Source organism: Myxocyprinus asiaticus, chromosome 17, assembly GCF_019703515.2.
Source record: "Myxocyprinus asiaticus isolate MX2 ecotype Aquarium Trade chromosome 17, UBuf_Myxa_2, whole genome shotgun sequence".
Lineage (NCBI taxonomy): Eukaryota > Metazoa > Chordata > Actinopteri > Cypriniformes > Catostomidae > Myxocyprinus > Myxocyprinus asiaticus.
In genome coordinates, this window is record NC_059360.1 from 37978388 (window position 1) to 38122566 (window position 144179).

General features: G+C 37.6%; 5 protein-coding genes and 1 long non-coding RNA gene across 7 annotated transcripts in view; 3 read left to right on the forward strand and 3 right to left on the reverse strand.

Annotated features, from left to right (window-relative positions):
- Positions 1-298: 298 nt before the first annotated feature.
- Positions 299-45094, reverse strand: ism2a (isthmin 2a). Its single transcript, XM_051722283.1, has 6 exons — positions 44966-45094; positions 30943-31185; positions 26420-26705; positions 20366-20503; positions 15483-15551; positions 299-5481 (listed from the first exon to the last, which is right to left on the reverse strand). The coding sequence occupies exons 1-6, from the start codon at positions 45092-45094 to the stop codon at positions 4964-4966; spliced, it is 1383 nt and encodes a 460-aa protein (XP_051578243.1). The 3' UTR covers positions 299-4963.
- A 2428-nt stretch (positions 45095-47522) lies between these two features.
- On the reverse strand, positions 47523-77338 carry sptlc2a (serine palmitoyltransferase, long chain base subunit 2a). Of its 2 annotated transcripts, XM_051722526.1 has the most exons (12): positions 77107-77335; positions 74435-74629; positions 73760-73914; positions 72917-73065; positions 69577-69701; positions 67334-67427; positions 65907-66012; positions 65494-65713; positions 64104-64230; positions 56150-56285; positions 55430-55559; positions 47523-50334 (listed from the first exon to the last, which is right to left on the reverse strand). In XM_051722526.1, the coding sequence occupies exons 1-12, from the start codon at positions 77227-77229 to the stop codon at positions 50254-50256; spliced, it is 1641 nt and encodes a 546-aa protein (XP_051578486.1). In that variant the 5' UTR covers positions 77230-77335; the 3' UTR covers positions 47523-50253. The 2 variants fall into 2 exon arrangements, with proteins under 2 accessions (XP_051578486.1, XP_051578487.1); XM_051722527.1 differs by lacking the exon at positions 74435-74629 and having other exon boundaries at positions 77107-77338.
- A 3776-nt stretch (positions 77339-81114) lies between these two features.
- LOC127455455 (uncharacterized) lies at positions 81115-102744 on the forward strand. Its single transcript, XR_007899674.1, has 2 exons — positions 81115-81292; positions 101899-102744. It is a non-coding gene; the product is annotated as an uncharacterized LOC127455455 (long non-coding RNA).
- Positions 102745-103885: 1141 nt separating this feature from the next.
- LOC127455454 (nucleic acid dioxygenase ALKBH1-like) lies at positions 103886-111696 on the reverse strand. Its single transcript, XM_051723370.1, has 6 exons — positions 111562-111696; positions 110983-111091; positions 109361-109523; positions 108689-108779; positions 106970-107163; positions 103886-105049 (listed from the first exon to the last, which is right to left on the reverse strand). Exons 1-6 carry the CDS (start codon positions 111688-111690, stop codon positions 104605-104607), a joined length of 1131 nt encoding a protein of 376 aa, XP_051579330.1. The 5' UTR covers positions 111691-111696; the 3' UTR covers positions 103886-104604.
- A 141-nt stretch (positions 111697-111837) lies between these two features.
- Positions 111838-113147, forward strand: slirp (SRA stem-loop interacting RNA binding protein). The gene is made up of 4 exons (XM_051722758.1): positions 111838-111991; positions 112481-112539; positions 112630-112737; positions 113059-113147. Exons 1-4 carry the CDS (start codon positions 111916-111918, stop codon positions 113125-113127), a joined length of 312 nt encoding a protein of 103 aa, XP_051578718.1. The 5' UTR covers positions 111838-111915; the 3' UTR covers positions 113128-113147.
- A 3867-nt stretch (positions 113148-117014) lies between these two features.
- LOC127455141 (aarF domain-containing protein kinase 1-like) overlaps positions 117015-144179 on the forward strand; it is a 194857-nt gene continuing 167692 nt past the window's right edge. Inside the window, exons 1-3 of the mRNA XM_051722757.1 lie at positions 117015-117080; positions 117846-117985; positions 118216-118299. Of these exons, the coding sequence (XP_051578717.1) occupies positions 117854-117985; positions 118216-118299 (216 nt within the window). The 5' untranslated portion in view covers positions 117015-117080; positions 117846-117853. The remainder of the gene's footprint in view (positions 117081-117845; positions 117986-118215; positions 118300-144179) is intronic.

Below are 144179 nucleotides of genomic sequence, written 5' to 3' on the forward strand. Positions count from 1 at the left end.
TTAACTCCATCATGATCAAATTAAAATGACTGGTGCATGTGTCCGTTAGCTGTAGCAGCTGTCCACTCTCTATGTTTTTATGATAATTAAAACTTTAATTTGCAATTTTATTAGTTGTGCTACCATTTACATTACATTCTTTTGGTTATTAATAAAAAATAAAAGATTTGGTTGTAACAAGCTTCAAGTATTATTGCGGGAGGATCAAAATTAAAATGCAGTTCACATTAGCATTATGTTCTGTGTAAAACTGTATTTTTTAGACATCTTTTACTATGATAGCAATGATAGACATTCATCAGATTTATACATTTAATTTCAACAAACTCACAACTAAAATCACAAACTCACATTCAAACGTCACATATTTAGGCTACAAATATAAATCAAGCACACATGACATTTTCAAAGTTACATTTATTATATCTGGCCACAGAGTTCTTGATACAAAGAAAGATGACAGTTGGCTAAAAAAAATATATATATATTATTGAAGTAGAATGGTGTGTGGTATATGGCACTTTCCTTTTCATAGAACAAAGATCCCCAAAAGGACGTATCACTTAGATTTATATAGTGCATAAAATTATTTGACTGTCCACTTCATAGCAATGAGTTACAAAATAATCAAAAGCAATAAATACTGTACAATGATAAATCTAAGGGGTCAAAATGACATGCCAAAACTTTACATTACATAAAATATATTTTTAAAAATATATTTTTTTTATTCATCCCTTTAAAATAATAACAGAAATAAAACAATGCTGGTAAATTGTATATTACAGGTATAATTCAATATATGATTGTATATACACATACAGTAAATATATTCAGTTATCTGTATTAAATAAAGTGCCTTTCTTCTTGAATTCCTGAAAGGTTATGCATCATATAATCAAATGTACCTAGAAAATGTGTATAACTTGTGAAATTTAACAGTTGGTATTGTGAATTAGAATACAGTAAGATACTAAGATTCCCAGTTGAGGTGTACATTTGGGCCTTTCTGAATCCGACATACCTTGAATTACTGCAGAGGACTTGATCAAGATAAACATTATAAAAAATATTATAGATCATCAGGCCAAAGTCAATAGTCAGCCAACTACACATTGTGACTAAGGATTTGTGCAATTTGAAAGAACCCCTACACATACAGTACCATAAAACTCATGAAATCTAAGTTAGTACCATTGGAAACAAATATACAATAACTGCAAGCAAAGGATTTGAATGCAAGTAGATTCTAGCATTCTCACAGCTGGACCGCATAATGTTTTGATGGCTGGCACTTATTGTTACCCAACGAAAATATCTTCATGGTTTTGCTCAGATCTGACAGTGATCATAAGCTATGCTGATGTGTGCAAGGCAGGGGTGCCCAATCCTTCTCTTGAAGATCTTCTTTCCTGCAGAGTTTCATTGCAACCATAGTCTTAACACACCTGCCTGTAATTTTCAAGTGAACCCGAAGACCTTGATTAGCTGTTTCAGTTCTAGCAGTTTATTTAGAGTTAGAAATTAACCTCAACTGAACAAGAAGAATGATCTCAAGAAGCAGGACTGAACGACAATGGTGTAAGGGCCATACAAAATAAATGCTTAAAATACTGAGCCACGATCCATGAAGCACAAATCTGTAGAATCACTTTATGAGTTTCCAAGCTTTTGGGCAAATGCATTGTTAATGAAAATTTTACATAACAGAAATATTGCCTGGATCCACCAAGGAAGTGAAGAGGAAGTCCAAACCAGCACTAAAACCCAAAATTATGTAATGGCTTTTGTATTTGAGCACCTCAAGATCACAAAGCATTGGAGAATGGGCTCTTAAGAAATGTAATGCTGGGTCTTTAAAGTATATAACCTGGAATTTGAACCATGAACCTTGAAGTTACTGTAAAGGTTCAATAGCCTCACTCAATGTGTCTGCCACACTAAACCTTGCAGAATAATTTTAAATGATTAATTAATCCAATAAAAAAATTCTGAAAGCAGTTTGATGTTTTCATGGTCCTGACACCTTGTCAGGTTGGGTTTCTGTCTGACGGCACCGTGGCATCATCGTCCCGTCTGTCTCGTGTTTCATGTACGTTCTTTGTGTGAGCGCACGGGTCCGGTTGTTAGTGACTTCCGTGCGTGAGTTACCGCTGTGTGCGATCCGGTGGTGTCACGGTCCTTTCACCTTGTCAGGTTGGGTTCTTGTCTGACAAGGACCGTGGCATCATCGTTCCCTCTCTGTCTTGTGTTTCGTGTCCAGGTTCGGTTTGGTTTGTGTCGGGATCTGGACACTCATGCTCCATGTTCTGTTTGTTTTGTTCCAAGCATCTTGACGTTTTCACCCTCATGTGTTTAAGGTGCCGCTGGCATGCGGAATCAGCATTTCCATGGGAACCCTGATTTTTTCCATGGGAATGCTGTTCATTCCAACATTCAGCTACGATCGGCACCTGCCCCTTGTTTGTTAATGCCTATATTAATCCCCTCATGTGTCATGTCCTTTGCTGGATTGTCTGATTGAATGTTAAATGTAGTTCAGTGTTGACTGAATGTCTTGAAGTATTGTTGTTTGGTATGAAGTAACTAACCTCACTCTCTCTGCCTAGTTGGTCCTGTCTCGTGTATCTGTTGGTTGCCCACGTTTCGGGTGTGTGGTTGCCTTCCAGTTCACTGTGTGTCAGCTGGGTTTCCACGGAGGATACCTCAACTTTGCTCGTGTGTCGGGAGCCCTGCCCTGCTGGGCATTGTTCTGCACCTCACTAAGCTTCAACGGAGTATTCCATGAATCTATTCCTGACTTCCACAACGCACACACTCGTTCTACGAAAACACTTTTTACGGATTGCCCCTTGCCATGGCACGTGCGCTTCTCAGTCATCCCTCCCCGCTGCTGCAGCCGGGATTCTCGACATCCACAGTGACTGCTCATATCTATTGTAAATAAATCCTTTGAACTGTTCCTCTGCATTTGGGTCTGCTTGTCTCGCATCGCTCCTTACAGATGTATTGTAAGGAATGTTTATAGGAGTATTTTATGCTTAAAGTCACACAGTAAGACATCATTCAAGGTGGATGTTTCTATTGCTACATGGAATTGTCATCTGTCAGTGGTTGTTTTTGGAGTCAAATCACCAGCATTCTGTTTCAACACCTCACAAAGAGACAGATCATGATAAAGACCCATGCTGACAAGAAAGGCTTAGGTCCTTCAAGCAACATCTCAGGTAAGCCTCTAGGCTTTGACTGGGATTCAGGAATGAACCAAGATGTTGAAAGACCACTTGTATTTAGAGAGATGTTCGTTCACATCCAAAGTGTTGCCCCTACCTTTAGAGGAAGACTTCAATCCATCAGCCAAACTCCAACAACCCCTACACCGGTGTCAAGCGGGTGTCTCATATTGCATTCAGTACAAAGCTGGGTTGTGTTGAAAGAAAAAGAAAAAGAAAAACAGAATGGGATCCAATAATACTTAAGATTTTAAATAACAAGCCTCCCATTGCTAAGGGATGTCTTCTCAATGGCAAGTTAAAAAATTGGCAAATTTTGCTCTGCTGAAAGGTATGTTAAAGGTCAAATCATTATGCATAAATATCTTGTCCTATGACACAAGGTCTGTGTATATTTGGAGTAACAATATACAGGAACTATTCTCAGAAATATGTTGAATCGGTGTGCAAGTGACACTGGGGCTTGTGTTTGATTTGCTTGGACTGATCTTGCCTGGACTGGAGCGAGGCCAAGATTGAGCTTCAGGTCTAAGGCAACAAAATCGGCATTCTGTTGCACTTTGAATTTCTCACGATTTTAGCAGCTTTATTTGAATTCCTTTAATGGCAGATCTAAGTCTTTGAGGACACTGGAGAAAAACAAAACGCAAACCAATGAAAATAGAGTAAACTTTGTTCCAGAAAATGCCATTTTAGGACCTTCAATGAACATTGTTGGAGTGTGCAGCACGTAAGCAACGTCAGAGAAAAAAATAAAATAAAAACAAAGAAAACTGCATCACAGTCTTCCAGTCTGGGCTCTTGACCAACATGTTAAACCAGTGTTATTGTAGGTCAGCTGTACACAACAGTACGTGACAGTATATCAGCCTTAGTCCCAATCCAGATGTTACTTTCAATAAATCTCTAGGCGTATCTCTAGAAGTACATATTTAGTCACAGCTAATTAGTCTCTAAACCAATGACAGTAAAAAGAATGTTCAAGGTTCATTTTTAAAATAAATTCAGTCGACAGCATTTGTGGCACAATGATCATTACCACAATTATTAATTTCGGCTTGGCCCGCGCATATTTAAAAAAAAAACAACAAAACAAAACGCACAAATCTCGTTTAAAGTAAGACACTTATAATGCATGTGAATAGAGCCTATCCATAAATGTTAAAATACACACTGTTTTAATAGAAAAGCCAGAAAACGTAAATGTTGTACACGTTAACGTGATTTATGTCATAAAATCAGGAATTTACAGGCATTACTGGTTTACCAGATTACAACTAAGTTGTAAGATAAACATTTATACAGATAAGGTTAGTAAGTGAATGTACCACATTAAAATCATGTTAACACATAATGTTTACGTCTTGTAGCTATATTTTGAAACAGTATGTATTTTGACATTTATTACATGGCCCCATTCACTGCCATTGTAAGTGCCTTACAGTAACCATGATTTTTATTTTTTATAATGTACAAGGGACGAGTCAGAATTATTTGGTGTGTGTGGTCATCAACATAAGGCCACAAATGCTGTTGCTTGAGCTTAACTTAAATTAAACCTGGAACATTTATTTAAGATCTGTAAAAGAAGTGATCCAATCAGCATTAACATTTTGAAAAAACTTCCATATAGTTCAGTAATGCACCATAGATCACTCCAAAATTAATTAAATGGTTGAAAAGTTGATATTGCAAAGACAATTTGTGAGTCAGAACCCCTCAGGACTGGATCAGTACTCCCTGGCCTCTTCTAGTTCATTCATATACACGTCCTCCTGAGGGTTTTCAGTACACTGTATACCGTTGTTGGGAGGCCTAACCGAATGAAAGCGGCTCCAGTCTCCTTTACACAGGATCCAAGGGAGCACGTCCACTTTGTAATGAAGCTCTGGGGAAAACTCTGTGCTGATGAGGTTGGGGGCCCCGGCCCCTTTACCTCGTGTGATGAGCTTCATGTGATCATCATAGCAGCAGTGCTGAGCCGCCAATGTGGTGCTGTCAAAAGAGAGCATTGAGCGAACACAGAACTTTGCAGAGGGCTTGTAGATGTCCAGCCTCTCTTTGGGGCTACTGGCGTCACGCCAGCGATACGTCTTTTGCAACTTCTTATCGAAAATGTTGACAGCATTGTAGACCACCTCAGATGGGTAGACACAAGGGCAGTTGGGTAGTTCAGTCAGGACCTGGTGTAGGTATTTCTGGAGAAAGTCATTCTTACAGTTCAGCCACTTCTCACAGCTGTCGACATCTATATTTTTTAAGAAAATATATCAGTTTAGATAAATAATACATTTAGACCAAAAAGTTTGTGCCATTAAAGGGACAGTTCAGCCAAAATTAAAAAAAAAAAAAAAATTATCATCATTTACTCACTCTCATTCCAAACCGGTAATTCAACGAAAGTGAATGATGACTGAAGCTAACATTCTGCCATATCCTTTTGTGTTCCAATTTACATTTTTGGGTGAACTATCCCTTTAAAGGACTTGTTAAACTCTTTCAGTCTTTACCAATAGCTGTACATTCCCACCAAAAAATCGATAAAATTATTTGAAAAGCTTTAAACATCAACACATCTTGTATGCTTACAAAAGATAAAATATATACTGCAAGCTGTGGTCATGTTGAAACATAGTCATTAGAAACATTTACAGTATGTTCTATTGTGAATTATTAGAAGAAAAAAAAATACTAAACTAAAATACATTAAAAAAAAAAACTACTAGCACTTTATCCACTTGTGTTTCCGAACTACTTTCATCAATATTACGGTTAAATGAAAAGAGCTATTACTTTCAATGTTCTGTGCCAAAAGTGGGAGACCGACAAAAAACTCCAAAGCAAATAGTAGGGCTAATGGAAGAGGAGTCTTTACTTCGTGGTCTCAGTAACACTCTCTGTGGAGCATTTGTGAAAAATGTCAGAGATCTTTTACAGTCTAAACTGCTTTCCTAGTGTTTCGAGCAATTACCATAACAACATGAAGAAACATGTTTTGAAGTGGGCATTAAACTAAATAAAAATGAAGACAAATCAATAAACATTTCAACTAATAAAAATAGCACTCAAGAAGCTTGAAAGGCAATTAGCTGAAGACTCTATTGAGAGGATATTCTTCAAAGTGCAGCATAATACACAATGGTCAAGCTCCGACAGCACAGCTTTCAAACAGCGCTGCCGAGTATGCATGTAGCGAATCTCCGCTCTCTCCCTAACAAAACGGACAAACTACATCTCAAGTTCTGCTGCCTTGTGCTTCACAGAAACCTGGCTGAGTGAAGCCATTCCGGACAACACATTACATCTGCCAGGCTTCCAGCTGTTCTGAGCAGATCACGTTGCAGAGTTAACGGGGAAAACGAGAGGCGGTGGAACATGCTTTTACATCAATGAATGTTGGTGTACAGATGTAGCAATGTTTGTGAAGGACTCCACAAACAAAAGGGAAGGAGGACACAGGGAAGTGTGTTTTTCCAGACTCAGGTAAGGCTTTTAATCGGCCACTTCAATGCTTTACAGCTTCACAAACTCAACAGTTTCAGAGGCACGTAGGCACTCAAACTCATTAGCTTCACGAACATAACCACATTAGCTTCACGAACATAAACACATCAGCTTCCATGAGTACTGTAGGCTCCCTTGTGCCAGACTCTCTCTGCCTCTCTGCTGGTGGCGTGGCCATTTATATGCCGCTCTCCCCATGCTCACTGGAATTAGAGACAGGTGTTAGACATAATCTAGCTCAGGTGCAAATGCCCTTACCGCTTTCCCTCTCTCTGGACGGATGCTCTACCACGCCCCAGTCTTTATCAGCTGTAAGCTTTTCTACTCGCCATGGGAGTTTTCCTTGTTTATTCTGGTGAGTGTTTATATTCCTCCACAAGCGTGTGTGAGCACAGCGTTACAACAGCTGGCTGATCAGATTACAGACACGGAGCAACCATACCCGGACTCACTTATTATCATTCTCTGCGATTTTAACAAATCCAACCTCACCCGTTAACTGCCAAAATACAGACAGCACATTACATGCCCCACCAAAGACAGAAAAATACTGGATCACTGCTACATAACATTAAAAGGTGCATATCACTCCCTAGAGCAGCTTTGGGACTCTCTGATCACTGTCTGGTTCATCTTCTTCTCAACTACAGGCAGAAACTAAAATCAGCTAAACCCGTATTAAAGACTGTAAAAAGATGGACCAATGAAGCAGAACTGGAACTACAAGCCTGCTTTGACTGCACTGATTGGAGTGTTTTTGAAACTGCAGACACCAGTCTGAATGAGCTCACAGATATTATAACATCATACACTATATTGCCAAAAGTATTCGCTCATCTGCCTTTAGATGCATATGAACTTAAGTGACATCCCATTCTTAATCCATAGGGTTTAATATGACGTCGGCCCACCCTTTGCAGCTATAACAGCTTCAACTCTTCTGGGAAGGCTTTCCACAAGGTTTAGGAGTGTGTTTATGGGAATTTTTGACCATTCTTCCAGAAGCGCATTTGTGAGGTCAGACACTGATGTAAGACGAGAAGGCCTGGCTCGCAGTCTTCGCTCTAATTCATCCCAAAGGTGCTCTGTCGGGTTGAGGTCAGGACTTTGTTCAGGCCAGTCAAGTTCTTCCACACCAAACTCGCTCATCCATGTCTTTATGGACCTTGCTTTGTGCACTGGTGCGCAGTCATGTTGGAACAGGAAGGGGCCATCCCCAAACTGTTCCCACAAAGTTGGGAGCATGGAATTGTCCAAAATCTCTTGGTATGCTGAAGCATTCAGAGTTCCTTTCACTGGAACTAAGGGGCCAAGCCCAGCTTCTGAAAAACAACCCCACACCATAATCCCCCCTCCACCAAACTTCACAGTTGGCACAATGCAGTCAGACAAGTACCATTCTCCTGGCAACCGCCAAACCCAGACTCGTCCGTCAGATTGCCAGATGGAGAAGCGTGATTCGTCACTCCAGAGAACGCGTCTCCACTGCTCTAGAGTCCAGTGGCGGCGTGCTTTACACCACTTCATCCGACGCTTTGCATTGCACTTGGTGATGTATGGCTTGGTTGCAGCTGCTCAGAAATGGAAACCCATTCCATGAAGCTCTCTATGCACTGTTCTTGAGCTAATCTGAAGGCCACATGAACTTTGGAGGTCTGTAGCGATTGACTCTGCAGAAAGTTGGCGACCTCTGCGCACTATGCAACCTCAGCATCCGCTGACCCCGCTCTGTCATTTTACGTGGCCTACCACTTCGTGGCTGAGTTGCTGTCATTCCCAATCGCTTCCACTTTGTTATAATACCACTGACAGTTGACTGTGGAATATTTAGTAGCGAGGAAATTTCACGACTGGACTTGTTGCACAGGTGGCATCCTATCACAGTACCACATTGGAATTCACTGAGCTCCTGAGAGTGGCCCATTCTTTCACAAATGTTTGTAGAAGCAGTCTGCATGCCTAGGTGCTTCATTTTATACACCTGTGGCCATGGAAGTGATTGGAACACCTGAATTTAATTATTTGGATGGGTGAGCGAATACTTTTGGCAATATAGTGTATATCAGTTTCTGTGTGGATATGTACATTCCTACTAGGCCTTATTTAACATTCAACAACGACAAACCATGGTTTAGGGCAAAACTCAGACATCTTTGTCATGCCAAAGAGGATGCTTACAGAAGCGGTGATAAAATATTGTATAATTAGGCCAAAACCACACTGACTAAGGACATTAATGTGGCTAAAAGAAGCTACTCTGAGAAGCTGAAAAACACGTTTTCAGCTAATGACCCTGCATCAGTGTGGAGAGGCCTGAAAGACATTACTAACTTCAAGACACCATCCCCCAACACTGTAGGGAATCAACAGATGGCTGATGACCTGAATGTGTTTTACTGTAGATTTGAAAAGCCCAGTCTCACATCACACACCCGCTCTGACCTTCACTTCACACAAACACCAACACCTCCTGCATCATATTGCATCATATCCTGCAACATCTGGACAGGCTAGGGACATATGCAAGGATCCTTTTTGTGGACTTCATTTCGGCTTTAAACACCATCATCCCAGCTCTCCTATGGAATAAATTAACTCAGCTCTGTGTTCCCATGTCTATCTGTCAGTGGATCACCAGCTTTCTGACGGACAGGCAGCAGCTAGTGAGACTGGGGAAATTCACTTCCAGCACATGTACGATCAGCACTGGTGCCCCCCAGGGATGTGTGCTCTCCCCACTACTCTTCTCCCTGTTTACCAATGACTGCACCACCAAGAACCCCTCTGTCAAGATCTTGAAGTTTGCAGATGACACTACTGTCATCGGCCTCATCCAAGATGACGATCAGTCTGCATACAGAAGGGAGGTTGAACGGCTGGCTCACTGGTGCAGTCATAACAACCTGGAACTCTTATTGTGTATTTCTATATATACTTGTATTTTCTATTGGCTTTTTTATTGGCTTGTTGCTGTATTGTTTGTGCACTGGAAGCTTCTGTCACCAAGAAAAAGTCCTTGTTTGTGTAAGCATACATGGCAATAAAGCTCATTCTGATTCTGATTCTGATAATACAAACAATATAAAAATACCACCACTATTACAGTTTTACAGTTTACAAAAATTACCACAGTACTACTATGAGCTTTTGAAAATGGTACCATAGCAATAAAAAATTTTTTTTCAATTGTTATGTTATGGAAGTACTCTGCAGTGCCATAGAAATACCATAGTACATGCAAATAGTATGTCACATTAATATGGAGCATCTTTCAGTGCCATGGTATCAAAGTACCATGGTATTTACAATTGAAGTCAGAAGATTACACACACCTTAGCCAAATACATTTAAACTCAGTTTTTCACAATTCCTGACATTTAATCATAGAAAACATGCCCTGTCTTAGGTCAGTTAGGATCACTACTTTATTTTAAGAATGTGAAATGTCAGAATAATAGTAGAGAGAATGATTTATTTCAGATTTTATTTCTTTCATCACATTCCCAGTGGGTCAGAAGTTTACATACAATTTGATAGTATTTGGTAGCATTGCCTTTAAATTGTTTAACTTGGTTCAAACATTTAGGGTAGCCTTCCACAAGCTTCTCACAATAAATTGCTGGAATTTTGGCCCATTCCTCAAGACAGAACTGGTGTAACTGAGTCAGGCTTGTAGGCCTTCTTGCTCGCACACTCTTTTTCAGTACTGTCCACAAATTTTCTATCAGATTGAGGTCAGGGCTTTGTGATGGCCACTCCAATACATTGACTTTGTTGTCCTTAAGCCATTTTCCCACAAATTTGGAGGTATGCATAGGGTCATTGTCCATTTGGAAGACCCATATGCGACCGAGCTTTAACTTCATGGCTGATGTCTTGAGATTTTGCTTCAATACAGTGCATCCGGAAAGTATTCACAGCGCTTCACTTTTTCCACAATTTGTTATATTACAGCATTATTCCAAAATGGATTAAATTCATTATTTTCCTCAAAATTCTACAAACAATACTCCATAATGACAACGTGAAAGAAGTTTGTTTGAAATGTTTGCAAATTTATTAAAAATAAAAAATGAAAAACATCACATGTACATAAGTATTCACAGCCTTTGCCATGACACACAAAATTGAGCTCAGGTGCATCCTGTTTCCACTGATCATCCTTGAGATGTTTCTACAACTTTATTGGAGTCCACCTGTGGTAAATTCAGTTGATTGGACATGATTTGGAAAGGCACACACCTGTCTATATAAGGTCCCACAGTTAACAGTGCATGTCAGAGCACAAACCAAGCCATGAAGTCCAAGGAATTGTCTGTAGACCTCCGAGACAGGATTGTATCGAGGCACAGATCTGGGGAAGGGTACAGAAAAATGTCTGCAGCATTGAAGGTCCCAATGAGCACAGTGGCCTCCATCATCCGTAAATGGAAGAAGTTTGGAACCACCAGGACTCTTCCTAGAGTGGCCGCCCGGCCAAACTGAGTGATCGGGGGAGAAGGGCCTTAGTCAGGGAGGTGACCAAGAACCCGATGGTCACTCTGACAGAGCTCCAGCGTTTCTCTGTGGAGAGAGGAGAACCTTCCAGAAGAACAACCATCTCTGCAGCACTCCACCAATCAGGCCTGTATGGTAGAGTGGCCAGACGGAAGCCACTCCTCAGTAAAAGGCACATGACAGCCCGCCTGGAGTTTGCAAAAAAGGCACCTGAAGGACTCTCAGACCATGAGAAACAAAGATTGAATTCTTTGGCCTGAATGGCAAGCGTCATGTCTGGAGGAAACCAGGCACCGCTCATCACCTGGCCAATACCATCCCTACAGTGAAGCATGGTGGTGGCAGCATCATGCTGTGGGGATGTTTTTCAGTGGCAGGAACTGGGAGACTAGTCAGGATCGAGGAAAAGATGAATGCAGCAATGTACAGAGACATCCTTGATGAAAACGTGCTCCAGAGCGCTCTGGACCTCAGACTGGGGCAAAGGTTCATCTTCCAACAGGACAACGACCCTAAGCACACAGCCAAGATAACAAAGGAGTGGCTATGGGACAACTCCGTGAATGTCTTTGAGTGGCCCAGCCAGAGCCCGGACTTGAAGCCGATTGAACATCTCTGGAGAGATCTGAAAATGGCTGTGCACCGATGCTCCCCATCCAACCTGATGGAGCTTGAGAGGTCCTGTAAAGAAGAATGGGAGAAACTGCCCAAAAATAGGTGTGCCAAGCTTGTAGCATCATACTCAAAAAGACTTGAGGCTGTAATTGGTGCCAAAGGTGCTTCAACAAAGTATTGAGCAAAGGCTGTGAATACTTATGTACATGTGATTTTATTTCCCATTTTTTATTTTTAATAAATTTGCAAAGATTTCAGACAAACTTCTTTCACATTGTCATTATGGGGTATTGTTTGTAGAACTGAGGAAAATAATGAATTTAATCCATTTTGGAATAAGGCTGTAACATAACAAAATGTGAAAAAATGAAGCGCTGTGAATACTTTCTGGATGCACTGTATATCCACATAATTTTTATTCCTCATGATGTCATCTATTTTGTAAAGTGCACCAGCCCTTACTGCAGCAAAGCACCCCCACAACATGATGCCGCCACCCCATGCTTCACGGATGGTGTTCTTCAGCTTGCAAGCCTCACCCTTTTTACTCCAAACATAATGATGGACATTATGGCCAAAGTTCCATTTTGTTTCATCAGACCAGCGAAAATTTCTCCAAAAAGTAAGATCATTGTCCACATGTGCACTTTGTAGGGCTTTACTGGTTGTTTAGATCAGTGTTACTATCAGAAATAATTAGTAATTATTTCTTTAGTTATTAATTAATAATTAAATTAATTAATTGAATCTAACTCATTAAAACCTCATATGGGGCTCCAGTAAATGTAGTGTGCAACGTTTAGGAGCAAGTTTGGTTATTAGCAATAATTCATAATTATCAAAGATAATTATTAATTATTAAAATCAATAGAACATTGATGAGAATCAATGTTAGCTTTTTTTTAATCCTTTAAATCAACAATTATCAAAGATATTCGTTAATTGTTAACATCGATGAAACATTAATTAAAATTAACACTAGCTTATTGAGCATTCAAATTCAACAATCATCAAAGATAATTATCAATTATCAAAAATCAATAGAATATTAATAAGGATTAACATTGACGGGGCACCACCCTGGAATTAGGGACTAATAACCAGATGGTAAAACAGTCTCAATATTAGATTGTTTTCTTAGGAAAATCGACATCCGAAGAATATCGATTTTCGGGAAAAAAAAAAAAAACAATGAATGAAGGTTTGAATCCGAGCACTGACATCCAAAACACTTCTCTTTGTAATATAAACAAGGTTTATTTAAGCAGTAATATCAATTAATAATTAATACAATGCAGTCAATAAACTTCTGACTTACAACTACAAACTAAACAGTGATATGATTAGATATGGAAATAAAATAATCCTATAACACATAAGGTGTGTGTGTGACAGTTTGTGTGTGACCGTGTGTGTGTGTGTGTGTAAGGAGGGACACGCACAAAATGGCAGACGTGACTCTCGTGGAGAGTATGTCACGCGAGACTTCCGGCCATGGAATATGACCGCGAATGGGGGCGGAGATGGCATCTACCAGTTACCACCTGTATCCGCTTGTACGATAGCTTAGGGACAAAGCTGGGCTTTAGCATTTAAGCTATCTACGAGCCAAAATGTGTGCCAGAATGTTTGTGAGGGGTTGCGTGCCTGCATGTGTGTGTGTGTGTGGTTAGTACGAGAGAGAGAGAGAAGTGACAGCCCTAAAGCCGATTTCGTGATCGTGGGAGAGAAAGCAGCTGTTTAGTTCATCGCTCACAGACGCAGTGGACGGCTCGTAAACAGTCCCACATACTTTGACTATTTCATGGATGAACTCAGTTTACCTGTCTCACCCGCAATGGCGAAATTGCGCAACAGTCCAATTTGGTTGGACCACAATACAGCAAAACAAAATCATGATAATTAATACCCTGAGTATTAATAATGAGCGGACATGGCGGTCCGTAAACTGTACAAGCAAAAACCTTGAAACACAAGAATAGCACACTATAATATTCTATCTTTGCCCAGACGTAAACCTCTTACTTGAATCGCATGAGGACACAGGTAGAATGTGTTTTCCTTCGTCCTTTAGCTCTGACCCGGTTCCTTGAGGCTCGGATGATGACGGGAGGCCGTTTCCTCGCTCTGTCGGCGGGCGGTACGGTTGTTGATTCTCGGCAGGCTGGCGGAGATCTCAGAAATGTCGACTTGATTGAAGATGGAAGAGAAATCTTTAATCTCTTCACTTCTGTAGGCAAACGGATGAAGATGCGAATTGCTCGGCGGTCTCCTTCGGATCCGTTAGAGTGTTCGGTGGAACACAGAGTAATCTCAACTTGTCCAGCGCGATGGAGATTGTATGGCTACAGTTTCAAGTCAGACGTTACTTCCTTGTGCCACGAGGTTGCACCTGAGAGAAGCGATAAACTACGTCTATACTCGGTGAACAAAGTCGTTGGAAGCAAATTCTGGGAGCATTTCAGAGGTATTTCAACTCCTGATGATGTCATGTTTGAGGGACGTTCTGTTGTGTGCCTCATCCAATAGGAGTTGAGAGTTTGATCTTTTAGTGAGCAAGGCTTCATGGGATTTGTAGTCTTTTTGGACTCCCTTTGTTTGATTTTGGCGCGATTTTTATCAGTATAATTTACGACTTGGAATGTGGGGGCTTGAGTTAGGTTTTTACGACTGTGTTAGGCCTGCCTTTGTCTTCTATCTGAATACATGAGGCCCAACAACTTGCAAACTGTAGTCTGGCTTTTTTACGGCGATTTTGGAGCATTGGCTTCTTCCTTGCTGAGCAGCCTTTCAGGTTATGTCGATATAGGACTCGTTTTACTGTTGATATAGATACTTGTCTACCTGTTTCTCCAGCATCTTCACAAGGTCCTTTGCTGTTGTTCTGGGATTGATTTGCACCAAACTACGTTCATCTCTAGGAGACAGAATGCATCTTCTTCCTGAGTGGTATGATGGCTGCGTGGTCCCATTGTGTTTATACTTGTGTACTATTGTTTGTACAGATGAACGTGGTACCTTCAGGCATTTGGAAATAACTCCCAAGGATGAACCAGACTTGTGGAGGTCCACAACTGTTTTTATGAGGTCTGGGCTGATTTTATTTGATTTTCCCATGATGTCAAGCAAAGAGACAAAGAGTTTGAAGGTAGGCCTTAAAACACATCCACAGGTACACCTCCAGTTCAGTACACCTCCTATCAGAAGCTAATTGGCTAATTGTCTAAAGGCTTGACATCATTTTCCAAGATGCTTAAAGGCAAAGTTACCTTAGTATATGTAAACTTCTGACCCACTGGAATTGTGATATAGTCAATTAAAAGTGAAATAATCTGTCTGTGAACAGTTGATGGAAAAATTACTCATGTCATGCACAAAGTAGATGACCTAAGCAACTTGCCAAAACTATAGTTTGCTAATATTAAATATGTGAAGTGGTTAAAAAATTTGTTTTAATGACTTCAACTTAAGTGTATGTAAACTTCTGGCTTCAACTGTGTATCAAATAGCATCACTGTGACACTGCCGTAGTACTTTTTTTGGCTATGTATGTTTATAAATCATACTGTGCTGAATAAACATGCATACTCTGTGCTCAACACCCCAGACATACACAAACAAAACTCAACCAACCTGAGCCAAAAAGCTCTGTGCTGTTTGCCGTTTCATGAGGAGTTGGTTCTGTCACAGGAATTAAGTCATCTGTAGATGTAAGAGGGACAGATTTAAAATGAATATGTAAAGAAACATACAATATGAAAAGTGTAGACTAGCTGTATTGGTTCAACTGGAGACCATCTTAAATGACCAATCAAATCCATCTAATTGACTAGAATAAGGTATTTTGGGGGGCAATTTCATGCAGTTTTCTGGTCACCCATCATGGCTACACTAGTAGTCTACCTTAAACATTTGCCGGTTTAACCAGGTAACAAACCAGCACTGCCCATCTAAAACCATTTAATATTAATTTCAGAGGGAAAGGTCTTAATGGGTCAGTAATTTATAAGGAATTTCATCAGCAAATCTCAGTGCTTGCAGGCTAAAGTGTTAGTTCATCCAAAAATGAAAATTCTTTCATCATTTAGTCAAACTCATGTCATCTAGGATGTGTATGACTTTCTTTCTTTTGCAGAACACAAACGAAGATTTTTAGAAGATGTGGCGAGTATCCCGTGCGCTTCAGCATCGCCCTGAAATTGGAGCCCATTATCCAATAAATCCTGGAACGCAGACTCTGATCAGCCTCACCTGTGATCAATCAGCTGGAGAGGATTTAAACGCCGGAGGAAGAGGAAGACGGTGAGCGACAACTCCAGAGAATATCACTAATACCCTTCTCTGTCTCTTATAAATTCCAGGCTCCAGCGAAGCACCGATCGCAGAGCGGACTCCGGAAAAAGCTTCACTACGCACGAGACTCACAGACACAGACATTGCGGCACGCTCACCACGCCCCTGCACCAAAGACACCTCAAACTATTAAGTCTTAAACTTCTCACTATTGCCACAATCACAATAAAACACCTTGAGAATTGCCTGACTGTGCCTCATTCGTCCTGCCACAAAGAATATCTCAGCTCTGTAGGTCAATTAAATGCAAGTGAGTGGTGATCAGGCCTCTGAAGCTCCAAGAAGCAGATAAAGTCAGCATAAACATAATCCATCAGACTCCATTGGTTTAATCAATGTCTTCTGAAGCGATCCAGTTGGTACTGGGTGAGAACAGACCAACATGTTACTCCTTTTTCACTGTATATCTTGACAGCATTCTCCTTGGCGATCATGATTTCAAGCTTGGTTACACTTCCTACAGCGCCATCTAGCACTCTGTACATGCGTTAAGCACTAGCGTAATCAAGCTTGAAATCATGATCATACCTAGAGACTGCAATGGCAAGATGTACAGTGAAAATGGAGTTACATTTTGGTCTGCTCTCACCCAAAAACAACTGGATTGCTTCAGAAGACATTAATTAAATGATGACTTTATGATGACTTTCTGTGTTCTCTGGAGCTTAAAAGCATTGGTCACCATTCACTTGCATTGTATGGAATTACAGAGCTGAGATATTTTTCAAAAAAAATCTTTGTTTGTGCTCTGCAGAAGAAAGAAAGTCATACACATCTGGGATGGTATGCAGGTAAGTAAATGATGGGAGAATTTTTAATTTTGGGGTGAACAATCCCAGGGACAGTTGGGCATTGTAGTTCTATAGAGTGTGAGGCCAGAGACTATTTAGCAGAGACGAGTCACTTCTATTTAAATGAATGGGAGAAATGGGAACGCCCAACCAAGAAGCTCTAGCACCCAACAGTCAATGGATGTAGAAAGGAAGTCCCACCTTGCAGGTAAAAGAGCCATTTTATATACAAACATCACCTGTCAATCAACTCGCTAACGTACATGCGCATTAGCTATACAAGCCGGGAACATTGTGTGGTTTAGCGTAATATGAAGTCAACATTCGGTTGAGTGAAACGTGATTGATTTATGTGTTAATACACACTGCATTAAAAAAATCAGTAAATGAGTTTAGGCAGAGGGATTATAACACTTGTCTTCCACTGGCCACGACATGATACACAGGGTGAAATACTCGCTCAATTCACTGACTTGTGCAACCGAATTACTCCGTGTTACAGATCCCCGTAATTGGGAGAATGGGATGAGAAAAGCTGACTCTGGATCAGTGGCTCCAGGCAATGTACTACATCGATTGTGTACGCAGAGAAAATGTCTTAGTTTCTAAAAAGATTCTACATTTTTGTTTTATAATAAACAAGTAGTTTGATTCATGAAACAAACCGTTTTTACGACATTTTGGTAGCATTAAAAACTATTCAATTCAAGCTGTATCAACATGTGCCTTTGATGTCCTATGCAATCAGCCAGTGGCGTTTGTATGCACTGTGGATCAACTCAAAACAGGCGTGCACTGAGATGACTTAAGTGAAAAATATTCTTTTATTATCAGACATATTCCTTGAACATGTTAGGCTGGTATTCCCCACTGAATTTTATCCTGACTTTTGAAAAACATTTTAAGTTGACTCTGACATTGTCGATGTCGTACAGCACATGATGACAGATATGATGTAGGTTCAAGTGTTGGACTTTGCTGCTTTAGGTAAGACCATGGTTATGCTTCATTATTCATACTGGCTGCCATGTTGATGGAAAAACAAATCATGCACATTCATGTTATTGATTCTTTATTATAAATATGACGTGAAGACCTACTTTCTAAATATCTGTTTGTTTACTATGTTGTTTTGACATGAGTGTTGTACAGTAGCTAGCATGACCTGTAATGTCTCTTGTATGCAATGCATGGCTTATTTGTGTGGAATGCATAGCATGGCAGAAGAGAAAGTGGCTGTGAGAAAAAAGTAACGCAAAAATAACTCAAAAGAAACATAACACTTTACTTTCCATAAAAAATTACTTTTTAATTAAGTTACTTAAACTTTTAATTTAATTCATATTAACACAATATTCTAACGTGTTACTTTTAAAAGTAACGTTACCCAACACTGATGGAGAGTATGAATAAGTGTAAGTTTTATTTTGTAAGTTAACTTGTGCATTCGTGTGGGCATATGTGGTTGTTTGCCCGTGTGTGCATGGCCGCCCTGTATCAGGGGCTTTTAGACTGAAAGCCCTCATTGATCTGTCATACTGAAGCCAAGTAAACGCCTGCTGCTCTGAAAGAGCGGTTTCATAGTGTATACATTACACAGTCAGGAGGCCAAACTGCTCTTTTCCTAACATGGGTCTGGTGGCCATAGTGTTTGTTGGACTCCTGCGTTCCTGACAGAGATGAATGAGGTTTATTCGTTTTTCCTCACTTTCAGCATAATTAAGAGCCGGATGGAATTAAGATCAAGATTAGAAGTGAGTAGTTAGGCAAATTTGGGGAATGGTATCGATACACAGTGTGCTAAACTCGTTTTTTCAACTTGATTTTCAGTAATTAAATTCAAAGAACTTATTACTACAGGTTGTCACTTGAAAGAGAATTACTTAAAGGCACCTTATATTGGCCTTAGGTGCTCCAGAAATAGGAATATCAGTGAAGGATTGGGGATCTCAATAGAGCACAACAGTCTAAAAATTCCATTCATTTTCTTCAAAGTCGAAATGATTTTTAACGATAAGTTATAAGTATAAACCTTTAAAGACAGATCTACCATGAGCTTCAAAGCTGTAAATTGATGCTTCTGTTGAAGCCAGCAGTCTGCGTTATTTCAACTTTATTTTTTAAAAATTGTGTTTGATAGTGGAAATCCTGGTTAAGAACTACACTGCCCATGTTGCTGAAAAGCAAAGATTCACAAATTAAAGAATCATGTAAAACCAACTGCGGCAATTAAGCTCTGCAGCAACCGGCCATTCACATGACGCACTGTGAATGATGCAATTGAGTTGGTCTCTTTACACTCTCACTTATATACTGTATTTGTGTAGATCCGAATATTTTGCAATCAAACTAAAATATATAGTTTCTATACTTGTAATAAACCACTTTAAATCAATAGTTTTATAGTGCTTCATGGGATTGTAGTTAATGCCCTCATGAAAGATGGTAAATACACAGTCATGTACACTTGTCTCTTTTTTCGATTTTCAAACACTTTTCTGTTTCAAATCAAAGTTTGTAACATTGTGATTCACCTTGGAGCTGGATGGTTCGGTGCATGGCTTAGAACTCTTTTATGAAGGATTTTATGAAACCCCTATGGAAAAAATGAATGGGAAAAGTACTTCCGAAACCATGGCGGCTGAAAAATTGGGCGGGCACTGATGCACTCTATTATAACATTAAATTAAACTAGCATAAAAAGAAGGTCGTTTTAGATATGTCAAATGATAATCACCAAAAATGTAATATTAAGCTGTATCCCAAATTTTTTGTGCAACCCTGTTATTGCATAATTTACCTGCCATTACAAAAAAATTACATTACATTTCTTAAAACTGTTACACCAGAAAAGTAACATAATTTGGACCCTACAGCACAGCAGGAAGAAATAAATCTCATTGCATTTTTTTTATTTTTACACAAATTGAACACAAAAAGCTCATCCTTCAACCCTGTTACCAAAGTTATAGTAAGACAAAATTATCACACAAATACTTTCTTTAATTTATGGGAAATGTAAGTTTATCAGTACCTACAAACCAATACCTCGTCGCAAACTTGATAACAGTTTATATAGGCTACAGGCTTAATATAGGCTGAATATGCAACACTGTTACCTATGTTTGCCATAGTTTTATTTAATGTTTATTGCTAGAGGATCATATATAACTTTAATTAAAAAAAAAAATAAAACAGCTCATATAATATGTGTTTGATGATCAACATTTTCTAAAGCTTCTGAACATTTGTTAAAAAAGAAAAAGGAAAATTACTTTTATCAATTTGATCCACAATATTGGCATTTAAGGTTCCAGAAAACGGGATCTCATTGAAGGATTTGGATGTCTTAATTGAGGAAAGGGGTTTTACCTGGACAACGCTCAAGGTCACATGTCCGTGACTCAGTGGCAGTGCAGGCATAGCCACATGAACGTATCCTCTTCTGATTGCCATGACCACAGGTGACACTACATGGAGACCAATCGCTCCACTCTTCGTCCTCATATTCTGTTGATGAATGAAAGAATTAACAAATGAATGAGGGAAATCTATGACAACTGTCCTGGGACAAGCTTTTCTGTTGATTAAAACAAACTAATTCCTCACGCAGCATGTGGGAATGTTATGCAATGCAGCTCAGACCACAAATTAGTTGGAGTAATAGTAAATAAATTTCACCATACTCTATATAGCAAGCTTTTGAAAGGAAACTCTTCATCTAAAATATTTCAGTTCAGTTCTCGTTCTGAGGTAACACTGAAAGCAATTCACCTGTCCTTCAACTCTTTAAGTACCTGCTATTATTTGAACTCAGTGTGTAACATCCAAAATACTAGGATTGACAATGCAAATCTAAACAGCCAAGCACAGTTAAGTGCATCCCTCTGTTGTTTCCACAAGAAAGCTAATGATGCGCAACTAAATTAATATTGCATATTCCTCTGTAAAATATAATCTCTTTAATGAACAAAATGTGGGCCCTCCTGGCAGCCCAAGCTTGCTTTTTTTCTGGTAATAAATATGTCAGAGGCAAAGTCAGCCACTTACAATTGTGAGAAGCCAGCCAACACAAACACTTCAGCAGGAAGGCAAGGCCTAATAGCTTAGACTCTTTCCAACAATGCTCAATTTCCACCACCATGCTAAAGAGATTAAAGTTTGAGAGCTTTAGAGAGCACTCCATGGTGGTAGTGATGGGAAGAAAGTTAGAGAGAGAGTGGGAGAGAATTGTTTCCTCGCTAATGCATTTTGGCTGAGTTGCTGCATTTGACCAGGTGCATTGCCAATTGAGAGCCCACAGGCTGATGATAAAGATATCCACTCATACTGTCACAGCAAAGAAAACACTGATGACATGCCAGCATCTTTAGATTTGGGTGAAATGTTCAATTAACAACTTTCTCAGAGAGTTATCATCATTAAAAATGACCTATTTATTAAATTAATAAACCTCAATCTTATGAGAATTGATCATAGTTCTTGCATAGTAGCACTGTAAAAACTGATGGGCTGTATGTACTTAAAAAATATAGCCTAGTGCTTCATAATTGTTACAAGCCACTTTTTTAAGTGTATTCCATTTGGAATTTCCATTCCACTTGGAACTTTACTTAAAAAACCTTAGTTTGGTATGCCTACATTTTTGAGTTTCTCTGCAAATGTTTTTACTGCAAAAATGGCACCACACCAAAAAAAGTTTTTTTTCATCCTAAGAGTCTAGGTTTACCCCACCATGCATTTAAAGTTCATACAGATAAGTTATTTTAAGTACTTCCAACTTAAATTCTGAGATTTAGGATTTTTTTCATGTTGACCCAACACAAATGGATTAAGTAAACTTTTTAAGTAGATTTCACTCGATGCTTTCAATTTGATATAGCACTTTTTTTTTTCATGAGTGCACGTGATTTCCCATGGAATCTTAAAAAATTATGTTGGGTTTATTAAACTCCAGACTACTGTTGAATTCACTCAAAATTATTTGTTATGGTTCTTCACTATTCTGAGTACAGCATAAACTCAAAATCTTGTGAAACAAATATAACATGAAATTAGGTAAAGTTCAAAACATACGTTTTTAAGTAAAATATGTTTCATTCAGTTAGCAAATATTTACTGAAGGCAGGAATATATATATATATTTTTTCAGTGTTACCATAGTTTAACTGTGCTATTTATAGTAAGAACATAGTAACCACATGTAAAAGCATGCATGGTTCCTCAATAATATGGCTATACATTATTAAAAAAAAAATATATATATATATATATATATATATATATATATATATATATATATATATATATATATATATATCTTAAACCAAAATAAGGTGGTTTGTTGGTCTTGGATGGTCTGGTTTGCTGGTTTTACCAAGGTTTCGGGTACTTGTCAGCTGGTCAGGCTGGGAGACCAGCTGGCCAACTAGCTAAATCAGCTGAACAACAGCTTGGCCAGGCTGGGAGACCAACTGAATACCAGCTTTTGTTTTATTCAGCAGAGATGTCAATACTTATATCAAATATTAAACATTTCAATAATCTCTATAAAACAAACTATGGTATTTGTTATGAAAAATACTAGCCTGAATACTAGCTTTAACATCTGCTCAGTATACAAAAATGTTGCAAAGATATATCTGTAAAATACTGCATTATCTGGAATGCATAACATTATATTTTGAGCATTGTATTTTTTTTATTTTTTTATATATATTTCTTAAACACCTATTAAAAAATCTGTTTCACATCCTTGATCATAAACAATGTAAAATATCTGTTGAATATCATTCTAACATTTGAAAGGGAACATTTAAATCACCATAATAATTTCTCATTTGAAAATGTATTGATTTTGCTACATTAACAGCTCTTATCCACACTTGAGACTTACATTATCCTTAACTACATACTTTAGAAAACAATAAAGTTAGGAAACTAAAAACTAAGTTTTCAAACAAAGACAGAGTAATGTGGACATGGCCTTAATACCACAGGCACTACAATATGTAATACTATAGTAAAACCATGGTAAATGAACAAAAACCTATAATATTCCACCAAGCTGTTGTGCCTGTAATTCTGCGGCTCACCATAATTGCAGAAAAGTGCTTCATTACTGTACGCCTCTAGCGCAGACCACATCATTAATAATGTGGCTCATTTGTCCTCTCTGTTTCACATTCAGGCTTGTTTGTACACAACACACTCCTACACTAAGTATACTCATTAGGTCTATTTTAGAGCAGGAGATCCACTGGGGCAACAGATTGAAGCCGGTTCAGTTTCATTCCCACATCCTCCAAGGCACTACTGCTGACATGACCACAGCGAGCACACTGCAATTGCTTATTTTTTGGCTTGGCTTTGGATTTTGCCACATACCACCAATGCACTTTCACTGTAATGATGCAGATAAAACATGGTGGAACAGAATCCCAGTGAAAGATTATTCTTAACAGTCAATGCAAAAATAAGTAGTGAAATCATCAGTTACATCAATAAGACTGTAAAAATTGCTTTACAAGATTTTTGATGCAATGATAACAATAAATGTAAGTGCAACGTAGTTCTAGTGGGAAGACTAGCAGCTGTACATCATCGCACCATTAGCTAAGTAACTCCTTGCCAATCACATGTAAGCCAATGCTTTATAAGTCTGCTCACAATCTATCACATTGCTTTTTCAGTGTGCTAACATGGCAACCTCCACCACCCCACCACCACCAGTTGAGTCCCGTCCTGCACGGGGGTAGGCTACAACTTCTTCGGACCGCCAGACAGGGCTACGCCAAAGAGAGACATTACATTTCTGTTTTACATTCATCAAATAAATGTCATCTTAAATTTCACTCAAGTCTGTGAGTCTTCCTGATAGAATAACAAATCCAGTTTAATTGCCCAGATGTTTGAATGTAACTCTATCGCCCCCTTTAGTACTAAGGTTTGTTTTCCCGCCATGATAATGCAAGAATGCACGTTAAGCATGTTCAACCGCACTGTGTGTTGGCAATGTGGTGGCTAAGTGCTCGCATATGCGTTAGCGAGTATGTTTTGGCTTTTAAAGCTAAATTTAAGTGCCACCTAGAGGTAATGTGGTAGAAATATTAATGTGAGTATAAAAGACTTTATCATAGGATTTAAACAGGCATATAGTCATATATCAAATTAAAGTTTATTGTGCTGCCCTTATACCACAGTTCGAAAGATTTTCAATAGAATCACATTTTCAAAAGAATCAAAGTGAAATATGATTTCTGTAAGACATCAAATATGCGCCGATCAAATATGTGCCAATCAATGCAGCTGTAAGCCCCAAGTAGCCAAAAACTTTATATCTGCTGTTACCTTAGACAGTTATCTACAAAATTGGCCATTTTTACTTGTCTCTGAGCTTGCTTGAGTGAATAATCCAATGTTATATCTAAGATGTCCAGAACAAAATATGCAGCCCTGCAGGAAAACATGCTAAACAAATCATCAGAAAAATATGTTCTCTAATATTGGAGATAAAAAAGTTTTATATCATCATGAAGGGCAGAATATTAGATTTCTAATGACACCTAGATTGAGCTTCTAGTCCACTCAGAGGCTGAGATATTCGATGAAACAATAGTGGTGGTGCATAAACTGAAAATTAGACTGAACATCTAAGGATGAGCAAATTTTTGAGGGCTAAAATGCATTAGAGTGCCACCCATATTTCAGATCTGCATTTTGATATGGAAGGTGATAGAGGGAAACAATTCCTACTACTTGCTGCCATCTATTTGAATAAAATAAGACTTTTTAAAGGGAGATAGAGTGAACAGAACCAGAACTTTATGCTTACAACAACAACAAAAAGGACAACAACAACAAAAAAGGTTCTGTTCATCATATGATTACAAACATAAAATATTTTTTATGTGAGTTTTTATTTGGGGAGTGTTCTGAAAAAATTAGACAAATTTTTTGCAATTAGTCCATACTATGTGTAAATGGTGAGCTTTTAAATTTGAGTGTGTAAAATTGCAGGCGGCAGCCCAAAAATGAGTTTAAAGTGTTAAGTGGCCTGACAAAGCAACATTGGTTAACCAATGCCATGAGTGTAGGGTGAGACTACCTGTTTGACTATGGAGGACCATTTTTTGAAAGTTCCTAAACATAAAAGCATTGTCCTAAAATGCTTTGGCAGTTTACTCAGGCAGTAAATATAACTTGGGTGCAAAAAAAAAAAAAAAAAAGAAAAGGGAGAGGACAGACAAAACAAAGGAAAAAACACTATTGCATTCCAAGGCCTGAGAACTGCCACAAATCCGAGAGAGACCTCAAAGGGCCAGGCCTTGTGAATCGCAGCGAGGCGCCAGTCGTAGGATGAAAACACAGCAGACGCTTTCTTTGTCAACTCTGGCCTACTAGCCCTTTTTTTCGATCTACTGTCTAATTGAACACAAATATTAGTTGTTTAGCTAGCAGAGAGGCCCCATGCTGCTCTTAGCAAGTGTCGGGCCTGGGTTTCAAACAGCCACACTTTCCTAGCATCAGTGTCAACTTCAAAGACCTCATACAAAAAGCTGATGCTCAAGAGCCTGCTGTCACTAACGTGAACCAGACGTAGCCTCAAGTTTCCTCCAGTGATCCCTTACCCAATACTTTCTTTGTGATCTTTTCTGTGGAGTATACTTTGAAAAGGTTAAGAGCACTTGATGATAGGTTGTGTTCTTGTTTGTAAGGATAAAATCACGTTAAAAATGGTATTTCAGCAATATGGTTTGCCATTTATGTAAACATTTTGAGCTAATGATCTGCTTAACTGGCAAGAAACAGTCTGGCGAGATAACATGCGTACCACAACTAATGTTGTGATAATGTATAAGGACACACAGCATCGGGTCGCCTTTCACTGTTTACTGCTGATAGGCATCAAGAGAAAGTCTGTGGAAGTGGTGACAGAAATTACATGTTTATGTAGCAGTTCTTGAGTATGACCTCAAAACATAAATCATAATGTCAGGACTTAAAGAGGAGGCTGGGGCCCACATTGCTCCTTAAAACCAAGGGAGAAAATCAGCTCGGCATACGTGCCCTGGCTTGAAGCCCTAACAGGAGTGCTGATATTTCCGATAATGAGGTTGAAGAAAAACAAAAACTAAAATACTCAGGGTTTCCAGTTACACAATTGGGAAAAAATGCAAACATTTAATTTATGTCAATTATTCCTATATTTCAAATAGGGTTGGGAGCTGAGAACTGGTTCCATTTTTAGAAAAAATACCAGAACCTATGATTTTCATGAGTTCTTTTATTAATCAGAATCGTTACAAGGAATCAAAATAGTTAAATTCCTTATGATTCCCATTTCAAAATAACTCTACTTTTTGCAGCAACAGGGACAGAACATCCATTTTAAGCTCTTTCTGGCAAACAACTTCTCATGCTCACCATAATTGTCCATGGAGTCCCAGCCCTTCCATCGTTGGTTCCAGTCCGCACCCACCCCGCTCAAAAGGGAATCTTCTCCCTCATAGCTGAGGTCCTCACCGTTCTCCTCGAGACTGCCCTGCCCTGGACCTTCTTCACTGGAGTCATGATATTCCCAGAAGAGAGGCCAAAAGAGCTTTTTATGGTCCAGCCACTCCTCAGAGCTCAATGACCAGTCATTCCTGCTCTCTTTGACCAAGTCCATCTCAATCTCCATCTGAGGGTTGTCCACAACCTCAATAGTGACCTAGTAGAAAGACAGACATAAATTGAGTTTGCAAAGAATACTGGCAAATAAGAAAGCTGTGGTTCTACAAAAAAGTGTAGGGGCTTTTCAAACAGAACATGCACTTGTGTTAAAAAATCTCAGCACAGGGGGTCCTGGGTAGCTCAGCGAGTAAAGACGCTGACTACTACCCCTGGAGTCGCAAGTTCAAATCCAGGGCATGCTGAGTGACTCCAGCCAGGTCTCCTAAGCAACCAAATTGGCCCGGTTGCTAGGGAGGGTACAGTCACATGGAGTAACCTCATCGTGGTCGCTATAATGTGTGGTTCTCGCTCTCGATGAGGCGCGTGGTGAGTTGTGCATGGATACTGCGGTGAATAGCATGAAGCCTCCACACGTGCTTCGTCTCTGCGGTAACGCGCTCAACAAGCCACATGATAAGATGCGTGGATTGTCAGTCTCAGATGCGGAGGCAACTGAGATTCATCCTCCGCCACCCGGATTGAGGTGAGTCACTATGCCACCATGAGGACTTAAGAGTGCATTGGGAATTGGGGATTCCAATTTGGGGAGAAAAGGGGAGAGAGAAAAAAAGCTCAGCGCAACATATTGAAGAGTGCCTAGAGGTGTGTTTTTAAGAGTTGAAGTTCTTTTAAACTGACATGGTGTGTATAAAACGCTGTGCTTGTGGCATGAAATGCTGAAAAAGCACAGATACTATCATAGACGTCTGTTTAGCTAATGTTGACAATGAAAACTATTCCATATAACGGAATAATGCATTCTCTGTGAACAGCCCTTTAAGGTGGTAAAGCAGATTTTTAGAACATGGTATCTGGTTTGTTGCAGGTCCAAGGTGGTTCACCAGGTCTAACCAGCCTGACCAAGATGGTCTACAAAGTCCAAACCATGTCTGCCATCTGGAAGTATAGCTGATCAACCATCTAGACCAGCTTGGATCTGCTAATGACCATAAATGACCAACTTGGACCAGCTAGAAACCAGCAAAACCAAGTTCCATCAGAAGTTTGTTTTCACTGGATTTCCAGCAGTGTTAGCATGTTTTCCATTCTCAGTGTTTTTAAGAAGGATGTTGACGCGTGACAGGCTTGTTCTGTGCATGCCTGGGCTCATAGTGCCTGAGTCAGACAGACCAGGAAAACGATAGCAAGTGTTCCAGCAGGCCTAGACAAAGGATTGGTTGTTTATTTTCCATACAGCGTAACAATCTGATGGCTGCAGCAGCTGTTTATAAAGACATAGAGCAGTTTAGAGTGGGTGATTATGCTACTGTAACTGCACTGTTTACAACAGTCGGCCTCCACACTCTGATACTACAAAAGAACATAAGACATCAATTTAATGGCAAAAGATTAGTGGTTTAGATCATTGAAGGTCATTCATCAGAGAGTAAAACTATTAAGAGATTGAGGAGTGTTTCATAATTCCTTTGGGATATTTGAAAGAGCTCTACTATGTTCTTTTGGTAAGCTCTTGAATTGGATGGAGAATTTGTTCTTATTACCATTATGAAGGTTGAGTCATGGCTCAAAAAGAGAAGAAACCTTGAGAGATAGCCACAAAGCCTACATTCTCTTGATCAAAATGTCAGAAAGTGTGTGGTACTTTGGAAATCCTGAAACATTATCTGCTATATGACAGTACAATATACATTCTTATTAGCTGCTGCCATAATGGAGACACATTAAAATGAAATAGCTTTTTTTCTGAAATCTATGGACGATGGACCATTCCCACTTGGAAGACTCTGGAATTTTTCCTATTATAAAAGTAAATTTGCTTACCAGGGTTCTCCTGTGTATTTTTTCCCTGAAGTACAACTTTGTTTCCTCTCAAGTCTACTTACACACATAAACTTCATAGCAGTACTAAAAATATAAAAATCTCTTCTTTACCAGTGTTGCAAAAACATTTTAAGATTGGGATCTGCTCTTGGAGGGTGCATTAAAAGTGGCTGTTAAAATAATGCGACGGCCTTTCACCTTCTGGATTTTTTCTGGATTTTTTTTTTTTTTTTTTGGTATACTATGCAAGAGTTTGAACAGCATGGCTGAAATGAGCAACACCAGTGTAAAGGTCTCGCTTGGGGTAATATAAGAGGTCTCTCCAGTTTAGAAGCAGCTGTGACATGACCAGTAATCGTGGAGAAACCCAAAGTCCCTACTGCAATCACAGCAGCACACTTTGCAATAACAGTGAAACAATGAGTGCGTAGGTTAATTACATTCACCACAAACCATTGCCAAGTAAAATCAATACATTAAGCCAACTCATTAAAAAATGATTTAGTGCGCCCTAAGGAGGGAAATGACAAGGTCTTGGTAATAGTGAGATCTGGAATAACACACTACCCCTTTAATATTAACAGTGGTCTTTAGAAGATGAAAACTAATGCCAAGATATATAGACCCTAAAGACACAAAATTAGTGATTCTGTCCATTTTCTTGATTTTCTTGTGGTCTAGATTATGTTAACAGTGTAGTTTTGCATTAAAAAAAAAAAAAGGTATACATTGGAAGAAACTGATTATGAGGTAGTCAAATACAGGTTTGGGCAAAATTCAGAATATAAAAATTGGCTCCCTTTCAAATCATGAGTTGGAATTTGAATTGAACTGGCCACACCCCAGAGGACACTGAATTGGAATTTGATTGGAATGACAGGTAGAGGAATTTACTGAACTGCAATTCAAAGAAATTCAACACAGTTACACAAGGAATTTAATTACTTCACATACGTTTGTTCCACTAAACAAGTTAATTTTGACAATTAATTTATACACACACACACACACACACACACACACTTGTTGGTGCAGCTATCATTATGAGGACTTTCCTTAGACATAATGATTTTTATACTGTATGAACTGTACATTCTGTCCCCTAACCCTACCCCTAAACCTAACCCTCACAAAAAAACGTTCTGCATTTTTACATTTTCAAAAAAACATAATTTAGTATGTTTTTTAAGCAATTTCAATTATGGGGACACTAGAAATGTCCTCATAAACCACATTTATAGCATAATACCCTTGTAATTATCAGTTTGTAACCTAAAGAAATGTCCTCGTAAACCATTTAAACCTGCCCACACACACACACACACACACACACACACACACATATATACAGGGTTGGGAGGGTTACTTTTGAAATGTATTCCACTACAGATTACAGAATACACGCTGTAAAATGTAATTTGTAACGTATTCTGTTAGATTACTCAAGGTCAGTAACGTATTCTAAATACTTTGGATTACTTCTTCAGCACAGGTAGATTTTTTCATTTGTTTTGACTATAAAAACTCTGCCAGTACAGTAAGACAAAATACACATGTTAAAAATATATTCTCTGAAAAAAACCTAAATATATTATGCAGTGTTGTTTCTAAATCAAGATATATCAAAGTGATCTTGTTTTAAGGATTTGTAGATATTTTTACAGGAAAACAATACAAAAATTATTATCAAGAATATGATTTTTGCCCTAATATCAAAGGTCTTACTAGAAAAAAAGAAATTATGATCCAACGTGAATTTTCTTGATAAAAAAATATGATCGTGCCTGGTAACGTGCATGTAAAATGGCTAGAAATAGCATTTTAGCTTTGTGTAAAGCTGACAATTTACACAAGGTTTATTTCTATTTCTTCAAAACTTCCAAACTTACTTCAAACTTACTTCTCTGTCTGCTCGTATGAATGTAACACATCATAAGAAAGTGTTTCACCGCTGTTCAAACGCTCTTTGGATTGCAGCATTTATATGTATAAATGTTTTCCATCTGAAAGGACTAAATATTAAATGAAACAAATGACAATAAAATGCAAAGTAATTTCTTCAGTAATCAAAATACTTTTTGAATGTAACTGTATTCTAATTACCAATTATTTAAATTGTAACTGTAGTGGAATACAGTTACTAATATTCTAAATACGTAATCCCGTTACATGCATTCCGTTGCTCCCCAACCCTGCATATATACTATATATATATATATATATATATATATATATATATATATATATATATATATATATATATATATGTCTTGATGAAATGTTTATGGGTAATTCACACTGAAAGAAAAATTCTGTTTTATTAAAAACTACACTTAAAGCATGTGAATGTCCTGTTTTATTTACTTAAATTCAAATTCAAATTGAGAGCCTTGTTAACATGACAAAACTAAATTTGTCACATGACAAAAAGGTGAAATTGGGCCTATTCTTACTTGAATGTTTGGGTTCTGGGATCCCAGGTTTGCATTGGCAAGATCAGGGAAGTTCTTCAGGTCCAAAATGAAGGGTTCCTCTTCCTCCTGTGGAGCAGGTTTAGGAAGAACTCCCTCTGAGCGAATCTGCGACCATCTCCTCTTATGACGGGGCTGCGAAGATGGAACGCTCCTCAGCTGGTTCTGCCTCTGAATGTCCAAAAGCATCTGCCTGACATCTTTGGAGCCACCATGACCTCTGACCTGAGAAGGACACACAGTATGCCTTACAATCCACAGCAGAACATCTGGTGATCTAACAAACATTATTTACATGAAAGCACTAGGTTTCATTCTGTATAAAGCCCAAGTGAGGCTCAAAGATAAATACTTGTACGAAATTTCGTCATGCACATAAAGACGGTTAGAGGACCTGTCTTAGTTCAACACCATATCCAATCTATACAGCTGTGACCTCATGGCCCATATGAAAAAAAGATGTCTGGGCTTCAAATAAACCCATCTGGAATGAAATGTCTAACATATGACAGCATATCAGGTGGATTTTGGAACGGGATTAGTTAAAATCATGACTATAATTTAAGAGCCTTCTTTAGCTTTAATACTCCAGGAAAAGCCTTTTCCCCAGAATTTTGGTAGACTTCAGCAGTCTCTCTTAAAATGATACTTCACTTAAATATGAAAATTCTGTCATCATTTACTCACTCTCATGATGTTCAAACCCATATTACTTCCTTTCTTCCATGGAACACAAAAGGAGATAGTCCGAATGACAATCTTAGACACCATTCACTCTCATTATACGAAAAAAAAATATGCAATGAAAGTGATTGGTGAGGTTAACTTAAGTCATACGGGTTCGAGACAGCATGAGGGCAAGTAAATTATGACAGAATTTTCATTTTTGGGTGAACTATTCCTTTAAGCCTGCAAATAAAAAATAGAGTTTTCTTCAAGTTCTTTGATTTCCATGCTGCATATCTGTCAATCGATGCTTCATTGGGTTACCACTAGTAACATAACAAAACAGACAGAATAGAAACATCAACAAGGAAGAGGAATTGCACGCTTGGTACTGCAGTCTCATTCTTTCTCGCTCTGTCTGAGACAGTCATGGCTCGCTCTCTTGACAGCTGTTTGACATTATGGGTAATGCTGCGTTTGATGGAAGGAGAGGGACTATGAATTCCTGGAGGAAGACTCAGGAGTCGGGACAGTGCATGCAGGTAAATGATTACACATTAAGGGATATGTATCTCTTTCATCTGGTTTACTTCAATATGGAGACGTAAAGTCTGCGGCGGGATAAAAAACAAAAAATAAAAAAGACAGAAAAAGGCTGAATCCATGACAGTACTCCAAAGCACTTTGCTGCTTGGTACTAATCATGTCCAATAAAGTCTCAAGCCTCAAAAATGAGACAGATGACAGGAATTCCTTTCAGGTTTTCAGAAATGTTCTGACTTTTTAAAAGATGCAAAAGTCATCTAATTATTTTATTTTTGCAACTTTAAATTGTTGTTATTATTATTGAATTAGTTCTAATACTAATTATTATTATTACAGTCAACATGAAATCTTCTATGTTCTTATTGTGAATGATTCATCAGTGCACATTATCTCAAAGAAAAAACGTTTCTCCTTGTAATCTTTCAACAAAATGTATTAACTTGCCTCTGAAATTGCTTTGCTTTTTAGCCTACATCACTAAGCCCTCTTATTTTTCACTCCCTCCCCTCCAACCGCCTGTCATGCAGAGACCAGTTTTCACAATTCAAATAAAGTCCCACCCTTCAATTTTTTTCTAATTTACTATCCTATTTCAATCAAAAATATGTCATATTACAGAAATAAAATGGGTTGCGAACAACATTTCGTGTTGATTTTTTTTATTTAAAGACATTTAAATACAAAGGCATTTGTAACGCATCATTTACCATCCATAATGTGACATGACCAAGTGTATATTCAGCAGGAAATAATATAGTGCGGAACTTGATTTAATCCATCTGGATCTGATAGGATCATAAAAAGCAGGCTACAGTATGATATTATTGGTTAATATAAATTTTAGGGTTGTCGATTTAACATGTTAAATTAGTGATATTAATTATTTTTAAAAATAACACGTTAAAATCTAAACACAATTAATCATGTCCCCATACTGTAATAAGGAATATTCGTACCATCTGAGCAATTCAAGCTTGAAGTACCACCTGTTTTTAGCAGGGGGCAGTAAGCGACACTCCAGCTGTATAGGCAATGCGCAGCTGTACAGACAACAAAACCACACTCAGGCTTGCTTGACAGTTGCAACAGCACAAGATGATAACGTGTTCTTATGTTCAAACACAGCTGGACACAGCGCAATTCCAAATGCAGGGATCTCGAAACTTGTTTTTCTAGGTTTCAAACTACATTAAACTTGACACAGTGACATAAAAAGCTGTATTTATGATGTGACACAACCAAAGTGACACACTCCAAAAGCATCTGTCTGACGCATGTGTACACTGACACATCCTTAGAAAAGCCCATATAATAAACATATCTCGGACAGACGAATTCAATTGCAAACTGGATTGCTGTGGACTGCAGGCCAATATGTTCAATAATATGGAAATCAATAATATATTGCATTTTTAAAGACACTTTTTGTATTGTCTTATCAATGCTTTACTCGTCTGCAACAATAATGGATTTTAGTTTTTGGAATTATTATATTAATAATGTATATTATATTTATAAATATTTAAATGCAAATAGTTAGTATTATTTAATCACTATGTTAAATTATTATTGTTTTGGGGCCTTTCTCTGCAAATATTTTATATGCGATTAATTGTGATTAATTTGATTAATTACTCAGCATATCATGTAATACAAAAAATGTTAACAGATAAAATACATTAATCATTTTTCCCAGCCACTTTTTCTGGTTATGTCTGCAGAAGACGAAAGTTGTTTCAGAGGTGAAAGAAAGATACAAAATTTTGATGAAAGATTATGTAAACAATTTTTTTTTTTTAGAATAACACACTGATAAATAATGTACAATTAGACCAGGGACATTTATTAAGAACGTACATAGGGTCCATGTTCATGCTGTCTTTAACTGCAAGCACTCTCCATCATGCAATAACCACCAGATGAGACTCAGTTTGGCTTTTACATTCTGGATCATGCTGCGCTTCAAAGAGAGCTCTAGTGGAGACCCTGTCTATAAGCCACCAGAGACTTCAAAGAACAACCACATAAACACATAAATCAGAAACAAAAAAATGTACACTTCCATGTCATAGCCACATCATACTGCATGCCTTCCTATCAGTTCTATAGAGAACTTCACCATACTTTTCCCTATCTTTCTCTATAGTGTTGAGTAACCCTTCTGAAAGTTTCAGAACATCACCCTGGTGCTATCAACAATTTCAACATGTGGTTCTGCTCTTCCTCTTTCGCATATAGGCTGGTTTGATGGTCCCCATGTTCCCTGCCGACACAGCAGAGGAGAGAGGGGGAGCTGAGGGGGTTATTAACTGATCAATGCCTCTCTCTGCTGATCATGCACGGCCTGCCTTGTCTCACTTCACTGCTTGTGTCTCTCCCACATGCAAAACAGATGTCCTCCGCTCCAGACGATAAACTTCACCCCGGCGCTCTATTGAAGTTCATCATCGCAGGGGGGGGAGGGGTTAGATATGAGGAAGCTCTTTTAATGATTTAACACACTGATCTCTAAGGAGCTCCATGTGATGGAGAGGAGTTTTTGGCACTAAAATTTCAGTCTAAATGAAAATTGAGGTCAATTAATCAATATTTAAAGGGATAGTTCAACCAAAAATGAAAATTCTGTCATTATTTACTCACCCTCACTGACAACCTTATGACATTCTTTCTTCCGTGGAACACAAAACGAGATGTTAGGCAGAATGTTAGCCTCGGTCACCATCTTTTTTTCCACACAATGAAGTTGAATGGTGACTGAGACTAACATTTTGCCTAACATCTTTTGTGTTCCACAGAGAAAAAAAGTTATACCTCTTTTGAACAACATGAGGGAGAGTAAATTATTACAGAATTTTAATTTTTGGGGGAACTATCACTTTAAGAATAAACCCTTAGATCAAAAGGTTAATTAAGATAATGAGAAACATAAATTCAGTCTAACTTTTGACTGGCAATAGAGCACAACACTCTGGTTCTGGAAGTAAAAATCCCATAGACAAATTGATTTTCAACGATAACTTATAAAACTTTAAACACAGTCCTACCGTGAGCTACAAGGTTGTTCATCAATGTTATATGCTTCCGTTGAAGCCATCCATCTGCATTATCTCAACTTAATTGTTTGATAGCGGAATACATGGTAAAGAACTACACTACCCATGGTACAGCAGAGAAAGATCCACCAATCAGAGAACCTGGCCAACGAAACCCACGAAACGTGCCTCGGAGCGACCGCCCACTCCAATGACACACTGTGAATGACGTAATCGGTCGGTCTTAAACTACTTATTTATTTGTACATTTCAGGATATTTTGCAATAAACGTAAAATATATTTTTTCTATACTTATAATCAACAATCTTAAATCAATAGTTTTATATATTCCGGTATATATATTTATATATTCGGTGTGGTTGAGCGTTCGTCTGGAGAGAGAGAAAGCGGTAAGGGTAAACACCTGAGCACTATGGTGTCTAACACCTGTTTCTGATTGCAGTAAGCCCTGGGGAGGGTGATAAATGGAGAGACCACGCCAGAGACAAGGAGAGAGAGATGCACAGCAGTATGATGCGTTTGTGTTTATTTGAAACTGAAAAGCCACTCTTTGATTGTGTTAAACGTATAATAAATACCTGAGTTTGAGTTTCAACATACCCGATTCTCACTCCTCCTTCCCACAATGACAAAACTTATTACAGTTCCCATTGTTTTTTATCCAATTACATAATTCGCAATGCTTCATGGGATTGTAGTTTGTGCCCTCATGAAAGACAGTAAGTACAAAGCCTTGTACCTTTGTCTTTATGTCTGATTTTCAAATAGTTTTTTGCCTCAAAACAAAGTTCTTGATGTTGTGATTCATCTCAGAGCTGATTGGTTTGGTTCATGGCTCACAACTCTTTTATAAAGGAGTTATTAAAAGTCTATGGAAGAAATGAATGGGGAAAATATTTTCGGAACCCAGATGGCTGAAAAAGTGGGCGGGCACTGTTGTGCTCTATTAGAATAAAATATAACAAGGTTTTTAGAGTGCAACAGTGCCTTAGGGATTTCATAAAGTACTTCATAAAAGAGTTAATGAACCAAACCTACCAGCTCTGAGGTGAATCACAGAATTACAAACTTTGATTTAAAGCAAAATAAGTATTTGAATATCAGACAAAAAGTCAAAGGTTCTTTTTCCGTGGATTGTTTGCCACGACTCTCTGATTGGTGGATTTTCCCCCTCAGGATCATGGATAGTGTCTTTCTAAATTAGGGATTCCACTATTAAACAAGATTTTTTTTTTTTTTTAAATGATGTTGAAATTACACAGACTGATGGCTTTAATAGAAGCATATACCATTAATTACCAACCTCAGAGCTCATGGTTATCGTTAATAATCAATTCCCCTTTGGAAAAAGTAAGTGTGATTTTTACTTCCAGAATCAGATTGTTGTGCTGTATTGCTTATATGGGACAACCTGACTCTATGATAGATTCAATGGAATCAATTGTAAATGAAGTCTGCCATATGCATTAAGGTTAAGAGTTCACTGTTTGGCATGCAGAGTTGCTGCCTATGAAGAGTGTTCCAACGCAGACACTAATAAGGTTTCTAGGTTTCGGTTAGGATGCTGCCTTTATGGGATAGGCAATAGACAGCACTGAAGCTCACTGATGTTTGGAACAGAGCTAATGTGTCAGTTAAATTAATCTCTAGGAAATGAACAGTCGGAGTGCAATTGGGAACTACTGTCCATTTTTACAGTCGTGTGAAAACCAATGAGTTGTTACCATCCACAAAGTCTTTTCGGCCTGCCTGTGTTTCCTCACTTTGTGCGCCATCCAGAGATCTTTCATACCTTTCCCCTCAATCATTCTATAATCAAACCTCTGAGAAAAAGTCAAGCCAAGATAAGCTCCTCACTCAATATTGCTGTTTGTATAAGTTGCTTTTTTGACATCGGCGAAGCCACTTTCCCTTCCATCTAGGACTGAAAGGATGGCTTTGATTTCACACGAGTCGCACAGGTTAATATAAGAAAAGAGACTTTAAAGAATACTTTCCTGTGGTGCAAAGCAGCTCACAACAACTGACTTGAACAGAAGCCTCTGGAGCCAGAATTCCTGAATCTTTGCAAAGGGAGGACAGGACGGGAGGCCAACAGAAACAGAGGAGGTAAGACAAGAAAGGCAACTTGCAAGAAGAGTGACATTGCAGAGATGGACTCCTGCCCAGACCCTGGCAGAGACAATAACTGTCCTCATGCTTTTATGTTTTTGTTCCTCTATGTTTTTTTTTTCTTCAAGCATACCACTATGTTACAATCTGATTCTCTTGGAATGCCTCAACAGCATCAGAGTGCCATGTGCTATCTCCTCTCAAAAACAGTTATTGTGTTTTCTTAGATGTGCCATCTGGATGGGTGCAGAGACCTACAGTACGAGAATAAATGAAAAAAAATCCCCGACAAAATAAATAAAACACACACTTGGTCTGGGACCAGCATTGCTGGTCAACAGCATATGTTGTGTTTTGGATGCTGGCATGCTGGTGTCCCTCCAGTCTTCTTGATTAGCCAAAAGGAATGTTCCAGATTCAATATAAGTTAAGCTCAATTGACAGCATTTGTAGTATAATGTCGATTACCACATATATATATATATATATATATATATATATATATATATATATATATATATATATATATATATATATATATATATATATATATACTAGTTCCTTGTTTTTTTTTTAAAGCAAGTATTGTGATTACATGAAGGCACTTACAATGGAAGTGAATAAGGCCATTCAATAAATGTTAAAAAGCACACTGTTTTAAAAGTATAGCCACAAGACATAAACATTATACATGTTAACGTTAATGTATTGTGATATAATCAGGAATTTAGCAGGGTTATGGCATATAAGTGGATATAACTTTACACAGATAAGGTTAGTAAGTGATTTTATCACACTAAAATCATGTTAACATGTATAATGTTTACATCTTATGGCTGCATCTTTAAAACAGTGTGTATTTTAACATTTGTGGACCGGCCTCATTCAGTTCCATTGTAAGTGCCTTACTTTACTGCAACCACGATTTCTTCTTCTTTTTTTCATAAATGAGGGATTAGTCAAAATAATAATTTGTGGTAAACATAAACAAAATGATTCCACTTGTATTGAAACTAAAACATTCCTTTAACCAGCAAGCCTCCTTTGGTCAAGATCAGAAACTTCATCAGAAGCGCCATACTGGTTGACCAGCATATTTGCTTATTAACCACAATTCTTTGCTTGTCCACCACCTAGATCATCACCAAAACAGCATTAGCCAGCTTGGACCACCAAGTTCATGCTGGTCTTTTCAGCAGGGGATTCTCAATACATTAGAGCCAAGATGCCACCAAAACAAGGGTAGGGCATCAGGGCACCACCAAAGCTGGTGAGGCAACACATCCCAAGTCTGTTTGAGAGTCGCAAAGCACATGAAACATTTAGAGTCTGGTTTCCCCAACACCCTCATGAAGAATTACCTCTGACCGCCTAGAAAGAGAGCAAATGGGACACATTAGCAGCGGAAAACTGAGCGGCTTACTCATGATTCAGTAAAATGGATGGATTTGATTATTCCCTTCCAAAAAGAAAGAAAAGCAAGTTTTTCATTAAGCCAAGGATTTATACAGTTAAAACACCTCCGTGTGTTGCAAGTAAAACTCAAAGATAGAGCGTAAAGATGGATATAACCCATTCAGAGCCACGCTGGCTTCTATCAGATAGCGACATTGGTGTAGAAAACTGTTCATTAACTACATGTAAACCTCAGACGTCAAATCCCATTTGGAGAATTCCAGTTGATTCTCGATAACCAACTGTGACCAACTGTTCCAATGGTACTGTATGTGCAGATACCAACTCTGTTAACATTATAACCCAAGAAGCACTGGATTGGATACATATCTGCTCTTTTTACGAGCTTCAGATGTTTATAATCAGATCTCAGTAAAACACAGCATGTTTTGTAGGGTCAAGATCTAAAAAAATAGTTGTACTCAGCAACATGCAGGCAAGTTATTAAATCTATTTCTCCATTCAAGATCCTATGTGTGTGTTCTGGTGGTTTTGGGGGAAATATTATCTGGTGTTTCTTCATTAAATCCGAATATAGCTTTCACAGCATGTACCAGGGCATTTGCTATATATTTTCAAACATAGATTATGGTTTACAGTTTCAGCTTAACCTCAATTAGAGTACTGGACACTTGAGAGCTTTCCACACTGGAATCATCCAGCACAATGGCAAGACACAGCAACATGAAATTCTGAGTGGGATCAAGAATTTGGCGCCATTTGTGGAATTGGTGTCTGCTTGCATCTGAGAGGGGAAAAGGCCTGTGATTATTGGACTTATCAATTATTGCACCAAGGCCGCTGAACTCCTACCAGACTCCTACCATATGTTTTCCCCAACCATGGAGTCTCAGATTCCAGCTGACTGTTTTGATTAGTAAGTGTCAGTTTTTGTGTAAAGCAAAGACTTCCTGTTGCGCATGAGAAACAATGGCTCTACAATGTCAACGTGAACTCCAGTGGCTACTTTAATAAAAACATCTTGCCCAGTTGTCTTAGATGGTAGGGGGAAACATGATGTTTTCATACACCACACAAAGACAGTCTTGTATCACCCAAGTATCACCATGCACCGATCAACTTTCTGTCAAATCCTCGCACCCACCATTGGATGTGTTGAGTTTGAGCAGTGTGTGAAAAAAAAAAAAAAGCAAAAATCGCGGTTACAGTAAGAAACTTACAATGGAAGTGAAAGGGGCCAGTCCATAAACATTAGAATACACACAGTTTCAAAAGTATAGCCACAAGACACAAACATTATACATGTTAACATGATTTTAGTGTGATAAAATCAGGGATTTACCAGTGTTATGGCATTTACCAGATAACAGAGTTTACCAGCGTAACATCATCAAGTTGTAACATTGTATATAACTTTACACAGACATGGTTAGTAAGCGATTTTATCACACTAAAATCAAACTTATTTTTTTGTGTATGGTAATTAACATTATAACACAAATGCTGTTGAAAGAGCTTTACTTGAACTTGCAACATTTCTTAACCAACAACCAATTGCATTTTAACACCCTTGAGATAATACTTAACATACTGTTTAAATAATATAACTTAAGTTAAACATTTAGTGAGACCTTCGCTCACTGCATTCAGTGTAACGGTTGAGTCCAGACACAGCTAGTCCTAATCATCCACTATCGATAAACGTGAGCGCTATTTGCTTTAAATGCGAGTATGGACCTTATGTAAAATAATGGCTTCGCACTTTGGTTTGGCTGGTCATTGTTGGTTTTTAGTTTGTCAACACAGACTCTTTACGATGAAAAAGTCAACCGGTTTATCATTGAACTCCAGGTGTTTGATTAAAAAGTGTCATATTAGTTTTACAGGTTTTAAACTGTAATTTGCAAGCACCTCAGATCATACAACACACTGTACACGTAGTTCATTATTTAGCATGATGCACGTGAATCCACATTTTACGTACTGTTCGTCAAACTTCCGTTGTTTTGTTGAATCGCTTTCGTTTATTTAGTGTGCCTGAAACACTTGTGTTTTGTTCATGAACGAATCAGTGTTTTTAAATGAATCTTTTAAGTAAATGAATCGATCTCATTCACTTCCATTATTTTTGTCCTGAACCACTCTGTCCCTGTGTCTCAATCAGCCCCCTAGCTCCCTATGTCGTAAATCAGTATATTGTGAACATGATTTCGGGCACTGGTAAGTTTACCGATCCACTGAACACTGGGACACTTATGATTCAGTGACCTGCGACACTTTAACGAGCTTGCGCTTTGAAGCGTAGCTGTTATTTCATTTATTTTGATTTTAACCCCCTTTTCTCCCCAATTTGGAATGCCCAGTAGTGACTCGCCTCAATCCGGGTGGCGGAGGATGAATCTCAGTTGCCTCTGTGTCTGAGACTATCAATCCGCGCATCTTGTCACGTGGCTTGTTGAGCGCTTTACTGTGGAGACATAGCGTGTGTGGAGGCTTCACGCTACTCTCCATGGCATCCACGCACAACTCACTACGCACCCCACCAAGAGCGAACAACATTATAGCGACAACATGGAGGTTACCCTATGTGACTCTACCCTCCCTAGCAACCGGGCCAATTTGGTTCCTTAGGAGACCTGGCTGGAGTCACTCAGCATGCCCTGGATTCGAACTTGCGACTCAATGGTAGTCAACGTCTTTATTCACCGAGCTACCCAGGCCCCCCGAAGCGCAGCTGTTATTAATCAGCACCATCGCTATATAAATGACACTATCGTTCATTTTCCTTGAAGATATACAAATGTACAGTGTTATTATAACAGATAAATGCCATAAATAAAGAAATAAAAATATACTGGAGTATATTTTAAACCTTTTAACAACTCAAATGTTTTAAAAATGTCATGGTAATTATGAATAAAAGACATTACCAACAACATTTCTATATAAAGAGAAAAAAAAAAAGGCTTGGACTTTATAGTTTTACACTTGTGCTCATCTTCTAATGACTTGAGAGACTTCAGAAGACATGACAACGTTTCCGGTAGGGAACATAGTGAGCAATGATGTTCCCTGGTTTTTATGGTGCATTGTGGGATTTTTTAGGGAGCGAACGTTTCAGTGCACTGGAACGATTTTGCGATTGAGACAGCCCTAAAAATGGCTGACTCCCTGATCAGTGCCCTGACTACTGAACTAGGGAGCTGATTGAGATGCACCCAGTGTTTTTTAACTAATCGACTGAATCAATGACTCACTCATAGACATCACTCATGACATTTGAAACACACTAATTTGTCACCACCTACTGGCATAGATGTAAGCTGTGTCTGAAATCAGTACTGTCTGTATTGTTTTTGACAGTGGATGCACTTCTGGCCTGGTAAAACAGTACATTCTTTAGGTAAGCAGGTGAGTAGTATGAATAGATTCAGGACATACTTCATCCAAGAACATGGGCATTGTCCTGTGACACATTGATGTAATAACAACAACCACGAAAATAATCTACAAGCACCATTTAAGAACAAGGGACAAATTTCTTGGTGTGTGTGTGTGTGTGTTATATATATATATATATATATATATATACACACAGTTGTGCTCAAAAAAGTTTGCATAATCTGGCAGAAATTGTGAAATTTTGGCATTGATTTTGAAAATATGGCTGATCATGCAAAAAAAAGGATAGTGATCATATGAAGCCATTTCTCATCACATAGTTGTTTGGCTCCTTTTTAAATCATAATGGTAACAGAAAACAGCCAAATGGCCCTGATCAAAAGTTTACATACCCTTGAATGTTTGGCCTTGTTACAGACACACAAGGTGACACACACAGGTTTAAATGGCAATTAAAGATTAATTTACCACACCTGTGGCTTTTTAAATTGCAATTAGTGTCTGTGTATAAATAGTCAATGTGTTTGTTAGCTCTCACGTGGATGCACTGAGCAGGCTAGATACTGAGCCATGTGAGCAGAAAAGAACTGTCAAAAGACCTGCATAACAAGGTAATGGAACTTTATAAAGATGGAAAAGGATATAAATGGATATCCAAAGCCTTGAAAATGCCAGTCAGTACTGTTCAATCACTTATTAAGAAGTGGAAAATTCAGGGATCTCTTGATACCAAGCCAAGGTCAGGTAGACCAAGAAAGATTTCAGCCACAACTGCCAGAAGAATTGTTCAGGATACAAAGAAAAAACCCACAGGCAACCTCAGGAGAAATACAGGCTGCTCTGGAAAAAGACGGTGTGGTTGTTTCAAGGAGCACAGTACGACAATACTTGAACAAAAATGAGCTGCATGGTCGAGTTGCCAGAAAGAAGCCAATGCCACAAAAAAGCCCGGTTACAATATGCCCAACAACACCTTGACACGCCTCACAGCTTCTGGCACACAATAATTTGGAGTGACAAGACCAAAATAGAGCTTAATGGTCACAACCAAAAGCGCTATGATTGGAGAGGGGTCAACAAGCATTGTGCTCCTTGAAACAACCACACCTTCTTTTTCCAGACACAGCTTACATCTATGCCAGTAGGTGGTGACAAATTAGTGTGCATGATAAGTCATATTTTCAAAATCAATGCCAAAATTTCACAATTTCTGCCAGGGTATGCAAACTTTTGAGCACAACTGTATATATATATATATATAATCTCCAGGGGCATAGATTCCAGGGGGGATGATAATCCCCTATAATCAAAACATGCAAGTATAACCCCCCATTATTTATACCATGATCAATGGAAATATGTAAATGCTTCACGCTGCAACCCCCTAATGTTCAAGCCAAATCTACGCCCTTGTATATATCATTTACAGTTGAAAAGAGCCGTTGGACTAGTGGGTCACCATCTTTTTTAAAATCTGGTGTTCTGAATGTGACAGCTCCTCAGCTCCCGAGGCATTATAGGATATAGGAAAGGGTCCATTCAATCCCCACTTCAGAATCTTTCTGGAAATATTAGGTCACCCGGGAATTCCTTGCTTACTGTTTAATGAATACTGAGGATTCATTTGCACTACTATATTGGCATACTGTTTTTGGCATACTAAATAGTAGAAAAGTATGGATATTTTGATGCAGCAGTAATCTACAAAAATTGACTGAATAAATCTGAATGAATCATTTTTGTGAACGGATTCAAAAGATTTGAGTCAGCAGAATGCCACAGGTTGAAAACCCATGCGTTTCTATACATCATACCCCAGTATTTAGTCTGATTAATTAACTTTAATGCTGAAGTTAAAAGGAAAAATGAATGAATTAATGACCTAAAATAATCCATGAACTGTTAACTTTGGTTTATAAATGAATAAGCTGGGGAAATTAACATGTTCTCTGTTCCAACCACTAAGCACATTTTACTATAGGAAAACTGTATATTGAGAGTAGTCTAATCTCTAATCAACTAGATATCAAGAAAGAAAAAGCAGCTATGACATAATAAAATGGAATTCCTAACTGTCTGACACCTGCTGCTTCATGAAAAGATGGACTGTTCTTTACAGTTAAGAGTTCAGTATTCATGCATAGTTGTTAAAAGCTGAGCCAGGTGATGAAAGTTACTTTTCAGAACATCTGACAGAACATCAAGATAGACAATTGTATGGTCATTAATAATTAGATTAGAGGCTACATAGATGAAGTTTAAATCACATTTCAGTCATGCCACCAGCTGTTTCATGTGACACCATCTAGTTTAAGACCTAAAATAATTTCATGTTTGAACAAACTGTTAATGTCATTCATACTGAATGGATCTTAAAACCCCAAAAAGATTACATGGTTCATCTCAGCTCGTTCACACCCTAGACACTAGAAGCTGCTAATGGAATTTCTATCATAATTTGAAATCAGTCCTGATGGAATCAGATAAGAATCCTCACAATATTCATATATGATTTATTTATTTTTATTAAGATTTATTTATTTATTCAGAATTTCAGTTCATCCAGTAGAATCTAGGATTCTTATATGATTCCTGTTTAAACCAATTAGTTATTTGTTTATTTTTTTGGACAGAGTCATTTAACTGGTTGAAAGCTTTTGTCTCTTGAGTCATGCCTGATCTTACAATGATTAATTTTGAAATGGACAAACTCTGCAAGCTATTTAATAAAATCGCAAAAGTCTCATTAAGACTAGACAAACAAATAACAGGTAGATTGAGACTTTCAGTCACTGAAATCATATTGTACCTCTAGAGACGTGCTGCTCCTGTTCTTGATTTGATTTGCTCTGTGCTTCTTTGTGGGAAATCCTTTGACCAACAGAAGACAAAGTGTCAAGAAAACTGCCCACCATAAAGCTTGGCTTCGAATCAGCATGACTTCGTAAAAAAAAAAAAATAATAATAATAATAAAAAATAAATAAATAAATAAACAGCCTTTACTATGATTTTGCAACTATGCACCAGTTCAGAACTGCACTAAATCTTCTTAGTCCCAAGGTTCACTTTCCATGTCTCTTTCTTTCTCTATATGGTTGTTTCTCATATAAAACCAATCCATCCAAAAAAGTCCAAAAAGTAAAAACGAATTTAAATTCTTATTGTGCAACTGAACAACCCTCAAGTGTCATGTCCTGGTGCCCATCAGATCTTCTGAAAGGTTCTTGGTCTCCAAAAGCATTTCAGCATTACAAATTTTACTAAATTAGTTTTTCAGATGATCTTCCATGTGTTGCGGCTCACATAGTGAGAGATGCGCGCAAGTTTGCCTCTATCCTTTGGAAATCTCAATAGCCTGAAGTGTGATCCTGGTGAGCTCCTCAGTCACGCGTCAAGCGGAGCGCAGTGCGCAATAAAGAACCGAAGCTACTGGACACGCAACAGAAAAAAATCACTGGTCATAGTATCCTTACTATCCAATGAAAGCGTAAATAAATGATGTGCTCTTGACTCGCACATATAGAAGTCTGAGCCTCATGTAGGTACTGTGGTGAAGGAATCTCATGCATTAACTGAACGAGCCATTCATCTCCCTCCGCTTGTGTGACGTCCATGGAGGAGGGGTTCATATAACCACACTGTGACTGACTGACTGACTGACTGCCTGAATGAATGAATGAATGAATCTTGGACTGTGTGGGGGTATAATATCCTCATGAGACCTAGGAAAGTTTTATTTTTATTTTTTTGGGCATTTAAATTTACTTTATCATTATAGTGTTTGATGTGTAAGAAACATATTACATTATATTAAATTATTTTATAATTCAATTAATGATTAAATTAATACACTTTATTAGTTTATACATTTTTATTTAAAAAATTTTGTAATTATGTGATTTTATATTATAACAATGTCAGATAATAATGTTCATGTAGACTATCATAAAAATAAAGGCAAAACTCCTAAACATTTATCACAGAAAAGTTGTAAGAGTTATAATATACTCATGAGACCCAGCAAAGAATAAGATTTTACCTTTTTTTTTATTATTATTACAGTGTTTGATGTAAAAGAAACATATTAGAAAGTTCGAATTAATTTAATGTATATAATATAATTTTAGAGTTTTTATTTAGAAACATTTACAGTATATTATGAATTATATTATAAAAATATTTGATGATAATATTCATGTGTCATAAAATAGATACAGTATATCATATCACACCCCCTAACATTTGTTATAACAGAAAAGTCCAGGATGTTTTCTTTATTATGTAAAACGTTGGCATTTACGGTCTCATATGTCCACTAATGTGGATAAAAATGCAAAGTCTGAGTTAAGGGCTTGTACGGTAACAAGGTTCTGTGTGTTAAAGGAATAGTTCATCCAAATATGAAAATTCTCTCATTATTTGTGTCTTCTTTTATATTTTTTTCAGCAGAACACAAAGGAAGATTTTTAGAAGAATTTCTCAGCTCTTTTGGTCCATACAATGCAAGTGAACGGGTGCCAAAAATCACATAAATCAGCATAAAAGTAATCCATATGACTCCAGTGGTTAAAGCAATGTCTTCAGAAGCAATATGATAGGTGTGGGTGAGAAATAGATCAATATTTTAGTAAATTTTTACCATAAATTCTCCTCCCTGCTCAGTCAATCTCCACTTTAACTTTCTCATTCTTCTTCTTGTGTTTTTGGTGATTCACATTCTTCATACATACACCCCCTACTGGGCAGGGAGGAGAATTTCTAGCAAACATTCACTTAAATATTGATCTGTTTCTCACCCACACCTATCATATTACATCTGAAGATGTAGATTTAACCACTGGAGTCTTATGAATTACTTTTATGCTGCCTTTATGTGATTTTTCGAGTATTAAAATGTTGGCACCCATTCACTTGCATTGTATGGATTTATATATTCTTCTAAAAATCTTAATTTGTGTTCTGCAGAAGAAAGTCATACACATCTGGGATGGCATGAGGTGAGTATTTTCATTTTGGGGTGAACTATCCTTTTAAAAGGTATGTGCCTTCTCATTTTGATGGTTTCATAAGATCACATTGCTTTCTCAATGTTATATAAACTGGTTTTGGAGAGTTGGGGAGTAAAATGAAATAAGTTGTTCTGTCAATGAATTCTTTGAAGCTTAACATGTCATTTTAAGCATAGTAATTTTTCTATTACTATGGTCTTGCAATCTCTTCCATGAACACCACAAAGGTAATCAATCAAAAGTATAACATTTGTAATCAAGTATGCACTGGATTACAATATAATTACATTTTGAAGTAATTCAGGAGAGTGTGGAAATATGCAAAAAATGTGAAGTGAAAAATGCAAACAGAGGACTTGAATTAAAAAGTTATTTTACTTTACATAGAAGAGTGTAACAGTTCCTGAATTAATATGAAGCCCACAGTGTACTTTCATTCAAAAAGAGAAAAACGTATGCACTGCAGGCAGCAAAATCCAAGTTATATTAGAACACATACAGTGAGTGTACTGATAGAGCAGATGTTTATCTGAACATCAAAGTCTTGCCATCAACTGGATCAGTCATTACTTTCTTTGTTAATCTTATGTTACTTATGTGAATCTTTATATTATTAAGAAAATATCTGATTATTTCCATCCTTTGCTTTATTAAAAATCTTCTCTCTCCCTTTGACTTTGTAGGTCACTATACTTTAAGTGTTGGTTCCCTTGCATTTGATTTACAGGAAAAAAACAAAACAGAAATAACATTAAATTATACATAAACATCTCTGGATTCTGATGTTGTAAATGTTTTGATAAATTAAATATAAGGGCGAATGTACCCCCTGGCCCAATTTATGTAAAGCCACAGAAGTGACAAAACATCATAGTGTGCAAAGTTCAGCACCTTTAAAGCGTCATTACCCAGCAGATTGGGCGATTATATCACACATGCGTTCCAGGGAATAATAAAATGATATAAAATTACTCATCAGTAGTATTTGCCCTGTGAGCATGCACACCATGCATGTGCATAAGATATGTGGAGCTGCCGTTGATGATTAAAGTACACTTCTCCAAAAAAATAAAACATACAAAACATGAATAATAAATAAATATGTACATTAAAGAAACATATACAAGAATACACAAAAGTGAACATTGAGCCTGACATATAAATGAAGATGAAATGAGTTTGGTTATTTTTAAAGACCTTCGAAATTATATCATGACAAACTTCAACATATCAAAAACAATGCTGAAAGCTGAAGCTTATAAAACTACAAAGCAATACACGACTTAAGACATTTGCAAAACCCTCTAGACAGAAATCTTATTAGTTATCCATGGCATTGCACTTATGAACCGAGTCTCCATTAAAAAATATTTCCATATCGCTTTAGAAATGCGCCAACAAGCACGCAACAATGTTCTTTGTAGTTTCTACAAACAAGAATTCCTGTATAACAACCAGCGCCCTGCTGACAAATGTGCATATCATTGGACACAATGCGTACAATCAGCATCCAAGTTTCCTCTGAGGTGAAAATTTGATAAATATGCACAAGATGTTTCTCAGACATAACCAACATTGCCCTCTGCGATTTATATCTAGATGAAAAAATAAATACACTGGCAACATATGAAAAATGATAGCCAGATTGCAGTAAGACAGCGGTGCTGGCCTCAAGTCAAAATCTGTGGAAATAACAACAACTATGCAGCCAAGTTGTGGAGTTTTTTTGTGTTTGATTTAGGTAACACAGTGAATGTACTGACAATGCAATCAGAAGAACCAGTAATTCCTCTCATAGGCCAGTATCCTTGGAAATACGAGTTCGCTACCTGTCTGTTCTCACTTAATGGAAAAAAAAATGTCTCAATGCTTTTTATGCACAAAAACATTTTAAAAGGTGACATATGCATTTGCAAGTACACAAGCAGCTCAAAGCCTCTTGTAGCTAGCTGGCAGAGAGGAACTGAAGTATTTCTTTCCTAAATGAATGCCACAGTGAGTTAAAGAATAGCTCACCCCAAAATGAAAATACTGTCATCAATTACTCACCCTCATGTTGTTCCAAACCTGTATTAGATATTATGCAGAATGTCAGCCTGAGTCACTTTCATGCATCTTTTTTTCCAAGCAATGAAACTGAATGGTGACTAAAACCCATACTTCGATCAGACATGAACGCAAGGTGTCTGAGAGTGCTCGAACACTGAAAGAGCGCGGCACGATTTGTATAACCGCACATACTCTGAATGTGCAGTATGCAAATGCACCTGGAATTATTTACACTAATTAATGGGTGCACAAAGTAGAAACACATACATTTGAGCCATTGCTGTCACGAAGAAGCGCTAGATGTTATCGCCTGTACACAACAGGATACGAATGTGGAAGCAACAACAGCGGATTTGCAGGTCAAGAACCCGTGTGTGGGCAGGTCAGGAGATACCTGCAATTTGTATAGCTCGAGTCTGAAGGAATATGAAGACATCTTTAATGGTCTAAACTCCTGAAGAGAAATAGTCCAATTTCTCATAGCAGTCATAGCGTGCATGTGCCAACGGCATGTGTATGCGTGCACAGTGAAATGAAGTATACTTTGGAAGGCTAGTTCAACTGTACGCTGACGCTAAGCGTTCACGTCAAAACCGAAGTATACTTTAGGCTTGAGTCTAAAATTCTGCCTCACATCTCCTTGTGTGTTCCATGGAAGAAAGTCCTCAGGTTTTGGATCAACATGAGGGTGGGTAAAGGACAACATTTTTATTTTTGGGTGAACTGTCCCTTTAAGAACAGACCCCAAACCTCACATCCAAACAAAACTGTAGTGACAAATGAACTAAAGGAAACTGGGGAGCAAGAAAGGTAAGCGATTTCCTTCTAAAGCATGCCTGTGTTGTTGATCAGAGCTTCAGGTGTTAAAAAAACATGATATATCTTTTTTTTCTTTACTTTAAAAAATAAAAAAAAAAGGTTATTAATTAAGTGGTTCACTGCCTCCTTTTGAAGGACAGAAGATAAGCAGTGCACATTTGGTTTCAGAGAGGAAGTATGTCACTCTTCATTCTCCTCATATGTGGTCTCATCAAAGGGTCAGTCCAATGAGGGAAGAACTTTTTGCCGTGAATACTTCAGCTGCAGCAGGTCGCCTACTTCACTGATCACATCCAGCACCTGAGAACAATCAACATGCTCTATTACTTTCATGGTTACACATGTAATTCATAACACACTAATGCTGAGAGGCGGATGCCACCTACAATGTTCTTATAACTTGAAAGTGTCCCATAATATAGTCAAAGCAGTGTGTAAATGTAGTTACATAATTTCTACTTCATGTATTATTTAAATTGACATCATTTTTGGCTAGTGACAATGGTAGACAAATCTATCAATTTGATGGCAAAATAGGAAAATAGGGATGGGCATGAGCACCTAAGTCCTTGGAAGTGACAGCAATGATCAAACATGAAAACACAATAGTTAGACACAATTTTGATGCAACATTTCTCTAACTATCACAAACCATCTTATTCAAAAAAATCAGGGAACGTAAGAAACCTGCAATTATATTAGACTTGAAATCACGTCAAAGCTTAAAAAGGCATACGCACAACACTTGCCAGTAAGAACGCAAGTAAAGACGTTAACATGCAACATTAAATGGGAAAGAATCTAGGCGTCCCAATAAAGGAAAACCTTTTAAGGCGTTTACAGGACCTCACACGTTGTCGGCTTATTAAGCTTAATCATTGTAAGACTGTGCATGTAAAAACACTCATTGTTACTTTTGTGATCGGTTAGAGAGATTCGCCAAATAGCAATCGGGCGCAACAGTATGGTACAGGAAAAAAAAAATCCCATTCATTTTCTCCAGCAGTGGTCCCGAGATGTTTTTAAAAGATAAACGATTATGATACATCTCATATTACGATTATCACTATACGCCTTAAAAACAGAGCATGCAATGCAACAGCCAAAGACACTGATTAGTAAACAGTGGAGTGGTGGTGTAGTGGGCTAAAGCACAGAACTGGTGAGCAGAAGGTTGCCGGTTCAATCCCCAAAGCCACCACCTTGAGCAAGGTACTTGCTCCAGGTTGCTCTGGGGTGATTGTCCCTGTAATAAGTGCACTGTAAGTCGCTTTGGATAAAAGCGTAAATGTATAAATGTATAAATGTATAAATGTAAAATGTAAACAGACAAACAATAAAAAAATAAAAAATAGCACAGATGTGTACTCCATAGTCCATTTATCTATCTGTCGAGTACTTAAGGTCGAAACATACCCTACACAAGCTCGCTTTTATGCGTTGTTACATTCCAAAATGTATCAGAATGCAATGCATTACACAACGCAATTATGCATTCTCAACGCTGCTGCAAGTGACGGCAAAGTGGACATTAGTGTGAATTTTCTGCTTCTACGGTGAGTTTTCTCTTACAAACCAACTTACCTGAATAATAACAAATGCAGTTTAATGGCACAGACTTTTGAAGGTAACTATATCGCCCCCCTTTGAGTACTGAGGATTGTTATCGCTATAGTAAAGGAATTACGCACGTTCAACTGGCCGTACGTTGGCAATGCGTTGGCAAAGAACTCTTATCTGCATACGCATACTTTGTATGTTTCTGGCCTTGGTAGAACAAGATGTACAACCAAAATTCCCATCCCAAAGTGCTCATCTTTTTAAAAAATCATATCAGAAAATATGACTATATACACAGTTACAGTACTTTACACATCTAAAACTTTCGTTATGAACTTCGTACAATTTCGAGTCATTCAGTTATGGAAGAAATGCAGTAAAACTTGTCAAAAGGACACTGAAAAATGTGTTGACGTGATAACTGGTCACATCAAAGTGTGTAGTGTTTTCTTAAGCACGGGGAGGGGGCTGACGGCCGGTGTGCTTTTCACCACAGTTAAATCAAAGTGTCCTTGGGGAGGCAGATTAAGATGCTCTTTGATCTCTTGCCAGTGCAGACCCCTGTGGCAGGCACTGCTTATGTAAACCCATCAACGGCGGCCTCAGACGAGACTAGCATTAATTTATAGTGCAGGACAGTTTGAGGAGGAGCCTGGAATTCTTTACTCAATGATTACTTTCAAACAAAGAGGGTGTATCAAGTTTGAGATACTGAATTTCAAAAGATTGATGTAGGGGTTTGAACTTATCGTAAAAAAGAAATTTAAAGAGTAGACAGAACATTTTATGCAGACTTCTTCTATTGTGCCATGTTTTTAAAAGCAGGGACTGAAAACGTTTCAAGGAATGAAAATGAAAACCGAAAAACAAACAAAATTATTTGCTGAACGTAACCGAAAATGGGAACAAAGTCCCTTTCAATTGTTTCAACTGTGAAAATGTTATTTATAAATGTTGGTAACCAGTTAATAACCGGTTAATTTCATTCCAATAATTTTTTACATGTATCCAAAGTCTAAATGGTTTATTACAGTACATTTTCAGAATTACACCACATCTTGTTGCAAAAAAATGAGGCTTCTCGCTTAGTTGAACATGATAAGCATGTGCAGATCTGTAATAAAACAAAATACAATAAAAATTATTCGGCCTATATAAGATAAACATACAAAATATCTCTCTCCTGCATGCATGCACACACGCCCAAGCAGAAGAAAGAGATTTTGGCTATTAATTGATTTTAGATGGGCAGACGTATTTTTGGAATATATATAAAAATAAATAAAAAAATAAAAAATAAATGGTGATATATAAATTTTAAGAACACATTTATTGAAAAGATGTTATTTTATATAGGCTAGAGTATACTTTGCTTGTTATGATTTCTATGCTGATACTTTCCCCACACTGGGTAAACAAATTAATTGCTTATTATCACTTATTTTGAGCTTGTTTTTATAGACCAGGGCCTCGTGTATAAAACTTTGCGTAGATTTCATCCTTAAAGTGTGCGTACGCACAAAAGGCCGATTTTGCGTACGCACAAAAAAATTCAGATTTATAAAACCGTATGTACGCCAGAACCTGCGCATAGTTCCCTTAATAAATCCCAGCTAGCGGAAGATTGTGCGTACATGCACGTGATTCATTCTCCACCCCGTCTCCTCCCCAAAATAACCATATATGGAGCGTACAGCGCCTTTTTTTTACTATGCATATCCTCATCTGCATACAATTACCATATGCATTTCACCATCCAGACACGTGATTACTGCATTTAACGGTACGAGAAACTGTATTATAAGAGATAAGACTGTAAATGTCACATGTGTCCAAAAGTTAGATGCTGCACCATGAAGAAACATTATTTATTAAGATATGAACTTGTTTTCAAAGAATATATCTTGAATATCCCTTGGCAACATGTTTTTATCTTTGCAGACATAAATCTAACCTAAGCAATTTTGCTTCTCAGAAAACCTTTTAAATCGTTTTAAGGGTGTTTTTACTGAGAAGTTAAATATTTAGTACTGGAAACAAAACGAACATTATTAAAATTCTTTGTGCAGCATTGTCTGATTTCATCGGATTTCTAAGATTTTATATTTGACTGGTATTTTACATTCAAAAAACAGCTGAACGGCAAATGTATTTTTCATAATGTTTTTATTAGACTAGAACAGGGCTTTCATTGCGATGAGGGTCAGGATGAAGTGGAGCAGGCAGCACATTTGATGTGCATTTTATGTGCATTGCTGTACCTGTTTGCAGCTGTACAATACTGTTTCTGATGAGACATGTCTCTCCAATGATCTGTTCGACTACTGAATGTGGCCAGCAGTGCCTGTCTTATAGCTACTGTCTGTTTTATCGAGCCATTTCACGTCAGTCAGAGTCAAGTGTGCATTGCATTACATATAATCTTTATTCAAATGCTGTACTTATCTCAGTACATGATTGCAATAGAACAGAAAATATCTCAGACTAAGAAATCTTTGCTGTCATTTTTAGTTACTGTATGTTCCTTCTCTATGATGACACAGGAAAGTTCTCCAAACGCAGCGCATCCCAAACCAATATTTCCCTTTTACAGCTTATATTTGAATACCTTTTCAATTAGTTACATAAAAATAATATAGGCGACTATTGGCTTGATAACGATTACTTCTGTTTCAAGTGCTTAACTACATACTTTTTTATTCTAAATGTGAATTAGAGTTTATAATCAGTCTGTTCAGTTCATTATTTGTCCAGCTGGAGTCGCCAATTCACACACACACACACACACACACACACACACACACACACACACACACACAACACACACACACACACACACACACCAGTAAAAGAGTGCGTACTCACAGTCAAGAGTGTCCAGACGGTGCGCACATATTTACGGCAAGTTTATTTTTTATAAATCACGATATGTGCGTGGAAAATTGCGACACCAGCGGGTTACTGCGAGAAAGCGGTGTTCCGGTTTACATTCACTGTATAAGCAGCGTACTGCAGCGTTTGTTTTCTTAACTCTCTAGAGCATCCAGCTGCAGAATTGCTCTGCAATAGTAGCGGTTTCCCTTTCACGTAAAACTCTGGGATTCCCTCAATGTAAGAATGCATATATGCGAACGCGATGGACCATCGATATTTTACATTGGTTTGTATAAATGGGTATATTTTAGAGTGTATATACTTTCCCCACTGTACTCACAAAAATATTTTGTTGACATGTTGTTGGGCTGCATCCTATGAAGTTTGTTAATCGATCTGTTCCACGCACATGCGCACTCCTCAAAAACCTGTTACAACGGCGCTTATGTGTTTACATGACCACACATAAAGCCGCGTTCTCCAGAAGAAACCTGGATGTGTTAAACAGCTTTATCATAATCCCTTAAACGGCGTAAAGAAACCAGCACTCTTGTTTACATGACGTTTCAGAATGCCATTTTCGGCAAAAACCCTGGAATAAACTGTTTTCTTAAGTGCGTGTAAACGTGGTTATTGGTTCAACCAATGGTGTGAGTTTGGGGAGGGACTATCTGTTTGTACAACCAACGGAAGAAAAAAGGAATCTGTTTGAAAACAGTTATTTTTACAATTTCATTCGGCGTCACTAAAGGTCCAGAAATCACACACTTTATCTTTAAAGTCTGACTTAAACATCAGTGTGTCATCAAAGCTCATAGCTTTTTCCATTAGGTCAACATATTCCATTGTAAACACTCAAATTTATGGCATGAGAAACAAGGCCCAGTAAAGGGTACAATACTGCTTTGAAGTGATATAAATTAGTAGATATATTTGCTGTGGAGAGAAAACGAGTGGTTACCCTGTCTAGCATTTCCTTGGAGTGGGCCGCAGAGATACAGAAGCGGGCTCTGGACTCTATGATCGGTGTGGCTGGAAAGCCCACCACCACTACCCCAATGTTTCTCTTCAACATCTCCCGACCAAATGCCCTGGAAGCACACACAGCCACATTAATTTTCAACAAAACATTTAAGAAGTTCTTTCCAAACTACCCTTTCCCTAATGTTCCTGTTTTAAACACAATTTCTCTACAGTATTTATGAGTCTAATACATATACAGTGGGGTACCACTTGTGACAATTCTACAACTTTTTTCTATTTTAGAAATTATATTATCAGCATAACAATTTGAGTGGGATGTTTGTTTAATTTCAGAATCAGTGGTGTAGTCTGGGCCATATGCACATATGCTTTTTTTCCAGGGCTGTTTCCTTATAAGTATGTTTCACCATTTTTTTTGTCATAAGATGGTTATTGTATATATTCTGCTTAAGTGTGTCAAAAGGAAACATCCATCTTTTGCCATCTTTTTTATTTTTTTTTTTTTACTATTTATTTATAGGTTTAAATTAGATTTTCAATCCCAGCTTTCCAATGTGGACTTTTGAACCCCACTGTACATTTGGCAATAGTTGGATATTCATAAATTCAAAACCCTGTTAAACAAGTTATGACTTTTCAAGAACACTTTTAATAGTATGTAGGAGTATACGGAGAGAGAATGGAGGAAAAGACTAACCCGATTTTGGCAGGCATATAGAGCATCATGGGTACCACAGGTGAGTCATTGTTGCCATAGATGATGAATCCCATCTCCCGTAGTCTCCTGCGGAAATATACTGTGTTTTCAGCCAATGACTGGATACGTGAACGGCCTGCAACCAAGAAACAAACCACAATACATTAAAAAAACTGAAGCTGTCATTTGGCACTCCTCGTCTTTTTCCACAGCCTTTCATGCGATCAGACAATTAAAATTTACCAAACCACAGAACTCATTACTTTAGATACTAGGAAAGCCGAACACCTGAGCTATAAACATTATCCTTAGAATAAAAAAAAAGAACCTTGAACTTGAACCTCTGGGATCTGTAGATCTGAAACTGTTAAAGGAGAAATATTTAATACCTGCTGATTTTACACCGCATTTTAAATTTCCCCTGTGATATCATAGAGGCACATGCCCTTTGTACACAGAAAGTATCATCAGATGTTTACTTTCTATGTTTCCAAAGTGGCTTTTATCACACTTTAGTTCCATCAAAGCCCTGATGTCTAAACCAGAAAGACTTTAATCAGCTGGCTAAACAAAACCCTGGCGCTGCTGGTTACAGAAGCCCATTGAGTCATTGCGCGAATGGTTGAGGAAGGAGATAACAGTAATGACCATTATTCTGCAAACAATCTTACAGAATGGTTCTAATAATCCTGACAAAAACAGAAAAATTAGTGTCTTATTTCTCAATAGCTCCCATTTGCAGTTGGATGTATGTTCCCAGGGGGAGGACTGCTTAGCAATCCATGTCAATGGAGCTCTTGAAAAAAACTTAGACTTCCACACAGTGTGGTCCACAAAAAAAAGGTCTTACGTTTCTTAAAAGCCTTGGTTCTGCTTTGTCAAACATTCCATGCATGCTAGAAGCTTGAACAGAGGAATTTCCTGCTCTCTGACAATGTCTCACCCTGGTGCCATCCAGACGCCAAAAATTTAAGCAATCGTCATGCTTGCCGTGCCTTCAGTGTGACACAACCACAAGGTCTGTAAATCGAATATCCAAGTGAACTGTCCCAACAAGTGGCTTTGTTATTATGGCAATACATTCTGTCTGGCCTTGCAAAACATTCAACCTAAATTAAGGTTCCGCTTTTCGGTGGTTTTGTGAAACGGGCCATAAAGAAAGCAATAATCACTGAAAAAGAGCTGCAGGAGAAAAATTTGGCCTGGCCTATAATGTGACAGGGTTATTGTGGCAGACATATGAGTGGGTTGTATCTGATGAGCCCTTTTGAAAGGGGACTTGACTCGCTGTGAAACCAGACTCCTTCCACAATCCCCAAATGTAAATTGGCCACTGACAGATAAAGCAGGTTCCACAAGTCATGACCCAGTCACCCGCTTTGTGGTAAGAAAATTAAGCCTGGCTAATGTGTAACGTTTAACACACTGGAAGTCCATCTCCTTCTCTTCAGGATCCTGGTGGTTTCTTCACCTAACTAAACAACAAAGCGGGTCTCAGAGTGAAACTATTTTATAATCCAAATATGACTGGACAAAAAACAGCTTGAATAGTTGAAGCCATTTTTCTCAGTTACACTGTTGGCGTAGTTATTGTGGCAGTATGGTAGACTACAGCTACAACAGTTGCCCATTGGGGTCCAAGGGTGCTCTTCAATCTCAATTTCACCATGAACCAACTGGAAAGCATCCGTAATATATTCACACTGGTGCCAAAGAAAATCGGAATCACTCTTCGGAAGCTGATGAGAATGAATCTACCAAGATTAAAGACCTTATGTTCCAATTCGCAATCAGGATGACACGGTTAAACAGTGGCTATTAAGGTTGACAGTCCTGACAATTGAGGAACCTGTAGAGTTCCTAATTAATGGCAGTACTTACCCAAAGATCCTTGATCAGCTGCACAAAAAGCTCAGGTGAACAACTTTATAAAAATGAGCATCTGAAAGCAAAAGGTTGAAGGAAGTTCAAGCTGCCCAACGTTGGGCCACTCAGATAGGGAATGAGGGCCGTAGGGTGTTGGGGGAGGGGGAATTCAGTGAGGTAGAGCACAGTTCTCCAAAGTAATTCTTTCTGGGGTACCTTTTCAACAGCTAGTTTCATATCACACACCCCCGCTAACTTCTTCCAGACCCCAGAGCTGGAGGATCTGGAGCAAGAGAAGCAGAGAGAGGGACCAAAAGAGCTTCCAGATGTGGGGACTGCTTCCTTTTTTTGAAACAGCAGTTCCTTCACACTTCCTTTTCATCTTAAGGGAGGAGATAAGTAAAAGCACCCATGTGGAGAAAAGGCGGTGGACATGCCGAAAGCTACCTCGCTCCCTCGTGAGGACATCTTCAGAGAAGGGTAACATGAAGCACAAGAGCTCCCTTCCAGGCTCAAATTTGTGGTGCGTCCAGTCACCTCTATGATTCAGGGGCCACGATGGTGACCATGGGGTACACTAGCAGCTGTCCACGATCATGATGTTGGCGTCATCTCCAAGCCAGCAGTGTGAACGGATGAAAGCGAACTCACAGGATTATGCAGGTTGATGTATTTCACAGCAATCCATGGACGTCTGATACATATTCCACACATGTGAGATTAACGAGTTTAGACCATTCGTGGCTATGTGTCTAAAGGAAGTGCACTGAAATACAAACTACTAAAATAACCTACACGGCTGCATTTACACTGCAAGGCTTAATGCACAGATCCAATCTTTTGACACATTTCCGATTTTGTTCCGCCTGTTTACATAAATAATGCGTCAAGACACACTAGGCTTACTGTAAGAACAATTTAGTGTAGTTACTACTTTTTAGTGGTAGTCCAAAGTAGGGGTTTAAAATGGACATTGATAAAAATATCAATCAACGTCACAAGGATGCAATCAAGAGGATTTCATGATTGACATAGGAATTCCCATGTATTTATTAATCTTAATCGAATATAAGTTTTCAGTTTGGGTCAAATGTCCAGATATCAGATGTGTATAGGGTTTAGAACCACATACCTCATATGAAATTGGACCAAATTTAAACCTGATCATATATGCATTTTTGCTGTTTAAACACATGCAACAAGATGTTAACAGGGCCAGGTATCTTCAAAAATAAATGATTAAATAATAGAAATTGGTTGACAGTGTCATTTCGGCCTAAGGGGCCGTTCACACCGAGGCCATATTTGTGTCCTTCCGCAATGTTTTGCAGTTGTTTTTCCTATGTAAACATGCGCTGGATGGACGTTCTGCCGCATCTCGCCATTTTTCCAGTATCTCGCGCATAAGCTCAGGTTAAAAAATACCTTCAACTTTTAAAAATGTGTCTCGAGACTGTTATATTTGTGGAGCTGCATCTAGCTTTTTTTTGGTGCAAATGCACATTCAGTGTATAAGGCCTCTAAGTCCTCAATTGATGCTATACAGGACAGGTCTGTTGAGGTAGGTCTGAAAAGCTTACACAACAATGTATCTTGTGCAAAAGAAGTGTCAAAGAAACGGAAGCTCTTCAGAACTTCTGGGATAACAATCCATTTCCCAGCTCTACAGGGTGTTGTGGGTAAAAACATTCTGACACCTAAAACACGTGTATCTGCCCTCTCTCACAGAGCAAGTCAACACCTTGAGACAAAGATGAATGCCCAATGTTTGTCAAGTCCGCCTGTGTGTACAAAGAACCAATCAGGCTTAACAATGAGATTAGGTATGCTCTTACTAGAACAATCCACCACCACACACCACGGCAAGATAAAAATGCCAACCTAGCCAAGTGCTGTGATTTATGAGGCAAACCTTAAAGTCTTTTGAAAGCTCTCACGTTAGAGCTTATTTGGCCCAGAGAACGAAAAAAAGGCAGGAATATTTCTTATCAGCATGTTTGTGCCTGGGATGCCAAAAGTTTTTGGACTGTTTGAAAGCCAAATTCAATTGAAGGAGAACTTTTTCCCCCTTTGGGCTAAGGACACATTAGTTAAACCACTAGACTGTGAAAGTCTGTATTCTGCATCTACATTCAGTATGATAAAGCACTGTAAAATCTAGACCAGTCAGGTGCAAACGTCATTGCATGAACTAGAAGTCAAATACAAATGGATCACTAGTTAAATTAATATGTCAGCTGATTTTGGCTGGTTAAGAGATTAGCTCATGTCGAATGAGCACCAACTCTAATGACAGCATCACACAATGGCCAAACTGACTAAATATTACCCAAGTACAGAGAAGTTCCAAATCTGGCATCCAAAACAAACTTGGCACCAAAGTTACAGTTGGTACTTTGCACTCAACAGCACACTTAGCATTGTCGGAGCACATTTGCAGTAGGAGTAAAATTGTCTTCAAAGCTTTCAAGAACTATTGAAGCAGTTTAACTTAATTTAAAGCTTAAGTGTGTCATTTCTGCATCACTAGCATCACCAAATGGAATTGCAAAAATAATAATTGTTTTCAAACAGGTTTCCCAAACACTATCCCCATCTTCCGTTAGTCGGCAAATAGATAATTGTGCCCCAAACTTGCATCACTGTTTGAGCCAATGTTGCTGTGTCAAGCTGGTCAGAATTCTCAAAAAGACAGAACATGTTTTGATAGTGCCGCTGAGCCACAAAGTTTACATTTTAAAGGCGAATCAAACAAAGAATGGTTTACTTAAGCTGGAATATGATGAAGTATTTAAACATTCCAGCTTTAAAGCTAGAAAATAAGGCCTCCTGAGATCTCCAACCCTACAGACATTCCTTATGATCAAACCTGATCGAACACTTTGATTTAACACAATTGAAATGAGATGACAAGCTGTGAAAGAATATAAAATTAAACAGCCTGAATCACTGGCAGTGTATCAATGCTGGAGGCAGTTTGTTCACGCTGAAGTCACATGTCAAATCAATAAAGTGTTGCAGGCTTGAAATCAAACATGACTTACACTGACTTAAGTTGAAGAGTTGCGGTGTGGTTGTGGTGGACCACAGAAAGGAGAATGAAAGAACCAAAAGAAGAGGGCAGAAGAGGTTTCAGTTCCCACGAGGATACCCAGGATGTGTCCCTGTTGACCTTTGCTTGATTAGTTTTTTTTGTGCAATAACACCACCCCCCCCCACCATCAAACACACACAAAAACTCTGATTGTTCACGTCCTCCTTTGCGCTCACTCTTGGATGCACCAATATCAGTTAATCAACAATAAATGTCATCAGTTAATCTATAACCTGTTATTACTGCGTGCACCTAATAGTTCCTATTCCATTCAAATAACTCTTACACAGTTATTCTTTGTAGTTTTGGACAGATCCTGAATGTACTAAATAGAAGTATGAGCACTTAAAGCACGTAATAAGAATGATTGCTTTTCGGTTCCAAGCAAAATAATTGTTCAAACACACATAGATCTAAAATAACAAAGGGTAAATTAGTCTGGAAGTTTCCACTAGCACTAAGTAAATCAAACTAAGGGGCTCATATCTTCTCACCTTGGGCTCATATCAGTAGATGTAATCAAAGAAGGGCCTTTCAATGTGTTTATAAGAGGAACAATATATAATGCTGCCTTATGACACATACTTGAAGGTGTGCTGAAACACCTTATTAATACTGGAGAGCATATCCAAACACTGGAGAAAGCTGGACTATCTATCAGGTCAAGAGTCCAGAAAGGAAGAACAGTGGCTGTGCTCGAATTCCCGTACTTTCATAGTTTGTACTAGATGAATTCGATGAAGAACGAACTTCTCTACCATTAATGATTTTCGTTCTTTAGGTACGCAGGTGTGTAGTATAAATACATTCTCTACCATTTGATATCCGCCATGTTGGTATTGACCTTTGACCTGTATATTGTTCAACAAGACAGCAATTTGTACAATGTATCCCCAAGTAATGACTTTCTTGAGAAGTATAGCACTACAACTTAAAAGGGCCGACTCACAGTATGACGTTTTTTCAATCTGACGGCTTCTTAGTTTCTGTAGCATGCAATAGCGAAGTGTACAGTGGTTGTGTATGCTGCTAAAAAATAAAATAATTCTACATCAGTGATTTTGCCTTGTTTTTCAGTATAATTTTCTAAACATTCTTGAAACAAGATATCGTTTACTTAAAAAGAAACATTTCAAGATTTTTAGGAGTTGTTTTCATGGAAATATTGAAGCTTATTTTTCTTACCGCATTGGCTGATTGGTTTTTCTTACCGTTGTGTAAACCTTACAAAATTTAATGCGATTTTTGCTCAAAACAAGTAAAAAAACTACTTGCAAAAATGTATTTAATTCAACTTATATTTTCTGAAAACAAGTCTTATCTGACACATTTATGCTTCTCAAGTAAATGTATCCTGTTTTAAGGATGTTTAGATATTTGTACTATTTATATATTATTTTATAACTAATTTACTATATTCATAATACTATAATTTTACAGTTACACAACCTCAAATATACACTTTCCCTTATATAAGTATATGCATTACCTTATATAATAAACAACATCCATGAACACGTAATGCATCAACTACCCATTTGCTAAAACTTTTTAACATGAACAACCCATTATCTAAAAATACCTTGAATATGCTCTTTATCATAAGAGCAAGTAGGTCAAACTCCTGTTTTTAGAGTGTTTAGATATTTTAACTGGAACACAAGACAAATATACTGATTATGAATAGATTTCTTGCACATTTGCACCTCAGAATCTCACAGAAACTTTCATGAATATGAAGTATTCCTAAATCCAATGTATTTGTCATACTGCTTTTTGCATATTGTGTAGAAAGAAGTAGGCATATTGGATGCAGGAAATCTGTCCATCAGCAGGTGAGGGAGAAAAGCAACAGGGAGACAAAAAGAGACTTAAAACCTGTCCGAGGTTGATGAGAACAATGCATCTTTGTGGGGGCCTGCATGTGTTCTGATGAAAATAGTCTTTAGCCAAGAAAAGTTATATACTCATATTAGTCATTTTGAGCACTTCACCTGGGCCGACGAACCAGGAGAGCCTGTTTGTTGTAGCTGCCAACCTTGATTGAGTGGCAGGGGGGGAACGAGGCAGTTTGGAGGGTCTAAACCAAAGGGCCAGATCACACTCGCTACGTGGGTAATTGTTAACACATTTTCTGAGGTTTAAACTTTGAGCTAAATATTTTACCTGGACAGAGTTTGTGTACAGCTGTAGAACTAATCAGTCTCATTTCATGAACGATGGGAAATCATATGAAGAAAAATCTCACACTGACAGATCTTTTTTCCCTCGTCTCACTTCAAAGTGATCATTGAGAAACACTTATTGCAATTTCTGGGCCAAGTTTATCCAGAGCACACCAAGCAAACAAACTTGCAGATTATATTTTCGCAGTGAAATAAAACAGTCAATAAAGCAAAGACAAGAACGATGTTGCTGACAAAGTAAAGGAGCACTTCTCTACTAATGATGGCGCAGATGTACAGCCGTACAGAGAACAGGAAATTACAAAAAGAGGAGGACAAGGCTTTGAACACACAGACTGTTTACTGTACGACTGATTGCCAGACAAAAGACGGCAAACGTTGATTGAAGGCTGTGCTGATTTTGCACACAGAGTTCTGATAGATACCTGGATCTCGTGAGCAGAACAGATGGCATGCACTTTCATGGTGACACATCATTCTAGTCGGAAATGTCTGGCATGTTTGTAATTGATTTGTATCTCTTTGCCACATGCTATGCACTGTTGCAACAATGCAACATGCTACATAGAAATTCTAGTATGGCACTTTGGTAAGAAAGCATCGGAGAGGAAAATAAATGCAAATGTAAATGGCTCAAAATGGTGAAGACCCTCCATGGTGTGTTCTTGCAAGGCAGTGATCAATTTTTTGGGCCAATCCTGCCACCTTGTGGCACACTCAGCACACATGTGCAGTTGACATTTTTTATTTTTCTTATTATTGTCATATTGTGATGCCCCAGGCCCCAAGCATAAAGCAAAAATCTCACCTATTGTCGTTCCATCCTGTCCCGTAATGCACTTCATAGAAGCGATGATTTGCTCCACGACAGGAGGCGACATGGAGGTGGCATAAATTGCACTGTGAGAGTGAGTTCGCAGGTAGTCTATCAAATCCTATAGAATAAACAGCAGGACACATGATGTCTAAATCAGTTAAACTTGGTATAGGAACAATGGATGATTGAATAAGATGGTTTAAACAGTAAATGACCATAAGGAAAATCTGTATTTGGGTAGTTGGCATGAAATACTTTTGAAAAGTTGCCATGTCCTGTGGTGTGAAATTCTGTACTATACATCTAAAACAGCATTCATTCTGTTAGAATTATTACAAATTGAGCTTTTATGACCATATTAAAATTTGACCATTTAAATTAAACTAGTGATGGCAAAAAAAAAGTTTACAAATAGTGAAAAACTAAAAGAAAGTGACCAGTTCCAATACCTAAAATATGTATTTTCCATTATACATTCATTTTAACCTAAACTCTAGAAAAAGTTAATAGCCATGTTATGCCTCAACTATTCTTAAATATTTTGTGGGATTTTATATAAATTAAAGAATGTTAAGCTCAATCGGCAGCATTTGTGGCATAATGTTGAATTACCACTAAAATAATTGACTTATCCTTCGTTTATTTAATAAAAATTAAAAAAAGAAGAAAAATAGCTGTTACAGTAAGGCAGTGAAAGGGATAAGTCCATTAACATTAAAATACATACAGATTTACAAGTATAGCCACAAGATGTAAACCCTTTGCATGTTAACAGGATTTTAGTGTGATAAAACCGCTTACTAACCTTATCTGTGTAAGGTTACAACTTCGTTGTCATGAAAACGCATCGCCGGGAAACCCTATAATTTGGTAAATGCAATAATGCTGAAAAATCCCTGATTTTAATACACTAAAATCATGTTAACACATATAAAGTTTACAGTGCAATACTTTTGGAATTTGTTTTTTTTTTTTGTTTTTTTTTTAACTGTTAATGGACTGGCCCCATTTACATCCATTGTTATTTATAAGTGTTTTTGTGTCGTAATCATCAAAATTAAGCCACAAATGCTGTCAATTGAGCTTAACTTGTATAGAACACGGAACACTCCTTTAAACAGCTAAAAGATCAACTGTTTAAAAATGTTTGTGCTAAGATGGTTTACAAATGACCATAATCAAAATCTTTATATGCTAAACCTTTATCATTTGAACTATTAGCTATGTAATATATACAGTAAATAAATACAGTATATGAGTGTTAAATTAAACAGGTATAACAAGCTCTAATTTGTTGCACTTCTGCTATTGGTCAGGAATTTCATGCAATTACAAATCTGTATTTTAACATCATTAAATGGTGCCGAACACTGTATTGTACCTTTCTGCCTCCTATGTAACCACCAGCAGCTCCGAAGCTCTTTGTGAAAGTGCCCATCATGATGTCGACATCCTTGGGATCCAGTCCAAAATACTCCACCACCCCTCTACCACTGGGCCCTAATGCACCGATACTGTGAGCCTCATCCAGGTACAGATAGGCCTTGTACTTCTTTTTTAGGGCTATAACTTCTGGCAGTCGCACGATGGAGCCCTCCATACTGAGGAAATATTGAACCAAAGGAGTACATTAATATATGCACAGAATGGCAATTCCTTGGCTGTTTAAACAGGACAAGTTCTGTCAAATACACAGCAACGTACAAGTGATAAAATGTTCCAAAGCTGAGACAACCACAAGAGTAGTACAGTATGCATGTTTGCATGAATGAGAAGTCAAGAGTGTTTAATCACCTGAAGATGCCTTCAACAAGAATGAGGATTTTCTTCCAAGGTCGATGTATTCTGGGTTGGCCATGAACTATAGCATCTCTAAGCAACTTCTCCAAGCTCTGCATATCTGGTGGGAGGCAAATAAAAATTGATTTAAACAACATGTAAAATAAACAAACCATAACAGTCAATCTGCATGAAAAAAAAATCAATAATACAATTATAAATGATTTTTATATATACAATCCATTATTTTGTCAAACAGCAGGTAACAATCAGTAATATACACTGATATAGGCTAGTGATAAATGTATTAGTGCTTTCACTGGATGGTTTATGGATTAGCATATATATATATATATATATATATATATATATATACACCCTTAAAAATGTATTATGGGGGTATCAAAGTACTGTGATGGTTTCAGATGTTAATATCAAGGTACTTTTATATATAACATACTACTGAAGGAGTATTGCATTAATATAACATGGCATTTACATTGTAGTAAAGGTACTTCTAATACTGTGGTATGTGTCCACAAAAAACGTGTCCAAAAGTTGTTGTTTTTTTGTGTGCATTAAGAACACACATGGCTACTATAACAACATCTGACTCCAATGTGTATGAAGCTCAAGACATGACAACTCTAAATTTGTGAGGTCTGTATGCATTACAAAAATTAACAGCATGAAATTGCATGTAATAAGCTACTGGTAAATTGGCTTTCGTTCACAGCCCTCATATTCACTTTGTTTGTTTTTTGGGGGACACGACATTGTAAAATGCTGTTTGTGTCCTTGCATCACAGCAGATACATTTATTAAAAAAGGTAAGGTAAACGAGCCAACTTGAGTAATAAGTAATCAGTGCATGTGAAGTTTCCCAAGGCATACAAAAGTCCTCTACAACCTGACTGGAGGGTTTCAAGGGAAATAAAATACATATTCACCTCAAGATACCTTATCAATTCAGAAGCTAATTTAGTAATGACCGGCATTACCTGCGCAAATTGCCAATTTAGAGGAGAAAATCTGAATAGTGTTGCTGGAAAGCGATGAAGAGCTGACCTTTCCAATGATTACATTTGCATTCATGGTATTGGACTGGACATTAACCAAAATGGCATTCAGAAACCAGTCCATATGACACAATAATCCAGACTACAAATAAGTAATCTCACAAAACAATCTGCAGGCCAGGTCACACTGTTGGAGGCCACAAATTCAATATTTTAACACGGGCATAGGTCTGTTAATGTTCCACTACAGCAGTTACAAAGTCATGGATGATGTTTTGTGAATGTGTGCATTGGAGCTGTACCATTGGTGCTGAGTTCAGGCTTTACCTTCTACTGTCAACAGCTGTGAAAGATAATCAGTGAGAGTGTTGAGACAGGTGGGTATGGGAAGATAAGAGATGTGTCTATGTGTGCAAAACTCACTGTTGTGTTTAAAGACCCGGATGGTAGAGCCGGACAGCCGGGCACCCAGAACCAGTGAGGCGTGGTTCAACTCATCACTGAGAATCAGACATCCCTGCAAATAGCAAAAACAGCAGTCAGTCAGAAAAATAGTCAGGTCACTCTGATATTAGCACCAGAACAGAAGGACACTATAGACAAGTAAACAGTTTTATGCAGGAATGCAAACTCATGAGAGGCGAAAAAGTTGAGAAAGTTAAAGCAGGAGTTCTAGATGTATTTTTTCAGTTAATTTGTTTGTTGTATTTAAAGCTTTTTTCAAGTGTTTATGCTTAAAGTTACCCTTTCAGATTATTTTAATAAGTAAATTTGGGCAAATTAGCTTCAGAAAAGGTGACTTTAGCTGAAAGGTGAGTAGTTTGCATCCCTTATAGGATGTTTTTTCCCCAAAGTGACTTACAGTACACTTATTAAGAGGACAGTCCCCTTTGAGAAACCTGAGGGGGATCTTCCATGAGAGCACAATGCTATAGTTTATTGATCGCCCCTTGAGGAACTATGCAACTGCACTGTTCTATAGTATACCACCCAGAGCTTATGCAAGAATGTTAATAATACATTATTAATCATTTCATTTGGCTATTTTTATGGCAAAATCAGGTTAGAAAAATAATAGGAAAACAACAACTAAAAATCTAAATAAGTCACTTAAGATTCATAAAATAAATAAATAAATTGTACTGAACTAACTTTGTTAAAACCCTTTTCAAGGATGTCAAATTTCTTGTATTTTATTTTAATAATATATAAGATTTATTTTATTTATTTTAAATAAAATGTTAAACCTTTCATGCATAGTGCAGCTCAATGTAGTAGTTTAAATAAAGAAGAAAAAAAGAAGCAGAAAATCAAAAAACAAAAATCTTAAAGAAAAAAAAAATGACCAAAAACATAAAATTAATTTCAAAAGTAAAGAAAAAGATGAAAAAAATGAATTCAATAACAAATGAATATAATAACAAAAAAGACTTAATCAAAGCTAACCTAAAAATACATGCCTTTTCAAGGATGTCAAATGTTTTGTATTTTATTTTAATAATATATTAAGATATATTTTATTTTTTAATGTTATGCATATTTAAATACAATTGTAACCCTTTCATGCATAGTGCTGCTCAATGTGCTTCACAGGTTATAGTAAAAAAAAAAAAAACATTTTATTTTAAATAAATAAAATAAAAAGCATAAAAATCTATATATATATATATATATATATATATATATATATATATATATATTTAAAAAAATACAATAAAAAAAAATAATATTAAAGAAAAAAAAAGGACCAAAAACATAAAATTAATTTCAAAAGAAAAGAAAAAGATTAAAAAAAAAATGTATACAATAACAAAAGAGACTCAAAATATACTAATCAAAAGCTAACCTAAAAATATATGCCGTCAGATGCTTTTTATGTGAATGGAAAATGTGAATGATAGCTTATCTAATTTCCATTAGTTAAAATTTCCAGATTTTTATCTATAATTATCATAAGTCAGTTGAGGTTGTTTAAAAGGTGCACTCTATAATAATTTTGTTTATCTTGTGTTGACACCTCACGGCTTGGATACAGTGTTGTCCATGATTACATTGTTCTGTGACTGAAAGCGTCCAGTTGCAGGTAATTATCTAGATAAAGCAAGTAATATTCTGCTGGTCATATGATCTCAACATGGCAGCGCTCAGGAAACATTATTTAAAGCTTGGTTTTCTCAATAATATGCATCCTTTAAAATCAGTTTTAATCACATAAATTGAGAAAGTCAGACTGTTGTTTGAGCGTTAAATCACTAGACCAAACTCTCTGCAACAGGAAGTGAGGTTGTGAAATGGTGTGCTTGTAGCCGAGCACATGTTTCCTGTGACAATTTCGTGACATACCAAGAGTACTCCATTGTGTAAGCAAACTGTCTGAGTTGGATCTGGGGATTTTTCTGTACAATTATAGTGCCCTCCTCTATCTACATTAGTGAAAGAACATGACATAAACACCTAATGTGCTTAAAACAAACAATGAAAAAATTCACACACTGCGAGGCTTATGTATAATTTAAACATGCACTGACAGGTCAAGGAAGGATCCGCCTTGGCTGAAACTTTCACAATTTTTAGGAGTTGCCTTGGAGGTTTATCACACCCAGAAAAACGGATAGATAAGCAGAGAATGAGGGAGATAGTGAGGAAATGAAACTGTGCGTACAAACCTTGCCAACTAATGCAGGAATGTTCATGGAGTTGGTTGCAAAGCCCATACCGAAAGCCATGGCTGACTCCACACCCAGAAATGAGGCCACTTGCTTCTCCAATTCTTCATGCCTGTCGAGGTTACCTAAACAAACCACACAAGTAAATCATCTAATGCAAACAAACACTCATTGTAAGCAGTAGCTAAAGAACCTCAAGTGTGTATATTTCAAAACGTCTTCCTAGAAAGCTCCTACAAATATCTTGGCCTCATACCTTAAAAGTCTCTGTTTAGAACGTAGTGGTGCAATTGTGTTTTACCCACTATTCAACACTTTCTCTATTTACCGCAGTTATATATATTTTTTCATTACGATTGCTTTTTATAGTTTCAGAAGAATACGCGAGAGTTGCTTGCTCGGGCAAAACGTGCCGCCACAATGTTGAAGTTAGCCAGGTAGGCTAACCTTCTGTCTGCAGTGTAACTTTTCACACACAGTTTTTTATTTAAGTCATAATTTATGTATTTTGCAGAAAATATCCTTTAAATGTAGTCAATATTTCATGTCATTTTCAATAAGTCAATTTTACTCAAATGGCATATAATTAATTTTAGTTGACAAAAACATATTCTGGTTGACTATAATGTGAAAAATGATAAAAACATTGTGACAAGGAGGAGGGTGTGGCATGGCCGTTATGACGCACCTCTGGCACTGAGCTGACTAAGCAGTGGAAGAGAGATAAGGAGCGGCCGGGACACCAGTTCGAGCCACGTGTTGTGTGTGTGCGTCTTTGTTTTGTTGGAAAGCAGTTCCTTTGTGGCATTAAAAGTTTGTTGATTGTTCAGCCGGTTCCCGCCTCCTGCTTGCCCATCCTGTGAATACGTTACATTAGTACTGAAACCCGGGAAGGAGGAAGGATGTGCTGTCGGAGAGCCCTCACCGCTGTTGGAGGGTTCTGACGCCGAGGAGGTATGGTACGGTTGTACTAGAGCGGTTCACCAGGAGGCAGAGGAGCCTGCTGCCATTCGCCAGTAGACGGAGAAGCCACTGCCGTCCGCCAGGGGGAGGAGGAGCTCGCTGCCAGCTGCCTGGAACAGAGGAGCCGCTGCCAGGGTCGGAGAAGCTCGTTGTCAGCCGCCATGAGGCGGAAGAGCCGCTGACGTCCAGTGCCATCGCCCGGCACCACGGATGACCACTGTCTAGCCGAGGACCAGGTGACAGTGTATCCGGGGACCAGCAAGCCTCTCTCTCTCACTCTGTCTCTCCCACTTGCTCTTTCTCTCTCCCCACTCCCTCCCCTCGTCTCTCTCTGTTGCCCAGGAGGAAGGACGGCCAAAAGGGAATCAACTCTCTCTCTCTCTCTATCGATTGATCTATCTATTTATATCTGAATTTTATAACAATTATCATTCCCTAAACATTAGGAAATTATGTAATTGTAATTTATCCTTAGGCTACAATAATGATAACAGGACTACAATCAAAAGATTATGTTTCATAACAATACATTATCATAGTTGGACTGGGTAAAAATATATATTTTCCAATGCATCTCGATATAAATTCTTAAATCCCAAGTTCGATTTTTCACTTTGTGGCAACCCTCTATAATGCAAGTAAATCACTCGCACGTGCAACCCAATCTCGCGCAAAGACAAGATCCAAGGATCCATATTTCATTGAATAATGTCTCTTTTAATAATCTTTTCTGTTCTTTACAGTCAGTTGTTAATTAAACAACAAAAGAAACATTAAATTCTAATCACACATGGATGCGCTACAGAAACCGTGCACGTCTTCTCTCATTATATGCGCTCACTGACTGATGCCAGTAGTCTTAAAGAGACAGTACCGATTTAGCACGTGTTCTACATATCAATGTAAATACTTGTAAATAGTACAAATTATGGTGGCAAACAATAAACATGTAAGAAAAATACATATGCTATTTTATATATGCAATTTCAAGACATTAATTGATGGAACAGACTTAATTTGAATTTTTTTTAAAAAGCTAAAAGCTTTCAAATGTGACCAAGTTGATGAAAAACTAATGATAAAATATAATTTGTAAAATCAATATTTTTTAATTGTAATCTAGAAGTTTCCTTATAATTAAGTGCATTAGCTGAGAGAGAATTTTTCATATGCAATCAAAATTAACATTGTAAAAGGAATGTACCCATATGAATCGATATCAAATCAAATTGAATCCAGATCGGAATCTAATCGAAAGCTTGTGAATCGAATCGGGAAATCTGTATCAATACCATCCCTATTAGAAAGTGCATGATAACAGTTCAAATTAATGCACAGATAAATACTAATTCACTTTCATAGCATACTCTTAAATATTTGTATACTTTGTATCATATCAAAAATTCTTCCCTGTCAGAAAATTTAAATTCTTACCTGCTCATCTGAAATGCCTGCCTGGCTGCTGTCCTCACCCTGTCCCTCACTGTGATATATCCACATAAGCCAGACAAAAACAACTAATCATTTCTATTGACACCTTTATTATCTCCATTGAAAACGTAACCTGTTTATACATACTATATATATACTATATACACATACTATATAGCTAAATTATATTGGCATGTACATTTATGTACAAGCCAGAGGAGGATTGAGACCCCAGCCGAGTCTGATTCGCTCCACTAACAACATCTCAGGGAGATTTTCCCTTGCCACAGTTGACTTTGGCTTGCTCACTGGGGCCTAAAAAATGTCTAGGCATGATTTTCAATAAAATGGTCACTGGAGGCTTTTAAATGCCAGTGAATTAAACACTGGCAGCTAAGGCGTTCCTATTAGAGAACTATGCATGCAAGTGTCATTGAGGTTTTTAATGATTGCTTATTAAGTAGTTGACATATGAAAGTTTTCTGTAATATTAAACAATAAAAATCATCATCATTCAACTGAATTACTGAAGTATCTCCATTGCATTTGACAAGATTAACACTGTCTGATGGATTTAAAAGGTCTTGCTTGACCATTGCTATCTGGTTGCTAAGATGTTCTGAGTGGTTTTAGCTTGTTGCTATGCAGTCACTAAGGTATTCTAAGGTATTGCTTAGACATAATTTACTATTGAAGTCAAAAGAGCCATCCCGCACTATGATATTCTGATCCGTAGATATGACTTTCGGCCTTCTTCAATGTGCATCTATGGGTTTTTTCTCCAGTTATATTGTCTGCCAGGTCAAAATTGTAAGTCTGACTGCTTAGAAAAATAATAGAATATGAGATATCACTCATGAGGTCTCCAAACCCTAAGTATGCTTTAGCAAGCACTTCCCAAGTATCTAAATTCCCAAAAAAGCAAAGGTAACCACTGAACACTCACCCATTTCCTGCCTGGTGCTGGCCACGCCCACGCCGATTTTTACGGTCACCTCTCCAGCAGCAGCGGCACAAGAGCCGGTGTTCTCTGCAAAGCCCAGGTAATTATACGAGCCAAGGTTTATCACATCTTTCACTACCCCTCCAGTGTATCTGAAAGAGCATAATATACTGTTAGATAACTTTGCGTTAGATATCTTTGGACAGAACAAACCTACAGTACACCTAGATTTGCTTCGAGTAGACTACACTGAAGATTAGTGAACTGCTTTTATGCGACCTCAGTGAATAGAAAAGATAGTAGAAGACTCCACTTTAGACTTCAAGTTACAGTCAAGTCCTTTCAATTTAGAGAGTTAACTGTACACAGCCTTGAAAGTTACTTACGTGATATGAGCACGTTCAGTTTCTAAATCACAAAGAAATAACCAATGCTATCATCTGTAATTTTTGCGCCGACAATTGTTTTTCCTTCTGAAATGTGCTTTGAATGTAAATGTGTGAATAAGAATTTTAGCAAAATTCACACTTAAAATCGCAATATCTTAAAAAAAAAAAAAAAAAAAAAAAAAAAACATTTTTTTTGTCCGTATTGCACAGCTCTACTTTCGAATACTATCACCTTTATATTAAAGGGTAAAACAATCATGAAATAATCTATTTTCCTGTTGTGGTCTAAGACTAAGAATATGTTTTATCCTTCCATCTGTTCAATTGTTTTTCAAGGTAAACATGAGCTAGACAGATGCCTTTGATCAGGAACGCCACATTTTTGGAAGATATTTTAGAAAAACTTCACCTTTTTACCACAAGAACGAGTTCAGCCTGAACATCCCCCAAGACTTACTCAAAGGTCCAGTTGTAATCATTGGAACTTCGCTCCACAAGGTCAAACTTGGCTCCAGGAACGCTGCAAATGGGCCTGTTCCAGCTGTCCCGGATCCTCATGTATAAATTCCTTGTGTAGAAGTTCTCAAAGTCTTGATAAAGTGGAACAAAATCCTTGAGAAAATAAACAGGAATAGATTTGCATGCTTTACATTTTGGTTTCGCTTACTGAAAACAACTCCTTATTTTCATAGACACTCAATTTGTCTGGTATTCAATATTTCTGGAAGAGCAACATCCATAAAGTGTGGGCGTATACCAAAATAAAGTGCAACCTTTCAGTGCCCCGAGGTACTTTACTGTAATGCAAACTACACAATATCCTTCCTCTGTCAAAATTCCTTCTTCCTCTCCACCTTCTGCCAATAAATTACCATTTTAAAACAAAGCTTCACACACTTTTACTCAGTCAGTTACAGTCAATAAATCCAAGCTGAAGTGACACCATCATTTCTGTCCTATGACTATTTCAATGTGCTTTTTATTATTGAGCAATGAAAAGTAACGTTTCCCTCTTTTATTTGACTGCAAGGGAATTTTATTCTAAACAACTCAGTTGATAATAAAAAGTGTAATTCTTTAATAAAAGCTGCTATTGTATTTTTTTCTACCAGCCACACGTGACAATGTTTACCTTTTGCTCCTCCCTTTCTCTGGCTATGTGGCATTTTTCTATTTTCCACTCCCTCATAAAATCCCGCAGATATCCGAAGATTGTAAGGATGCCGTAACCCATGTACGTGAGTACTGCAACCAACATGGGAGTTTCTTCAAAGGACTCAAGGAACGGCCTGCTATATAGTTCTCCATTGCATGCAGCATGGTAAACCTGTAAACCAAAAACCATGAAAACATTGTAGTCACGGTACCGTCACATTGTAGTTACTGACTGAAAGACGTGCCCTTGCGTGACAGAACAATGGGGACTTTGGGGTTAATTGAATGGTTTAGCACAGTGAAAGTGGAGGCATGCATTAAAAAAAAAAAAAAAGAAAAAGAAAAAATGATACTTCATGCCGCAGAGACTTTGAATGCAGTAAAATCTAACTAATTTGCCTTAAACTTAATCCAAAATCAACATCAGAATAAACCTTATAAATATATTCACTTAAACAAGACCTCACAATGTGACACATAAACTTAGGCTCCATAATTAAAGGCATATTCCGCGTTCAATAAAAGTTAAGCTCAATCCACAGCATTTGCAGCATAATACTGATTACCACAAAAATGTATTTTGACTTGCCTCTCCTTTTCTTCAAAAAAGCAAAAATCTGGGTTCCAGTGAGGCACTTACAATGGAAGTGAATGGGGCCAACCCGTAAACGTTAAAATACTCACTATTTCAAAAGTAAAGCCACAAGACATAAACAATATGATTGTTAACGTAATTTTAGTGTGATAAAATTGCTTACTAACCTTTTCTGTGTAAAGTTATAGCCAATTTTACAAATTCGCTGCCATGACGATGTAATGTCAACAAACCCTAAAACAACTGTAAAAATGAAGATATAAACAACTTCACAGCTCAAATAATACATGAGTTTTAACATAAGAATTAATGTAATTGGTTTTATACAATTATAAGCTTCACATTTCTGTCTTTATACCCTTCAAAAATTGGCCCCATTCACCTGCATTGTTAGTGCCACACTGTCACCTCAATATTTGCTTTTTTTAAAGAAAAGGACGGACGAGTTGGAATAATTTTTTGTGGTCATTAACATTACGCCACAAATGCTGTCGATTGACAGCTTGGTAACATACAATACAATGGCCGCAAAAAGTGTTTAAAAATGTTTGAATATCATTGCATAGATAACAATATCTACAAAAAATATCAAAATGTCAAATAAAGTATCAAACCTGCAATCGAATAATGCAAGAACTTTCACACAAGTGTCCTAGTAGAGTAACCACGGGTGTAGTTTATCACATTAACTATGTACATGTTCCACTGAAGTCTTAAAACCAAGAAAATGTTGAAATATTTGAACAATATGCGTTCTATAATTTGAAACCTATATCAAACTTATTTTCGCAAAATGTTTTGCTTTTAAAGTTTGCGATATATTTATTTTTTAAGCCCAAAAAAGAGAGGAAGCTTGCACACAATTTGTGTTTTTGTAAGACTTTTTCTACACATTGTGTGCGAGCTTCCTCTCTTTTTTACACCAAAGGTACTTGGAAATATAAGCCCTTTCAGTATCTGGCGCAGACGTCTTTACAGCTTTTGTTCTGCTGTTGGTTTACTGATATATTTCTTTAAAATAAATGCTAATTTGTTTGATATTTTGATATGTGTAATATATATATATATAAGAAAAGCCATTCAGACATTTTTAAATGTGCAAATACTTTGTGAGCCCAGTGTATATCACTTGACTAAGCTTTGGCCCAAACAGATCAAGTGGTGCATTCAAAACCCTGTGATTTGCAGGTACATGTGACTAGTCATGCACTACTAACAAATACCACGGAGTCTAGCAACATTGACATCCACGTGAAGGGGCACCAGCTCCAAGACAGCAGCACAACTTTGCATTCAGCTGAAGGACTGTAAGTGGCTTCTAGGAAAGCCTTTGGGCAAATGGACAACAACTGATACACAAAAGGTAGATCTGTGTGATATTCTGCCTTTGAATGGCTGATGCTGAACTTCAAAGTGGATTGTGCAATAAAACAAGTCTATAGACTTTATAAGATTTTAATAGAGTTTAGTTGGATAAACAAAAGAGCTGTGATGATAAAGGATCTTAGTTTAAATCAAACAGTCACCCACAGAAAACACTTACTGTACAAAAGCCACATGACAAATTCCTGGAGCTCAAACCTGAATCATGAGTTGCTTCAAATCACTTGCACGAGAATGCTTTACACTGTTATGGCAATAAAGCTCTTGCATTGGATTTCAATTCAATGCAAATGCCCCTTGCGGTTGTATTTCAACTTTTTTATATCAACAAACACAAGTTTATCCATCCCAGATTCCACTTATGTACATATTATCTTAGCTAGATAACCATGTTTCTGATGTTGTGATAGTCAGGGTTCTTAAAATACATTACCTGGACTATGTTTACATCTTAACTGGCTGCCTAACTTAACTTTATGTGTGATCACGCCATAAACATTGCAAATGCATGCCTTTGAGTTTCAGCTGTTGTGTTGCCATGCAGCAGCATCATCAGCATCAGCATCATCATCATCATCATCATCATCATCATCATACAGCACAATACACCTGAAGATATTAAATAATACATTTAATGACAAAAAGATCTCAATGCGTGATGCTGATCTCACCTTCTTGTCCTGCTGTTTATACTGATGATGACAATTATTATTATGATTCTTCACCATGCCATTTCTTCCTGGTTTCTCGCCATTCGCTGCATGGCTATCCTCACTCTTATTGCTCTCAGTCATACTTATCTAAGATCAAACACATGCGATCCGATACATGAAGACGAAAGCGACGAGCCGTGTCGGTGATCAGTGTGTGTGCTATGCTGAAAAACCCATAAGAAATAAACCTGAAAATCCAACCTCCGCACACCGGAAATCAACGCCTCTGACTAGCCGCGCCAGCCAATCAGAGCGCGGATGTCTCAGGGTGGGCGTGGCTCGCGATGCAATCCGATCTTAAAAAGGGAGTGGCTCTCGCCCGAGGAATGAACTCGACTGACCTCTGTGTGTTTCACCTGTCTGTGTCTGGATTGCTCGAATACCTGTGTGACGCTTGCAATTGGTTGAGCATGCTTTCAGATCTAATATAAAATGTCAGCTCGCTATGTAATCTGTTTTGTATCTGGTTTTGATTCAGGTAAACAAAATATGGGTGGAGGAGGATGCTCCACCCATATAAAATGCTATTTTATAAGATGCAAACAAAAATGATATCCATTTACTGTTTTATTTTATAATTTACGTAAATATAAATATTCAAGCTACTTTTACACTCAACCGAAGGGGAAAACTGTATTCTTAGGTATACAGGCTACAAATAGTTAATTATAGTTGTTATTTATTCATAATATACTAATATATATATATATATATATATATGCTCTTTTTTTTCACAGTTTAGAATAATAGTAACGTCATCACAACTATGGAATAATAGAAATGGAATATGGGAATTATGCTGAGACTAAAAAATCCAAAATAAATCAAAACTGCGTTATATTTTAGCATCTTCAAAGTAGCCACACTTTGCCTAGATTTTGCAGAAACTCTTGGCATTTTCTCAACCAACTTCTTGAGGTATCACCCTGGGATGCTTTTTAAACAGTATTGAAGGAGTTCCCATCTATGTTGGGCACTTATTGGCTGCTTTTCTTAATTATTCGGTCCAAGTCATCCATTTCAAAAACTTTATTTTTTTAAATAAAATTTTAGTTTTGCAATTAAATAAATTAATATGTTGGCACAATTATATTTTTGTCTACAGAACTAATTTCAAACATTTAAGCATATGCCTTCAGATCAAAAGATTTTTAAGATCATGAGAAACATTTTGGCAAGTGACCCCAAACTTTTGAACGGTAGTGTATATAGATATATAGATAGATAAAGCTATAAAAAAATTATAACCATGTAACATATTAGACAATAAAAAATCTACATTTTATCCATATTAGTCTATTCAAAATGGAAATTTTAATAGACCATGGATATTTAAAAGTTTCAAGTTATTTATTTGTTGCTCAATAATTTCTACATAACAATAACTAATTATAATAATAACAAATAATAATAAGCACTTTACAGTGGGGGGGGGGATAAATTATATTTTGCATAAGAATATTTTTCACTATTTGCATATGTCTGATCATGTTTCCTCAATATTGTAATATATATGAATGTTTTACTTTGAGTTTGCTTCTAATTTTCTCATTGGATTCTGTGGACTCTTTTTTTCTATTGAATATCAGCATACACTTAAGGCAATAAAACAATAATGTTACAATGTACAGTATAAATACTTTAAATAATAATAATTTTAAGTAATGTATAATTATCTTTTTTTAATGTTTCAATAATAATAATGTCACAATGCCAGTTTATATATATATATATATATATATATATATATATATATATATATATATATATATATATATAGTTTTTAGGGTGAAATATGACCTGGACATGTTCTTGACAGCCTCTGTGAGAGACATCTATTTCGACATATGAAAGTAACACATACAAGTGCAGGAAAAAATAAACAATGTACTATAATATTCACTAGTGTGGAGTGAACACAGTGGGCCAGTTGGTGTCTCTCTTACATCACCGGTTGTAAAGTACCTCTAGGAGGAACTATGGGGATTTTGCCAGAATCAGCGCGTTGTACTGTGGAAACTACACCCTATGAATTCCTGCAGAGAAAAAAGCCTTTTAACGCCCTCTGCCAGACTTGATGCAGCCACAGTTAAGAAGAATGTACCAGTCCAAGAAGGCTGTGTACTCTGTGTCAACACAAGACCTGCATTATCACTTTGAATTAGCCGCACAAAGGCCTAAGAAAAAATAAATACATAAATGAAAGAATGATACACACCATCTCGTGCTGCCAAAGATAAGACTGTATGTTCACTTATCACGCATTAAACAATAGCTGCCATTATGTTTCTATTTGCCTTTTTAATAGTTCCAATCCAAGTCTGCCACCCCTGCTGAGAAGACATTAACCCCATGCATGAAAGAGATACATGGGATATGCTAAGAAGAAAGAAAGAAAGAAAGAAAATATACAGTTAACAAAAAATATTGATTTTAGGGTAATCAAACCCATTCTTGTATTATATTTTCCCCCAAAGCTGTCAAACCAGCATTTTGCAAAACACTTTTACACAAACCCTCAGTCAACTCTCTTATGTTTCAGCATATATGCTATTTTCACTCTACCCTTCCAGGCAGAGCAGGATTTTAAACAGCCCCGCCAAGAAATCTTTGCCAAAAACATTACACCCAAACCTTTAATCTCTCCCCTCCCTTTTTTTTTTTTCAAAAGCAACCCTTTATCTTTCCTCCTGCTTCTTTTTCCCCAGAGAACTACTCTGTGTTAATTTAAAAAAGAAACAAAAAAGAACTGTAGGAAAGCAGTTGCCTCGAGCCTTTAGCAAACCCACACTTCATCTTCTTGCTGCATTGACTTTTCACACACTGATCATGGTCTGTGGTTTATATAACCGTTTGGATAGAATGTCACTCAAGGAGATTGGTGTCAGAGCTGATAGCATACCAAAGTGATCGGAGACTGAGATCGCACCACCTAATTATGGAGCCTCTTGCCCGACGTGCATCTGGAAGGTAGTGATAAGAGGAATGCAGCTGATGGGAATAAAGCGTTTCTGAGGAGGGGGGCTGTCGAGACAGGCAGGGGTACCACTGCGTTCTGCGCTGCCTCTATTTCCCTCTCTCCACCTGCTTAGATAATGTTTGCTACTGGTTCCAAATGCATTGGAGTTGTAAAGTGAGTGGGAGAGAGAAAAAGAGGGAGAGAAATGGAGCAAAAGTAGCCTTTTTCTTAAGCGAGATCGCAGTGCAGAGGTGAAAACAGGATGTGTTAACTGATACTATAGCCTGAGTCCGCACGTTTTTATAATCAACTTCGGTTTTATTGCCTGTCACTACCCATAAGGGCTCATCAATTCAGCTACGGTGCCACAGATCCACCGCATTCCTCGAGGTCACCCCTCCAACACGCTCATCTCTTATCTATTGCTACTGACTTCTGAAAACATATCAATTTGTGAATGTTGGAAATAGCTGTATTGACAAGTATATATATAAAAAAATTGCTCCCTTAAAATGCTAATGGCACTGTTAGATCTGTGTCGAACATTGACATTATTATTAATACTAGATTTTTAAATTTTTGAAGAAAAATGTGAGTGGTGCTTGCCTGTGCAAAACTCAAAGTCACGAGGTAAGGGTGTTGTGGGTGATTGCCAGGGTCTTGCTCTGTGGTTGCTAAGGTGTTTTGAGTGGTTTTTAGCATGTTGCATTGTGGTTGCTAGGGTGTTCTTGGTGGTTGCTTACTGGCCCAAGCTAAAATAGCCCATCCCCAAGCAGAGGTGGGTAGTATCGCGTTACATTTACTTGAGTAACGTTTAAAAGTGGGTACTTTTTACTCTCACTCAAGTAAATTTCTAATGACATTTTTTTACTTTTACTTTACATTGGGTGGCGTTACTGTCGTTACATTACTGGGTTAAATTTTAATTAATGTGTAATTTATTGAGAGATTATTGAATGGGACTTTTACGAGAGCGGAAGTTCACACAGCTGCGCGCGCGGAGCCGGTGTCACAGACCGTCACTCAATCACTGCAGCAGCATCAAATTCTTCAAAGTGAAACACTCTTCGCTCCGCACAGTGAAAAAAAAGAATAATTTCGTCATGCAATGCCTTCATTTAACAGCAAGACAAGCTGATATTTCAAGATACAAATCACAGCTCCAATTTAAGGCAGCACGCTGAGGTAAGTTTTGGCTCTAATCCTAACGCGGGCTTTTCTGTGTAATGAGATGGTAATTTTCAGGGAGATTTTGTAACTGCGCTCTTATGACATCCGTTTTTAAGTGTACATTTTTAAATTAGTGCAGCAATATATCAGTGCGCTTTGTCCCGCATGTAATAAGCAGTATTTACGCATTTACCCCGTGCCCTCGCGGGGGTACTGGAAACTATCGCAGATACTTCAGGCGGATTAACTGTATAAATTCATGTAAACATCCAAGTTAAGTGTAAATCACTGGCATTCGCGTGATCGACAACTGGAGCGCGAACAGACCGCATTTCTGCGCGTGCACAGCGAGGCGCGCGCATGAGAGATGTGTGGGCGCGAGGCAATCGTATGGCGAAGAGAGTGGCTGTGTCCGCAATCGTTCACTCATTCACTATTTCCTATATAGTGAATGGCAGTTAGTGCACTATGTCTCAGCAGTAAGTGAAGGAAATTAGTGAATTCGGACGTGAGTGTCGGAGCTCTGGGGCTGTCGCAGAAACAACGTCACATGACATTTTAAAATACTTGGGCCTTACTTGTTATTCTTATTAAATAATATATTTATACAATAAATCTTCATTCTGTTTGTCATTTTTAATATATACTGTGTGTTAATATAAAGAGTAAGCACATTTTATGTTTTGCCTCTCTATATGTTATTATGTTATTTTAATCAAGTAATGATCTGTCAAAAAGTAATTTACTGCATTCAGCATGAAATTAAATATTGCAGGAGTGAAGGAAGCAGTAAACTCCCAGCTCGTACGTCTTCCCCGTGGTGGATTGTGGGCAATTAACCATTGTCGAGTGTACATCAAATGTACACTAAAAATTAGAGTGCATTTTGTGGGTAAGAATGAGTGAACAAAAGTAGGGAACGAGTGGCTCACTCAGAATTGACACTCCTACAAAATAGCGGAGTCTTATGGATTACTTTTATGCTGCCTTTATGTGCTTTTGGAGCATCAAAATTTTGGTCTACAGAGCTAAAATATTCTTCTAAAAATCTTAATTTGTGTTCTGCAGAAGAAAGGAAGTCATACACATCTGGGATGGCATGAGATAATTTTAATTTTTGGGTAAACTCTCTCTTTAAAGTGATAGCTCAGCCATAATTTAATATTCTGTCATCATTTCTCTACCCTCATGTTGTTCCATACCAGTGTGACGTGTGTGAATGTTAGGGACTGACAGTCTCAGTCACCATATATATATAAAAAACACATTCACTGAAAGTAAATAGTGACTCATTTCAGTAGTGGCAAACATTCTGTCTAATATCTCCTAATTGTGTTGCATGGAAGAAAGAAAGTCATACGGGTTTGGAACAACATGATGGTGAATGATAACAGAATTTCCATTAATAATAATAATAATTCTGTAATACATGTTAAATGTGTATTATGCAATGGAATATAGGGGAGTTAACGTCCATTATGTCATTTGTGAAAGTAACGAGTTACTCACTACTTGAGTACTCTTAATGGGATACTTTCTTACTCTTACTCATGTAATTATTTATGTTATTACTTTTACTTCTACTTGAGTAATTATTTTTTTGAAGTAATTGTACTTTTACTTGAGTACAGTTTTTGGCTACTCTACCCACCTCTGTCCCCAAGTATTTCTGATATTAAGGTCCCAAGATACTTAATGGCCCACCTTCAGTGAAAGTTTAAAGGTGCGTCCCAAACTGCACACTTTTGCACTATTCTATGGCATTTTGTAGTGTAAGTAGTGTGAGTAGTATGTTTACACTGAAAATGCAGCAAAAAGAAGTGTACTTTAAGTACCCGGATGATGCACTTTTTCAACCATCAAAACTGAGTGTGGAATGTTGGGCAATTCATGCAATCAGCGCACGCAGCTTACCGTATATAGCGGAAGGGGCGGAGTTACCTGGCTACGCTGCTAGTCTGACAAAACAGTTCTAAATAATGAAGAATGTAGCAGCTAGTGAAACTCAGTGGATACAGCACCTTACAAATGTGAGTTGAATGATACCATCACCCCAAGCCGTTGTTTAAGATACAAGTGTTGAACTGAGGTTGGCTAACATGCTAAAGCTAGCGGCAACACATCACATGCGCTTGAAACATCACTTCCGTCAGCTGTTAAACAGCAAATGCTTTCGTGTTCCATTTGGGACGATACTACACTTTGAAAATACATATACTAGATGGCTGAGTGCATAGTATATTTTGTAAGTCAAGTGCATAGTGTATAGTGTGTCGTTTAGGACACAGCTTAGGGGATTTTCAGTATCCGGAATTGTTAGTAACCGGTTGCTAAGGCCATATCCACACAAATCAGCTGAAGTTTAAAAAACACATTGATTTTGCTATGTTTATGCCTCTCATCCGCACTAGACAAGAGACTTTTGAAAATGCTCTCCATAACCGCATACTTTGGAAAACAATGACCTTAGAAAACTGAAAACAGGGGTTTTAAACTTCAACGGATTAGTGTAGACATGGCCTAAGTTGTTCTGGGTGGTTGCTAGGGTATGGCTATGTAGTTGCTAGGGTGTGTTAGGTGGTTGCTAGGTGATTTCTAACTGGTACAAGTCAAAAGAGCCCACCCCCAAGGTTCTATATTCTGGTTTATAGATATGGCTTGAGTCTTTCCTTTTATCAGAATCAGAGTTAGCTTTATTGCCAAGTATGCTTACACATACAAGGGATTTTTCTGGGTGACAGAAGCTTCCAGTGCACAAACAATACAGCAACAAGACAGAGATAATAATAATTAAAAAAAGCATATATAAGTATAACTAGAAATACACAATAAGACAAAAATACACTATATTGCCAAAAGTATTCGCTCACCCATCCAAATAATTGAATTCAGGTGTTCCAATCACTTCCATGGCCACAGGTGTATAAAATGAAGCACCTAGGCATGCAGACTGCTTCTACAAACATTTGTGAAAGAATGGGCCGCTCTCAGGAGCTCAGTGAATTCCAGCGTGGTACTGTGATAGGATGCCACCTGTGCAACAAGTCCGGTCGTGAAATTTCCTCGCTACTAAATATTCCACAGTCAACTGTCAGTGGTATTATAACAAAGTGGAAGCAATTGGGAATGACAGCAACTCAGCCACGAAGTGGTAGGCCACGTAAAATGACAGAGCGGGTCAGCGGATGCTGAGGCGCATAGTGCGCAGAGGTCGCCAACTTTCTGCAGAGTCAATTGCTACAGACCTCCAAAGTTCATGTAGCCTTCAGATTAGCTCAAGAACAGTGCGTAGAGAGCTTCATGGAATGGGTTTCCATGGCCGAGCAGCTGCATCCAAGCCATACATCACCAAGTGCAATGCAAAGCGTCGGATGCAGTGGTGTAAAGCACGCCGCCACTGGACTCTAGAGCAGTGGAGATGCGTTCTCTGGAGTGACGAATCACGCTTCTCCATCTGGCAATCTGATGGACGAGTCTGGGTTTGGCGGTTGCCAGGAGAACGGTACTTGTCTGACTGCATTGTGCCAGCTGTGAAGTTTGGTGGAGGAGGGATTATGGTGTGGGGTTGTTTTTCAGGAGCTGGGCTTGGCCCCTTAGTTCCAGTGAAAGGAACTCTGAATGCTTCAGCATACCAAGAGATTTTGGACAATTCCATGCTCCCAACTTTGTGGGAACAGTTTGGGGTTCCAACATGACTGCACACCAATGCACAAAGCAAGGTCCATAAAGACATGGATGAGCGAGTTTGGTGTGGAAGAACTTGACTGGCCTGCACAGAGTCCTGACCTCAACCCGATAGAGCACCTTTGGGATGAATTAGAGTGAAGACTGCGAGCCAGGCCTTCTCGTCCAACATCAGTGTCTGACCTCACAAATGCACTTCTGGAAGAATGGTCAAAAATTCCCATAAACACACTCCTAAACCTTGTGGAAAGCCTTCCCATAATAGTTGAAGCTGTTATAGCTGCAAAGGGTGGGCTGACGTCATATTAAACCCTATGGATTAAGAATGGGATGTCACTTAAGTTCATATGCGTCTAAAGGCAGGTGAGCGAATACTTTTGGCAATATAGTGTATATACGTATGTACAAATACGAATCTGTTATATACAGTGCAAGGGAATGTAATGCAGAAGAGGTAGGATATGTTAAATATAATTGACTAAGCTGTGTATTGCATGTAATTATTGCACAATGGAGCAGTTTTAACTGTTATCTACTGTAAATATATTTTACAGCCCATTTTATTGGCCACCAGGAGAATATCGTAAGTTCGATAGCTTAGAAAAATAATAGCACACCTCTAGTCAACAAGCCGCAATATTTTAGGTATTATTCATGTCCATAGCACAAACAGTGAAGGACAAGTTACACACCTTTAAGGAATATTCCGAGTGCAATACAAGTTAAGCTCAATCAACAGCATGTGATAAATAATGTTGATTAACACAAAAAAATTATTCCGACTCGTCCCTCCTGTTCTTTAAAAAAGCTAAACAACTTTTTTTTTTTTAAAACAGCTTTGTCATGTGGCTTTCAGGGTTTTAGGGTTTATAGCGTAACATTGTCATGGCAATGAAGAAATTGGATATAACTTTACACAGAAAAGATTAGTAAGCAATTTTATCACACTAAAACCATGTTAACACACATACTGTTTATAAATAGTCATACAGGTTTGGAACAGCATGAGGGTGAGTTGACAAAATGATGACAAAATAACAATTTGTGGCAAACTATCCCTTTAAATTCTAAATACTAAAGTAAAAAAAATAAATGATAATACTAAAGGTTAGGGGTTTGTGCAAATCTCCAATCATAAGTAAGACCAACAGTAGTAGTGATGCTTGCCAATTATAGGCCCCAAAATATAATAGCTGTTATATTTCATTTTAGTGTGTAGCTATACATCTCTGTTACATAAATATGGAGACTGTTACACATGATGGTGCAGCATGCCAGGAACGTGTAATTTGGATGATGAGTATTCTGGACACATGGCATCCCGCCTGTTCAGCCACTTGCTGCCCCTCTCCATGAAAAAACGCATGATAGCGGAAAAAAGGGCTACATTACAAGCCACGTTCAGAAAACCTATTACACATAGGAGAATTCATTGAACTGAATAGCCAGAAATGAAGGATTGTCAATGCTCTAGTTCATCCTATTGGATTCTCCTCTCTTCCAACCTCCAGATCCTTCTTTCATGTTACAGGAAGGAAAAAGCTGGAGTTCCCTTAGCCAGCACAGCAGTGGACATGGTGCTGGAATGCTGGAAGTGTTTTGGATTCGCTAACACAAAAGTTTACCACTTTAATTTCCTCTGGCTTTCTTATTTGTCAAAGAACCTCTGGAAGAAAACTCCTCTCTTCCTGGCAGGTCATTTATCAGATCATGACACACGGGGTCTTGTGAAAACAAATTCAAATGACTTAGAGCCTCCGTCATCCCTGTAGGGTAAAACATTTTCATTACAGTGGAGAATTAGATTTTCTATTTTCTTGCCTCCTGCTTGATGAAAGCAGTTTTATCAACAAATCCAAATGGCATTAGTAACGTTTGACCCTGATGTAATGGGAAAACAGTTAATTTTCACAAATAAAATGCAGCAGAATATTTTGGGACTGGTTTTGATTGGGAACGTTAGCTGGAAAACAAGTGTTAAAGTGTGCAGAGTATCAGAATTTTAAACATGTCTTGACAGTATCTTATCTGATCAGAGTACTTAAATCTTTCATAGCATACACACTATAAGATTTTTAAGTTAAACATGTTTTTGCTTATTCTGGACACCCTCAGGAGGCAACCAAGCAGAAACGTCCAATAAGAGCACCTGCTGAGATTCTTCTTTGTATACTTAATGTCCTTTAGGTGACGCTGATGGACCACAGCACTCACATGAGAGACAAACCTGGCAATGCTGCTTTGAAATCAGTGCAGTTCAGACAGGATGAGTGAGAATAATCACTACCTCAAGCTTCTTGCTTTATGCCTGATAAAGGATTATTCTGAATAATGTGCATTTTAATTGTATTTTACTCTAAACAAAGCTGTGTTCTTGTTCTTTTAAAGAATACATTTATTTTACAAATACCAAGTTAGAATCATGAAGAAATAAGAGAGGATCTGCTAAAATACATATTTTGTTCTCAGTATTTATTGTCAATATATTTCCTGATTTTCTCCTCCATATATGTTAGTTATTCAGATCATAATAGATGATCCAAATAGCATCTCTTTTCATAAATAACATATGGTTCCTAACACTGAAGGGCATGCAGACATACACTATTTGTTCTTCATTTTGCAGAGCCTTTAATCAAAAGAGCTGTTGCGCATTATGACTGAAATAATGTGAAAGGTAACATTGTCACATCAAAGCCAACATTGCCGTCTGCGTAGCATACAGCGAGCATCTATAATGTTCCCGGCGCACTACATTACTCTCTGCATCTAACCTGGACCCAATTACAGAGGCCCTGGAACAATTTCACAGAGCTTGTCTGGCTACTCAGCAGATAGAGTTGCCATGGAAGCCGGTGTGATTGAAAAAGAAAAATTACAGGCTGCCAAAAGAGAGAGAGAGCAGGAGATAGAGAAACAGACGGAGAAAAGAGAATTTTGTGCTATCCAACATGCAAGAATATTAGATAAAATGCAAACAATTGTCTTTTCACCTTCGGCTAGTCTGAAATATCTAAGGAAAATACATGCCCAAACCATCCACTTCTTCATATTCACAATGTTTTCCATATAAGATGTGGATCTGATTATTCAAAGGAAACTATGTTGAAATTACAGAGGGCATTTATATATTTATGCAGCAAAGATCAGTTAACATAAAAATGAACAAGCTTATGATACAAAATAAAGTACTTTAATTTTGCCAGTAATCTAGAAATAAAATGTGCTGAAGAATTCATATTATTCATATTTATAGAGAGACTCTACATTTCTACAGGTTAGTAACAAAAAAACTACACTCAAAAAAACCACTCCTGGCAGACAAATTTAATTTTTTTAAATATGCTTAACTTTTCAAAGTATAAAATTACTTAAATTAATTCCGAAGCAAATGTTGTTGTTTTTGCCATTTACCAAACTGTTTTGTTTAAAACTTATTATTGTTACTAAGTTTTATAAGTTCATACTCCTCATTTATTTCAGTTAGCCTGATACATTTATTCTGAATTCATAATATGTACACTATTTAAAGATTACTCAATTCAGAGACTGAAAATAGACTGCAATTTTTTGAGCGTATGTTCGATGTGATTTCTCATGAGGGTGCTAATCTTAAAAATATATTGTGGTGGAACAATAATGGTATCAGATGGTGATATGGTACTCTCATGGTACTGAATAATTACCTAATCATATACCATGGTATATTTACATGGTAGTGCAAGGTACTTTAAACCGTGGTATTACTATGATACATTTCCAAAACTCATTTTACCACCATGTTAATTTTTGTGAGTGAAAATTCTTAGTTCTGAGTCAATGAAGGTGAGCTTTAATGTTGAGGGATCAGACTGATCTCGCAGTGAATTCGGAAACAGCAGTTTGACATTTCTTCAGTTAAACTCAGTCCGTGATTTTCGAAATGTGAAGCACTGCCACCAGTGGCCGAAGTTGTGACTTACTTTCTTCTGCTGAACACAAACAAAGATTTTTATAATACTGTCTCAGCTCTGTAGGTCCATTCGATGCAAGTAAATGGGTACCAAAACTTTAAAGCTTCAAAAGCACATAAAGGCAGTATAAAAGTAATCCATAAAACTCCAGTGGTTAAATCCATGTCTTCTGAAGCTAAATAAAAAGTGTGGGTGAGAAACAGATCAATATTTTTTTACTTTTTTACCATCAATCTCCACTTTCACATTCTTCTTCTTCTTTTGCTTTTGGCTATTTGCATTCTTCATGCAAACTGTCACCTACTGGGCAGGGAGGAGAATGTGCTTTTTGGAGCTTTACAATTTTTATACCCATTCACTTACAGAGCTGATATATTCTTCGTTATATAAAATATATATCTTCATTTGTGTTCAGCAGAAGAAAGAAAGTCATACACATCTGGGATGGACGCCTAACACCAACCCTAAACCTAACCGTCAGTGGAGAAAAAATGTTCTTAGAGGGAAAATACAATCTCCGAATTGTGCTCTTCACTATTACGCAAACTTGATTACTTCCTGGTTTCAGCATGGGACAAGAACCCAGGTTTCCCACACGGCTGATGCGACATACTTATAGTCATGCCACAGAAAAGGGTAAATACTCTTGAACTGATGCAAATATGTCTGAAGGAAGATGGTGCTTGTTAGTAATTCAGCATAATGGGGCCGATGTCAGAGTACTGGAACATTCCAAAGCAAACAGGCCGACAGATACCTATGCACAAAGAGGAGGTGGCCAACCCGAGAACAGCAGAAATCGAGAGTTCATGGCAAATTTGCCTAAACTTGCTGCAAATTCCCCACTGATTATTTTCACATGCAAATGAGCTTTGCGGAAAACCTGAGGCAAATTCTCTATTGTTGCCAAAGGTTTGCTGCAGGTTCACCACTACTGGTGAAGAGCTGCAAACTTCTGGCAATCATTTGCAGCGAATCACAATCTCATTTGCATGTGAAAATAATTAGTGGCAAATTTGTTGCAAATTTGTGACACATTTGTGGCTAGTTTGCCAGAACTGTAGATTTTTTGTAAGGGAGACTATTCCATATAAAACACATGGCACACACACAAACACTAACTCAGGACTTAGCCCTGCACGCCTCACCACAGCGTTGAAATATGTGAACGGTAAACAAACAGCGGATAAAACAGCAGCAAGCTACGAGACCCCATCAGCCCCTCAAAAGCATTGCCCCATCCACGCTGCCATGGCAACGGGTGCAGGACGATTAAAAACAATGTCTGCACAAATAACATAATGGGCCATAATCAACACACCGGGAAGCCAGGGGCTCTGCCTGCTGAAAGCGCACATCACCATAATGATGGCAGCTGGTACTCCTCAGTGTGTCTGAAAATTTGCTCACCTAATCTGTGATTTTATGACAGAAAGAAGGAAAGAGAGGGAGACCGAGAGATACAGAAAGAATAACCAAAAGTCATTCTACTGCTGACCTGAGCTAAATGTCTACTATGATCACAACAATTGTGTAGACAAAAAGCAACATTTACGCTATCTCTGATTTTAGGGTATAAGATGCGTAAGTATTAAATTTTGGCACATAACTTGTCCCACAGTGGTTGATATATAGACATGAATGATGCCTCAAATGAAACCTTTTTACCTGGTGGAGAATAAAATTGCTGAAAAAATCCCATAGACTAACACTGAAGGAGGAATCTGAGGCATATCTAGAGATGAGAAAGACCTGGGGGTTGGCCATTTGACTTGGGTCAGGTAAATAACCACGCAGAAACCACCCAGAACACAGTAGCAACCAGCTAGCAATGCCCTAGCAACCACCCAGAACACCTTAGCAACTTCATTGGAACATCCTGGCAACCGCCAACAACACCCTGGCATTGTGGCAATGAGTTTTGCATGGGCAAGCACCAATAATTTTATTCAGAAAATGTAATAATCTAGTTATAGAATTAATACTGTATAGTTTGGTGAACATTGAATGGTCTTTTTGCCCTTATAGTACATTAAAGTTGAGATCCTTTGAGTTTAACATACATTTATGTATGGTGACCACATGCACTACCCACAGTGTCATGGCTGCAACTGTTCAACATTTTTACATATGATAGTTTCACAAAATAACTACTCTACAGGATGCAATGTGGAGGTAATCTGTGATTTATGCATTAGCAAGCAAAATATTTATGGCCTCCACTGCCTCAGCCACTCATACTGTATACTGTATTCTGCTGTGACATTATCATTGTGTTGCTTGGGAAGGCAGGAAATAAATAAAGAGTAACATGTCTCCCAGCTACAGATACCAGAATCACTCATGAGTGAACAGAAGCACAGAGCTCACACAGTTACTAGAGAAGAGACTGTGTGATGAGACAAAACCAACATACAATGTGACATATTCCACACAAGTTACTAAACTAAAAAAAAGAAGAAAAAAAAAGAAAAAGAGACAAATAAACAGAAAGCACGGACCATTGAATAGAGTGACCTTTGAGAGCCTTAAATTGTGTTGGAAAGTAGCACTCAGTGACATTTCAAGCTTAAACTACAAAGAGATATACACTAGCTGGAGCTGAACAAGATCATAATACAGAGAGACAGGCATTTTAAAAGACAAAAAAAAAGACTGGCTCGCTGATAGGAAAATGCAAGATGTATTGTATGTTCTCTCGCCCAATGTATCAGCATAGAATGACTATTTAACTGTATGAAATACAGTAGGCTCCTTTATGAATCTCAGAATCATCTTTAAACACACTCAATAAATAAAATAAATTAAATACAAATATACAGAAATCCACACCATAAAATGTTTTGTTGGATTAGGGAAAAAGATGGCAGGTAAACAATAGATGTACTGTATATTTATATAAGTATACACAATGTAGATACAGTATATATGGCTATAGTAGGACATAGGACATCTTATGTCAGTCCTGGAAAAACTTTCCTATCAAATAAACACTTATAACTCCTACAGTTAACCTAACCTTTAACTACTCCTAAAATCAGAGGTAAATGATAGGTTGATGTAAGCCCATATAACCCAGCTCTAAGCCTAACCATAACCCCGAAATCTGATTTGTTCATAGGAATTGTTGTACTTGGCAAAATCACGGTAAGCAGCCATAAGGAAAAGTGCAGTTCTTGTATTTCTCTTATATTTGTGATGGCTCAATTACTTATGTAACATTGCAAATATGAATACATAATATGGAACATACAGTTGTATACAATTAATAACACATTAATTACAATGTGTAAAGGCTGTGTAATCAATACTAAACGATACTACTGTACAGTTTTGGGTGTAATTGGATTACAAAGTAATTAGTTACTGTAATCGAATTACTTTTAGGCACAAAAGTAGTGTAATGTATTACATTTTAATATCTTATAATCAGATTACAGTTACTGAATTTCAATGAAAGTAATACTAGGGTAGTACTTTTTAAGCACATTACTTCGGTTACAAAAATTTCCAAAAAATATTATTTATGTGTTATACAATTAAAATGTGCATTCACATGTTCATATGTATGTCTGTTTAAATTTATCTGACAGCTGCAGGATGTGCAAAAAGGAACAAGGAGAAAGCAGACATTATTTTGAGTGAAAAAAATAATAATTTGTGACAAGTGTAGAAAGTAAATTAAAAGTTAAGTAATTAGTAATGTGATTATTTTCCAATGAAGTAATCAGTAAAGTAATCTGATTATAATTTTAGAAAAGTAATTAGTAATTTGTAGTGGATTTACACTGCTACTGTACTGTTGGATTTCTAATTTACAATCCAAAATGTCACTCTTAAAACAAATGACTACTTGCCACAAAGATGAAGCCTGTAGGTTAAAAATATCTGCACACATTTGCACTCATACAATTATGAACATCACAAGAATTGACAGAACCATTTAAATTGTATTGCCCTTTTAATTAAAGAATCTACGTTTGATTGAATTGCGCATTCAGCATCTAATTCTGTCACTAATGAATAGCTAATGAATTGCTAATGAATAAATAGGTTGCACTTTGTAGAATGGAATATTTAAAATCCCACTTCCATTGCAACAGATACTTGGTATTCCCATGCTGTCGTTCATGACAAACCATTGATGCCGAAATGTTGTTTGTGATCAGTTCACCTCACAGGACTCTGAACAGCTGTTCTGACAACTATCTGGGTGCTCTTTAAACCACAAAGCAAGGGCAAAAAGCTAAGACTGCTAATGGTGTGGAAACCCCACAACAGCAGTCAACAACAAGGGTAGTCAAGATAAACTCGACCAAATCACAATCAATATACCACATGTTTTCAGTTTCTTTTGCCAGTGAGAAACTCAGTAACTTAATTAAAAGAAATTATAATCTGAAATAAAGGGAGGTGAGAATACTGGCATGACTGCTGTGCTAAATGTTCAGTAACAGTGTTGCACTAGGGGGAGTGTTTTGCAAAGAGAATGAGGGTACAGGCCTGTTCCCATAGCCACTGTCCTGCATCTCAATGCGACTGCTGCAGTAATTATTGGTAATGGCAGTGATTATAGAAATGATACAGCAAACGCAATTTCGGCCCAATTTGCAAAGCTAATGTTCCCTATTAAGCTCCCAAAATGAGAGCTTTTGAAGGTAAACCATATTTTCTCTTTGTCTTGAGGATAAATCACCGTGCCCGAGAACATTTTCAAGAACATTAGGTACAAGCATGTGAATACAATTGCGCTGCAATATTTAAAAAAATAAAAAATCTGATGGTATCAGATGGTAATGCTACTTTGATTATACCATTACATATTTTATATGATAATATGGTAACAGATGCGAATAATTGCAATATCAATGTACCATGGTATTAACATTGGCCTAGTACTGCATAGTACAGTACTTTAAAGCATTCCATAGTATATGTCAAAATAAATAAATAAACACATTATTAGCATGGTAACGTCTAAAAAACTGTAATTTCACTTGAGGCAGAGCTTGTCTTTTTGCTGGGGGTGCAAGTGAGAAAGACAAAGGAATATTTTGGGTTCAATACAAGTTAAGCTTGATCCACATAATTTGTGGCACAATGTTGATTAGCACAAAAATTATTTCAACACATCCCTCATTTTTTTCTTCTTCTTTACATCGCAGATGCAGTAAGACACTAAAAATGGAAGTGAATGGGTCCAGTCAATAAACATTAAAATACACAAAGTATAGCCACAAGTCATAAACATTATACATGTTAACATTATTTTAGTGTGATAAAATGTCTTATTTGTGTAAAGTTACAGCTGTTGTCAAGACAGAGTAAAGCCGGTAAACTGTAATCTGGTAAATGCCGTAACGCGATAAATCCCTGACTTAATCACACTAAAATCATGTTATTCATTTCCATTGTAAATGCCTTATACTGTAACCGCAAATTATTATTACTTTTTATAGACATGGGACATTTTTTTTTCAACATAATTGGTATTCAACATAATGCCACAAATGCTGTCGATTGAGCTTAACTTGTATTGAACTTGGAACATTCCTTTAAGTCGAAGACTCCAAACTCCAGAACTTTGCTGCTAAGTAGTAAATGAATGCAAAATGACCCAAAATAGATCATAACAGATTTATGTAGATACAGCTCTTTCCCCTCAAAATAATACCACTAAATAGTTTCACTATACAGTATATTCCAAAGCATTGTCTACCAAGTTGGCCCCCATTAAAGCTCTGTTATAAACAGTGTTGGGTAGATGACTTTGGAATTGTAATCCAGTAATGATTACAAATTACATGATTAAAATTGTAATCAGTTATGTAATCTAACACATTAACTGATAAGAATAATTCCCACCATCAACAAGGCTATTTAGAAGAAGATTTAGAAAGCTATTGGGAGAGTTTTTAGAATTAAGTTGTCCGGGACTTGTTTAACAAATGTAGCAATTTCGGGATGACAAACGCCATCCATGTGACATAACAGATCATGCCACTTATATTTGTGAATCAATGTCACAAAAAACTCTGAGACAAACTCTCAAAAGTCTCAAAAGTGATCGTAAAAGCACATTCCAGTACAATTACATTTATGCATTTGGCAGATGCTTATATCCAAAGCGACTTACAGTGCTTTCAAGGTATACATTGTATCAGTTTATGTTTTCCCTGGGAATTGAATCCATGATTTTGGCATTACTAGCGCTATGCTCTACCAGTTGTAAAAAGTAGATAATTTGAAGCCAAAAAAATAAAAAAATAATGCAATTATTCTGCATTTAGGTGTGGATCAATCCAAAATATGTGTATTTGGGCTTTTTGATGTGTTTGACAAAACCTTAGTGACACATGGTTATATGAAACATAGAGTGATTATTTCAAATAATAATTATGGAGTGGGTTAGATATGCAATTTAAAGTTGAGAAAATATGCAAGCACACCTCCAAATGCTTATTTAGATTTGACACAGAATTATTTGCAGTGGAGTGGATAGCATATTAAGTTTCGGAAGGCAGAGTTTACATTGCACATTAATGTTTTTGCCCTGTGTCTCCTTAAAAGTGGAATGCTTTTTGTAAATCCAGTGATCAAATGCTAAGTGAGACTGCTCTATCTTCAGTGTAATTCAATGCTAGTATCAGGTCTGTGTGTGCAATTTCACAACTCTTCCCCCTCCCTTCCCTCTGTCTTCCGAAAACACTTGAAGACTTATATACTGTATATCAGCAGTAGGCTGATTTAGAATAAAAGATTAAAAAAAAGAAGAATTAGAGGAATCAATAAATTATGAACAATTTATTGCAGTTGCCTGATTAACATGTAATCATGTAATCCATACAAAAGTAACTTATTACGAGTATTTCAAAATGTCATTTGATCTGATTACAAGTACTTAATTTTTGTAATTTGATTTCAGAATCCAGATTACATGTAATCCATTACTGCCCAGCACTGGCTATAGAGTAGGCTACTATGGTACTTTTTGGTAGGCCTACTTTTTGTTAGTGCATGCACATGTCGTGTCACCCAGTATAAACCTGCCAGAGTCAAACAATTGTATGCAGCCATAGTGAATAATTCACTTCAAGTTCCATGTTCTTGCCATAGTTCACCTTGTAAGGTAAACATTGCAGGTAAATCTCCATCAATAGATAAAAGGTTTCATGCAAATGGAGTGCATGGTATTCTAAGGCGATGCTTCATCTCGCTTGGTGAGGGATGAGTTTGCTGTAAATTTTGTGTTGTGAGGAGGCATCTCACACACACACACACACACACACACACACACTGGCTTGTTCTTTTCTACTGATTTAAGACAGAGTCGTTGCGGGCTGGGCAGGTTTCGCACCCAGTCGCCGGTACCTGGCTGCCATGACTGGTAATGACAGAGTAATGGGAGGGATGTGGGAAAACGGGAGGGCAACAGGGCAGAGAAACAGCGCCAGCAGGAAGTGCAGATAAAGTGGCAGCAATAAAAATTATATGACTACATACATCATTCTGGCAGCATATAATTTTATCAGAGAGGGCAGGGTCTTTCTGCATGCTTTGAAATGGATGTGGTACCTAGAACGCGGCTGGCGTGCGTGGAGGTTCTAGAAAAAGAGAACACAGAAGAGAGCATCCTCATCTTCACTCGATGATAGCTCTTTCTACATACTTGAAGTCTCTCCAGGGGTTTGGGTGTTTAATAACATTTTTTACAATGCTATGCTGAATGTCCTTTTGACTTATGTAGGAAACTCGAATTTCACTTTTTGGGCACTTATACAGCAAACCATTGTGCAGTTATAATCCTTTAGGGAGCAGGATTCAGTTTCAGACAACTGAATTGAAATGCATTCTCATTTGATATAATTAGAGGAACTTGAGTCAACCCAAATATAGGATAATCGCCATCATGCAATTGTTGGATCTGTCTCAGCGGTATGTCCTCGCATAAGTGACAATTGCTTTGGATAATGGAGGTGTTTATGTGGCTTTCTTAAAGGGCTGAAAGAAAGGCCTTTTGCTAGAAAGCAATTTTCTCTATGAAACCTCCCATGGCCATGCAAAAAGCAAAACAGAGGGTAATTAATCCAATGCTAAACTCACGAGATTCCCAGAAGGCATTTCAATAGGACAGCTGGATTATTAATATAAGAATTTTGATTATCGCTTTACAAAGCTCCGAAAATGCACATGAAAGGGAATATAGCCATTGTAAGTATAGTCATTGTAAACATTGATATACTTTTAGGGATTTCACACTTTTGTATGAATTTTAGTGCTTTTATTGTAACAAAGTCTCCAAGTTTCACTCACATTGCTAAGTCTTTGTTACATGGAGGACTACACAAACAAAAAAGTACCAAAATGGCATGTAAATGCTATGGTATATGAATATATTATTATTCAGTGCCATGGTGGCCTTTATATCAAAAGTACTTTGGTTATACCCAGTGCTGGGCAGATTACTTCTAAATTGTATTTGGGTACTGATTACAAATTACATGACAAAAATTACAATCAATAATATAATCTTGCAGATTACATTTTTGGGGTAATTTAATCAGTTTACTTTTGGATTACTTCCAACCTAACTCTATTATTTGATGTCACTTGCATTTCTTATGGAAGTATCTAGAAATACGGACAGGTTCCCGGGGCACATTACACAACTGTGGTCATGTAATTTCCCCATTTTACAAACGCCATCCTTGTGTGGTAAGGGATCAGATCAGTTATATATATTTTATATCACAAAAATGGTCTCAAAATTATCGCTAAAGCAAAAGTGCACTTAGAAGCCAAATACAAAAGCAATTTACGAAACTAAAACTATATTTACACCGCTTATGCAATTGGATTACATTGCGAATATGAAATGTGTATTTGGGCATTTTGATGCGTTTGATGGACAAAACCTTCCAAACACAGTGACACATGGATATATTACACACAGAGGGATAATTCAAATTAATACTTCAAATGTGTTCATCAGGAGTTAAGAAAGTTAAGAAAAAATGCAAACATATCTTCAAATGCTCTTTAAATTTGACGTTGAATCCTCTGCAGTTGACAGGACATTAACCTTTGGAAGGCAGAGTTTACATTGCACAGTGATGTTTCTTTCCCCATGTCACCTTAAAAGTGAAATTTTATCTCTACATCCAGTGGTCAAACCTGATTTAGAATGCTCCATCTTCACCTGGATAATGACGAGTATTAGGTCTGTGTGCAATTTAACAAACTTCTCCCTCTTCCTCTTTTCTGAAAACACTCGAAGAGTTACTGAACATATATCATAGTTAGGCTGAGTGAAAAATGTAAAATATTTTTTTTTTTTAAAAAGAGAAAAAAATTCCATATAATAAACAATTTCATGCCGATGCCTAATTAACATGTAATTAATAGTAAAGTACTGTAACTGTAGTCAGATTACGAGTATTTTAAAATTGGTTACACCATGTTTTTGGACATGTACTATGGTATTCTTTGAAGTATCATGGAGTATCATGCAAGTATTATGGTACATGAATATGTAATAATTCTTTGTCATGGTAGCCTATTAATAAAAATGACCATGGTTTTACCATGTTTATTTGGACATGATGCCATGGTAATACCATGTTTATTGGATATGTACCATGGTAATACCATGCATGTCTTTACCATGTAAATAAGGTACATAAATATAATCATTCAGTACCAGGTACCAAATCCCATGGTATTACCATGTTTTTTGGACATTATACCATGATAATAACATGTTTTTTGAACAATATAGCATGGTAATACTATGGGTTTTTGGCATGTCCTATGGCAGTGTTTCTCAACTGGTGGGTCACGACCCAAAAGTGGGTCGCAGGTCTATTCGGACTGGGTTGCGAACAGCAGGGAAAGAACAATGCCATGGTTCTCCCTTGAATATTTTTTGGCTGCTGCCCAAGTGATAGCCTATTTAGGACTGCCGAGGCAAATTTAATGATAATTTCGCAGCTAAAGGCTTTTCATCAGCACTGCAATATTTTCAAGGTGCAATTTATAGCTTTCGTGCGAGTGTAACGGAACCAGCTCGCGCTTTTGATCTGCTCTGCTCTCTGGCACTCGCGCAACAACTGTGCTTCTTTCGACATTGCGGTGCCCAGACCTCAAAACCGATGAGATCAATTTCAATTCTAGGGAGACTTTTCTAGATCAATGCGTTACGGAGAAACTCAAGTCAAACCTCTCAAATAGTAGGCAGCCCGAACATGCCAAACAGCACTGAGGGGGAAAAGAGCAACACTGTGCAATGCGCTACATTTTTTTTTCTTCATTACACATCACCTTTACAAAATAGTTTTATGATTTTACATGAGTAACTGATATATTTGTAGAAAATGTTATAGCTTCATATGAAATAAATCTATAGGTAGAATCTATTACACATAATTTTTATATCAACAGTGGCAGTTGTAGTTAAGTTTCAATTTGTTTAGGTGAGTATTTTTTTTCATCTATACTATAGATTATTATTATTATTATTATATATTATTATAGACTAGCAACATTGACCTAACCATGGTAATGAGAAGCCTTTCCTCCTGTGAAATTAGGAAACAAACAGCATAATAATGGGCTCATTTAAATAAATATGCTGTTTCTTTTTTAAAAGGGGGAAAAGCAAACTTCCTGTAGCTTTTGTCAACAACAAAAATAATGTAATTGATGCATGCCCTTATACTTGACAACCATGACCAATACTATGCAAGATAAAAGGAAATGCGACCCAGGATACATTAAATACAGGTTATGCTTTTACTATGGTGGGTCGCCACTTGATTACCAATGTAAAATCTGGGTCCCGAAGCAAAACCAGTTGAGAACCACTGTCATATGGTATTCTTTGAAGTACCTTGGAGTACCACACCATCATATATATTTAGAAGATGATTAACATGCATTTTTGATAACTATGTGTTATGAAACATGCATGGACTTAATTTAATAACAGAAAATATAAATACAATCTTCTCTAGAGCTCTTGATAGTGTCACCACCCTTTGATTAAAGAAAATTCAAGAAAAAAGCCCTGCACCAATGATCACACTCATGCTCTCAAGAGAGCAGCTCCGAAAATGGAGCGCAAGTGGAAAAATACAAAATTGGAGGTAGTTAGCGGGACATGGAAGGATAGTGTCTGTAGCTACAGACAGGCACTAAAAGCTGCCAGGTCAGTATATTTTAGCAAACTCATAGAATATAACCGCAACAATCCTTGGTTTTTATTCAGTACTGTGGCTAAATTGGTTAGGAATAAATCATCGACTGAACCAGATATTCCGTCGCAGCACAATAGTAATGACTTCATGAATTTCTTTACTGATAAAATTGAAAATCAGAAATAATTTTGGAACTATGCAATCGACTGTCACAGCACCTCAGAAAACAGCGTCCCATAATTTTCCCCACGAGCAACTTCAATTCTTTGCTGTCATAGTTCATGAAGAGCTAACAAAACGTATAAAAAAATCAAAAGCCACAACATGTATGTTAGATCCAATACCAACTAAGCCCTTAAAAGAGGTATTCCCCGTAATCTCAGAACCTCTTCTTAATATTATTAACTCCTCACTATCCTTAGGACATGTCCCAAGAAAGTTTAAAATGGCAGTTATCAAACCGCTTATTAAGAAGCCACAGCTTGATCCTGGAGAATTGGCTAATTACAGACCAATTTAAAATCTACCATTTATGTCAAAAATACTAGAAAAGGTAGTGTCCTCCCTGCTATGTTAATTTCTACAGAGAAATGGCATATATCAACAACTTCATTTAGACTACAGAGACGGCACTTATCAGAGTTACAAATGACTTGCTCATCATCTGATCGCGGCTGCATTTCTCTTCTAGTGCTTTAAGATCTTAGTGCTGCCTTCGACATGATAGACCACGACATTCTCTTGAATAGGCTGGAGAATTATGTTGGCATTAGTAGACTTGCATTAGCATGATTTAGGTCCTATTTATCAGACCGCTACCACTTTGTATGTGTAAACGAGGAATTGTGAAATCAAACAAAAGTATGGAGTGCCACAGGGATCAGTTTCAGGGCCTCTGCTTTTCTACTTATACGTGCTTCCCCTGGGAGATATTATCAGGAATAATGGAATAAGTTTCCACTGTTATGCCGATGATACTCAACTTTATATTTCTTCTAAACCCAATGAAAATTCACAATTCTCCCAATTAGTGTATGAGCGTATCAATTAAATCAAAGATTGGATGGCCAGAAATTTCCTTCTACTCAATTCCGACAAAACAGAGCTACTAATTATTGGAACAAAAACCTATAAAAATAAGCCGCTAAAATACAATTTGACTCTCGATGGATGTGCTGTTACGTCATCTTCAGCGAAGAACTTAGGTGTTATATACCAATCTGTCCTTTGAATATCACATTTCCAATGTTTGTAGAACAGCATTCTTCCACCTCAGAAATATTGCTAAATTACGACTCATGCTCTCTGTTGCTGATGCCGATAAACTAATTAATGCGTTCATGACCTCAAGACTAGATTACTGTAATGCATTACTGGGAGGATGTACTTCAAGTTCAATAAATAAACTTCAGTTGGTTCAAAATGCAGCTGCTAGAGTGCTGACTAGAACCAAGAAATATTGGCTACCTGTTAAATTTCGTATTCATTTTAAATTCTGTTAACCACATAAAGCTTTGAATGGTCTAGCTCCACAGTACTTAAGTAACCTTCTGACATGCTATATTCCATCACGTTCATTAAGATCACAAAATTCTGGCTTTGTTAATAGTTCCTAGAATATCAAAATCCACAAAAGGAGGTAGATCCTTTTCCTATTTGGCTCCAAAACTATGGAATAGTCTCCCTAGCACTGTTTGGGACACAGACACACTCACTCAGTTTAAGTCTAGACTAAAGACTCATCTATTTAGCCAGGCTAATTCTATTTGTTTCCATGTCTCAACCTCAGGATTCATATCCCGAGGTTACCAGAGCTGGCCAGATCCTGCTCGGTGTCGGACTCCACTGCTACGTGTCGCTGAGTGATGACGAAAAACTACAGCCGGTGCTAACCAGACATCACTTCGGTCTTTTACGATGGACTTCAGAGGATTAACTGATGCCAACTCCAACTGTAAGACATCGGATATTTCATATGCCACTGCCTGAACCTTGGACTTATGATGGACCCTACCGAACCTCACCGAAATGACCTGCCGTTAGAACTGCGATGCACCTCATTGATCTCTACCTGCATCACCTTTGTCTAATGATGAACTGCACTCTTGAAATGGAATACATAGACTATCAATTAATTGCCAACAAAAGCCTTCATCAGCCAACTAACAAAGGACAATGCTTCTATGTGAACTTCTGCAGTTAATCCAGGATGGACTTCATGAACTTTTTTTTTCTTTTATAAACACTGGACCTTAACACTTACTTAGTTTTAAACCATGACTTGCATTGCACACAGACAATAATATTAGCATTATATTCATGTTGATTAGCCAGAGGGGAACTGGCCCCCACAGTGAGCCTGGTTTCTCCCAAGGTTATTTTTCACCATTAACCAACATCTTATAGAGTTTTGTGTTCCTTGCCATAGTCGCCTTCAGGTTGCTCACAGGGGTTCTAAATACAATTATTATTTATTTAATTTTTATACACAATTTACAATCATATTTAATCAAATGACACAATGATCACTCTAAGACTTTATAGATATTACAGTTTAATTTTTTGTTAATTAATGATTTTCTGTAAAGCTGCGTGTTGTGAAAAGCGCTTCACAAATAAAAATTTCTTGACTTGACATTTCTTATTGGAGAGTATTTTTAGAATTATGGACAGTTTATCTGAAACTTGTTTAACAAATTTGGTCTTAAGTAAATACTAAATACTCATAAATACTATGGTACATGAATATGTAACCATTCAGTGCCATGGTAAACTACAGTTTATATTTGGACCTGATACCATGGTGATACCATGGTATTACCATACTATTCTTTTAAGTACCATAGAGTACCATGTAAATATGGTACATAAATATGTAACCATTATGTACCATGTAGTACCATGGAATTACCATCTGATACCACCATTGTACCATGGTGCACAGTACTTTTTTGTAAGGGTATGTACTTGTGTTCAGCATGCTCAATCAACCACTGTACCCCAATTTTCACCACTCGGCTGTAAATAATAGCCATGTTTATTGCTAGGTACCACCTCTTTCCACATGGTTAGAGAGGCATCCATGTTTGTGCTGAGGTAACTAAGGAAAGTATTCCTCAATTGAGCTTTAAAGCCTCTGGATGTGACAAACCAGTGGGCATCTCGGAGTACACACCCCTTTTACCTCTATCAGACAGTACCACGATGGGAATTTATGTTTTAAAAGCATGTAAAAGACCAAAAACATTAATCTTACAAATCTGAGATGCAGCATGAACTTTTGATAGTGTTTCATGAGAGGCAAATGTAGTGATAGAATAGTTTTATCACCATGGCAATGTCGGCCCCTGGTGTGTTCCGCCACAATGGCCGTGTCAACCTGGGTTCCTCGGGGGACTTGTCATAGGCAATATCAAACTGGCGCTGACATGTCGTGACACCGCTTGACCAGATTAAAAAGATTATACGCAGTCTCCCTGTTTTTTCTCTGAAGGTCAGGTCTGTTTAGTGTTAAAGCCCTGAGTTAGCAAACCTGGCAGTAAACCTTAAATCAACAGACGAGCGCCTGGCAAATTGTCACGACTCACAACAGACAGGGCTGAATGTCACTGCTATTATACAGCCTGAGAAGAGCGTTGAGTTGGTCATGAGAGGGTAAAATGAAGAACTACACTTTAACCTGAGGTGACTTTTTGTGTCACATAAGCGGTTACTTATTTCCCACAACTGCTCGGAAAGACTGCAGTCATTATCACTAAAATGTTTGAAAGTCAGCATGATTTTGAAGACAACATTTATTGATGCATGTTATTCCAATGATATGTAATAACTGATGTTACATATATGTAATGATATGATGAACTTTTTGGCCAAAATCACTAAGCCCTCTCATTTTTCAAACCTTCCCTCCTGTCATATAAAGATCACTTATCATGATCCAATCAATTCCCAGTGGATAAAATAAAGTTCTGTCCTAATAATTTTTTTTTTTTTTTCATTTAATACCCCATTTCAGTTGGAAATACATTACCATTACAGAAATAAAATGGGTTGGAAATGCTGTTTCATGTTGACTTTAATAATAATAATGCTTTTATTAATATTTATAGATATATACACAACATTTAACATTGTGTATTTTATACAGTTAAAGGGACAGATCACTCAAAAGTTCAAATAATTTTCTCACACTCATGTTATTCCAAATCTGTATGACTTTCTTTCTTCTGTAGAACAAAACAGTAGATGTTAGGGAGAACGATAGCCTCAGTTACCATTGACTTTAATTGGATTTTATTTCCATACAATGAAAATGAATGGTGACTGAGGCTAACATTTTGCCTAACGTCTCCCTTTGAGCTCTATGGAAGAAAGCAAGTCATACGGTGTTGGAACAACCTGAAGGGGAGTACATGATGACCTTTTTTGGGTGAACTATTCCTTGAAAACCAAGAAAATAATTCACAATTGTCCACAGAGAACACAAACAAGTATGTTAGCAGACACACTCATAACCTGATTCACTTTTCCTCTTCTTATTTTTATGAGGTCCTTCCTCTTCTGATTTTGGATTGCTGACTGTTGACGTGTCTGCCACCCAACTCAGGGTCTCTGTACTCGGGAAAGTCTGATCAGAACCCAGTACTTGTCTAACTGTCACGTTAACCCGAGATGTTTGCAAGTACCAGGAGCAAACCTCCCAGTCCTCTTCTGACACCCTTTGGATGATGTCATCACTTTGCGGCTCCCTTTCTAGTTTCTGGCCCAGGCAGGATGGCAGAATGTTTCCAGCGAGCGGAGGAACGATGCAGGGTACTGCGTGATACAGCAGACGGCTGGCTCCTGACATCACCATTATGTCGCCACTGTGCATGAACATGGCAGTGGGGCGGTCCTCCCGCTTTACCCCTCCCAAAAGGAAGACAGCAGTCTGCCCAAAACTAAATCGAATGGGACAATGGCAAAAGAGTCAGTGATGACATTACTGGTAGGTTTTCCAACTTAAATTTAGATATTACATTAGACAATACATGTAAAGTATTTAGGGGTGTAAAAGGAATTTCCGGCTCATAGGGGGATTATCACGATGGGGCGTCACCATAAGATGTAGACCCCTCATTTATTCAATGACCAATGCCAGTACATAGAGAATGAATCATTGCAGGACTGTAACTGGAGTAACAATTTGTTTTCATTGATAATGTGTGTGGTTTGTGATATTGTTGTAGTTGTTATATTATTCACACACTCAAAGCACCAACAATAAAGTCCCAAGCTGGAAATCTGAAGAGGAACAAAAGAGCTGCTGCCATGCTCAAAACACTAACTTTTAAAGGGGTCATGCATGAGGAATCAAATTTTCCTTGATCTTTTGACACAGAAGATGTGTACTATGAAATCATAGGGTAAGTTTCAGAACTCAAAACTTCCTCACTGCAAAAAGAGGATACGTTGAAACCAAGCTGCCAAAATGACTCGTTCCCTACTTCCTCTACATTGTGATGTCACACTGTGGTAACATTTGCATCTGACCGCCTCCACAACAACACATCGAAGCCTAATTTACCTTAGCACTTCCATAACCCGCCCATTAGCGGTGAGCAGTGAGATGGCAAAGAGAGAGCAGGTCAGTCAAGAGCACAGAATCAATCATAACAGTGAGCGTTCACTGTAAAGTCTTAAAGGAGAAGCAGCACCAAAACAGAGCGTTTCTTACAGAGGGTCAGAATGAGGGTGGAAAATGATCATGTTTTACAAATATATGACTGTTTTTTGTGCAAAAAACTTTACTAATATTATAAATGAACCTCAAGGAACATATTAAATTAATAATAAAAAAGGCAAGTCGTGACCTCTTTAAGGTTGCCATTTCATTAGTGGGAATAGCTGGGATTCCATCCACATATTTTTATGTGCAATTTGGGATATAGCATTAAAAACCACTAGATGGAAACACCAAGATGCTGATAAAATCTCTAATTCATGTACCTAGTTAAGTGTTAAAGGGATAGTTCACCCTAAAATGGAAATTACAAACTTAACTGTACAGTCAACATTTACAATTACACCTCAGTTATGACCAATACAAGTGCTCATTTTGTAAATATGATCATTCTGATGTGAATGAAGGCAGCAGAAGTTGGTATGCACAGTTAAAGGGATAGTTCACCCAAAAATGAAAATTCTCCTCTTTTACTCACCCTCATGCCATCCCAGATGTGTATCACTTTCTTTCTTCTGCAGAACACAAATGAAGATTTTTAGAAAAATATCTCAGCTCTGTAGGTCAATACAAAGAAAGTGAATGGGTAATAGAACTTTGAAGGTCATAAAAGCATATTAAGGCAGCACAAAAGTCATCCATAAGACTCCTGTGGTTAAATCCATATCTTCAAAAGAAATATGATAGGTGTGGGTGAGAAACAGATCAATATATAAATCCTTTTTTACTATAAATCTACACTTTTACTTTCACATTCTTTTGTTTTTGGTGATTCGCATTCTTTGTCAATATTGCCACCTATGGGGCAGGAAGAAGGATTTGTCATAAAAAAAGCACTTAAATATTGATCTGCTTCTCACCCACGCCTATCATATCGCTTCTGAAGATATGAATTTAACCACTGGAGTCGTATGGATTATTTTTATGCTGCCTTTATGTGCTTTTTGGACCTTCAAATTTCTGGTACCCATTCACTTGCATTGTGTGGACCTACAGAGCAGAAATATTCTTCTAAAAATCTTCGTTTGTGTTCTGCAGAAGAAAGTCATACACATCTGGGATGGCATGAGGGTGAGTAAATGAGAGAATTTTTTGGGTGAACTATCCTTTTAATATTGGAGTAACAAATATCCCTCACCTGAAAGACAACAAAGGTCGGGTGTGGTCAAGCTCTGATTCGTCAACATGGATACCGAGCGACGAATCAGATCGGTAGTAGTTGAGAATACCTGCCTCTGCATTAAAACCAGGGAAGCCACAAGCTTCAACCACTTTGTGGGACAGCAAGTGAAGCTCTTTGGGGAAGGGAGTGCAGTGGCCTGGCGAGTAAGTCTGCAGAAAATGTAAATGTCAAAATAGTGTGCCTCATTATGCCATAAAGTTTAAAAAATGAATGCTTCTTATTGTAGGAGGCAAGTAGGAAGTAATTTAGCAGACAATTTGTTTTCCTAAGCAACTAACAGTATACAGTAACTTTGAGTTAATTGCCTTGCTTAAGAGTACAATGGTTATACGCAAAAGCCAGATGAACAGGTGTTCTGCGTCATAGCTGTATCTATATTGTGCATTGTAGCACAGCTGGAATGCTGTATTGAGCAATAAGCATCCAGGACCGGAACAATCATTTTTATAATTTGCTCATTGGCTTTCACAGTAGGTTTTTGTCAGTAGTGAGGTGTGGAAGTTTAATCAATGGACGATCATATGAGCACAGCCTCTCCAAAGAGCTGAATTAGCGGCCAATGCATCTGATTCAAATAGAGTAAACGTCCCAGCCTTCAGTTTTACTTAAAGGGAAGAGGAAAGAGTCTCCGCTTAAAATTCACTGATTGCCGTCAGACGTTTGGCGGTTTCACACCAACATCAGAGCTAATGAATCTGGTGTGCACCTCCTGACTGATTTATTAGGACAGAAGTCTAAACACTTTTATGTAATTAGCATATAAATGAGACAGGCAGGCATCAGGCCTGTACAATTAGAGATGAAATGTCCTGAAAGGAGCAAATGATGCTGATAAGATGCTGGGCAGTGTGATCTCTCTCTCTTGCTTTGAGAAAAACAATGCTACAAAAGGCTCCATGGCAAAACTTAAACAAGCTTTGTTTTCCTTAGTGCTTCATTTCCATTTCCATGTTTGATGAAATGCATTGTTTTTTTATATTAAACTTTTTATAATTTTAGGTGTATATTATATTAATATTTAGCTATTTAAATAATATTAATATAATATCTAATACTATTAATAATATTTATTTAATAATATTAGTATTTATTCATATTTAACTCTTTTGTTTCTTAGCATACTTGTTTTTGCTATGGTTTTAATTTTTTTATTGAGAATTATTATATTATATAATATTATATGATACTCTATGGAATAATTTATGCTGATTATTGTAAAATGCAAATTGACCAATCAAATATTTTTGTATATTGATGACCACTAAACTGTAAAACTGAGCGTTGTCTCAGGTATTTTTTTTTTTTACATAGCTGTGCTAGTTTCATTTCTCTCTTATTACTCCAGTCTCTTTCTTACCACATAATAAAATATTTTAAACTCAAATCAATATTTCATGTTCATGGTAAGCAGACATGTAATAAGCCGAAAAATGTACAGTGATCCTGTTATTACGGCAAAATGACCCCCTACTTCAGAGTGATTCAATCACCCGCATCATCCTAGATGTTTATTTTGTAATAAAGACTAGTTGACTATATATTACTCCTTACATGTTAGGTAAATATATTTATACAGTGGTCGTATTTAGACATAAAACAGACTAAACATACTCAAAGTACTGAACAAACTGCCAAAGCACATAAAAAACACTATATATTGCGTGACTGCAGTACCTTAGTGTTCCAGTCATAGTGGTAACCAAGAGTCACCCAGCGCAGTTTTTCTAGCAGAGTCTTGGGTTCTCTTTTCCCAGAGCCTTTCCTCCTGTAATAATTCACAGATCCATTCAGATAAGGCACAGTGGGTGATAGATCAGGTACAGTGCAGTAGCACAAACCCTTTACACAACTGTTTAGCGATAAAGTGGGTCTAACAGACTGCAGTTCCTCAAATCTATCATCTCGGATACAGTAAACTTACCATCAGAAATCTAGCCACAAACAAAGAATCAGAGCGAAATACAAATGTTTAACCCAACACACTTATCTATTACAACACTAATGCAATAGTATAGACTAAAACCAGCCCCAGATTAAATAGCAATATCAAAAATTCCAATAAATACAACACAATACCATTTTTTCCAAAATAACTGTTAAAATTAACACTCCATATATTTTTTTTTTTCCACAGAATTTCATAAGGATAAAAAAAAAAAAAATTGCTCAAGTATTGGCTAATAAATAGCTTTAATAAAATGTTCACAGATCATTCATAATGTAAATATACAACATATTCAATCTTTTTAATTATTAAAATTGTCAAATTACATTAAAATAATGTTGTTTTTATTTTATTTTTTATTTCTCATTTTCCTAAGATGCCAATCCATGTCATGATCTTACCGAATAGCATCTATGCTTCTTTCCCAGATGTTCTCAGTCTCTGTAGATGACATATGCATGTCCAGGTTACACACGTTGTGTTTCTGTGGATAGCTCTTCAGACACTGCTTAACCCAGTACTGCTGAGATCCCGGCAGAAATGGATTGGATATGAAGATAAACCCTACGATCCAATGATAATATAGTTAATTAATTCCATCTAAGATAAAAACAAAGACAGAATTTTCCTATAACAGAATTTTAAGAAGAAAGATGAAGACTTCTTGGGCTTAAACAGTGTTCTTTGCTATTTTATTATTGTGTTATTTTTCCTGACATATTAAACTGTCAAAGTTACAGCAATAATAAAGCTGCATTGCTGGAGAGGCTATAGTAATTATGCAACACAGCAGATATTGAAATAATTGTCTTTTACATAAAAAGCTACTGAATTAATTAAACCCATAAAATGCAGCCTTGTATTTTTGGAGAACATAAACTGGCAGCCAAAAGTTTGGAATAATGTACAAATTTTGCTCTTATGGAAAGAAATTGGTACTTTTATTCACCAAAGCGCCATTCAGCTGATCACAATGTATAGTCAGGACATTAATAGCGTGAAACATTACTATTACAATTTGAAAAAATGTTCAGAACTTCTTAAACTACTTCAAAGAGTTCTCATCAATAAATCCTCCATGTGCAGCAATGACAGCTTTGCAGATCCTTGGCATTCTAGCTGTCAGTTTGTCCAGATACTCAGGTGAAATTTCACCCCACACGTTCTGTAGCACTTGCCATAGATGTGGCTGTCTTGTCGGGCACTTCTCACGCACCTTACAGTCTAGCTGATCCCACAAATGCTCAATGGGGTTAAGATTCATAACACTCTTTTCCAATTATCTGTTGTCCAATGTCTGCGTTTCTTTGTCCACTCTAACCTTTTCTTTTTGTTTTTCTGTTTCAAAAGTGGCTTTTTCTTTGCAATTCTTCCCATAGGGCCTGCTCCCCTGAGTCTTTTCTTTACTGTTGTACATGAAACCGGTGTTGAGCGGGTAGAATTCAATGAAGCTGTCAGCTGAGGACATGTGAGGCATCTATTTCTCAAACTAGAGACTCTGATGTACTTATCCTCTTGTTAAGTTGTACATCTGGCCTTCCACATCTCTTTCTGTCCTTGTTAGAGCCAGTTGTCCTATGTCTTTGAAGACAAGTGTACATCTTTGTATGAAATCTACAATTTTTGGCAATTTCAAGCATTGTATAGCCTTCATTCCTCAAAACAATGATTGACTGATGAGTTTTTAGAGAAAGCTGTTTCTTTTTTTGCCATTTTTGACCTAATATTGACCTTAATACATGCAGTCTATTGCATACTGTGGCAACTCAAAAACAAAGACAATGTTAAGCTTCATTTAATGAACCAAATAGCTTTCAGCTGTTTGATATAATGGCAAGTGATTTTCTAGTACCAAATTAGCAATTTAGCATGATTACTCAAGGATAAGGCGTTGGAGTGATCAGTTGAATGTCACTTTAAAGTACCAATTTTCGAAACAGCAAAATCTGTATATTATTCCAAACTTTTGGCTGCCAGAGTATACAAATACTTTTAAACTGTCACCAACCTATCTGAACCATACCTGGATATCCACGCAGACCAAAGGCTTTCCAGTCTTTTACTGGCCGAAGACCAACTCTGAAAACCTCTTCCTCACTGATAGGGCTGGAGGTTAGTTCACAGGTAAAAACCTAATAACAAAGCAGACAAATTATCTACAACAAAAGGCAAGAATTACAGTTCAATCCTGACTAAAGTACAGTATAGCACACAGTGAAACAGTTATGCATGTTCTGTATGCTGCTAAATTAAAACCATCATACTAATCTGGGGTGATGTCACACTTGGTCCACACCCAGGTTAGTTAACAAACTTTTGCGACATTTCTACATTTACAACATTTCTGCACTTATCTATTATTGTAAAAGTCTTGCTTATAATAGGGCCACTGTATCATACACACTGTCTATGTAGAACACACTACTAACTCAGTTGAACATGTTAAGTATGTACTCTCCATCATTCACTAGTTTCTCCAGCTTTATAAACACTCTAATATCTCATTAATTGTAATCATATTTTGTTTGTATGAACCTCTGATAAAATGTCATTAAGTAATTGAATAAATCCAACTGAATAAAACTGCACGATCATAACTCACCTTGTCATTACTAAGAGGTCTGTAGAAATCAATAACCTCACTGAAGTCTGGGGGAGGACTTCTTCGCTTATAAAACTTAAACAATTTTTTGAAAGCATCTTCTCCATGCTCCACTATGGAGGCCGCCATCTTTGCCGTCATCATGTGACCTTTCAACGCGTGACGTTGCAACGCACAATTCCGATTTAATTTATAAGCAATTTGTACAATGTATTAGTGATTCTAAACATCGAATATGTCGATACGTATTATTTAAATTGGTTCATTTTATAGTTTTATGTCGTTAATGATGGTTTGTTCTTGTCACGTGATTAAGGTCAAAGGAAGCACATTCAGAATCAGCAAGGACGGAACATGGCAGCAGCAGCAGCAGGAGGCAAAAAGGTTTTTGAAGCGTTTGTGTCTAAAGTCCCGTGGACGATTGCAACGAGTAAGTTACATATATAATTTATCAAAGCTTTTAAATAGAAAATGATCAGACTAGTGCATATTAAGCGTGTGAATGTATTAAAGCAGTTGATCCATAGATTGCAGAATCTGTGTATTATATCCATGTACTGTTCACTATTATACATATATGTATTTTAGTCCTATATGGACATTACATAATATCTTATGCATGTTATATGCCATACATGTGTGAATGTTAGCTATCACTATTGTAGGCTATATGAAGCTATTACATCTTATTGGACATAAATTCTATTAGAATGTTTTAACATCTATTTCAGCTAAATGGTTGTTTGATGCATATTATTTGACTGTTTGAAAATTTTAAAGTGATTATTAAATCACTAGTCTTCAAAATTGTCTATGAAGCTCATTCATGCATAACTGAGTGTGCTATAGATATATGATGTCTATTATATTAATGTTTTATATATGCAAAAATTAATTGTGCACTCTGTCCTGTTTTTAGAGGAGATCAGGGAGTACTTTGGGCAGTTTGGCCAGGTGAAGAAATGTCTCTTGCCCTTTGTAAGTATGAGGTTTGATAATGCACTAAATTTGGTATTTCTGATTAATTCCAGAGAGTTGAGATGTTAATTTGACAGTCTTGTCTTACAGGATAAAGAGACAGGATTTCATCGGGGGTTTTGCTGGATCGGGTTCAATACAGAAGAGGGACTTCAGAATGCACTACAGAAAGATCCCCACATTATTGAGGGAGCAAAGGTGAGCATCCAGTTGGAAACTATATTTAATGATGAAGAAAAGTGAGCTAAAATATGTTTCTCAGTTTAGATTATGCTACAGATTTGCTTAATACTATCGTGGACTGTTTTTATCTAATTCAGAGTGGGAGCATCAAGAAGTTTGCAAAATAATCCTTATTGTAAAGAAATCTGCCTCTAATCTGAATGTGTGTTTTTGTTATGAAATAGATCTAGATAAACAGTGTAAAGTTGTACCAAGCTGAACTTGCCTGAGATGTCTCCAAAGAATGTTTTTGTTGAAACATCTGCGGAAAGATTTAATTTTCTTCTTTTAATGCAGCTCCAGGTTCAAAGAAACAGAAAGGCATTTATTGGAAGAAAATCAAACAAGGAAGCAGAAGAAAGCTGAAAATGCCTGACCCCTTTTTTTTTTTTTTTTTTTTTTTTTTTTTTTTTTTGAAGTGAAAACCATCCAGGGTCAAGTGTTGTGTGCTGAGTAACAAATAATTATTTATTATGGATGTTTCTCCCCCCCCCCCCCCCCCCCAAAAAAAGTTTACCTTTCAGTAATGATTGTTGTTAAACTGACCACATGTCTAGAGTTTTTTTTCTTCAATAAAACTTTATATGAAATGTAAAAACACGTCATAAAATATTATTTGGAAATGTTTTCAAAGTAATTTCATGTGTTGGCTACAGAATTTTTCTCATTTGTCAGTGTAAATATTCTTGTGTGTCTGCTAAATCTCTTGGATTAAATTTCAGTCTTTTGCCTGTTACAGTTCCCAAGGGTTTTATGCAATAACCTTTGAATCAGATTTTCAGTTTTTCTCTTCCCTAAAATTTCTTGATAATGGGGTATTTACAGATGATGCATAAGCACACTTGACTAGCTTAATTTCTTATTTCTTTTACATTTAACAGTTGTAACATCTTGCATGAAACATCATTCCATCAGTGTGCTGTTAGTTTATTTTAGAAGTTCATCAAGGCTCCATCTAAAATGACTCTCCCAATGTTCCGGTCACATTATCTGTCTGAGGTCACGTCATGTTAAATCTTGTTACGCTCCATCAACTATTTGTTCTCTACACCTTAAAAAAAAAAAAAAAAAGTGCACAAATAACACATTCAGGGAATACAGTACATTCCAAAATCGATCCGTTGACTTCAGTCTGTAATATCCTGATTGGACTCTGACTACATTTTAATGTTTAAAAAGATTTAGTAACTTTATAGCCATGGAAAATATCAAGTAGCTGCACAAAGTGATATCTGTTCATGCAAATATTTTTTTTATAAAAATGTGTTATGGTCATTATAGTTTCTACTTGTGACAGTTCTCTGAAACAATTAACTCCCATTCCAAATAAATTATTATTATACTAATTGTAAATATTATCAAAGCTTATAACAATTTATTGTCTAACTGTACCATTTTGCATTTATCACCATCATGAACTATATGATTAAACAAATAGTTTAATGTAAAAAAAAAAACAAAACAAAAAAAACAACCTAAGATTACAAATATTTTAATAAAAATTATGAAATAATTTCAATAAAACTTTGAAGCTCCAAAAAGGACACAAAGGTCGCATAAAAGTACTCCATATGACTCCAGTGGTTTAATCCATGTCTTCTGAAGTGATCTAATCGGTTTTGGGTGAGAACAGACCAAAATGTAACTAAATTTTCACTATGAAACTTGACATCTGTAGTCTCCTTGGTGATCATGATTTCAAGATTGATTACACTTCCATCTAGCACTCTGCATGCGTCAAGCACTTGGAAATGTAATTGAGTTTGAAATCATGATCATGCCTAGAGACTGCAATGGCAAGATGTATAGTTAAAAAGAAGTTACATTTTGGTCTTTTGTCACCCAAAACCTATTGGATAATTTCAGAAGACATGGATTAAACCACTGGAGTCATATGGATTACTTTTATGTTGCCTTTATGTGATTTCTGGAGCTTCAAATTTTTGGTCACCATTCACTTGCATTGTGTGGACCTACACAGCTGAGAAATTCTTCTAAAACTTTGTGTTCTGCAGAAGAAAGAAAGTCATACACATCTGGGATGACATGCGGGTGAGTAAAAGATGAGAGAATTTAAATTTTTGGGTGAACTATAGAGCTGTTCAGCTTGCAGTCCAAAAACCTGGAGGAGAATTCGCCATGGGTTCCCTCTGTATTTTCCTATGTTTTTTTGTTTGTTTTTGTTTTGTTTTGTTTTTTTTAATGAGGAAAAATAAGGTCTGTGGTAAACATTACTTGACGATACATGGACTTTTGTTCTACAACATAAAAGACACACAGGAATTTTAAGCCATATTGAATTCCATACTTAAAAACAACAACAACAAAAAAAACAAAACAAAAAAAAAACATGCAAGGTGGCTTCAAAATTCATGTTTGAGGTATGACTGTGTGTAATTCATGTTGTAGAACAAAACATTTATGTATTGTCAAGTAATGTTTACCACAGACCTTATTTTTTACACATAAGTTCAAAAACCTCATTAAAAAACCCATAGGAAAATACTGAGGGAACCCAAGCCGAATTAGACTTCCAGGTTTGCCTACAGATTGACGTCACAGATGAACAGCTCTATTCTATTCCATTGAAAATCACATTTCCAATGTTTGTAGAACAGCATTCTTCCACCATCCTTCCACTGACTAGAACCAAGAAATATGATCATATTAGCCCAATTTTATCATCGTTACATTGGCTACCTGTTAAATTTCATATTAATTAAAAAATTCTGTTAACAACATATAAAGCTTTGAATGGTCTAGCTCCACAGTACTTAAGTGACCTACCCTGCTATATATTCCATCATGTTAATAGTTCATAGAATATCAAAATCCACAAAAGGAGGTAGATCCTTTTCTTATTTGGCTCCTAAACTATGGAATATTCTCCCTAACACTGTTCGGGATGCAGACACACTTACTCAGTTTAAGTCTAGACTAAAGGCTCATCTGTTTAGCCAGGCATACACCTAATTTATCCATCAACTCCCAATTAGGCTGCTTTAGTTATCTGCTGGAACTAGAAACATTTCTCGGAAACATTACTCATAATCTATAACTGCAATAAATTAATTTGTCACCTATGCTAATATTATTCTATTTGTTTCCCTGTCTCAACCTCGGGATTCAAATTGAGATCCAGTGAGATCCAGCTCCGTTACTGCTTGGTGTTGGACTCCACTGCTACGTGTCGCTGAGTGATGACGACAAACTACAGCCGGTGCTAGCCAGACATCACTTCAGTATTTTACGATGGACTTCAGAGGATGAACTGATGCCAACTCCAACTGTAAGACATCGGATACTTCATATGCCATAGCCTGAACCTTGGACTTAGGATGGACCCTACCGGACCTCACCGAAATGACCTGCCGGTAGAACTGTGATGCACCTCATTGATCTCTGCCTGCATCACCTTTGTTTATTGATGGACTACACTCTTGAAATGGAAAACATAGACTATCAATTAACTGCCAACAAAAGCCTTCATCAGCCAACTAACAAAGGACAGTGCATATATGTGTACTTCTGCAGTTAATCCAGGATGGACTTCAAAGATATAAGTCCTTAATTTACAGTTCTTACAAAATCTTTGTTTAAACTCTGGCCCTTAACACTTACATAGTTTACAAATTTTAAACCATGACATGCACTGCACATGAATAACTAATATTGGCATTATAATCATGCTGTTTAGCCAAAGGGGAACTGGTCCCCACAGTGAGTCAGGTTTCTCCCAAGGTTATTTTTCTCAATTAACCAACATCTTACGGAGTTTTGTGTTCCTTGCCACAGTCGCCTTTGGCTTGCTCACTGGGGTTCTAAATACAATTATTATTTAATTTGTATTTTAAATATTATATTTTATACACAATTTACAATTATACAATGATGAAACACTTTACAAGGACTTTGTAGATATTAGTTTAATTTTCTGTTAAAGCATGATTTTCTGTTAAGCTGCTTTGAAATTATGTGTGTTGTGAAAAGCACTATACAAATAAAAATGACTTGACTTTAAGTGAATGTATGTGAAAGCTTAAATTTACTGATTTACACATGTTTGCCTGTATCTGTGAATTGTTTATCATAAAGTTATGGAAAAAACGGAAAAATAACATAATAATAATAATAATTAAAAACGTAGGAGGAGGAACACTCTAAAAAAAAAAAAAAAAAAAAAATCCTAACGAAGAACTACAATAACCACGATGCAGTGCGCGACACGCACGTTGTGTTGAAAACAAAGACGTAAGAGTTGAAAGTTCACACAGCGAAACCGGTTAGTGGATGACATCGTGGGAGCAGAGTCAATGAAGGTAAATCAATAAGCTGTTCTAAGATTATCTAAAAAAAAACCCAAAAACAATCATAGTTATTGACTCTAATGCAATAAAACGTCTGTTATTTAGTTGTCTTGGTGCATGTTATGCAACCGCTTGCATAATATTGATATAGTGATCAGCTGTCCGCGTCCTTTAATGTAAAGAGTGATGTTATGAAGGAAAGACATTCACTATATGTGTATTGTGCTTCTATATGCCTTGTGTAAACGGTGCACTTCATTTACCTCATTCATAAATTTGGTAAATGATGCTTCGTTTGGCTTCAGTTGCGTAAAACATCCTTTTCTTAACACTCTCGCATGGCAAGATGTCCAGAGTCAATGACGCAATGTTCCCGCCACGCCTCCAAAGAGTTGATCCAATCATCTGCAGAAGAATCATTATACCAGTCAACAACCATGTTCTTATTTAAGTACATTCAGTATTCCTGTTTGTTATAATCAAACGGTCTGAATAGGGAGGCACATATATTGGAAATTAAGTGATACACAAAGCTAGAGCGTAATTGCTAATGAAATACTAATTCAGCTGATGCCTTATTAGGACATCAACCTTTAAATAACTTGTGGTTAAGTGTGTTGTTCAAGGGCACAGAGATGCTATTTCATGCTATGCCTCATTGTGGGGTTTGAACTAGCCACCTTCCAGTTCTTTAACCACTATGCTACACTACCTCAGAATGTTATAGTTTCATTTTGTTGCAGAAACCTAAGTGTGCATTATTATATCTTTTCATAGTACCTCACATGGCTGGTCGGCTACTGAAAATATCATCTGTTGCCACGGCAGTGTTCGCATCATCAGGGTTCTACCTGTACAGCAAAAATGTTGACCTCAATGACCTCAGCATCATAAGATTTGGGAGGGCAGCTGCAACTGTAAATATAATTATACTCTATCATTTTGTGTAATACCTTGTTTAACTTTTCAATATTGGTTTATTGTGTAAAAGTAAGTGAATCAATCAAGAATGCAGTATCCACTAAAATATTGAACAATTATTTTGTGTGTACTTTCTGCCAGTAGGGTGCAACTTTGATAGAGCTTGTCAATGCAGATTGTTTTACAGTTTTTCCTCGATCTTTGTTTCTGAAATGATCCTTTCCAGACGGCTGTCATCAGTTACGACTACCTCACAACCCTCAGAGCTGTACAGTATGGGACAGAGGAGTACTGGGTTGTCAAGTCAAAGGTAAAACTCTTTGTCTTCATTGTCTCATCATGGGTTATTTAATAGTTTCCTGGAAAATCTGCTATGTGGACAAAACTGTGGTTGGTCTTTTTAGATGTTGGCATTTGTAGGCTAGAAAAGGCTGCAAAATGGAGCAGAATTTATGTTGAGAAGTCAGACTGAAAATCACTTTTTAATACATCTTAGTCATTCCTTCCTAATGTTTGGATCCTTCAAAAGAATAGGCTATGCATTGCAGAACCACAGGTGCTAAAAAACAGTGCAGGAACAGCATAAAGTTTGACAAATTCACTGACATTTAACTCTTATTATTTGATCTTCTGATGCTTAGGAATAATAGTATCCTTCTTCATACATATGACCTCAACGTGACTACGGGCCGAGTTCCTGAGCACATAATAGGCATTATAATGTGTAAATATGAGTGGTCTTATATAATGATGTGTAAATGTGGACGGACATATGCTAATGTTTCAGGTTTCTGAAGCCAAAAGCCAATGTATTCAATTAAGCTGTTTAAAATGTAATTTAGTTTGTTTTTGATACTATAATTATTTTTTTAAATATTTAATTTGGCACTAACTTTTTTGTTTTCAAATAACTTTGTGGACATTTAGACCACACAAAACTTTAGCAAATTAATTTAATCATGGTACAGACTAGGGCTCATGCAAAATGCTCACATATACATGCACATAAATTTTTTCTACTCTCTTATGCCATGTTTATGTGTTCATGTAATCTTAAATTACATGTATTGCGATAAGTAATCATATTTTATAAACTGTCAACCAAGTCAGCACATTACTCAAACATGACAGCATGTAAGTGCACATCAATAATCAACAAGTAATCTCATAATTGATGTATTGATCAAGCTCTCAAAACAGCATATGAATTTGAAAACATCCTGAACGTACAATTTGACTCACTGTTTGCAGGATCAAAGATGCAAATGCCAGGCAATATTTTTTGTGCCTTTTCTACCCCTGTGTTTAAAGGCTATTTGAGCAGCTCCGTTAGGTACAGTTAAACAGCTGGTGCAGGGAAAGGTTGCAGTCTGTCACCTGTATGTGTGTGTGTGTGTGTGTGTGTGTGTGGACATGGGCGCTGGTGGCAGTCGCTGGAGGGGAGCGCTGAACCCTGAAGAGATGAGGTCCGAGCCATCTGCACTCTCACTGGCAGGCCCGGGTGTAGAGGATAGGGCGCCGTTCTCCTTGCCCCTTGGGGCCCGCAGTCAAGCCTGGCTACACACACTGATTAAAATTAATGCAGACCCCTGATTTAATATAGAGGAGAGATTTAACTTCTAATTATTCCCTCACTAGGCGCTTCAGTTCACTGGTTGTAGGTTGTTTCAGATCATTCTGTCACGGTCCTGGTGAGTTCGCCGGTTTGTTCTGTTTGTTTTGGTTGTCTCTCCCTCGTGTCAGGTGCTGCCAGCATGCATGATCAGTGTTCCGGGAACGCTGATCATGCCACTAATTTGCGTACCGACAGCACCTGTTCTCCGTTGATTGTCTGCCTACTTAAACCCTTTGTTGTTTCATGTTCTTTGCTAGATTGTTGTTGTGTGTTCTAGTAACTTACCTCGCTCTCTCTGCCTCAGTTTGTAGTGTCTCGTGTTTCTCTGTTGGTTGCCAGTCTCTGCCCATGTGTCTGGAGTGCGGTTAACTTCCAGCCTGCTGCTGCGCTTGCCTTTGTGCCCACACGCTCTTCACCGGAGGATTCCTCTTGGATCCACCCTCTACACTGCCATGACGCATACATGCCTACAAACACATTCTTCGCTGAGGATTCCTCACGGATCTGCTTTCACACAGCCATGACGCACACACACATACAAACACGCTCATCGTCTTCCCGCTGCAGTCGGTGCCGGGTCTCTTACTGTTTGCCAGACCTGCTGTGCTTTTGAGTTCCTGTTATTAATAAATTCTGTGAACTGTTCCTCTGCTCTTAGATCTCTTGCTTACCTGCGTGACAGAACAATCTAGCCAGGATGGACCCAGTGGAGGAATCCAGTCTTTGGTCCACTCTTTCTCAGCAGGGGCCTTACTGGGACGTCAGCAAGATCAGATCTCTGCTTCCAACAGGGCTCTGGAGATAATGGCGTTGCAGCTCACTGAACTCACCTCTGGCGTCCAACAACTCCGCCAGCCTCCCATTACCGGTCCCACCTAGGAAGTGCCCACACCGGCCCCGGTGGTTCCCCATGCTTCTGGATGGTCTGAACCCTGTCTCATTAAGACGATCTGGTGGACCTGGCCATCCGAATGGACCATCGCCTGGCCCTGCATCGCCTGGCCCTGCATCGCCTGGCCCTGCATCGCCTGGCCCTGCATCGCCTGGCCCTGCATCGCCTGGCCCTGCATCGCCTGGCCCTGCATCGCCTGGCCCTGCATCGCCTGGCCCTGCATCGCCTGGCCCTGCATCGCCGCCGTTCTCCACCTGCCCGGGCGGCACACCGCTGTACCCAGTCCACTTTTCCGGCTGGGCCGTTGGAACCACAGTCCGAGGCAGAACCCTGCAGGCCGGGAGGACTCTGCTATCTCCAGAGGAGAAGCAGCGATGCCTCACCCAAGGACTCTGCCTGTATTGTGCCTGTCCCGGCCATGTCTCCACCTCTTGCCCAGTAAAAGCCACCACTCGTCAGTAGGCAGGGGGTTACACGCGAGCGCAACACCCCTGAGCAAATCCCCCGGACTACGGACTCTCTACTTCTCCCGGCCCGACTGCAGTATGGGTCAACCGGTCACGCTGTTTACGCATTGGTGGACTCCGGAGCCAAATGGAACTTTCTGGACATCGACGTTGCTTCCAAGTGGCAGGTTCCAGTGATCCAGTTGGATGAACCCATCACAGCCCATACTATCAGTTGCTCGTCCCTGACCATCATCACCCATTCCGTTTTTGGCAGAATTCTGCCGACAGCTGGGGGCTACTGTGAGTTTATCCTCTGGGTTCTATCCCCAGAAAAATGGGCAGGCGGAGCGGGCTAATCAAGACCGTGAGAAGACCCAGTGCTGTATGGCCTCTCGTAATCCGTCTTCTTGGAGCTCTCATTTAGTCTGGGTCGAGTATGCCCACAATTCCTTGCCTTTGTCATCTATGGGGTTATCACCCTTCTAGTTTAGCCTCGGGTACCAACCCCATTTGTTCCCTGCCCAAGAGCACGACGTTCAGGTCCCGTCCGCACACACTTTTATTCAGAAGTGCTGTTGTACCTGGAAAGTCACCAGAGAAGCCCTCCTACGGACTGGTAACCACGTTAAGAGGTCGGCGGACCAACGCTGGTCTAAGCCCCCAGCTTACATGTGTGGTCAGAAGGTCTGGTTGTCCTCCAAGGACATTCCACTCCGACTCCCCTCATGTAAGCTGGGCCCCAAGTTTATTGGGCCTTTTCCCTTCATTAAGGTCATTAGTCTAGTGGCGTTCCGTCTTAAGTTACCTCCCTATCTTAAACGCATCCATCCCATATCCCATTTGTCTAAAATTAAACCGATTTTCCACTACAATCTGCATCCCACCACACCTGTCCTGCCTCCACCACGCCTAGTTGAGGGCGCTCCGGCTTATATGGTCAAACGGTTGATCAACGTCAGGTGGAGGGGCAGAGGGTTCCAGTACATGTTTGACTGGGAGGGTTATGGACCAGAGGAGAGATGTTGGGTCCCGGCTTGGGACATCCTGGATCACTCCCTCATTGATCAGTTCCAACTCCATGCCAGGAGGCCCTCATGTGTGTCAGGTGCTGCTGGCATTCGTGATCGACGTTTCCATGGGAACACTGATCGTTCCCATGGGAACGCTGATCATGCCACTAATTTGCATGCTGACAGCACCTGTTCTCCATTGATTGTCTGCCTACTTAAATCCTTTCATGTTCTTTGCTAGATTGTTGTTTGTTCTATTAACTCACCTCGCTCTCTCTGCCTCAGTTGGTCCTGTCTCATGTTTTGTGTTGGTTGCCAGTCTCTGCCCATGTGTCTGGAGTGCGGTTACCTTCCAGCCTGCTGCTGCGCTTGCCTTTGTGCCCACACGCTCTTCACTGGAGGATTCCTCTCAAGATTTTTCAGCTACTGATAATGTTTTTCTGCATTGTGGACACTAGTACAAATTTAGAGATTTTAAAGAACTTTTAAAGACTGAAATGTACCCCTATAAGTACATAATATTGGTAACATGTTCCAATAAGGTTGTATACGTTAACATTTGTTAATGCAAGAGTTCACATTAGCTAAGAATGAGCAAAACTTTTACAGGATTTTTGCATTTTGGTAAATTTTCATTTCAACATAGTCTAGTACATTAAAAGTTGTGTACGTTAACATCAGTTAACACATTATGAACAAATGTATATTTATAAATACAATTACACAAATAAATGCTGGATTTTTGTTAGTTCATGATGCCTAATACATTGATTTGGGCTCTATTTTCGTGAGAGCGCAAATTGCAGTGCTACGTGCTACGACCGTCTGCAACGTCTTATCCAATTTTTGTGAGAGCGCAAAGTGCTAATGGGCATGGGTGGGAGTGTTTATGCTACTGTGGGTGTAGGCGCTCAAACTGTGGATGTATTGTATGTAAATGAAGTGGCGCAAAGTGCAATTTGCTATTTTACTAAAAATTTGATCGTTACGCTAATACGTTTCAATACCACCTCTTAACTCAGCGCAAAGTCCAAATTTAGTTCCTGCATTTGCAGTTTGGAGATTCCAGTAGGTGGTAATAAAGTTCATGTCATACATCTTAAAATATAGTGCAACATTAAATTAAGTCCCTGACAATCACTGTCATAGCCGTTTTGAGAAAAAAAAAATAAAAATTATGAGTAAACTATCTAAAAGTCATGGCTAATTTTTCAATTATTATCATTATGTTTATATATACAATTGTGTTTATGATCTAATTTATATTGGCATTATTTTGTTTTGAGTGATTTTTAAGTCACTGCAAAAAGGGCCGGTGGAAGAAGATGGATTGAGTTTGGATTTGGTATGAGTTTTTATTTTATTTTATTTTTTCATTTCGTTTGAAGTTTAATTTAAATGTAGAAATATTTGTAGTTTAATTTTTTCGTGTTTCAATACATGAAATACTTTTGCGTCAGTAGATGAACAAGATTAATAATACTTACATTCTCTATAATTTAACGGAGCCTACATCCATATCTTGAACCACATTTCCATGCGTATAAAAGGAGCGTGTCCCATTTAACAAGGACACAGTTAATGCACAAAATAATGTAAATCCATATTTCTATTCTTCTAATTCGTTGCATACAGTCCGTTTACACTACCAACGTCTTATGAATGTGCTGTCTTTGTTTATATTGCTGGTGCTTTACAGGGAATGGACTGTATAATAGGACTGAGATGGTGCCGGAGAAGAACCTGCCTTGACCCGATTACCACCTTGCGCACTTGATTTCGCCAAATCCACTTGCGCCTAGACTTAAAATACCAAAAAATCATGGTCATGCCCATTGACTTTGCGCTTATGACTTAAGGCATTGCGTTGCATGTAACACTTGCGTTCTTAAAATAGGGCCCTTAATGTTAATGTATGGAACCTTATTGTAAAATGTTACCATAATATTATACAGAGTGACTATTTGCACTAGGTGTAAATAACACCTGCTACACAGCGCAGCTATTTGCACCCCAAATAGTCTATTGGAAACATAGAAATTTACAATAAACTGCATTGTGAGTGTCCCTTTAGTGGCGTGGGGCATAATGCCGGTGAGATTGTGTCTTTTCAACCAGGGTGTGTTTCTGTATTTGTAGCACTCTTTTTTTTCCATTCTGTTTTCTGTCTCCTCTCTTAATATTTTCTTTACTACTACTAATATTAATACATAAAAATGTATTTAACGTTAGTTTTACTATAGTACTATTGTCATAACCAGGTTTTTTGGTGGAAACCATAGATGTGATGCAATTAACAGTGGTGTTACTACAGTAATATGGTGTTTATATAGTAACCATGTTTAATTTTGTGGTTACTATGATTTTACTACAAAATACCATGGTGATACTATGGTTACTGTAGAAAACCATGGTTAAACTTTGTAAAGGAAGTTTAGGGGTAGGTTGGTAGGTGTTTAGTGGTTGGTTAGTGTGTCTGTGGGACTCTTAATTAACACAATAAACATGCTGCAGTGATGTCCCTATACTGTTAGTATTTAATTAGGGTTGCATATAATATCTGCCACTATTAGTTTAAATAGCATCTAACTTTATTTGCACTAGGGTTATTATATTGGTGTTTAGAGGCACTGCACTTATGTACCATGGATTTTTTGACTTTGTATGATGGTAATACCAAATTTTTGGACCGTGGTCATTTCATTGTATCCTTTGAAGTACTTTGGAGCACCATGTAAATAAATGTCATGGTGTAAGTATGAGTATGGTAATCATTCAGTACCATTCAAAGTACCATGGTTTCACCATCTGGAACCTTTACTGTACCATGGTACTTTTTAGTACTGGTGATAACGAGATTACTTTCAGTATGCTTTTTAATAAAATTTAAGTTCTTATCAGCATGTTAGTTAGTTGCATGTAACTCGATTGTGTCTCAATTTGCTCCCTTGTAAAATCTTAGGCACTTGTGAAAAATGTTGTATAGTGAGGATGTCTTCAAAAAAATGCCATAAATAGTTTTAATTTATCAATTAATGTAATACAAAGTCCAGTTAACAAAAAAAAGCTAAATACATTTTTGGTGTGACCACCTTTGCCAGCACCAATTCTCCTGTACACATGGACACTGTTTTTCTTGGTTGTTGGCAGATAGGATGTTCCAAGCTTCAATAGGAATGTTTGAGAGTCTAAAATTTCCTATTGACACACTAAAGACATCTTAAGACAAATGTTTTTGTCAAACATCTTATGTGCCTAAGAAGTTTACACAGTAATGCACACTGACCTGGGCATCATTTAAGTGCACTATAGTGTTTGCTCTCTAGAAATTCCAAGAATGCTCAATAAAAACAAGTGAGCATTGGCTGCTCACTTTACCGCATACATCCTCATGCCTTCTTCAATCTTAAAGCCATCAGGAATGGAGGGCACGGGCGTATTTCATATAGCACTGTACTGTACTAACAGCAACAAAAAAGATGCCTGGGAAACACAACAAATGATACCAAAAGGATATTGGTCATGGAATGTTATACAGCGATTTCGTTGATAAATACCAGCTATGTTTTAATGCACAACCTCGTAATCATGTACCTATGGGTTATTAGTGTCCCAATGTCAGTGAACCAAAGCCCTTGCTGGTGCCTAAATTCATGTTCACTATATAGGTCTGCTAATTCTTATACATAAGGAGTGGGATGAGACAAATATTTTGGCATCAGCTCTATCTGTGTTTGTGCGTATTCATATTTCACCTCTAAAATTTGGCAGTGGGTAAGTTCTGGGAAGGTTTTGGATGTTTTGCAGAAGGATATGCTATGCTAACAGTGCAAGAGATCATGGGGTGCTCCCAGGTGTTGCGGCCCTGTAATGGCCACAGCGTGTGACTCGTGGGGGTCGTTCCACACAGTTAAGCATTTTTTGGGAAAGGACCTGGAGCCTGGTCTCGAACTTGGGTCACTTGTGACACTTTATGATCATTTTAATTTTAACTTCTAAAATAAGAGGGCTTGATGATGTCAGCCTAAAAGGAAAGCAAGTTATTATGTTTAAATGAAAGATTAGATTGACAAATTGTTAATGATTAAATTATTCTGTGAAATAATCTGCACCAATGAAACACAATAATACCAGGAAAGTGTATTAAGTAAATTGGGGTGGATTTTGATTTCTTGTTGACTGTACCAAATCATTAAAATATATTCAAATAATTGGAAATGTGATTTTACATAGTATATGACCTTATAAGCAATATACAGTTGTGCTTAAAAGTTTGCATACCCGGGCAGAAATTGTGAAATTTTGGCATTGATTTTGAAAATATGACTGATCATGCAAATAAATTTAAGGATAGTGATATATGAAGCCATTTATTATCACATAGTTGTTTGGCTCCTTTTTTAAATCATAATTATAACAGAAATCACCCAAATGGCCCTGATCAAAAGTTTACATACCTTTGAATGTTTGGCCTTGTTACAGACACACAAGGTGACACACACAGGTTTAAATGGCAATTAAAGATTAATTTCCCACACCTGTGGCTTTTTAAATTGCAATTAGTGTCTGTGTATAAATAGTCAATGTGTTTGTTAGCTCTCACGTGGATGCACTGAGCAGGCTAGATACTGAGCCATGGGAGCAGAAAAGAACTGTCAAAAGATCTGCATAACAAGGTAATTGAACTTTATAAAGATGGATAAGGATATAAAAAGATATCCAAAGCCTTGAAAATCCCAGTCAGTACTGTTCAATCACTTATTAAGAAGTGGAAAATTCGGGGATTTCTTGATACCAAGCCAAGGTCAGGTAGACCAAGAAAGATTTCAGCCACAACTGCCAGAAGAATTGTTCGGGATACAAAGAAAAACCCACAGGTAACCTCAGGAGAAATACAGGCTGCTCTGGAAAAAGTTGGTGTGGTTGTTTTAAGGAGCACAATACGATGATACTTGAACAAAAATGAGCTGCATGGTCGAGTTGCCAGAAAGAAGTCTTTACTGCGCCAGTGCCACAAAAAAGCCCGGTTACAATATCTCGACTTCTCGACTTCATTGTCACAACCATAAGCACTATGTTTGGAGAGGGGTCAACAAGGCCTATAGTGAAAAGAATACCATCCCCACTGTGAAGCATGGTGGTGGCTCACTGATGTTTTGGGGGTGTGTGAGCTCTAAAGGCACGGGGAATCTTGTGAAAATTGATGGCAAGATGAATGCAGCATGTTATCAGAAAATACTTTTGCAGACAATTTGCATTCTTCTGCACGAAAGCTGCACATGGGATGCTCTTGGACTTTCCAGCACGACAATGACCCTAAGCACAAGGCCAAGTTGACCCTCCAGTGGTTACAGCAGAAAAAGGTGAAGGTTCTGGAGTGGCCATCACAGTCTCCTGACCTTAATATCATCGAGGCACTCTGGGGAGATCTCAAACGTGCGGTTCATGCAAGACGACCAAAGACTTTGCATGACCTGAAGGCATTTTGCCAAGACGAATGGGCAGCTATACCACCTGCAAGAATTTGGGGGCCTCATAGACAACTATTACAAAAGACTGCACGCTGCCATTGATGCTAAAGGGGGCAATGCACAGTATTAAGAACTAAGGGTATGCAGACTTTTGGTCATTTAATTTTTTTCTTTGTTGCCATGTTTTGTTTTATGATTGTGCCATTCTGTTATAACCTACAGTTGAATATGTATCCCATAAGAAATTAAATAAATGTGTTTTGCCTGCTCACTCATGTTTTCTTTAAAAATGGTACAAATATTACCAATTCTCCTAGGGTATGCAAACTTCTGAGCACAACTGTATCATATCAGTTAATAACTTTTTAATGAAAGTTATCATAAAGTGTCACCATGTTTTATTTAACATTTTCAAAGCCAGATTTTCAGTTTTAGTAAATTAGGATTAGAAACAAGTAAAATAGTTATTTTGTTTGAATCGCACAGTTCTTCTCTTACATCAGTGTCATAGACAAAATTAAAAACTTTGTGTGTGTGCGGTTTCATCTGGACTAAATACCCCAATGCCTGAAACACAATCTAAGCCCTTAAAGATCTCATAATCCTTTGCCTATTTAGCGATATAATCTTTGCTGTTGGATATTTCATGTTAGGCTGTGTGCATTTCCTCTGGCTCTCCCACTGAGCTAAAACATAATTAGCAGTCAAAGGTGGCAAAGTGGAACACTTAGAATGTATTCCTGGGGTGTGGGATCTGAGAAATCAATGGGTCCACAGTTGGTGTTTCTTAAATGGATGCATTTGGCCCTTTTAACCCACAGCTGATGTCTCCTGATAATGTATTCTATGAATAGTAAGGATAACTGCAACGTTTTGCCTGCAATGTCAGTGTGGCTCCAAAGAAAAGAGCCCAGCAAAAGCCAGATGAGAGAGATAATGTCTGTTTTTTACCTCTGAAAAAAACACCTGGGAACAGCAGTGACACCCAAACTCCAGGCTGCATAGCCTTTCTCGATTAGTAAGCTGTTTTACTTATTAATCATTTGAAATGCATGAATTATGTGTATGCTATTTAGATGTTCTTTTTTTTATTTATTAAAGGGAGCTGAACTAAGCTTATAGCCTTTTTGTAAATGGTTTATAAAAATGTCATTTAAAACAAATTCAAATTGCACTTGTTAATTTGTTGCAGTTGACAAATATTTTTGATGGCGGACCTTCATTAGCAGTTGCTTGCTATGTGTACTGTATATCTGTGCTGCAAGAATGCAGAGAGAAATGTCTTTGCAGTATTTCTTTATTTTGTAGATTATAAAATGGACAAACACAGTTGTCAGAAAGCGAGACAAAGAGACCCAAGAGCAGGGGAACAGTTCAAAGTATTTATTAACAATAAATTGTAACTTCAACTGGGCTGGTGAAGAGTAGAGAACCCGGCACCGGCCGAAGTAAGCAGGAGATAGGTGTTCATTGATGCGTGTGTGCCGTGGCTGCACAGTGAGCAGATCCGTGAGGAATCCTCCGTTGAAGAGTTGTGGGTGCAGAGAACATGCGCAGAGCAGACTGGAAGGTAACCACACTCCCGACATGCAGGCAGAGACGAGGAATCCTTCGTTGAAGAGTTGTGAGCACAGAGAATAAGCATAGAACAAACTGGAAGGTAACCACACTCCTGAAACGTAGGCAGAGACAGGAAACCAAACAGATACACGAGACAGGACCAACTAGGCAGAGAGAGCAAGGTAAGTTACTTCTCACCAAACAGCTTTCAGCCAAACAGCTTTTTATAATGATAACACTACTACATTCAACAATCCAGCAAAGACAATGACACAGAGTGGGGTTAAACTAAAGTGGGCCACGAACAAGGGACAGGTGCCGCCCGCCAGCTGAAAGTTGGCATGATCAGCTTTCCCATGGAAACAATGATTCTGCGTGCCAGCGGCACCTGAAACACATGAGGGAGTAAACGTCAACACAATTGGAACAAAACAATCAGGACATGGAGCATGAGTGTCCAGATCCTGACACAGACTGAAATCGAACCAGACAGGAAGTCTGGATCCAGACACCATGCTCCGGACACGAACAAGACCGACCGAAGAGCGCACGGCAGTAACTCACAACCGGACCCATGCGTTCACACGAACGTACACAAAACACAAGACATGGGATGATGATGTCACGCTCCCGTCAGATAAAAACCCAACCTGACAGAATGATTGGTCCGTGACATTAACCCCCCCCAAAAGGAACATCAAACAAAAGATAAAGACAAAACAAACAAAACGAGAACTAACGAAGAACAGAAAACACAACAGAAAGGAGGGAAGCCAGGGAGGGAGTTTAAGGAAAGGGGCATGGTCCAGCGGCCTGGGAGGAGGCCTCAGGGCAGAGGTAGGATCTGGCTGACTGGGAGGCGGCCTCAAGGCAGAGGCGGCATAGTACTGGGTGGCGATCGCTGGACAGGGGGCAGCAGACTGGGCGGCGGCCACTGAACAGGGTTCAGGGGGCACGTTGTCAGCAGCAGGGGAACGGCCTTTGTGGTGTGGATGCTGGCAGCGGCAGGTAAATGGCCTCCATGGCCGTGGATGCTGGCAGCGGCAGGGTAACGGCCTCCATGGCTGTAGATGCTGGCAGCGGCAGTGGAACGGCCTTAGTGGCCATGGATGCTGGCAGTGGCAGTGGAACGGCCTTTGTGGCCGTGGACGCTGGCAGTGGCAGTGGAACGGCCTTTGTGGCCGTGGACGCTGGCAGCGACTGAGGAGTAGGCGCAAGGCTCCTCCGCCGCCGCCTCTGGGAGGTGATAGGTTCGTCAAACTGGACCATCAGAACTTGCCACTTGGACGCCATGTTGATGCCCATCAAGATCCCTTCGGCTCTGGAATCCACTAAAGCGGAAACAACGTGACTGGATGATCCATATTGCAACAGGGCCGGATCGAACACTCAGCAGAGCTCCGTGGCGAATGCTATGAAAGGAGATGTTAGGCAGAAAATTTGCCTCAGTCACCTTTCACTTTCTTCATTGTATGGAAAAAAAGATGCAATAAAACTGAATGGTAAATTATGCGAACATTCTGCCTTCTCGTTTTGTGTTCCAGAGAAGAAAGTAATATAAACAACATGAGTGTGAAGAAATTATAATATAATTTTCATTTTTGGGTAAACTTTCCCCGCAAGATAACTACCAGAGCATTTATAGTATCTAAACCACAAAAAACGAGAGTGAATCCTGGAATCAGTAGCCACCCCCTCCTCTCTAAGTGTGAGATTCTCAAAAACGATCATGTCGAAACTACAGGATACCGCACCGAGACAAGCTACTCACTGGTCTGCTTTGATTACGGCACAGGAACGCCCGCAGTTTTAGATGACAACACTGGTGGCATGCCGAGCTGTAACTTTGCTGAATAATGTATGCACTCAAAGTACGAGGGCAGGTGTACCAGGCTCTGCTGCTGTCAGGCGGGCATCGAAGCACAAATGGATGAAATCTGTTTTCCCTGCTGCTCAGAGGCTCTGCTGTAAAATGCACTTTTCTACCCACTGCTCAGAAAATAGTCTTGCTGTATGATCTCTTCGCCTATGTGGGGTGTTCGTTGAAAGTGGATACGTGTCTTATCGTTTGACCGATTACCCTCGGAACAATCACAACAGCCGAAGAGGCAATGTGAATATTGACTTTTAAGTGTTCATCATGTGAATATTAAAGAGATGAAACATCACAGTATGTCAGAATACACTGTAAACCATATAACCAAACATTGTTTTATATGTCTCAACCTTTTTTAGGATCTTTTGACCTGGAAACATGTTCAGAATTCCATATTTTTTTCTCAATGCACTGTTTGTGTCTCTCTGCCTCCAAGACTCCCTTAGGAGATGCCAGGAAAGTCAAGTAATTTATTGTCATGTACTCAAGGTAACAGGTCACATTGGCTGAGTTTGGAATGGCATACTACTCATACTATTTCTGCCAAAGACACATATGGCAAAAGTAGTAAGGGTAGTATGCCATTCCGAACTCAGCAATTGTATAAATAAATTCTCTCTTTGTGTTTTTACCCGATGTTAAGCAAGAGTTGTATTTAATAGGAAATTAAGTAGCATGAAAAAAATATAGAAATGTAAGAATGAAAAGCTGAGGAGAAAACAAGAAATGGCAAATCTGTAACTAAACACACATTTAATGTATTTTTTATATATAGATAATTAGGAAGTATGAGACTATGCAACTATAATTTCATTTGCAAATACAACATCAATTCCGAAAAAGTGCATTCATGGTGTTCTCACATATGTGCGAGTTACCTATGTAATGGGCACTGACACGCCCCTGGCCCATATAGACATTGGCTTTTGGACCTGACACTAATAACAGCTTGGATGGTCCTTTTCCTCTTTGGCCCGGATAACACGGCAGCTATGTTTTTCAAAAACTTTTTGAAGTGTGGACTCTTCGGACCAAAAAACATAGTTCCACTGTTCTACTTTCCATCTAAGATGAGACAGAGCCCAGAGAAGTCGGCAGCGCTTCTGGATAGTGTTGATGTAGGGCTTCTACTTTGCATAGTAAAGTCTTAACTTGCATCTGTGTATGCAGCGGCATATGGTGTTGACTAACAAAGGTTTACTAAAGTAATCCCAAGCCCATGTTCATGATATCCATTACAGATGAATTATGTTTTTTAAGACAGTGATGTCTGAGGGATCAGAGATCACGCACATTCAGAAGTGGTTTTCGTCTTGCCCTTTACGCACTGAGATTTGACCAGATTCCTTGAATCTTTTAACTATATTGTGCACTGTAGAGGGTGAAATGCCTAAAATCCTTCCAATTAGTCTTTTGGGAACATTGTTCTCAAAGTGCTGGATTATGTGCTGAAGCATCTGATGGCAAATTGATAAGCCTTGAATGATTCTTGCTCTTGAAGGACTAGGCTGTTTTTGGAGGCTCCTTATAAAGTATAGAGTACTATGACAAAACTGCGTCACCTGTTTAACATCTCTTGTTTCACATCGCCTTGTTATTTCAGCTCATCAAATTGTTATTAGTCTTAAATTGCCCGTCTCAACTTTTTTTGCGTGTTGCAATCATCTGATTTGAAATTACTGTACATTTTCAAAAAAAAAAAACTTCACGAGGTAAAACATCATATAATGTGTAGTTGTAATGCTTTCAATATAGCAAATGGTGAATATAATTTACAAATCACTCATTGTTTTTATTAGCATTTTTCATACTGTCCCAACTTTTTCGGAATTGGCGTTGTATTATGATATTGATGATATGATATTATGTTCAATATCCGACTATACCAAGAGATCTCTCCCTTAATTAAATTATTCAACTGTTTATTGCATAAATGAGTTAGAGAATTCAACTGGCTTTTAAAAAACTTTATTTACATTTACATGAATTAATTTGCCATACACCTTTACCCAAAGCAACAGTACATTCAAGGTATACATTTTATCAGTTTGTGTGTTACCTGGGAATTGAACCTTTGATGTTGGTTTGGCTGCCATGCTTTGCCAAGGAACATTTATCATCCATTTATATTCATGTATTTATATTAATTTATTCTCATCTATTGAATTTTCAGTTAAAACCTACACAGAACGTGTCTATCATTTTGTCCTTGATTGTCTATATCTGTAATATGGCCTATACAAGGTTTGTTTTACTGGCCAGCTTGTCAATGGCAGATCTCTGTTATCTAACCTCTGTAAAGGCATTTGTGGCCCTTTTCTCAGGCTTTCACAGTTGACCGTGTTTTCACTTATTTAAGGATAACTTGGCACCCGCTGTTGTTCCCTAAAGAGTTTGTCCGAGGAAATATATGAAGTCACAGTCTTGGGATATAGGCTACTAGACAAGTTGTATTTGTTGTATCTTAAGTGCTTTCTTTTGTTGTTTGTGTGTTTTGGCAGTTTTATCTTGTTCATTTGTTCATGTGTTTCTGAGTGGGATAGCTTCCAGAGGTCTCAGAGTCCTTGATCAACCCTCACAGAGCATTTGCACAACAGATTAGACTTCAGCGAGGGCTTATTCCACACGACTACCCCCAGAGAAGCTGAAAGCGAAGTGGTACTGGGGTCTGAGAGACTGATTACAGGGTTAGAGGATAGCTCAGAGAGGTTGAAAGGACATCAGAAGAGATTTCCTCTTATTGTCCTCATGTTATTTTTCAGCTCTGCCTAAGACTATATTGATAAGGTACGGCAGCAGTTCAGGTCTCTGCTTTAGTTCTCAAAACTGATTTCCAGTTGGTACCGGAGGTCCAGTTAATCTCAAATCATGGGCTTTTGGAAGGGACAGAGGTAAAAAGTAACTAAGTTCAACTACTTTTGTTACAGTACTTGAGTAAAGGTTTTTTTTGTATAAACAAATGAAAGTACTTTTATTTGAGTTAATTAAAAATGAAGTATTCAACTTCGCTACTTTTTAAGTATTTTTTTCACTAGTAAAAAAAAAAAAAAAGAAATAAAATAAATGACATAACATCTCTGAATGTTCGATAAGGTATAAGCATTAAATATGCTTCTAAACTGAAATGTGCATCTTCAGCTCGACGGAAGCCCGCAGGCCACAACCACGTGCTCCAGAGATAGGAAAGCGCCACTCTTCTCTTGCACGAGTCATCTAGGCTTAACTCCAACGTGACGCAGACCACAAGACTGATGCGATTTGTTAGAATTCTACAGAGAATGCTGTACTTTGAAGCACTATGGAGAAAGTCAATTATCTGAAACGGCTAGACAACCTCAATGTTCTAAGCAGCACAGACAAAGAAAAGAGGAGACAACAGTGCAATGCACCAACATGAAATACAAGGCTTTTCAAACTACACAACATAACCCTTACTAAAATGTATCACGTTTTTACTGTGGTAATAAGTTCTCGAAGTGGGACGCTTAAATATAATTTATATATAGCTGTATATACTTTATAAACTGTATGTGGGTAAACACCATTGCTCAAGACACTAGAACACGTTTTACATTTTTTTTTTAGGATGCATTAAATTGATGAAGAATTACAGTAGACATTTATAATGTTACAAATGACTATTCCTATTTAAATACAGTAAATGCTGTATTATTACTGTTCATCCAAGAAACTTCTACTTGCAGCAATGCAAGTGTTTGGCATGTTCTGTTTATTGAAGCTGCTAGTTTAGGAGCTGTGGGGAGTCTTTTTCTGAAACTAGAGAATCTGATGTACTTGTCTTCTTGATGATGTGCATCTGGGCCTTCTACTATCCTCTCTGTCCTGGTTAGATCCACTTTGGTTAGTAGTGCATAGAAGTGCATAGAAATAAATGACTTCACCTCTCTAAAACAGTAGAATGATGAATTTCAGGAGAAATTTGTTTCTTTTTGGCCATTTTAAACACCAAAACTGGACTTGCAAGTGTAAAGCGACTTCTGAGAAATGCATGTGTGCGCAATACCTCAGCAACTTTCAGCTGTTCTGATAATAAGAAAAAATATTGAGTTCCAAATTAGCATATTATAATGATTTCCTAAGGATTGGGTAACACAGTACATTCTTAGTAGACTGGAGTATAATGGCTGCTGAAAATGGGGCTTGGCCATCATGGGCAAAACATATATTTTAAAATGAATAATAATAAAACACTTATTGCAATCAGTGATACTAATTTGCAACATTACTGATGTTGTTGGCACTATTTTTGATCAATTAAAAACGTCCTTTGGTGAATAGAACATCAATTTCTATCAAAAACAAAAATACCTTTGTATTCTACAACTTTTGAACGGTATTGTTTATACGATATACAGTATAATATAATTTTTATAAAAGTAATTTTTAAATTATTGTTTTTCAGCAAAACTACTTACTCTCACTTGAGTCCTATTATTTCTTAGTACTAATATTTTTACTCAATTGAGTAAACTGGGAAGGGCTTTGGGTTGGACTGTGTGATATTTCCTTGAACATTCAAAAACTTTGTATTGGCACCATGTTGATATACTAGGATTATAGCCAATACTTCCTGTTTCTGGTGAGTGGCAAGAAAGAGTTTTGACTGTCATCTGATTGTGGAAAAAATGGAATTTGGATTGTGTTTGGGTTGGCTCATTTTGTAGATGTGAGAAAGGAGTCTTTTCCCACTTCCTTTCTTTTTCACTTTCACTCTAGAAATGTTCCCTTCCTCCTTGTCTAAATGATTAATCTGCTCCTTGCACAGGTTGTTGTTCCAAACAAGTCAGCATCTTGGCTTGTACTATGGGATAGAAAAACATGCCTTGAGTGTTTGTTGGCACAGACCTTAACAAAATCAGAAAAAGCCACTCTAATGGATTGCGTCCGAGATGCTGTAAAAATAAAAATGTTTCCTTCTGAAGAAGAAAACTGTTGCCTGAATCCATAAATGTTATTCTTTGCACCTCAATGTAACCAAACATCTTTTACACAATAGCTAAGTTCCAAAACATAGTGAGCTGCCTTGCTTCCTACTGCATACATAGGCAGCATTCTAACTGTCATGGAACTTCAGAAGTTACTTATTTGGAATGCCCTTTACAGGCAACAACTCAATAGTCATTATAGTGCACCAAACAAATAGTGCTCCGCAATTATGTTATGATGTCATCACTCTAAGGGTGATGACATAATTGATTGCAATATAGGCAACGTGATAGGAACAATGCAATACTCTTAAGGCAGGAGTTTTCAAACTTTGATGCCAATGACCCCTGAATATGATGCTACCCTTGCCGGGGACCCCCCTCCGAAAAAAGGCTGTGATATATTTTCATGTGTCAAGACCTCTTTATGTGGTGCGACAACATACAGTGTGATATTATTAAGACAAGTTATGCTGTTTGTAAAATTAAATAATTCAATTAGATTTGATATTGTCATTTTACTAAAGCCAAAAGAAATGATACATAATATTATCAGAAAAATACCTTTTTTTGTATGCCCTGTGGTACTACCAGCTGAAAGTACTGTCAGATGTATAAAGCTGAAGAACTTTTTTTTTTCAGTTCTACTGAACTATTTTTAGTCTTTTGAAAACAGAATAAAATGGTAATAATTTCAATTTAATAATTTTTAATTTAATAATAATTTTTTATCCACGGACCCCCTCGCTTCGTCCGCCATCTTGTATTTATGTTTTCAATGTCCTTATTGCAATGTATTCAGAGATTGCCTTGTCCGCAAAGGATACATTTTATGCTGCCTTAGATTTTGGCCCAAACACGGTATCTTAGGAGCAGCATAATTAATTTGCCTACCTTTTGCAACAGCTGTTGCATAGGGAGTGTTGCCATGATGCCTTAAAATGCTTCCTCCGATGGCAGCTCACTTGGTTTTGGAACAGAGCAAATGTGTGTTTATACTTACCTCACAGAAAGGCCCACCTGTTAATCTACATACTAACCCACAAGTATCTCTGCTCTGCCACCAGCCTGGACTGCCGTGTTAATTGTGATGATGTAATAAATCACCTCACTTCAACAGGCATGTAGGAAAGCACCTATCATATGGAGGCCGGTAATGAAATGCTGGCTGTATCACTGGCTGAAGGTCATCTCAGATTTTCGGCTTTGGATTATCATTAGCTCAAGCATGCTCTTATATGTCTAATTCATCATCGTTTTTTTAGGTTTCACCGGTACTGTATTTTCATTGCAGGTGGGGATATGAGCTGCTACAGACATGCAAATGAGCCAAGGTTTTGAAGTTGGCATAAAATTGATTATGAGAATACCATTGGTCTTGATTTTCTCTGTGATTTAGCTTGAAATTGTTGCGTAAAGTTTCGGTCAGTTGTCATTTAAGGTTGTTTGAGGATGGAAAGACCCTAAAGTAAGAGAACCATAGCACAAGGGATCGTGGCCAATACTAGCCCAAAAAGCATGCACATAAACATACTTGTGAAATCCACCAGAAACAGTATGCCATCATGGGCACCATACTATTATACTATTACCATACTATTTTCAATATAGCATGATTTGGGATGCCCTGATGCTAATGTGGAATATTATAGAGAACGGATAGTTTGGAGCTTTTTTGGAGCTCACTGTCAATGCTGTTGCCTTTTCTTAAAAAGAAGAATTAATAATCAAATTTACAGTGAAACACTTACAAATAGTTCTCGACCGATATGGGTTTTTTAATGGCTGATGCCGTTATCCAGAGAGCAGGGTGGCCGATTGGCCAAAATAATGCTGATATATTACACAATTTAATTTAGTACATAACATATACATAATATTGCAAAATAAAATTAACTTTTATTAAGCAGTATACTGTACTTAATTTCACACAAAACTTAAAGAAAAAAAAAACATCTTAAAAAAAATAGTATTGTGTGTTTTAAATGGTAGATAGCAGTTTCTACTGGTTTCTGTTTAGTCATCTAATTTTAGTAATTTATTTACACAAAAAAATTGTTAATGTATTAGGAAGAAAGAAATAACCAGAAACCAAGGATTGCATGTGTGCATTAGCAATATCATTTTCACACAAAAGACAAAATAAAAATAATTGTACATAGAGTGCACTGTATGACATTTGCTTAAAATACACTTTTACATTTGAAGTTGCTCTCACACGCCAGCGCGGATCCGGCAAGCAACAATCTCCTGGGAGTCTTGTGCACATAAACTGCATTTCCCATTATTCTCTGTTGCAGAACGAGAATTATATAATACATATAGTAGTTAAACATAGTCTTTTTCTCTTCGGTTTTGTTGAAGTAATGTGTAAAAGGGTAAACTTTAAAAAAAAATAAAAATGAAAGGAAATTGCCTAATGCGTCCATTTTTTCGCACCAAAATCATTTGAACGCATATCACATGAAAATTACGACTTCTGAGCTTGTAAGTACAGTTAGTATTTTACAAGTGCAACAAGTGGTATCCATCATTCTCCAGATTACAGTTTAAACCAATGAAATTACTTTTGGGGATTGGAGAGTGAAAATGAAGGACACAGAAGTGGATTGCACTCATGGTAGAACAATGCTGCGCTCATCAGTTCACAGGTTTGCTGCAGTCTAGAAAAACTGAACATATGGATGAGCCATATATCAATTTCCCAAGTTCGGAGTGAAAACCCGAAGCTGCTTCCTCCTTTTTTTAGGAACTTCATTTTTGCCCTTTAGAAAGTTAGGGAACTAATACGTTTGGGAACTGCTGATTTAAGTAGATAATATTGTATATTTAAAACTGTATGTTGGCATCTGCGCTCCTTGTTTGAGTTTTTTTCAAGAAGCTCTATGGATTTAAACCTACTTAAGTTATGTTAAAGAAAAATGAGGTGGAAGTTGGAGCTAGTTTGACTAGTGGTTAGCATGCATGTTCCAGACACATTGAGCCGTGGTGCTCATATGGAAGATGCAAGTTAGAATCTGAATTTGTTGTATCCAGATCCCATTCCACCCACCAAACACTATAATTTAATAATTAAACAAGATCAAAGGGCTATTTCAACCAAATAATGATGTGGGAAAAAAAAATATAGGACTATATTTTGGAGGTAATTCCACTGAAGAGGATCAGTTGAAGAAAGAAAGAAAAATTGTGTGCTGAACACCCTTGGTGTGGTAGAATACTTGCTTTTCTGCTGGCTAGTTGTATCAAACATTTTTAAGTTGAATAACAATGCTACAGTTGGCTAAAATCAAAGCCACATTTTTTCAAATGTAAATTAGCCGGTTCGTTACAAGTTCCAGTTTGCGTCCAACCAAGAAACACTCCATGTACACTTTGTGAAGAGTGTGTTTTCCTGAAGCTTAAACCCTGTAAGCTAATAAAAAGCACTTAGCTCTGCACATACATGCATGTGCGCCTGTACACCTCATGCTTCTGAGAGATAATTGTTCTGCTTACTCTGCTGACTGATACAGAACAGGACACAGCAGACAGGAAAACATAAAGGCTAATGCAACGCTTATGGTGGCATGATTATGCAATCCTAAACACTTTCCCAGTCTGAGGGACTGCTGCTAAGGGAATTGAGTCTCCTTAGCTATTAGCATATCATTAAAGGGAATGTGAGCAACTGATTTGGAAATTAAATGTAGCTTACTTAGCCCTAATGAATAATGCATATCAGATCGTCATGGACATGCTGACAAGAGCAGGCGTTATTGGAGGAGACATGGGAGGAGTTGCAATGTCAGAGAGGATGGACTAAAAGGGACTTAATGAAAGGCTTGGTTAACTATTCTATTCTGATTTTATTACAGCATTTTGTAGCCTGCCAAAATGAAAGGGAAGTAAGTTTTATGACTTGGCAAGTTTAGTTTACGAAATTGGCAGGTTAAGGGTGGTGTGACAGTGGTTAAAGGGGTAGTTAACCCAAAAATGAAAATACTGTTATAGTTTATTCACCCTTATTTCATTGCAAACCCGTATGCCTTTTTCATATGTGGAACACATAAGAAAATGTTTAATTAATTTCAACAGAAAGGGCATCGCTTTAAAGCTTAAAAAGGAACCAAAAGTATCAAAAAATTGGTCTATGTGGCCTAAGTCTTCTAAAGGCATACTGTAGATTTTGGTGAGAAACGACCCCAAGTGTAAGTAATCATCCAGTGGAAGTCTTGTTTTTTGTGCAGGAGCCACTTTAATCGATATTCTCGATACACACAAATGAAAAAATAAAAAACAATGCGTTGGCTCTACAACCATAACGTATGAAAATAAATAGCTTCTACTCAGACATTTTTAGCTTTACAAAATATCAATTTTAAGGTGAAGTTAGAGTGATACATAAAGTAAATTAACTTCTTTGTTCCTTAAACTTCTTTGGCTTAAAAATTTATAAAATTAAGGTTTTAAGTTGTACTAAAACAATCAAAGACAGAACTGAGTTTGTGGGGAATACCCATAAGCCCTTGTGCTTGAATATTTTAAGCATGCTTTTGATTAAAATAACTTTATGTTGGCATTCAATTATTTGTTATTTAGAATTCATAGATATTTTAGCTCTTTTAAGTATCATTGATGTTGTTTTACTGTAAATAGCTGTTTCATGTAAAGTCACAATTAGGTGATTAGCGTGCCCTTTGGTGAAGTGGAATTCTGTGGGATTCAATCCATGAAATTTTTCCTTTGCATTAAGTTGCATTGCTGAAGTGCAGCTTCATGTGCACTTCTTTGGGTTATCAAGTTTAATGACTGACCTTGGTCATTATTATATTTAGAAAATAGTAAACAACAATATAAATGTTCATTTGAAACAACTTGCTAGACATTCCTTTTTAAGTAAATAAAGTTATAGAATAGAATAGAAGAACAGGGAGCTCTGCAACATATGGCATGGCTCCCATAGAGCCCCCCACTGAACATCGAGTCAGTCTGGGATTACATGAAGACACAGAAGCAATTGAGACAGCCTAAATAGATTGAAGAACTCTGGTGAATTGAATAACTTTTGAATAAAAGTTTTCCATAAAGACAGATGTTCCACCACTCTCATTATTTTCGTCTTAAAGACATTTCTGTTTTTATCTAGTTGCTAAGCCATAGCGTATTTGTTATAGTTATGTCTGAGTCCAAAGAGTAGGTTATTACCGCTATAGAAAATGGTTCATGCCATTCAGAGAACGTGTCGGCAGTGAAAATGGACATGCAACTGGAGAAAGTATTTTAAGGTAGAAAAAGTTACACACTTATCTTTATATGCGGTTGTCCCAAAACACTGCAGCGTGTACTTGGCTATTGTGTCCATTAGCAAGGCAATATGTTTCTTTGTAAAAATATGTCTGCTAAAGGACAACCTACTCACTAGGAATTTGTCCTGGACACTGAGTTCTCACTGAGTCGCATTTGTGAAGTAGAGATGGAAAAATAAATAAATAAATAAAAAAAACAGTTTTTCCCCAATGTCACTCAACCCTAATTGAAGCAAATCATACAGCAAGCTGAAATGGCTTCATCAAAGAAGACATAGTGGGGAAAAAAGAAAACAACAGCCAGAGCGGCAGATGTAGGCTGGGAAAGGCAGCATCAGTTGTAATGGAGCACGTTATGTGCCGTCAATAAAAGGGAGTACACACCAGATGGACACTCATGTGGAAATAGCTGCACTTTGAATAAGACTGAGTCAAAGTGATACGAGTTTTATTTATTTTTAAATTCTTAATTCAGATTTTGCGTCATAGGCCCACATGGACAGTGTGTGTGTTTAATGCCCCCTGGCATCAGCATCATAATGACTAAGTAATGAGTAAAACAATGTAAAACTTGCAAATGAATGGCTTCTATTTTAATTCTTCCTTTCAAATTATCCCATTTCCAGTGGAATCAGAATAAACAGAGTGACTTCATTAGATACTTAAGCCACATTTACAAATATATGAATGTCATTGGATTAAATAACAAAATATCAATCCAAATGGCATTTATTTTAACCAGAGATATGCATAAGCACACTTTTCATGCAAAACATTGAACAAAAATATGTTTTTTTTAAAGGTTTTAAATAATTAAAAACGGATATACTGTTCAAAATTAAGACATATAGGAAACTTTCTGGTCGTCACACTTAGTGGAACATAACCATAATTTGATAAACCTACACCTGTAGATACTCTGCTAGGACATCTGTGTGCAACTGATGGAAACTGACTCCATACATACACTAAAATGACCTTGAACCAGTTGGTTAAAAGTCAGTATAAAAATGGCTCAGAAAAGTTCTGAGAAAAGGTCTAGCTAGCATCAATTGTGTGCAAATATTATTTAGTTTGATATTCTATTATCTAATGTGATGACATTCATCAATTTTAAGTGTTCAAATACTTGTGAGGCTACTGTAAGGTTTCCCTTTCCTTTGTCCACAATCATAGAGTAAGAGTGTATTAGCCTAAGTCATTTTAGACAGTCTCAAGTAAATCATGTTCCATGTTTCAAAAGCCAGTTACTGCAGCTTTAACTTTGCTCCTTGGTTGTAAACAACATTTTTTAAATCTATTTCGAGAAGTCTCTCCCGGTTATGTCAGTAAGTACTCGTTTTGAAGCACAGGTGCTTAAATGGCATGAGGATTTGTTCCCAGTAATCTCCTTTCACTGGATGTTGAGCGTGATTTCTTGTTGTTGGTTGGATGTTAGGAGCAATTAGGTCTTCATCTGGATTCTGTTTGCCTACATCATGGCAGTTTTTCTGTGTTTGAAGAGGGCTAGCTCTTGAGGTCCAGACTCGGGTTAATCAGGAGGAGATTCTTTGGATATCACCATGCCTGATTTCTCATACCCATATCTAGATAGACTTCATAAAGGCTTTGCAGGTCAGGAACTCTCTGTTGGGTGATGGAGGAACTGTGGAATGATCTGCCTAGATTACCATTATGGGCACATGATAACAAATTGGCATCCTTGTATTTTACGACAAGCTTGAGATTCAGGCAGATGTTGTGTTCAATATCGTTACAAATGATCTAGCCGGGTATCAGAAAATGTGGGAGCTGATGGGTGCTGCCGCGGGCAGAACGGTGCATTTCATTATGACTGTGCTGCCATCAGATGCTGATTCACTGTCAGGAAATGGTGGAGAGCATGCCAAGTCAAACAGATGTTGCATTGTGCTCGTTTTTTCAAAATGACGCCAATGAGCATGCAGCAGGAGAATGTGTTCATGGATAAAGGGACAAACTTCTCAGCTGTGCCATTAAGGGTGAAGGAATTGTAAACATATTAAAGCTGTATTCAGTTCGCCTGATTCTCATTACATCTGGAAGATGTTTGGCAAATACAGCGAATAGAGAGCTACTCTCCATGTACCCTTAAAATGGAAAGAGCTTTATAAAAAAGCTTTGAAGAATTTCTATATTTACCTATTAAACAGATTACTCATGGTTGGCAAATAAAATGCTGGAATATGGCATAATGTCAATATGGAGTCAAATGGAGTCAAATCCATGTACATGATGCTGTTGAGACTGCAGCAAGTAGGTTTATTAAAGGGCATCACATGAAATATGACAACATTTTCATTTTTGGGAGTTTTTTTTATTCCTTTTAATGTAAAAGAAATGATGTGAATCTGACTTAAGGTCTCACATAATGGTCATTTCTCCTGCCTCACTAGGAGAGACAGGTTTGAGCAAATTACATATTTATACATTGCACATTAATTCATTTTGGGTTTTTGTTGTGACATAGTCTATTCGTCAAGGTCAATAGAGAATACAGAAAGGATACTTGCTAGTTGTTATATTTGGTGCCAAGGTTTCAACCTGGTTTCTCTTTTAAACTCTAACATAAAGTGACTTCTTGTGTAATCCTTAATTACATAACTGCACATTTATGGATGTACCATAAAGCAACACTGGTTTTGTTCACTATTGAGTTCACTGCATGTTATGAATGCTTAAAGAGCACAATTTCAGTGTATTCCGGAGGCAATACACATTGGAGTACTGGTTTGCTTCCTGGAGATAATTTATTAGGCTTCCTAGTTTGTGTGGTTTATAGATTGATTTATTAGCTATTTATTTATCTAGAATTATACATTTATCATTGAGTCATTGAAGCACATAAAATATATATTTTTTGTTGTTGTTTTGAACCAGAATTGCCTAATTATTTGGGTTGTAATTCACATTACATGCACTAGATGGCAGCACTGTCTAAAGTCCTTCTGCTCATGTCTCATTACATTCTGGAGTTTTCCTTTGCTATGTAAGTATGTTGAAAGTGTGAAAAGAACAAACATTTCTGAGGGGCATATGTAAATATGGGTATACATAACTTAAGT

Bases quoted from the DNA above. Each gene is read 5' to 3' on its own strand.
- LOC127455454 (XM_051723370.1), bottom strand. From the start codon at position 111,690: ATGGCGGCCTCCATAGTGGAGCATGGAGAAGATGCTTTCAAAAAATTG. The intron at 111,092-111,561 runs GTGAGTTATGAT...CTTTGTTATTAG, and splicing joins GACCTCTTAGTAATGACAAG to GTTTTTACCTGTGAACTAAC. The intron at 109,524-110,982 runs GTATGGTTCAGA...ATTGGATCGTAG, and splicing joins TGGTCTGCGTGGATATCCAG to GGTTTATCTTCATATCCAAT.
- slirp (XM_051722758.1), top strand. From the start codon at position 111,916: ATGGCAGCAGCAGCAGCAGGAGGCAAAAAGGTTTTTGAAGCGTTTGTG. The intron at 111,992-112,480 runs GTAAGTTACATA...TCCTGTTTTTAG, and splicing joins CCCGTGGACGATTGCAACGA to AGGAGATCAGGGAGTACTTT. The intron at 112,738-113,058 runs GTGAGCATCCAG...CTTTTAATGCAG, and splicing joins ACATTATTGAGGGAGCAAAG to CTCCAGGTTCAAAGAAACAG.
- ism2a (XM_051722283.1), bottom strand. From the start codon at position 45,094: ATGCTGATTCGAAGCCAAGCTTTATGGTGGGCAGTTTTCTTGACACTT. The intron at 20,504-26,419 runs GTGAGCATGAGA...ATTCATCAACAG, and splicing joins GGACTCCATGGACAATTATG to AATATGAGGACGAAGAGTGG. The intron at 15,552-20,365 runs GTAAAACCCCTT...TTACATCTACAG, and splicing joins TGACCTTGAGCGTTGTCCAG to ATGACTTAATTCCTGTGACA.
- sptlc2a (XM_051722526.1), bottom strand. From the start codon at position 77,229: ATGACTGAGAGCAATAAGAGTGAGGATAGCCATGCAGCGAATGGCGAG. The intron at 56,286-64,103 runs GTGAGATTTTTG...TCTTGGTTGCAG, and splicing joins ACAGGATGGAACGACAATAG to GCCGTTCACGTATCCAGTCA. The intron at 55,560-56,149 runs GTTAGTCTTTTC...GTGTGCTTCCAG, and splicing joins TATATGCCTGCCAAAATCGG to GGCATTTGGTCGGGAGATGT.